A 123,155-nucleotide genomic window follows, 5' to 3' on the forward strand; every position below is an offset into this window, starting at 1 on the left:
TACTCCTTAGATCACAAGTACGCTCTTCCTCTTGCTATCACGTCGAGAGCGCGAGTTATCACCTTTAATTTATGCGTATCACAAGTAAGTCTCAAACATCTACTCAAAATCATGCATGTTCCCAACGTTTTCCATTTTTCCCATTGATTCGTTTTATATAATCATTCCAAAATCAAGGCATGATTATTTCACTTTCTATTCGCACTACAACTCCAGATCTATTATCGAAACATGTCACACATGAGTGTTTTACAACACACATCACACACGCACACACATCACACGCACACACACACGATCCACGTACACACACACATGCATCCCATTCATCAATTGGTTTCCCCTTTTCACTCGACCTAGATGCATGAGGGTTCAAGAATACCGACTAATCGGTTAGATGAGAAAAGATTGATAATAAAATACCTTTTCTTGCTAGAACGAACGGTTGAACAAAGAAATAGCCTTGATTCTTTAATAATTCTTGAGTTTCAACTTCAATTCTTTGTAAAGAATGAAGAGACCTTGAATAAAATAGGAAACAAGTTGAAGAAGAGTGGAGGAAGTGGGAGGCGTGAATTTGAGAGAGAGAGGGGGCGATTTTTTTGATTTAGGTTTAGGGTTTCACTCCTATTTATAGAGTGCAAGATATAATCTCATAATTAAATAAATAAAAAGATTTGAGGAGATATGGGAGGGAGAGTGGCGTTAATTTTGAGAGAAAATAGGGTAGGGTTCGAATTTTATGCTATTAATTAGCATATGATTTAATTTGAATATTTCACGGAGTAGAATAAAATATTACGGAGCAGAATAAAAATAATAACCTTCCCAAATAATTAGGAAAGTAGCGTTAATATTGATTCCTCCACACGGAATCAATTTCAAATATTAATTAAAATAAGATATGGCAAGATTTCCTTAGATATGGTAAGATATGCTAGAATATTTGAATTTATTCATGGAAGAGAATAAATAAGGGATCAAATAATTAATAAAATAATCCCTTCTCCCATAAATAGGAGATGGAATTGAAGTGAAAATACGGAGTAGATAACCGATGGTGGACTCCATACTTTCTCATCAGCGCTTCAATCGTCCTATTACAGAAGTGAGTCCCTTGGTCTGAGATGATCGCTCGGGGCACGCTATACCGGTTGAATATATTGGCCTTTAGGAATCTTGAGACTTCCTTCGCGTCGCTTGAACTTGTAGCTTTGGCCTCGATCCACTTGAACACATAATCTACAGCAACCAATATGTACGTATTTCCATACAAAGATGGGAATGGGCCCATGAAGTCCATGCCCCAAACATCAAAGATCTCGCAAACTATTATTGGAGTCTGTGGCATCTCATCTCTCATAGAAATCCCTCCGGTCAGTTGGCACCTACTGCAGTTCTGGCAGAACTCATAAGCATCTCTATTCAACGAAGGCCAGTAGAACCCGCTGTCCAGAACTTTTCTTGCCGTTTTTCTTGGGCCGAAATGTCCACCACACGCTAGTGCATGGCAATGGTTTAGCACGTCTCTTTGCTCCCACTCTGGAATACACCTTCTTATAACTTGGTCTGAACCCATCTTCCAGAGGTATGGGTCATCCCAAAAGTAGTACTTAGAGTCACTTTTAATTTTCATCCTCTGGGCCCTAGTGATTTCTTGTGCAGTAGGTAGTTCTCCAGTGACTAAATAATTTGCCAGGTCCGTGAACCAAGGCTCATCATTTGGTTTGCCTTTCCGTTTCTTTGACTCCTCGGGTCCAGTCAATGCTAGCACTGCTACCCATCTGATTGGTCTAGTGGACTCCCCTAAGTGATACAAATGCTCCTCTGGAAAAACATCGGATACGGTCCCCCTCTTATCTCTGACTTCCCAGTCGAACTCTTGCAATAGTAACACCCATCTGATTAGCCTTGGTTTGGATTCCTTCTTGGCTAGGAGATATTTAATGGCTGCATGGTCAGTGAAAACTATTGCTTTCGACCCCAGTAGATATGGCCGAAATTTTTCAAATGAGTACACCACAGCCAGCATCTCCTTCTCGGTGGTGTCATAGTTCTTCTGGGCCTGGTTGAGAGTCTTCGAGGCATAAAATATGACATAACTTTTTCCTTCGATTCTCTGGCCTAAAACTGCTCCTATGGCAAAATCACTCGCATCGCACATTACCTCAAAGGGGTAATCCCAGTTGGGCGAGCGGATTATCGGGGCTGTGACCAAACGATCCTTGAGTAGCTGGAAGGCTTCTTCACATTTATCATCAAATTTAAACTCCACATCATTCTGCAGAAGTCGTGTTAGGGGCTGGGCAATTTTTGCGAAGTCTTTTATGAACCTTCGGTAGAACCCTGCATGTCCCAAGAATCCACGAATTTCCTTCTGATTCGTTGGGTATGGAAGCTTAGAGATTACTTCCACCTTTGCTTGATCTACCTCGATGCCCCTCTCTGATACAACATGTCCCAGCACTATCCCCTCCTTGACCATGAAGTGGCACTTCTCGTAGTTTAGCACTAGGTTCTTCTTCCTGCATCTCTCCAAAACAACATCTAGGTGCCCCAGGCAAGCCTCGAAAGAATCTCCATAGACGGTGAAATCATCCATAAAAATTTCTATGCAACCTTCCAGCAAATCTGAGAAAATGCTCATCATGCATCTCTGAAATGTCCCAGGTGCGTTGCATAGACCAAAAGGCATTCTCCGGTAGGCATAAGTTCCAAAGGGGCAGGTAAATGTGGTCTTCTCCTGATCCTCTGGGTTGACATAGATTTGAAAATACACACTGTAACTATCTAGAAAGCAGAAGTATTGTTTTCCCGCCAACCTCTCCAGCATTTGGTCGATGAAGGGTAGTGGGAAATGATCCTTGCGTGTGGCTGCATTGAGTTTCCTGTAGTCTATGCACATTCTCCATCCCGTGACTAACCTTGTGGGCACAAGCTCGTTGCGGTCATTCTTGACCACTTGTATTCCTGATTTCTTAGGCACCATGTGGACAGGACTCACCCATTCACTATCGGGAATAGAGTAAATGATCCCCAGGGCTAGCAGCTTCAATACTTCCTTTAAGACTTCCTCTCTCATGTTGGGGTTGAGTTTTCTTTGTGGATCTCGGTATGCCTTGGCTCCTTCTTCCAAACGGATGTGATGCATACATAGGTCGGGGCTGATCCCCACTAGATCAGACAGAGTCCATCCTATTGCCTTCTGGTTCCTCCCCAGCACTTCTAATAGTTTAACTTTCTGCTCCTGGGTCAGAAGGCTGTTGATTATGACAGGCAGAGATTCGCCTTCTCCTAGGTAAGCATACTTCAGACCCAAAGGAAGATTCTTCAATTCTTTCTTTGGAGGGGGTACTTCAGGGGGTAATGGATTTTTCTCCATACCTTTCTTGACCAGCTCGTCCAACTCTGGCAACTTTTCCATACTGGCCAGTTGAACTGATTCCTTGGACCCAGGGGATCTTGCCTCACCACAGAAATCCATTATTGCCTTTGTGATTTCTCCGTCAGATAGCCCTTGTTCCATAACTGCTTCACACCATCCTGCAACTTCTTTCCTCATGGATTCAGTCATTTCCGAGGTGTCCACCCGTTCCTGTAATAGTTCGGTCTCAAGAAACTCCTGGACCAGGGGGTTAATGACATCAACAAAATGGAGGTTTTCCACGTCTAGTGGTTTCCTCATAACTTCATCAATGCTGAAAGTGAATTTCTCCCCATTGTAATCGAAACAGATGGTGCCATCAAAAACATCGATTATAGTCTTAGCGGTCCTCAAAAATGGTCTCCCTAAAAGAACGCCACTAGACTCAGCTGTTTCGTTGTCACTCATCTTTATCACATGAAAATCAGCAGGGTATAAAAAATTATGAACTTTTACTATCACATTTTCTAATACTCCTTCAGGGCTAATGCATGATCTATCAGCTAGCTGGATTACCACTTTCGTATCAGTCATTCTCGCTCCTACCAGTTTTTTTTATATGGAAAGCGGTAACACATTAATAGATGCACCTAAATCACACATAGCATGCTCTATTCTGACACCTCCTATAGTGATAGGTAAGGTAAACATACATGGGTCAGTTTGCTTTGAAGGCATTATCCTTTTCTGAATTATTGCAGATACATTCTCCCCGATCACGATCTTCCCGTCAGACTTTACCTTGCCTGCAATGAATTCCTTAATGAATTTGCTGAACGGGGGAAGCTTCAAAGCCTCCAGGAACGGGAGGTTGATCTCCAGCTTTCCAAAGATCTCCATGAAATCCACGGGGTTGTCCTTTTTCTTCTTGGCATCTCCTCGGTAGGGAAAAGGTTTCACCCTCTTTATCGTGTTGGTAGGATCTTCCTTAGAAGGTTCTTCCGCCTCTCCATCTTCTTTTTTTTCAATTTCTACCTCAGGCTCCTGGTCTAAGAAAAATGGGTTAGCCATCCGAGGTAACGATCCTCCCAAGTCACCGGCTTGAAGATCATCCTCTGCTCTAACTTCTTCTTTTTGCTGGACCGGGTGGATAACCTCTTCGCTCATCGGCATTGACGTTTCATCACTTACCTTAAGCTTAGGTCCTTCGTATGCTTTCCCAGATCTCAGGGTAACTTGGCTGATATTTGCCCTTTCTGGTGGCTTTACTGAGGCTGGAATCCTTCCCTCATTTCCTCGCATATCGCTCAGGGATGTTGCGATCTGAGATAGTTGCTTTGACATCAGATCCATCGCGGCTTTGTGTTCCTACTGAGCATCCTGGAGCTTGTGAACCACGTCATTGTTTGCCATCAAGTTGTTTTGCATGTGTTGTTGAGAATTCACTAGGTCATGGACCATATCATCCAGATTCCTCTGGGTCCGAGTGTTCTGTTGACTGCCACTTGGCCCTTGACCATGATTTGGTCCACCCCCTTGATGCGGGCGAAAGTTTCCTTGACCTCCTTGGTTATTGTTGTATTGCGTCCCTGGTCCCTGATAGTTGTTGTTCCTCTGGTGTGAGGGTACATATGAGCTTCCCTGGTTATTTTGATTCCTATTGTTCCAGCTGGGTTGATTTCCTTGGCCTCCTTGACTCCAGTTGCCCTGTCCCTCTTGATTCCTTCCGGACCAGTTGGGTTGGTTCCCTTGGTTTCCTTCTGAGTTAGTGATCTGGAGTTGAGGGTTTTGATTCCCCTCGGACCACCTGAAGCATGGATTGTCCCTCCATGGAGCGTCCTTAATTTTCCACTGGTTCCAGTTACTGTCCTGATTATTTTGGTTCCAATTTCCTACAGCATTTATATGGGCTGGACACTCCATCCCTCCTTGAGGTCCGCACCAATTGTATCCATCCTCTGGACCTAGTGCTTGTTTATCTTTTTCTGGTGAGTTGTTCTTTCCCAAGGCGGTTAGGATAGTCTTCTCCAGCTGTTCCATTCTAACATCCATCCTTGCATCCACTCGGGCATCTAATATTTCTTCATTTTGCACTGTTACTGCATCCGCACTTCCTCTCCGTAGAATGGTGCGAGGTGAATCGTATGCCTTTTTTGCATCAATTAATCGTCCCAGTATCTCCCGGGCCTCACTTACCTTCCTCTTGGTGAAATTCCCTCCACTAGCGGTATTCATTAAGTCTTTAGACTCCGGTCTCGCCCCTTCATAGAACAAATAGAAGGTTTCGGTCTCCATCATCCTGTGGTTCGGGCAAGCATCGAGCAGTCCCTTAAACCGAGACCAATATTGACTCAGCGATTCATCATACTCCTGCTTGCATTCCTGAATTTCCTTCTTCAGAGCGTTCGTTTTGTTAGATGGGAAAAAGTAATCCAAGAATTCCAACTTGAAGTCCTTCCACGTATGGATTGATTCTGGTGGCAACCTTAGCAACCAAGTGTTCGCCTCTCCCTTCAGCGCAAACGGAATCGCGCGTAGGCGGTAATCCTCCTCTGTTGTATCGTTGGGCCTCTTTTGAATACTGCACAACTTACTGAACTCGTTGAGGAATTCATAGGGACATTCATTCCTCCGGCCCGAGAAATTTGGCAGAATACCCAGCACATTAGTTTTGATGTCGATCGCCCTCTGGCGCTGGGTAGAAACGATAGCATGGGCTGGCTCGCCATCCAAATGGCCAGTGAGCCAGCCGATCTCCGGGTCGTCATCTGCGTTGGCCATATCTTCAACATTTTCCTCCTCTGTTTCTGAGGTTGACTTTGGTTCTCTTTTTGCTGACAAAGTTGACTCCTCGTCGCTCTCCGAACTCAGGTGAACTGGATCTCCTGTTGTAAGCCCCGATCTGGTGGTGACTGGGAATATAGTTTCCTTGACCCGCCAACTAGTCTGGGCGCTTCTCCAACCAGGTGAGTTGTTCCAGTGTCCGAACCGGTAGCTCCTGTCCATAAACTGGAAAAAGAAACAAAAGAAAACATGTTAAATAAATTATTTACACCAAAACATTCGCAAGCACACTAATAACACCATGCATCCCCGGCAACGGCGCCATTTGAGAGCACTAGAGCTTTAACGAGTGCAGTGCAGGTGCGGTATGATATCACGCGATCTAACAGGTCCAAAGGATTCAACTAGACTTCTAAGGCTAGACAACCGTGGAACTATCAGAAAGGGGTCGTTGGATGCACTCTATTCCCTCAAAACCTCAACCCACTATACTACAACTAGCACAGGGAAGTAAAGGATCGATCCCACGAGGATGAAGGTGCTACGAAACTGCATTTGAGGATGTTTTGGAAAAGAAAGGGGTTGGCTGCTGCCACGCAAATTATGGGTTGAGTACTAAAACTACTGGGTCTGAGAGACTTAAACTACTTTACTCTACATACTGGGTCTAAGAAACAAGAACGCACGAAACATGCATGACTTTAAGAAATGAAATATTTGAGAATTAAAGAAAACAACTGGAGTTAAGTAACTAGACAGACATTCCTAATTTAGACAAACAAAGGAGAAGCAAACAGTGGGGACCAATTTCCGTAAACGACCAGGGTCTGGAAAAGCAGCTGAAAAGCAGAAGTACATGCAGAAAAGTAAAAGGTCTTGCAGAAAGGTGCTAACATAAAGCAGATCTGATTCTAACTACCACCAAACATCATCTTCTTCAGGAATCAACTGAGAATAACAGAGAAAACAGAGCATTTAACATCATGAAAACAGAGTAAACTTCGGATCCAAACTAAAAACGAGAAATTAAAGTCGCAACTAACAAACCTACGCTACTGGACCTAAGAAATGGAGAAACAGAACGTAAATAGCCATGATCATGCAGAAACGTAAACAGAAACACCAGATCTACCGAACTCCAACTCAAATCCAACATAACTCAACAAATCCAAACAACTCCATACAAAAATCCACAGCCTCCAGCAACCAATAAACAAATCTCAGCTCCGAATATTCCAACAATAATTCAACAACGCAAAATAAAATCAACCGAACAAGCTCGACCGAACAAAATCCAACAAAAGCAAAGGTAAACTTCCATAAATGCAGAGATAGGTTCAAATCCAGTAGATCCAAGTCAACAACTAAGAGTTACGAAACTAAAACGAACGAGTACTTAGAACCGAAAACAAACTAAACAAAGCAAAATAAATATTGTTTCTTCGCCTTCACAAGGCGGTGTTACACAGCAGCAAAATAACGACGATGAACCACCACGGTAGCCGGAATCACCCCATCTCCAAGTGCGCAGCAAGTGAAATGAGAATTTTTGAAGTGTGGAACTAAGGAAATGGAACTAGAGCCTTCAAAAGTGAGCGAGGAGCCTCCTTGTTCTTCAAGGTTTAGCTCTTTATATAGGTGAGGCTCTGATCCCTAGGGCATCCCTCTGGTAATTTGACGCTTTTGCCCTTGAATAAGACTCTTAAAAAGGAATCTGCTCATGCTCTATTCTGTTCCTGCCGCCAGCTTCTAATTCTCCCAGGTTCGGGCGACGACTTCTGATTTTCACTTCAATTCCATCTCTTTTGCACTTGCCTGGTCAGGTAACAACAACTCCTGGGTCCGGCAGATTTACTACGCACCTGAACTTATATAACGCACATTAGCGCCCCAAATGCACAGATTTTTACCCTAAACCGATGCATGAAACGAGCCTTATCAACCTCCTCACATGATGTCGGGCCAGAGTGTGGGGGCTACTAAACGATAGAATCGTCTTTTTTTGCTACAATGAAATACTCCCTTTGTCCACGAATATGAGTCCCGTTTTTTTATTTTAATCTGTCCGTGAATAGGAGTCCCGGTTCACTTTTATCATAAATGGTAATATGGTCTCACATTCCACTAACTCATTCCACTTACATTTCATTTAAAACTAATACTATATACTACTCCCTCCGTCCCGCTTAAGATGACACGTTTTCCTTTTTAGTTTGTCCCAACTAAGATGGCACATTTCCTTTTTTGGTAACTTCCTCTCTCCAATTAATGCACTCAACCACTTTTTCTCACTCCTGTTAAAATATCCATCTATCTTCATCTCTCTACTTTAATACCTACACCCACCTTCTCTCTCCAATTAAATACTTTAACCAATAACTCCTAAAATCCCGTGCCGGCTAAGCAATGTGTCATCTTAGCCGGGACGGAGGGAGTACAAGTCAGGCACATATTTCACTAACTTTTTTCCATCTATTTTTTTTAACATTTCTTAAAGTCTGTGCCGCTCATAAATGAGACTCTCAATAGTGAACGGAGGGAGTATATGAATTTGATAATTTTTTCATTTTATGAATTTGATAATTTCTTTCATTTCTATAATTGGCATATGTTTATGTCAAGTTCTATCATCTTAAATAAAGACCCTATTCATAATAAGGTGAGAATAATAAATCAGTGAAGAACCTATAAATTCCATTCATTAAAAAATAACATGATCTATTTATGTATTTTAGTTTTAATCGTTTTAAATTGTTTGTGAAGATTCTTAATAGTAGTGGTATTAAAAAAGTGTAACCCAATGGGCCGTATTAGCCCATACCCAGTACAACATCTAGTGGCCCATATCTACTATACCAGTCCCCTTCTCCAAGCTAACCATATCAATACCCCTCTCGCTTCCGTTCACCTCTCCACTCTCTCTCTCTCAACAAATTTCACACACCCGATTACCGACCTTGAACCATAGTTGGATCAGTATGGCCACGCCGATGGTGGAGGACAATTTTGAGGACGACCAGCTCTCCTCCATGACTACCGAGGACATTACTCGCGCCTCTCGTCTTCTGGATAACGAAATCCGTATTCTCAAGGTCTCAATTCCGACTTTCAGTTGCCGTGTGTTTTGGATGAATTTCAATTTTGTTGTGATTTTAAGTTCTGTTGCGATCTGATCCGGGTTTTCGCTTTTGGCAGGAAGAGTTACAGAGGACCAATTTGGAGTTGGATTCATTCCGCGAGAAGATTAAAGAGAATCAGGAAAAAATTAAGCTGAATAAGCAGCTTCCTTACTTGGTCGGAAACATTGTGGAGGTATTAAATGTAGCCTTTTACCCTATCTAAATTGGATTGTTTGATTAGGCCTTTTATTCGTTGCTTAGGGTTTCAGATTACAGCTGGAGAAAATGTATCCTACTTATATCTTCTTCTTTTTTTTTTGCCTGGTTTCTGCACCATATTTTTCTGGGGGGTTTTCAAGATTTACCAGTGCTTGGTCTGTTAGGAATGGGGAGTCAGCGGGGTGTCTGTCTCATGTTTAGCCAACCTCACATTAGATGATGGACATTTAAACAATTTAAGGATGTTTTATAATTTTTCTACCCACATTATTCCTTGTTTGCTAAGTGAACACTATGCTTTAGTGGATAATCAAAGTTGTTGAGCACTTGAGCTATAGAACGATATTTGAAATGGAAACTAAGCGAACTATGAAATTTTGATTAACTGTATTGAAGCCAGGCCACCATATGATCCAAATCCATAGGACTGCCTTTACCTTTTGTATTGTTGTCCGTCATATTACATTCAGTTTTAAACTTTTAATATCTTATGCAGCTGCTATCATGTGTGTGTGTGTCAATTTATTAATGTTTTGGTGTCTATAGACTATAGAAAGCAAGAAGAGTATGTTAGTTATACTTTTGTTTTGTAGCCAAAGATGAGGTTGAGTTGTGGTATTATATCCACTTCTTACTTCCACTGTAACTGAACTGACACTCCCAGTCACTTATTTACTTTTGTGGATGCCCTGTTCTTTCAATATCTTGCAGTATTTTAGGATGTTTCCAGATGATATTATCTGGTGGTAGGTACACTGAAAAACAACTTGTAAGGGAAATACCTATAAGGATACATGTGATATTAGTCATTTTTAGGAACCAAATCCTGTGTGATCTACAGTGGTGGCATTCAAATACAAAATTACATGTTATGTTCTAGTGAATTTTAGTTTCTTTAGTTATGATTTGTGTACCACCAAGAGATCATCACCTTTTATCTGTTTTCTCAGATATTGGAAATGAACCCAGAGGAAGAAGCAGAAGAAGATGGTGCAAATATCGATCTCGACTCACAAAGGAAGGGAAAATGCGTTGTGTTAAAAACATCTACACGCCAGGTAAATAGCAGACTAGCATGTATTTCTCACTTTGCTCCATTGCATGATGCCCTCCGTCTCTTATGTTTTCATGTATGTGTGGTCTGATGTAGGTGTAGGGGAAATTGTGTGTATATTTTTGCCATTTCATAGGTCCAAGTCTAGTTCATGTTGGCTGAACAGAAAACGAGATGTGATATCTTAACAAATTTATATGCTCATCTAGTGGAATTGAATCCTCTATAGATTTGAATATACTTGGAACATTAAAGAACTCAAATTTGATAGTAATGATTCGAAGTTCCTTTCACTTGATAAATAATTCCTTCTTTTGACTTCAACTATATTAATGCCGAGCTGAACATATTGAAGGAACACTTATTTGTGAGATACCCAGAAAGGGCATCTGCACTGGATTTCTAATCCATGTAGAACATATGAATATTTCAAACCTTCTAACATATTAATCTTTCTTACAATCTGTCGATTGCAGACAATTTTCCTGCCTGTAGTTGGTTTGGTTGATCCTGATACGTTGAAGCCTGGGGATCTTGTTGGAGTAAACAAAGACAGTTATCTGATTTTGGATACTTTGCCGTCTGAGTATGACTCTCGTGTTAAGGCTATGGAGGTTGATGAGAAACCAACTGAGGACTATAATGATGTTGGTGGCTTGGAGAAACAGGCAATTCTCCCTTTGATCAACTCATAGGTCTTGTTCTTGTCACTTCTTACATTGTTGATGAGACAATCCTTGTTCACATTTCAGATTCAAGAGTTGGTTGAGGCAATTGTGTTGCCAATGACTCACAAAGAGAGATTTCAGAAATTAGGAGTTCGTCCACCGAAAGGAGTCCTTCTTTATGGTCCTCCTGGAACCGGGAAAACTCTAATGGCCCGCGCATGTGCTGCCCAAACAAATGCCACTTTTTTGAAGCTAGCGGGTCCCCAACTCGTTCAGGTATAGTATGCTCGAGATTATTTTTAATTGTACCTGATTTGTTGTGCATGTGTACCCCAAACAAATACCCTTGTAGTGCATGATTCAACTCGTCCAGAGTTATTTTTTATTTCAGTACAGTTGACCTGTATTTTACTTGATGCATTTTGGCTCTTTTTGGTAAGTTTGTTATTAACTGTGTGTACTCTAATAATGTTTTTATGTATTTTTAGATGTTCATAGGAGATGGAGCAAAGCTTGTTCGTGATGCTTTCCAACTCGCTAAAGAAAAATCTCCCTGCATCATTTTTATCGATGAGATAGATGCTATTGGTACAAAGCGTTTTGATAGGTAGGTTGTGTGCAGTTTGCATTGCTGTTTTGGGTGCCTCACAACTTCCTGGATCATGAATTTCTCCAATATACTGGAGGAGTATTGAGTCCTTGACTCCCTTTATATCGAGGGCTCTGGTGTTGCTTAGCGGATAACAGAGAATATTTTCTTATGCAGTGAAGTTAGTGGTGACAGAGAAGTTCAAAGAACTATGTTAGAATTGCTCAACCAACTTGATGGTTTTAGCAGCGATGATCGCATAAAGGTTCACTTCTGCTTCTTTTAATCCTTCTTTCAGTAATATCTTTTGCTTCCATTTCAGTAAGTGACTTCTTTGATAGTTGTTTGCTCAGCAGCATGACAGTGCTTTTGTTAATAGTATATATTATAATTATAATTTGAGATCACTTACTGTGATTCCAATATTGTGTTTGTGCTAGCACACTTGATATCATTGCTCTAATTTCTTTTATTAAATGTCATGGTCTCTTAATGCATTTACTATTTATTTGTGCATTCAGGTAATAGCAGCAACAAATCGAGCTGATATTTTGGACCCTGCCTTGATGCGGTCTGGTCGATTGGATCGTAAAATAGAATTCCCCCACCCTACTGAAGAAGCAAGGGCTCGCATTTTACAGGTATGTCTTCAAGCCGATATTGTATTACTTTTTCTTTAGTTGATTTTTTTTTGTGTGTGTGAAGTGCCTTCAGTCGGTTTTGTTTATATTTAATGTCCTACATAACAGTGCTAGAGTTGTTATGAGTGCATGCTACTGATAGTTTCTTTAACTGCAGATTCACTCCAGGAAGATGAATGTTCATCCTGATGTCAACTTTGAGGAGCTTGCTCGCTCAACAGATGATTTCAATGGGGCTCAACTTAAAGCGGTTTGTGTGGAAGCAGGCATGTTAGCTCTTCGCCGTGATGCCACCGAGGTTGGTGCTCATATCTGGATGATGATGATGTGTGTGTGTGTGCGCGCTTGTGTCAAAGTGTGCCAAATTGTCCTATTTATACGTCATTCTTTTGCTGCTTATGCAAGATTCTTTAATTGTTGCTGTTTGTCAGAGTGATGAATTAATATCAAATGCCATAACATAACATTATACTGATTGGTGAAACTCGCATCTGAAACTAATAAGATTGCCTTTAAAAGAGCTGTCTGAAACATGAGACCCAGCATCTCTTTGATTGTACTTATGTGCTAGTTCCTTCAAAATTTCTGCTCAGGTGAACCATGAAGATTTCAATGAAGGTATCATCCAAGTTCAAGCGAAGAAGAAAGCCAGCTTGAATTACTATGCTTAGACTACAGGTTCCTCGGTGCATGTTGTCCATATTGCTCAGCGCAGGAGAATGACTACGTTGCCGTTTGAAGCACACCTTCATTTATATTAGGCTCAAGTAGAAAGTTTAACCCTCACCCTAAACTGAGCTGTAAAATTTGAGGCAGTCCATGGCTCCAAGCAAATTACAGGTGGGTTAGAATGTGATGATACTTTCTTTGTGATTTTGTTTGTGTATTGAATTTATCATGCTGAGCAATGTAGTAGTCTCTTTATATGTACAATGAATCAGTTTTAAATGTTTGGATGATACACTGGTGTTCAATTTGGTAAATTTGTTGTCTCGGTATTGTTGTTGTCGAGTTACTTACCAATTATTACTGATTATACAACGAACATTAGTACTAATTAGATATTTGTTGGTTTGAGTGAAAAATATAAGACTCAACTTTTATTAATGTATGCATAGAGATGTGATAACTTTCTTAAATTGTTAACTCTGTTAATTTATTAATGTAGTGCCTGTTCGGTTTCCAAGATAACTTTTATCTTCTCCATTCACATTTTCCACCAAATTTTAGTTAACAATTGTAGATTTGGGCATGTTTCGGCCCATTTGAATGGACTCATTTTCACCTAATCTCATGACTAACCATCTCACCTCACTCCCTCCTACTAATTTGTCCATCTCCCTCTCCTCATTATTCTCCTCTCCACCCTACTCTACAACCATGCATAAGACTAATTTAATCAAGGTCTATTTTAGTATATCTTACACTGCATCTCAAGACAATTTTGTTTCATGAACCGAACAGCCACGCAATTCGTTATGTGTGGGTGATGAGATTCCATTGATGCAGAGCCAATTCCAATAGACTTATTGGAGGGTCCCATTGACGTGCATCCAGTAGGAATTGAACCTACGAATTTGTCAATTATGAGTTGGGCACTTTAACCATTCAGCCATGGATGCTTAGCGGGGATCCTCGTACATGGTGAATAACCAAATTCCAATTGAAATGAAATCTTTAGGATAAATCAATGCAATTTAGGAGGAATCAATGAAAGGACATCAATTCCAATCCTGGATTTTTGAATTGCGAGAGATATTGAGAGAGATCAAGAATTCTCACCATTTCTTAGATTCATGGATCCAATTCAATTTAGTGAGGTCTTTCATTCACATTTTTTTCCACCAAGAACGTTTTCTAAAACTCTTTGACCCCCGAATTTTGAGTATCCTACTTTCACGCAATTCACAGGGTTCAACAAGCAATCGATATTTCACGATCAAGGGTGTAATACTATTTGTAGTAGCGGTCCTTATATATCGTAGTAACAATCGAAATATGGTCGAAAGAAAAAATCTCTATTTGAGAGGGCTTCTTCCTATACCTATGAATTCCATTAGACCCAGAAATGATACCTTGGAAGAATCGGTTGGGTCTTCCAATATCAATAGGTTGCTTGTTTCGCTCCTGTATCTTCCAAAAGGAAAAAAGATCTCTGAGAGTTGTTTCCTGAATCCGAAAGAGAGTACTTGGGTTCTTCCAATAACTAAAAAGTGTAGCATGCCTGAATCTAACTGGGGTTCGCGGTGGTGGAGGAACTGGATCGGAAAAAAGAGGGATTCTAGTTGTAAGATATCTAATGAAACCGTCGCTGGAATTGAGATCTTATTCAAAGAGAAAGATATCAAATATTTGGAGTTTTTTTTGTATATTATATGGATGATCCGATCCGCAAGGACCGTGATTGGGAATTATTTGATCATCTTTCTCTGAGGAAGAGGCGAAATAGAATCAACTTAAATTCGGGGCCGCTATTCGAAATCTTAGTGAAACACTGGATTTCTTATCTCATGTATGCTTTTCGTGAAAAAATACTAATTGAAGTGGAGGGTTTCTTCAAACAACAAAGGGTTGGGTCAACTATTCAATCAAATGATATTGAGCGTGTTTCCCATCTCCTCTCGAGAAAGAAGTGGGCTATTTCTTTGCAAAATTGTGCTCAATTTCATATGTGGCAATTCGTCAAGATCTCTTCGTTAGTTGGGGGAAGAATCCGCACGAATCAGATTTTTTGAGGAACGTATCAAGAGAGAATTTGATTTGCTTAGACAGTGTGTGGTTGGTAAACAAGGATCGGTTTTTTAGAAAGGTACGGAATATATCGTCAAATATTCAATATGATTCCACAAGATCCAGTTTCGTTCAAGTAACAGATTCTAGCCAACTGAAAGGATCTTCTGATCAATCCAGAGATCATTTGGATTCCATTAGTAATGAGGATTCGAAATATCACACATTGATCAATCAAAGAGAGATTCAACCACTAAAAGAAAGTGTATTAAAAATGTCAACATGATGACATTGAAATATTAAAATAAAGTTGATATTTTAGTTCACTGAGATTAATATATAAAGTGTCAACACGGTGTATTAATGTCAACACAAATTTGTGTTGACATTTTAACGTTTGTGTTGACATTTTAACATGATCGTGTTGATATTTTTGTTACACTGCATTGATGAGTTATCAATTTAAGAAAAGTCAGCATTATAACATATCTGTATATGCATGTATAGGATAATTATAAAAAATAACTACATTTTATTTTAAAAGTTAAAATTAAGATCAGTGCCAAGGATCTCCTTCGGGTGATCCCCATGTTACTGTTGTGTGACACCAAGATTTACGTGGAAACCATCTTTATGAAGAGGTAAAATGAGATCCAACAGTAAACATATCCACCATCTTAATGAGTTTTCTACCTTCAGTTGAAATTTAAAAATGATCGGATAAACCAATCTGGAAGAAAACTGAGAAACCAAACATCTGTTTTTGTCTTCAAATGAAAATAAATTACAATAGAAGAACGTGAAAAAATAAAAGGGTTATTCTTGAGATAACACATGCCATATGTGTATGCTCGACCTCCATTCAAATTCAAGAGATTGTTGTATATGCATGAATCATGATAAAGTAATTTTATACTCTGCTTAACTATTTCCATTGCAAATTTCTCGGAATAGTTTATACATGATTTGCAGAAACTGCAGCATAACACAATGCTCTCAAACTCAATTTTAGAAAACATAACCCTCATTGGGGATTATTACAACTTCAAAGTTGGGACCTGTCAAGATCTGCATTTCTTTGATCTTATTAAGTGGAAGCCAAACCTGAACATGAAACGGAAGATCGTCGCCTTGCAAATCCATTTGTTCCTCTACAATCTCTTTTGCACATTTCAACACCGATTCGCCGCAATCAACCATCCATATTTTTTGAAGTGTTGGTATGTATCCAATTTCAAACGGAATATTCTCCAACCCATCTAAATTAACAATGCGGAGCTTCTCAAGACGTGGAAAGATGGAGCTTGCTTCTGCAGTCCAATGATTCAGGCTATGACATGAAAACAAGCCCATGTATTTGAGGCTAGGGAATTGGCCTTCGAAGTTTTCCCACTTGCCTGTTCCAAAGCATCCAGACCACAAATCGAACTTCTCAAGAAGGGGCAATGAACTTATCTTTCCCAACATCTTTTCCCATTCAAAGTCACCTTTCATCTCAAGAGTCAAACTTTTGAGGGTTTGTGGAAAGGTGAGCTCATATAAACAATCGTTCCCTCTAAAATCATACTCACATGAAATATCAAGGGATTCTAATTTACCCAGACATTTAATATTGCTCAGACTATAATAATCATCATGCCTCATTCCCTTGCTCCCTGAATATTGTATTCCCAATTTCTTGATATTGGGAATTCTCTTAACGATCTCTTCATCGCAATTGAAATTATGTACTCCCTTAAGTACCACTAGATTCTCCAAGATGACAGCATCACCCGGGGGATCTGGGAGAATCAATCTCCTCTCATCCATCTCAATATGCCTCAGGTGAGGCATTTTCCAAATCTTTGCAGGCGCAATGGACTTATGCGGACAAGAAACAATTAATGACTGCAAATTCCAAAGCTGAGTGAAAGAAGAAAAAACTAAGGACATGCTAGAAACTTCAATAGCAACGTGCCGCAAGTTAACGTACTGGAACAATAGTGAGTTCACATGGCTTAATTTGTATACATGTATTGTCCTCAACAATGCATGATTCCGGAACTGTGGAACTTTCCCATATTGGCAAATAATGGAACGAGCATGTGACATAGATTTCAAGTCATCAATGACTTTCTCCTTTGAAGTGTTTTTGTGTATAACAACACGACGTTGGCTATATATGCCTTGAGGACTAGATTCTCCTACCACATGATAAAACCCTTCTTTCTTAGCTTGGCTCACAGATAGGTCTCTTAGCAAATCATGAATTTTGACAACTTTTATATTTCCTGTGGACCCTAACTCATCAACTAGCACAAGATTTCTATTGACTAAGTCTTTTAAGTACTCTTTCCCAATTGTTTCCAATCTTTTTCCATCTGTTGGTTTAAGAAATCCATCATAAACCCATAGCTTGACGAGTGTTGAGATGCTAATAGCATCATCTTCCTCAAACACACCCATGCATAAGAAACAAGGCTTTAAGTAGAGTGGCAATTGATCGTAGCTCGTTTTTAACAATCTCAAGCAATACTTATCATTGTCCAAATTTACTATTGAAGTTAAGTTGTTTCTTATTGATTCCCAACATTCTTGTGTATATTCCATATTTTTCAAAATGCCTCCAACTACAACAACTGATAGAGGAAGTCCTCTACAATTGTAAGCAATTTCCTTACCAACTCTCTCCAAATCAAGAGGTACACGTTCCTCTCCAAACACAATTTTGGAGAGTAGGAACCAACTACTAGCCTCATCAAGAAATTCCATTTGATGGCTATAATGATTGTTTAGTTGGGAACTCAACTGTGATTGCCTAGTCGTGACCATTATCCGACTGCAGTTGTCGTTGTTAGGAAAAAAATGTTGTATTTCATTCCAAGACTCAATATACCACATATCATCCATTACAATTAGAAACCTTTTACCCCACAAATATTGGTAGAGCTCTAATCCAATTTCTTCTTCACTCCTTTCACTTAATTGTTTCTTGTTTTTCTTAGTGCTTGAGAAACAAGTTCACATAGAATCTCTCTTGTGTTGTGTTGTTCAGAAATAGTGGCCCAAGCACATATATCGAAATGCTCCTTTATAACTTGTTTGGAATAAAGAGTTTGAGCAAGAGCTGTCTTACCAATCCCGCCCATTCCAGTGATGGGGATGACTTGGCGCCTGGGTTCGTGTGCAACGAGCTTTTCCATGATCCCATGTAAGACATGATCGGAGAACACCATCATGACACTACTCTTCTTCCTGGTAGAAGAAGAGACAAATCTAAGCCGTTGATCACGGAGCACCACTGCCTTCTCAGCGTTGGTCTCGATCGCCACTTTCTCGATCCGATCCATTTCTTCTATCACATTTTGTACATCATGATACAACGTGGTTGGATCCTTTGGACCTCGAGAGCAACTGAAGAAGCTTCCGATTTTGGCTGTTTTGGATCTAGTGAGATGAATCTTGTCAACAATATGGGATTCGATAATATCTTCAGCCGCGTAAGCTGCATCTGCAATACGCATCTCCAATGGATCTGCTTCGTCGCTGTCAGAAACAGGGGACTTGTAAGTTTGGAGAAATTCTTGCAGAAAGTTAACAATTTCAGTGAGAGATTGAATTTGGTGTTTGTGGAGAGAGATGGGTGGGGAATGATGGTGCTCGATGTCATCTATAGTATTCATTAGAGAAACCAAGGCTGCATAGGCAGCCATGATCTTTATTTTCTGAGAATGTTGGATTGGAATGTGATAGAATTAGGAGAAACCAAAGTTGAAATGATGAACTATAACATAGCAGGTAATTAATGATGATTGAGCTGATTGGTATGGATCTTGGAAATTTCGGGATGAATAATACTCACATAGATGATAGGTGCTGATTTTTCTAGTGCCAATTCATACAGCAAAGAATAAAATATGACTAATGTAATAATAAAGTGCGTTGGCATGAGAGTAGATTTAATACAAGTGTTTCTTTTATACAATCAAGTCGCCAAGTGTGAATATAACGGGAATCTCATTATTGTAAGTTGGAAAGTAGTCACATTCATTTCTTTTATTTGAATCTTATTGATATTTTGAAATGCTTTTTTTAACCGTCCAAATATATGAAACCTTGGCATATTTATAGATTAAAATAAAAACCTTTTAAATGACGTTCTCCATATTAATGAGAATTTTAGTTATAGTCACTAATTATTGATTATTTTGTATTTTTTTTCCTTCTTCTTCAATTTAATTTAAGCTTTAACTCATACTAGTACTCATTGTTTTAACTATTCAATTATTAGTTTTTTAATTGACTAACTCATATTTTCCCTAAGGTTTCTATAATCTATACATATAAATTAATAATGTGTGAAGGAAATTCATAGATAATTAATATCTCTAAATTTGTGAGACATACTAAAAAAGAAAGAGTGCATATTCTTGTGCGACGAATAAAATATAGTATTCCCTTTGTTCCATAGTAGCAGAGTCATTTTGTCATTTTTGTACGTCTCATAGTAATGGAGTCATTTCATTTTTTTAGTAAAAATCAACACTTTTCTTCTCACATTCTTTTCCCGCTCCCTTTCATTATTTTATCTACTTCTTCCTCTCTTGAGTAATTGTAAATATAACTTAAATTTTGAAATTTGTAATAGGACTTGATTTTTTTTTAGTAAAGACCAAAACTGGCCATGAACATATGTTCATTTTACGATTTTGGTCATAAACATTATCTTTTGAATTTTTGAATCCCAAGCATTTCAACTCGGATCACAATCGGTTCAAAGTTAACTATTCCGTCAAATTTTAACGGTCAACATTTTTTATCCCGATTTTGACTAAATTAAGTTGTTACTAACACAACAAAATTTAGCGACGGAACAAATGCATCACTAATTGGGAGAAACTGAGCAGAATCGTGAACAGAGCAATCGTGAAGACGTGAACATATCCGACATCTGCTTCTCCTCCAATTTCGACACTAGGTACGCGCTGTCCCTGACGAACAAGGTGCGACTGTTGTGGTTGAGGGAATTCCACAGTAGGGTTTCGAGGCTGAGCCCAAAGACGAGGAGGTTGCAGGGGGCGGCGGAGCACGGCGGCGATGGTGGTGCAGCTCGTCGCCGGACATGCAGCCGGTGGAGGAGGCGTTGATGGAGGCGTAGTGGAGGAGCGCATCGAAGAAGGAGTTGGGGGGGCTGGATTTGGAATTCTCGGTTGTGGCGGAGGTCCTAGACGTGGCGTCCCTAGTGGTAAAGAGGGTGAAGACGAAGAGCCACGCGTGGTGGGAAGGCCCCGCCGGCGCTCCGTGGTGAAGAACGATGAACTTGGCGCCGGTCTTCATGTGGATGAAGGCAAGGTGTTTGATGAAATGCGCCGCAACCGGGAATCTCCCAATCTCCCAATTAGGGACGGATTTGTTCTGTCGCTAAATTTTTTTTGTGTTACTTAGTATCTCAATTTGGTCAAAATCGGGATTAAAAACGTTGACCGTTAAAATTTGACACAATAGTTAACTTTGGACCGATTGTGATCCGAGTTGAAATGTTTTGAATCTAAAAACTCAAAACATAATGTTTAGGACCAAAATCGTAAAATGAGCATATATTCAGGACTAGTTTTGGAATTCACTTTTTTTTTTTTTTTTTTTTTAAATTGAGAATTAATATTCAATAACTTTCTACTTTCAACAATTTTTAGTAAATAGTAACGATTTTACTATAAAAGTAATTAGATGTTGCTTTTATGTGTTCAAACTCCAAAATAAATCGCGCAGAAGGCAAAACTAAACCCCTAACCCCAACTGAGGCCGGGCGTCAGCGTCACCGCCACAAGTGTGGATTCTAGCTTGCCGCCGCCGTCGCTCTCTTTAGGTGTGTCTATTCATATCTACAGTTGCGTAATCTATCGCATATTCGCATTCCCCAAGTCCTGATATCTTAAATTGCGAGGAATAGTTTAGTTTGGCTGAGCTGAATTTCGAGAAAATTTTAAAAATTGAGACAATATGTGCTAGTTAGGGGTAATCCAAAGTTGCATAATCCATCGCATTCTCCAACTCTTGTTACCTATTTGGTTATTTGTCATTTTTTGCGATATTAATTTTTGTGAAATTATTCTCAGATATTCATATCCTAGACATTTTCAAAATAATGTAGTCCTTCCGTCCCATAAAAATATGTGCATTTGAAATGACACGAGAATTAATGCACAATTGGTAAAGCAACAAAGAGGAGGAAATGTCAGTTAAAGTAGTGTTAGGAGATAACGAGACCCATATTATTATTAGTGTTAAATGAGTTGTAATGGTGGGTAATAGTGGTATAAGTTGGAAATAAATTGATGTATATGTGGAATGATTTAGAGACAACTTCCCATATATGGAGATGCCCATATTTTTATGGGATGGACGGAAATGAAAAGTGCACATATTTTTATGTGACTGAGGGAGTACTGATTTGCTGATCATTTTTCTTTTTATAAAGTTCTGCAGAATGGAGGAATCCTCGGTGCTGAACAAGATGTTGCTTAATCTTCGCGCAACGTGCAAGTATGTTACAAGCACACTCATCTATGCATCTGTTTTTTCCATGTAAAATTGTTTCTATGCAGAACTCATGAACATAGTGTAAGGCAATGTAAATAGCTCTGATATTATAGTCTGTTTGATTTTTTATTTAATTGTAATTCGGCTATCAAATAGTCGATCATATTGCTTTTTTGGGGTGGTTCGCATTACCATGTTGCTCTTTATGCTTGGATGCACTTTATTGACCCGAGAGTTACATGCAGGGTTCTTGGAAATTTTCATAATTTTTCTTCTGAAATCACTCGTTACAAAAGTTAATAGCGTTAATACTACTTAATAGCGTCGTTTCTTTTTTTTGTTGGTACATCTCATCTTCCCTGTCATTATCAATGTGACATGTTACATAGAACTCTAGTTCTGTGTGCATGTATGAATATTTGTGATGTTTTCTTTTGGTTACTTTTGAAGTGTATGTGCAAGTTTTTGCATAGTACAGGAGATGTAACTGATGCATTAGATCCGTATTTTCTGCTTACTGCTTGGTTGGTCATCCAAGTTAATGTTTTTGTGCATTCTTGTATAACCTGAAAGGTACTATACTGGCTACCCAAGGGATCTAGGACCATCAAGAGTTGTTCATTTTACCTCGGAGCGTGAATTTGTACAGCTTCTTCACCAAGGTCACCCTGTGGTTGTTGCATTTACCATAAAGTAATTTGTAAACCTTCTTACTTTGTAGTATTGGTTTATGGAAGTGATGCACTAATTCATGATTAAAGTTTTTGACTGCTGCAGATGTAACCTCACCAAACGTCTAGATAGAGTACTGGAAGAAGCTGCAGCAGAGTTCCATCCTCATGTAAAATTTATGCGTGTAAGTAACCACCGGTCTTCATCATTTTAGAAGATAGTGGCCATTGTACACGGCTCAAGGTTGTATGTCAGTGAACTTCTGGTTATTCATGTAATATTCCATTACAAAATTAAGCTGATAGAGTATTTCTTTGATATTGATATAATGTATTAACTTAGTTACCTCTGCTTAGGTTGAGTGCCCAAAGTATCCTGGATTTTGCATAACACGCCAAAAGACAGAATATCCCTTCATAGAAATATTTCACAGTCCAGAACAGGTGGGTGCCGTTATTCATCTTTCATACTGTATTAATATGTGAATGCTCTTTAAGAGAACACCGTTGCTGAAGTTTTACTAGGAGTCTAGTGGAACCTTTTCTCATGTAATTTATGTATTGCTTAATGAGCAATTGGCTTATGTATTTGTCCATCCCTGCTTAGTATTAGCTTCTTTTCATGCTGATCTTATTTTTAGATAAGGAACTCCTGGACCATAATCAGTATCAAGTTTCCAAATTCCAATCTTGAAAGAACAATGCTCCGTTGGGTGGAACTTTAACTAGAAATCAGCTTAGAAATCTAGATATCTACAAGATTCAGTTTAAAATATTCTTTTGACTTGTATGTGAGCTGTTTTCCATCGCCTCATGGTATCTTCCCCACCATTGGAATGTCATCTCCCAATAAAGGAACTTTTTTCTCACTGACCTCCTGTAAAGCAATCTTGTTCTTACTTTGATGCATTTGTAAGTTCAGATATAGTAAGGTGAGATAAATAAAGAAAAAACCTATAGTTGGTCCTGTGATGAGATGCAATTGTTTGCTGCCAAGTCTGCCATAGAAAAGCGTGTTCGAATTAGGAATCAACACGTAATTACTTGAAACACATAGGTGTCACTTACGAACGGAAATTGTCATTTGTTATATGCTATAGGAACAAACATCCACAGTTCTTGTTTTCCGTATAAACTAGACAATTTTTATTTATTTATGTGCTGATCCACCCTTTTCCCTTTTAGTTGAATATTTTTGTCTACTCCTATATTAACTTAGTTTAAACAATGTTAGGTTTGGTTTTCTGGAAATTGGCAGAATTAGGTTCAACTTACTTTAGAAACAGTGTGCTTATCATTGTCTAACTAGGTTTCTTTGGTAAAATGTGTTCTTATTACATACTTAGTGCCACATAAGGAGATGGTTTTACTTTTCTTCTTATCTCTGTATTTTATGGCATCATATTGCTATCTTGTTCATTATGGGATTCATCAAATGCTGAAAGTTTTACCTAAAACCTCCATTTATATGCAACTTAAAATGCTTTGGCAAAGTTAAGAACAGGTTTCTCATCTGTAATGCTGTCATGAAGCTTCGGTTTTTGTCTTTGAATGTAATGAGCCACTGGTAATATCTTGCAGGCAGCTGATCAAGTGAAGGCTGTTGATCCAAATATCACAAAGTACGCTGTCAAAGTTTTACCCGTAAGTATTTCTAGTTGTTTTTGGTCATACCTAAGGTTTATGCTTGCCTCAATATGACAGTAATTGAATTTGTGATATTCTAACACTCTGAGTTTACATTGTCCCTGTAATCTGTATCCTTTTCTTTTCAGAATCTGTTAGAACAATGTTTGTTATCTTAGCATTAGTAGTGCATCCAAGTTATCGCTAGACAGGAAATGTTAATATCTGCTGAAATCCTAAACTATTAGCGTTTTCATGAAAACGTCCCAAACTATCAATAATTAATAGTAAAAGGATTAAAGTATTCGAAAAGCAACAAAAATGTCCTGCTGGTCAAGTCAGAGGTTAGCAATATTAATAGTCTATGACATTTTTTTATGAAAACCTAATAATTTAGGATTCAAATGCATACTTAACCCTGAAGAAAATGTGTTTAACGTTTCTGATAACCTTCTGAAGTCTTTACTGTGTTTTTATTTTGTTACAGTTCGACAATGATGTCAGTGCCTATGGATTCAGAGAGTATTTCAAGCGCAACGGGATAAAGTCTTCCGACTGAAGTTTGTGGATGTAGATTGTAGATCTCGATCTTTCTTGAGAATGCAGAATATATCTTGTTGGTTCAACTATCTGTCCAAAATAATACTCCTATTTCCATAGTTTCGTATATCTATTTGTTGATCTCTCTTGGCAATAAGTAGAGCATCTCGTGAAAAAATTATCCAACCATCATGAATATATGATGCCTATTTAAGATAGTATGTGATGAAATCGATCCAACATAAGACATCTTTTTCGGAGAACGAAGATATCATTATACAAAATCATTTATGCAAATTTACCGACCTAATTTTATGTCAAGTTACTAGTCTAATAAAACATATATGCAAGAAAAAATATAAATGCATAACATACTTAAAAGGGTTAATTGCCAAACTTAACACGATCTTTCGCTACAATTCACACGCCACATACACCCATGGTGACTCATACCCAAAATTTATTGATTGAAAGAAAATTGTCTAATCAATCATGCATTATTATAATTGATGAAGAGCAATCTCACCATACAAACTAGATTGAGCCAATTATAATAATATAGTATTAATTACATAGTGTATTACAAACAGATTATGATGCTAACGAGATTACGCCCAACTAAGGTAACTGACAAATCCACAAAACCAAATATACATATGGAGCACAGTACAAGTCATGTGATAAAGCAAAATATATTGGCAAACACAAAATCTGCACCTATATAATTAACCCAACCCAACCTCTCCCCCAGCTTCAGCATATCATAATAGGCTTCATGGCTCTAAACAAACGCCATTAGTTGTTTTTTTCAAGAATATTGCAGAAAACGGGATGCGTTTACATGGAACTAGTATCCCTGATTCAGCAACAGCACTACCTTGCTCATATCCCAAAGTTCCGACAACATTCAACCCGATTATAAGCAAGAAAGTGACTGGATCCCTTTGCATCCTTCTCTGAGCTTTTACAGTCTCTAAAGGTTCCACATGAAGCCTAACTTGACAGTTCACATAGCCGTGCTCTGCCAGGATTTAGTAGTGATTCAGACATGACCCAACCCTGAGAGAACAGGAAAATATCAGCAGCCATTTTGTAACAAGAGGGGTAATTAATGCTTTGAAATAAATTAAAACGCCTCCTAACAATCATCTCCAAGGATCTCAATATTCAATTCACAAGATTAAGGGACCACTTCTTATAGTTAATATGGCACATCTCTAAGCACGTTAAGGCAAGAGCGTAAAAAGGCCATCAAAACCGTGGAATTTCTGTACCCATTTAAATAAATTTCACAAGTAATCAAGAATTGATGAATATTTGCATTCAGCCGACACTTATCTATGTATTTATTCCGCCACCCTATAGGCCCTCTGACCCGAAATAATTGTCAGCATGCAATGGTCAATAATTGAAAAATTATTTGCAACCAGCTAACAATTTATTTATCAAGCATCAACTATTTGTTTAAGGACAGTAACTTCAACAACATCCACCACAAATCTCACCTGTTTTCTACATCCAACAATAACATGAATAATCATTATGCTAGCTGCAACATCAGCTTTCCAAATGGTAAGGATTATATTAAGTTCAATTTTCTTGATCTTTTGTATACATGTCGTAGATTAGAAACTTGAAATACCAGTACCAAATAGCTATAGAGCCGCTTACTTGAGATCCAACTTATAATCTCTAATCTGTTTACCCAAGTATATTTCATGGAATAATATCATCATGCATGAGTTTAGAAAGAAATACAGATTTACTAACTTCTTGAAGCATTTCAGTATATTCATTTTGGACCTGCTCTAGAATAGGTGGTGTGTTACCTGTTCTTTAACTTTTGTCTTAAAAGGCTCATATAGAGATGACACCAACTTGTATGATTCCGCAATCTGAGATTGTAGATCACCCAGTGAAAGATCATTGTCTTGTTTTTTCGAGGATTGCTGGCACTGATTGGATGATTGAACTATGTGAAGCAGCACATGAGCCTGTAGTAGAATGGGAATTTAGCCAAGAGTTCTAACATTTACTTTTATTACAAGATCAAGTGATCAACAGATCCAAAATCTTACATGAAAAGCCGCTTTCAGAATATCATCAGACTTTGCTTGATTCTTGAACAAGGCATAGATATTGCCCTTTGAAGGATTATAAGTCACTATGTATTGCTCTTTCTGTGATCCAAGTAAATTTGATTGGCAACTTGTAAGTATAAGTTATAAATTATAGCCAATCCAGATCATGAACACAAATCAGCAGGCACACAGATACAATCTGACTATAAAAAGGCATCCCCAACGAAATTGGAACTTGACATGTTAATCAATTTCACATGACATGCACTATACCTCAAAAATGGGCTCCAAAGCGATATATGAAATAGGGTCTTGGAATGCATCTTTGAACCTTGGTCCTGCAAATATAGAAGAATATGTTCTCCATCTAAATCTTTGGACCTAGGATGTGAATGCTTGGGGGATGCAAGAAGTGTACATGTGTTTGGATCTGTGTCTGTGAGTGGATTGTGAAAAGAGAAAGAGAGTGAGAGAAGCGCTACCAAGAACAATAGGTCTATGCTGTTTCCATGGGGGAATGAAAATATTCTCCATCAAATTTCCCTCTTGCAAACTTGGAACACACCCTGATATTAAAGCATAAAACAAATATGAAAAAGAATCACATGTTTTACCATATTCACAGATATCTTTGGTAATGTAGAAATCTAATTATCAAGCAAAATATATGAGATTGGGTCTGTCTGACTTAAACAATCTTGTTTTGTCTAACATGAAGCAATAAAAAGGCAATTGCAGGCATTGTGATTGCTGGAAATACCAGAGAATCGAAGGGCCAAATACCATTTTAAGCCAATTTTATTAACCCCATCTCTCCCAAATTCCAAAATTAGATCTTGTTGAATGAGAAAGTTGTGTAATGAGCAAAGAAGAATAGGAGAGACAAGGTAATCATCTTACCCATTTTTAGAAAGGATTCTGCTGCCACAGTGAATCGTGCACGATTTAGTGTATGCAAAACAACAGATTTCACCTGGAAAAATACAACAGCTTCTATCAATACTCCTTGATAGAGAACATAGAGTAATTAAGGAATGGAAGAGTATTTGACTAGAGAGGTAGATTGATATATTCACATCACAGAACCTCTTTATAAGAGCTAAGGATATATCCACATGAGAGCAGACCAAATGTGGTGAACAAGGATGGGTTTCTTTTAGTAATCATTATGCTGAGTCCAGTTCCAAGCTGCATAAAGAAAATACTCAAAATTAGTTAGAAGTACAAGTCGGAAAAGAACTGCTTAAGCAAGCATCATAAAGAAACAGAAAGAGTGATATTGCAAATTCTACACCCTACAAGCGTGATATGGACAATGCATTGAGACAGGATCACATTGCCTAGTTCCATATCAGGACAGAGCAAATAATAGCCCTTCATTCATTTCAATTGATATATCACTGAAACAGAACCAGATCTGAACAAATGTACTACTTAAATTACTACTACATCAGTTTTGAGCTGGCCTGGAATGATGCATAGATAGTCAGAATGGAATTCCCACAACCATAGAGTGCTATATTATGCAAAACACAAGACATCAGCATGACGTATTTTTCTGAAAATGCAGTTTACATATAATATGCTAACTTGTAACAAGATCATGCAAGAAATGCATCTTTCAGTAGGCTTGGTGATGCGAGATTAAGTTGCATAAGATAAAGATTTCACTCAATGTTAACATGAACAACAAGCATACCAGATCTGCTATATTTCCAACACATTCTCCCTTTGCAGTGACATCTCCTATATTTTCTCCTTTGGCAAAGGCTTTGTATATTGGTGTTCGAGTCGAAGTTGATGTCACCGCAGCAACATTCTATAAGAAAATAAGGAACATGTACGAAATTCATTTTTCCAATTGCTGCTATATATTAATGTATTAACTAGACAAACCTTAACAACATTGGCAGCACATGCTAATGGAAGAAATAGATGGGGAACAGCTGCAGTTGCCAACTCTACTCCAGCTCCCAACTCCATAAGGAGATCACCAGCAAACCTCAGCTGTATGAAGTTCAAGACAAGAGATAATGAAGAGTTAACTAGCAGAACTTTAACATCATATTCTACTCTTTCACCACCAATTTCTAACAATTGTTACCTGCTTTAAGTCATAATCAAACTTCTTCCCTTGTCGAGCAAAGAGCATCTTCCCGACCCGCCCAGCACCATCCTAGGTAAATCACAGTTTATGATGTTAGCTTCTAAAAGCTGGCATCACTATAAGAGAAATCTTGAAGGTTCAGACATTAGTAGGTACTGTCAATGCTGTTTAAGGGAAAAGCTTTTAAAAAGTAAAAAACTAAACATAAGTATGTTCTGGCAATGCCATAAGAGAAGAGCTTTTAACAATTCAACTAATAGCTTTGAGTTTTTGCATAATGTTAATGTTTTATGCAAGATAAATTGTTCTGACATATAAATAGCTCATCCGACTTAGCATGCGTACCTTGAGAATCCAATTGATAGCTACAGCACCTGGTGCTGATCTATTTCGGGAGACTCCAAGTGAACTTAGGAGGGTTTGTGTGGTGAATACACCCATGGCACCACCAAAGAAGTGCTACAACCAAAACAACATCACTATCACCATACTGGGGTGGCTGTATATGGTAAACAGTTCAATGATGAAGGAAACTGCAATGTTGCTACCAATTCCATTATCTATCAGATCAGTAAAAGTACCTTTAACGCTCTCCAAGTCATGTACGGCACATAGGAAGGTGTGACACTGTCTGGAAAACCTTCAGGAACAACGTAAGATCTTATGAATGTTATCAACTCCTGCAAGGCGAACAACACAACTTAAGTAAAGAGACAACTTAACTCGTGATCAAAGGTTTTACTTTGTCTTCTATGGTTTCACCGATGCAGTCTCGGTTCCCCACTATGTTTTCTTCTTAATTGCCACTTGACAAATATTTACAGATGACCTTCAACGTGTTCACACGCCTAATACTGCAGTTATATATACTCCCATGTTTGGTTTTTGCTATTCACAGTTAAGACTGAAGCCCGACCCTCTATTTTACATTACGACTGAAAAAAATAATTTACTGACAGCAACTACATAGCGATCCCCAAATTATTGGATTTAAATAGTTATATTTATATAGTAACTTACTCGCTCAGTCCCAAAATAATAGTCACATTTTGCCATTATAGACCATCCCACAAAATTAGTTCACTTTCTATTTATGGAAACCTTTTCACCACACATTATTACACTACTTTTAACCATTAATAAGGTTAGTCACTAGCTACTAACACTACTTCAATTACTTTTTCCTTTATCTCTCATTCTTTACCAATTTCACATTAAAACTCATGATATCCCCAAAGTCCCTATTTTTAGGAGACAGAGGGAGTATATCACACTGAATAAGCCATTAACCTGCGTCTTATTTACTACTGGAAAAATGTTTTTTTACACCAGCGTAAACAACAAATACATTCACTAATATCTCAATGCTAACTCCAGAAAAATAAACTTAAGTTACGATAAACTCATCAAATAAAGTGAAAGCGGGAATATGACTCTTTCTGATGCATTCTTTTTATCCAACAATGAAAACAATGCAGCCAATCCGGACTTCAAATAGATAGTACTTACATCGGCAGGTGACAACGGAGTCTGCAAGCAGACAGCGCGAATGGAATTGTTCTTCAGTGGTTTTAAAGCAACACTCCTTGCACCGACGTTGTCATCGGCGAAGTACTGCCATCGCCTGCCATCAATCTCCTCGCAGCAGATCAACCTGAAGCTCGAATTCAAAAACTGATCGTCGGCTAGCCCGCCGAAGCTGGAATCCTTGACCTGAGGCGCCGTAGCCACCGGTGAGGGAGACGGCGGAGTCGCCGAGGCAAGGTTGGCGCTGATGCGAAGCGTCTCGCGCACTAGGAGGCGCGTCTCGGAGGAGGTCAGGGTTTGCGAGGTGGAATTTGAGGGGTTCTTCAGCTTCATTGCGCCCAAACAAAGTAGAGCTTCGAGATCAAATTTTACAGAGCACAAGTGTATTGTAAAGAGAGAGAGGGAATGGGGCTAAATAGAGAAGTTCGGAAATTATGTTTAGGTGCGGAGAGTAAGAGAGATTTTCTTGTTGTGATTTTGTAGTTTATGCTCAGCTCTGCTCTATTCTTCTCTCTTGAGGAAGAGAGAGAGAGATATAGAGAGAGCCACAGCCCACAGCTAGTGTAGGGAAGGGCAACTTGCAATTTTGAGGGTGACGATGGAGGCACGGGAAAAAGGGTAAAACCAATACGTGGCATTCCAATCCGGTCCGGTCTGGTCCGACCCGGTCTACCGGCCGAGCGAATTGCGATCATTCACTCACTAACACTGAATTTAGTCTGTTTACGAAAATGAAAGCTGCAAAGTGACGGCGGCGGCGCCAATTATGTCAGCAATTTTCCGATGCTCTGCGTCCAAGCTCCGACGCCTAACCAGCACCGCAACAATCACCCTCTTTCACCATCGTTCCGCCGCCAAGCCACTCCTCCCCCGCTCCAACCAAACTCCACTCCTCAGGCTCGCCAAATTAGGGTTCCAGGAGCGCCAGAAATGGGACGGAAGCTCCGATAACTACGACCAAATCAAAGCGGAGGTCAATTGCCCTCGATGCTCCAAGCCAATGACTGTGCTCTTTTCCAACCGCCCGCTCTCCATCACCGCCGGCGAGAACGGCATTTACCAGGCTGTTAACATGTGCTGCCATTGTCGCACGGCCTACTATTTCCGGCCCTTCAAGCTGGAGCCGCTGCAGGGCAGTTTCATCGAGATTGGGAGGGTTAAGGATGGTAGAGAGAATAATCGGGATACGGTAGGGAAAAGCGGGAAGAACGGTGTGAAGATTTGGGAGAAGTTGAGGTCTTATAGCAGCATCGAGAACAATAATGACGCTGGAAGCTGTGGTGTTCATCAAGATGGTGATCGTGGCCGGGAGGAGGATTCTGCAGCGACTGCAGGTTTGGTGGAGGAGGTGACAGAAGTGGGGCAAGAAGTATTGCCAACGCCCAAGGAGATATGTAAGGTGCTCAATGAATTTGTTGTCGGGCAGGAGATGGCAAAAAAGGTCTGTTTATCCTGTGCGTTTTCATTAGAAATGTTGCGGTCACGGATTCATCCCTTGGCATCTAAGTAAATCTATCTTATATGACAGGTGCTTTCTGTTGCTGTTTATAATCACTACAAAAGAATAAACCATTCCTTGGTGAAGAAAGAGTGAGCAATATATCTCTGTTTAATCCACCTCTGTTATGTAATCTAAGAAAAGCGTAAAATGCTGGTAACTCAATGGATATGTACAATGTCTCATTTCATTTTGATGTTACATTGAGAAGAAGCTACAAGTATCATGTTAACAAACACCTATGTTAGTAGTTATTATGAGGTTGTATTCTGATGAGTGAAATCTTTATTTTGAAGCAACTTATGTTAATAACTAGGATGATTTGGCTTCCTATTACTTCGAAAATATTGATGCGCTAGTTACTGGTTAGCCGTGAACACTAATTTAAGATTTCTAGAGTAGGGTAGCATTTTATTTAAATCATTAACCTTGTTACAGTTGATGGTCTGTATCACATGTTAACCTTGCTTCCCTAATCTAATCACCAATTTTCTTAATTTATTTAATACTTTTGGATGTATTTCATATACTACTTCTTTGATAGATCACAATTCTTTCAGTTATAAGATTAAAAGAAATGCATAATATTTTGTGTTTCATTCAAATTCTATGCTCTGGTCTTTGGATTGCGACTAGCAAAATAATGATTTGCAGTCTAACATTGTTATCATATCAGTCTTCAGAACTGTTTACATAAGTCAATGCTTTCTAGAATATCTTGAGTAAAGTATATGCACTCATTTGATATTTGATCAGATACAGTCCAACTATTGCTTATTCTACAAATATGTAGGATGAATCTTTTGCATGTTGTTCACCATTTTGTTGTTTTATTATCAGGGCAGGCTCTGAATCATCTCCTACTAAGTCTGAACAAGATTGCTGCAATGATGATGCTGTTGAGCTGGAGAAGAGCAATGTCTTATTGATTGGCCCAACGGGCTCAGGCACGATATGTAGAGTTTTGATTTTATGAGCAAAAGTATTCAGTGGCTTTATTTATTTGTTTTTTGTTTAGCAGCAGAATTTTAGATCTTTCCATTGTGGTTGGTAGAGATATTTATTTATGCCTGATGGTGGTGCATCATTCTGATTTATCCTTCTTTCCCTGACTGAAGAACAGGAAAGACATTGCTTGCAAAAACACTTGCTCGGGTTGTGAAAGTACCTTTTGTCATAGCTGATGCAACTTCATTAACACAGGCAGGTTTGAAGTTTGGTACAGTGTCAATGCTTGATTCTTCTTGACTGCTTGCTAGTATGTATTTGGTACACTCCCTATTGGCAACTATGCCCATGAATAATTCATCCTCTCACTATGTGTTTGCATGCATTTCCAGGCTGGTTATGTTGGGGAAGATGTGGAATCCATGCTGTACAAACTACTCATGGTAATATATTTGATTCGTTATTAGAGATTATGCATCAAGATTTTCAAGTATCTTTTATTTGTTACTTTGTTTTTTCTGAATTGTTTTTACCCAAAAGTGAAAAAGAAAGGTTCCTATATAATAAAACATAATAATTGTGCTAATCTGAAATACTAAACTTTTGTTTTAAAAAGAGTATTGTGCTGTGTTTATTTGCACAAGTTCACATTTGACATTACGACTATTGTGTTATGGCATGTGTGCATCTTTGAGTATTGCTTTCGTTTCTTGTGACTATTTATGGAAGTTGTAACTTGTGTAAGTACCACTTGTCTGGCCTGATGGGTGGTGGTTTCACACAGCCCCTTCTCAAAGAAACCGTACGTGACACTCTTGAGTCATACAGCTCCGTCCTGGAATCAGGACGTTCCCTTTTCTTTAACCAACGGTCCCATTTCCGTACCAACCTATATAAGGGAGAAACGTTCTTCAAGATACATTCTTTTTCTAATCTCATAAGAGAAGAGAAATTCATAATCAATCAAACGTGAAAAGAATCAACAAGATGAAGAAATGTTAGTGGGGGCTAAGTTAATAGGTGCAGAAGCTGCAATTCGAGGCGTTAGAAATGCCATCTGTCCCAAAAACAAAAGACCTTAGCGCCCCGGGACGGGAGTGGAGGGTGGCCCAATGCGCAGTCAAAAACAGCACCGGCCTCAGGACTGCAAAGGGAGGGGAGGGGACTCGGTGAATATGAACAAAAAGGAGTAAAAAGAAAGGGATTAATGTCTGCTTTTGATTAATGTGATATTGTAGTCATTTGCTTTGGGAAGCTAAGAAAGCAAGGGAGCTAAGTTTCAGTAAGTTGATAAAGTTGTGTATATATAGTTTCCTGATTTCCTTTACTTCCCATATCTCTTCCTTTCCCTTAGCAAAATGCCCTCGCAGTTCTGGAAGAAAGTTTATACTCCCTCCGTCCAACAATAGGAGTCCCATTTCTTATCGGTGCGGGTTTTAAGAAATGTTAAGAAAAGTGAGTGGAAGAAAGTTAGTGGAATAGGGGTCCCACTTGTATATATTAGTTTTAAATGATATGTGAGTGGAATGTGTTGGTGGAATGTGGGGCCTCTTTACCATTTATGGTAATTATGAACCGGGACTCCTATTCGTGGACGGACCAAAATGGAAAAACGGGACTCCTATTCGCGGACGGAGGGAGTATCTTCTTATGAATTCCTTTTCTGTCTGTTAGCATCAACTGTGAGACAGTTTATTATACTTAAGAAAATAAGTAGATTATAGGCGAGCAAAAGTGAAAGAAGGCAAAACTACAATAGAGCATCTACTTATTCTTGTTGGCGTGTATAAAGACTAGTGTACGCTTCAGCATACATGAGTTAGCACTTGGTTGTAGAAGTTAAAAATAGCATAGGGATATTTGATAGCATCTATGCTTCCCTGCTTAAAGGTTCTGGTGAAACATTTTGTGTTCTTATTATTACCTTGCAGGCTGCTGACTTTGATATTGAAGCAGCTCAGAGAGGAATTGTATACATTGATGAAGTTGATAAAATAACAAAGAAGGTATGGGAAATCTCAACAATAATATTATCGGGGTAACTAATTTTCATTATTTATTGATGTACTTTTTCACTGGAAGTTTTGTGTAGGCAGAGAGCTTAAATACTGGTAGAGATGTATCTGGAGAGGGTGTTCAGCAAGCTCTACTAAAAATGCTTGAAGGAACTGTTAGTAACTCTTCTTTTGTGTGAATATAGTTGTTACATTTAATCCTTCGTTATGGAAATTTTTCTGTATCTGGATTAGGTTTGCACAACTTAAACTATTTCTAAACTTCTTTTTATTGTCTTTATAAATATTAAGTTCTGAGAGTAGAATGGCTACCTTTTTTTAAATGCTGAAAGTGACGATATCTTTTTTGTCTAGGTTGTCAGTGTTCCTGATAATAGATCCCCAAGGCATTCACACCGTGATAGCATTCAGGTATCCAGGAGCTGAGTTTGCCTCATTTGAAATATCTATGCCTTTTATATTTTACAAGCAGGTCGGGGCTGATATCACTTACTAATAATCACCCATTATTGATCATAATATTTAGTTAACTCTGTCCGGTACTATTAACTTGCCTTTACAAGTTTGTCATTACTTCTTAATTTTGAGGTCTCTTGGGCTCCAAATTTGGTATGATACATTTTGTTCTGTTATAACGTATAATAAAATGTAAAGTTTGATTGGAAACACAAACAAAGTTAATCTAATGTTATGGTTTCCTCATTAAGTGTTACATGAGTATAACTGATTATGAATAGTTTTACATGGTTTCTTGAATCTGGCAGATAGATACAAAAGATATCCTCTTTATATGTGGTGGGGCTTTTGTTGACCTGGAGAAGACCATTTCAGAGAGGTAATCTTATTGGTCAAAGCTTTTGATTGTTGATTTATTTCATATGCCAACTACATCAGCACTTGTTATTTCTCCCCAGACGACATGATTCCTCAATTGGTTTTGGAGCCCCCGTTCGTGCTAATATGAGGCTTGGTGGACTAAATATTACTGTAGCCTCATCGCTGTTGGAATATGTGAGAACTGATCCGGGTCTTGATGTCAACATTCTCTTTTCACTTTTTTTTCTTCCGAATATTCAGTTCTTGAATTGGAATACATTTTATTCATGCCAATAGTATCTGGACTATGGAGAGTTGTCTTACAATGCTTTTGGCATTGCAGGTAGAGAGTAGTGATCTTACTGCATATGGTCTTATACCTGAATTTGTTGGGCGATTTCCTGTTATAGTGAGTTTGTCAGCTCTCGATGAAGACCAACTTGTACAGGTTTGCTTATTCTGTTACCTTAAGTTGTAATCTGTTCTTATGCCTCTTTGTGTAGCCTGGCATCTGTATGCTCTCCAAGCTTTATGCAGTATTATCTTGAATGTATAAAGAGAGTAAATGTACTCTTTTGATACGAGTAGAGTTGGAAATAGTCAAAAAAAAAAAGGCAGGAGTCATACCTGCGATAGTCACTTTAAGGATTAAGAATACTATCAGAAACCAAATATTGTATAATTTTGAAACCTCAGAAAACAGCTAAGAGTTTTGGTATCATTCTGGAAACAGTAATCTATATATGCAGTACCACTACAGTTTAATGAAATCAGTAACTGGTACCTTTGAACCTGGATATTACTAACGAGAGAGAGGGCTAGAGAAAAAGAGTCAATTGGATACCTCTTGGACTCACCTCTTTGTGAACTGTGAAGGCTCATAATCACACTCCTCTGTTGTCTATCTGATTCTTTCACAAAAGTTCATATCATCAAAATATCTTATCTAGTTTGACAGTTTATTGTATCCTAATAGTGGAGTTGCTTATTTAGGTTCTTTCGGAGCCAAAAAATGCTCTGTGTAAACAGTACAAGAGGATGTTCAGCATGAATAATGTAAGTTACAGTCAACTATACATTCATGCCTGATAAAAATGGATCTCTAATTTTGACCAAGCACTTGAATCATAGGTCCAGTTGCAGTTCACAGACGATGCAATGAGATTAATTGCAAAGAAAGCAATAGCCCGGAATACTGGCGCACGTGGTTTGAGAGCCATACTAGAAAACATTCTGACTGAGGCAATGTTTCAGGTATGCAAAAGCCAATGGTGCTCATTTCTTCTATTTGCAATACTTACATGTAGCCGTGCAACCACGAACTGCAAGATGCTTGTTTTTGCTTAATATCTAAAGAGCACAAAGAGCAAGTTCTGAATGTAACATACTACCTAACTTGAAATATAATGTATTACAGGTCCCAGATGCCAAATCGGGAAAAGACAAGGTAGATACAGTTTTGGTTGATGAGGAAGCTGTGGGTGCACCACATGCACCTGGATGCGGAGCAAAATTGCTTTTTTCAAACCACGGGATGGAAGAAACCCCTGAGCACGCAGAATCAAGAGATACAAGTGTATGTTCTTTGATTTCTTTCATGTGCTATAGATTTGACTGTGGACTCAATTGGGATGGCATATGCATCCATCTTTAGTTCGTCTTTCTCCATCGGCTCATAAATATACTTCTTTGTCGCCTCGTTGGACTTCTGGAATCCCCAGAGTTAACATGCTTGGCTGTGAATAATTGACCCTGTGGTGTTTTTTGTCAGGACGATGGCACTGCTGAGAAGGGAAGCTTGCGTGAACATTTGGAGGATTCATTGCCTGCCATGAGTTTGTAATTTGACAGAATGAAAAGGCTCATCGATCTTGTATATATATGCACAAGTCCTGAATAATCAATAATTCTTGCCATTCTCTTGCCCAATTAGTACCATTCCAATATATTGTACGAATGAAAAATATCAATGCTCAAAAATCAAAATCACACCAAAAAATGCCTTCGCTTGAGAACAACAATTGAGATTCTTGAAAAAGGAAAGTTAATGTTAATCTCAGCAACGTAAACCGAATCAGAAATCGATAATGCATTTTAATAGCAATAGTTGTGGTATGAGAAAGTTTTCCTGGTCTAGATGAGTTGGTATGTACAAGTGAAATTCTAAAAAGGTCATATTTCGACTGAGGGCATGTTCGCCTTTTCATAAATGGCAAGAAATGACCCAAAATCTGGAAAAAACATAGTGCTTGCGGCTTGCCTTTTCGTTGTTCAATTATACATGGCCTGAGGAATGAGTGCAGGCATGCACTATTACTTGATATGAGTGTGATTCATTTCTTGCAAAAATCGTTGGTTTTTTCATTTCTTTATGGGGAATGGACCAAGAAATAAAAGCAAAATTTCTATTATACCCCTTATTTTTCAGAAATACTATCTCCGTCAATGAAATAATGTTCAAATTTACTTTTTTCATCTTTGGTAAATAGACATCACTAACTTATTACACTTACATTCTATTATAAAACTAATATACAAATTGAGATTCACATATCACTAACTTTTTCAACCAATTTTTTTCACATCTCTTAAAATCCGCACTGAATCAAAATGAGACTTTAAATCGTGGACGAATGGAGTAGTGTTAAAATTTGGGAAAAAAGTGTGTGGCATTTTTTACCATGTAAGATCAAATCATCACACGCGTGGGTACACAGTCCGATTTGCTGAGGTGGAAGAAAATCATTTCCGACATGCCTTATTTTTATTTTTTCATCTAACTTAAAATATTCTAATTATATTTTAGTAATACTTATTCAAAAAAAATTCATGACATTCACAAGATACTTACGGCCTTACGGGCAATCTTGAGTAGTACTCCCTCTGTTTCTTCATATTTGAGGCGAAACTTTTCGATACGGAGTTTTAGAAAGGAATGTTGGGTGTATTAAATAAATAGATAAAAAAGTAAGAGAGGAAAAAGGTAGAGAAAATAAAGTATAAAGTGAATACAGTAGAGATAATAAAGTAAGGGAGAAAAGTAAGAAAGAGAAAAAAATTACCATATATGGAAATGACTCAACTATGAAGAAACTTCCCGGAATGAAAAAATGACTCAACTATGAAGAAACGGATGGAGTAATACTTTTTCTTTTACAAGCCAACTTTTATATAGTAATTGTTGGAAATTAAAATGCGGAAAATAAAAGACTATTGCTGAAAGTAAAAGACGGGAGAACTTTAAAGACTACATTGTGATTGAGTTGAATTAATTCTCTCTATGGCTACACCATCTTTTATAGGCTCTAATTCTAGCTATACATGGAAAATATATTCTAATTATACTAATATCCTTTTTATTTGATTTTCCATAATCTTTATTTGATTTCCTTCTTTATTCTTGTCATAACTTCATCCCTTGCCTTCTTGTTCTCCAATTAATTGATTTCCTTATTCCAACACTCCCCCTCAAGTTGAGTATCGAGTTTTTTCGACATTTAACTTGAATGATCTCTAGTTTGATAAATAATTTATACTCGTATTTAAGAGTTCTTCAATTTCCATTGACAGTTTATGCTCGTATCATAGAGCTCCTTCAATTCATCATGGATAATTTATACTCGTATCAAGGTGTTATTTTTTCTTCATTGAAAGTTTAGGCTCTTATTAAGGAGCTCTTCATTCATCATTGAAAGTTTAGACTCATTTGAAGGAGTTCTTCAATTTTCTGTTGACGGTTTTAACTCGTGTCAAGGAGCCAGTCTAGACAGTTTTAACTCGTGTCCGGGAGCTTGTTTAAACAGTTTTTACTCATATTTAGGAGCTACTTAGATAGTTCAAGCTCGTATCTAGGAGCCATCTTAGATATTTTTAGCTCGTATTCAGGAGCCATCTTTGACAGTTTTAACTCATATCAAGGAGTCATCTCAGATAGTTTTAGCTCGTATCTAGGAGCCATCAGACCGTTTTGACTCATGTCGAGGAGCTAATTCAGACAGTTTTGGCTCTTGTCGAGGAGCTAATCTAGACAGTTTTTGCTCGTATCTAGGAGCCATCTTAGACAGTTTTTGCTCGTATCCAGGAGCCATCTTAAGACCATTCTCGGTCCATTCCAGCTCAAACTATGAAACCATCAGCCTCCCTTTTGTTTCTTCATGGGTCTTTTCTCGGTTAATGTTTCCATAGCTCCCCATGTGAGGGATTCCCGACACAAGCTGCCTCCGACAAGTTACTTACTGCGGCTCCTTTCTGCGACGATCAATTAGTTTACTTCATTCTATAACCATCTTCTCGGCATCCTTTAGTTGCCCATCTTCGGCCTCCATTATTTTGGGTCTTGGGGCTGCGATCTCATTCTTGGATGCGTCGTGTTGGCCTTCTCGTTGGCTTCCTCTCGACACTCCATCGGTGTGTGAGCTGCGCCTTTGTAGCTTTCTTGCCCTCTCATCGTCGGTCATCTTTGGCTTTCACGGCCACCATAGATTTGGAGAGTTTTTCGGTCGCATACTTCTCTCTCCCTCGTCCGAACAAAATGTGAACTCCTTCTCTGTATTCTTATCTTCGTCGAGGAGAGGTTTCGCGCATGCAACCACCTTTCTCCTTGGCCTTCTCCAATAGGGCTGATCTGGCCTCTTCAGTTTCACCTTCTTTCCAACTCCGGTTACCTGCCTCTTCATCGGCATTCTCTCTCCCTCACCACACAGACATTGGCTGCTTGGTGGTGGAATTCCTTGGCCATTCTAGGCAGATGGCATGCAACCTCTCTAGATTGACTCCTTTGTATGTTTTCTTCTTTCTTGGTAGAAATCATTCGGCTGTGGCAGTTCTCTCCCCCTCGGCTGGATGATTCCTCACTCTTTCTCGAGGATCAGCTTTGGATTTTCCCATGGTTGTTCCTCCAACATCATCACTTGGTGACGTTCTTCCCATCAGCTCTTCACAGCGGTTGTGGGCTCTCCCCCTCAGTTGCACATACTTTGGTTACTCCGCCTTCGTCCTCGGCAATTATCTCCTTGATTCGGAGATTGAATCGTTTGGCAATGGTTGATATCTCCCCTCAGCTAAACGCTTCATCCATTATAACGTGAGTTCATAGCCTCTCACGGCTACCACCTCTTCGGCTGTAGTTTCTCCTTTCTCGATTGCTTCTTCTTCTCCAGACCATTTCTGCCTGAAGCTATCTTCTTTGGCATAGACGCTGCAGGGAGGCAAGTTTCCCCGCATGGGTGGCAACACTTGCTAGACCGAAGCCATCACGTGTAGGGAAATACATCATATCATCTAAGCATGCTTTATGTGCTTCCACATAGCTTTCAAAAGATTCATTCTCATTGCACATAGCAACACGTAGATATTGGACCTCATCTTCTATTAGTTTATCTGGCTCTTTCAGCTCATCTTTTTCGAACTCATCAATTATTGGCACATCTACAATTTTCCCTTTTGCAACACGTTTTCCACCTTTCTTCTTCTCCTTGGTTGCTTTCTCTTCCAAGGGATATTTTATATTATCATGCTCCAAGAAAATAAACTTCTATAGCCGCTCGTCAAACTTAGTCACTTTCTCACTCTCGAAGCCCAGATTGTAGATTTCTTCGAGTTGACAGCTAAATCCTCTTTATCGTATCAACGAATCCTTGCTTTCTTTCTTTTTTTTTTTTTATATAGAGGCAGTGATCGATCCCTATGATCGAATCTGCTCTGATACCATGTTGGAAATTAAAATGCAAAAAATAAAATACTATTGCAGAAAGTAAACATTAAAGACTACATTGTGATTGAGTTGAATTAATTCTCTCCATGGATACATGGAAAATATATTCTAAGGGCCTGATTGGTTGCTCTTATTAAGGCATAAAAACCCCAAAACCCCCAAAATTGCATCTCTTTTACAAATGTATCTCCTGTTTGGTAGCTCTAGGAATTGTCGGCAAACCCGGAAGAAAAACTTCGGATCTTCCACAGATTCGTACTGATTTCGGCGATTTCGCCAATTCCTTTTTCTTCGAAAATCTGTGGTATTAATTTTTGCTGAATCTCCACAAAGTCAATTTTCTCTTCTTACTGATTTTGCCCTCCAACGACTCGGCGACGCAGACGTTGGTACCCAGAAAGAAGAAGCCAAGAAGGCCCAGATTCGTTGCTCTATAACCGCAAATTCCAGCCCCCGCAGGTATGTCAATGTTGATAGGTGTAATATGATATAGCCATTGTTGCCGGAGCTTGGGCTACGGACACTTTTTGTGTCACTATCACCAAGAAGGACATCCGTGGTGGCTTCACAGTTGAGGGCTTCTTCGATTTGATCTTCTGTGAAGAAATCTTCAACTGTGTACGCAGTCATATTTGGGTCTGACTCGTCGGCCACAGATGCAGCCTTATTATTCAGAATGTTATCTGCCTGAGGGCTTCTATAACCATTTCTTCTGTATGTCGAGGAAAAAGAAGGGTTGAAGGGGAAATGTCTAACACAAAGCAGGGGCCTTTAGTGATCACATGAATGTGTACTTTGCTTAGCTGGAACATGTGGGGGGTACCATCCCATAGTAATAATCAGTAAAAAAGAGTGAACCAAATTGCATACAAGCCAATAAATGTTTTATCAAATTTTGATAAAAACTTTATCTGTAATTTTAAGAAAATATTTTTCCAGCTACCAATCATGCCCTAATTATACTAATATCCTTTTTATTTAATTTTTCATAATCTTTAATTGATTTCCTTTTTTATTCTTGCCATAACTTCATCTCTTGCCTTTTTATTCCACAATTAATTAATTTCTCCATTCCAACAGTAATCTGCTACTCCTTAAATTTCAAAGAAATGAATTCTTAAACCATGATTTTGCCAAAATATTTATTCCCTCTTGTCCCATGTTACTTATATTTTTTTATTTCGATTTATCACAAACTACTCAGTACTTATACTATTTATATTATAATTAAAAATTAGAATATTTAATTAATATATTAGAATTTATTAAATATTCTATATTAAGTGATCTCAATAATATGGACCGAGAGAGTATTAGGCTAAAATTATAAAAATATTATTATTGTATGCACGGTAAAAAATTAAACAATTTCATAAAAAGATATACAGTGGATAACAATATGCTTTGTAATCAAAATTGATGAATATTTGTAAATAAAATACCTTTGCAATTTGGAAAAACCCAAAAATAAAATTACAGTCTCACTCACGGAAATTCTCTTTCACTCCTTCGAACTCCGAAGCCCTCGCCGCCCACTCGCCGGGGGATCCACTCAAATTTGAAGTGCGCCGCCGCTCCAAGAGAGATAAACTGGATTGATTCTAATCCTCTTGCAAACATGGCGAACTTAGCCCTTACTGGAATACTGGAAAAGGTAAACACCGCTCATTGCTGATTTTGTCCACTTTTCCCCTTCTACTATGTGCCATGGGTATTCTGAATGATTTTGGGGGGTGAAACGCAATGCAGATGACCGGGAAGGATAAGGATTACAGATATATGGCAACTTCTGATTTGCTTAACGAGTTAAACAAAGAAGGGTTTAAACTAGATGTTGATCTTGAACCGAAACTGTCTAGCATTGTCATCCAGCAGCTCGATGATGCAGCAGGCGATGTTTCTGGGTTAGCTGTCAAGTGGTATGCTCCTGCTTCTTGCTTAATTCATTCTGTTTTTATATTGCTTCTCAATTTTATTTTATGATTTTTATTTCTGCTAAAGTTATTGTGAAATGTCTTTCTATTTTGATTGCTGCTGCTTTGCTACCCAATTACTCTCCCCGTATACTCCTGCAGATGACAAAGTTTCTATTTATATAAAGCTTCACGTATAGTGTTTTTTCTGTTTTAGGCTTAGTTTTGTATTGCATGATATGAGTTGGTTTGGAAGATTGGTTTGTCCATGAATTAGAATGTAATTACCATTGAGCAATGCATAGTAAACTGTTTCTGTTTACTTGGCAACACAAGCGTGTCACTGATTGATCTGTTTTTATAATGCTTTAGATTTTCATGCGCAAAACAACCATTCATGATTACTTCTATGATACTCCATATGTTTAAGGGCTCTTTCAATAGGTTGCACAACTATTTTATGATCTGACTTGTCAGCATGGAAATGGAAAATTAGCTACTTTCTTGCTTTAGATTGGGTCCAGAAGTTTTATTAGTATATGGGTGAAAAAATAATATAATTCTATATTTTTATCTTTCTGTAAATCCTAGCCTTGCTCCCTTGGTGAAAAAAATCCGTGAGCAGCAAGTTCTTGAGATGACTAATAAGCTTTGTGATAAATTGCTCAATGGGAAAGAGCAAAATCGGGACATTGCTAGCATTGCTTTAAAGACAATTGTTGCTGAAGTTCCTAACGCAACAGTTGCACAATCTGTTCTTGTATCCATTTCTCCCAAGTTGATACGAGGAATAGTTACACAGGTCAGTCTGATATATTTATTCATTCAGTTTTTTATCCTACTTGACTAGCCAAGTACCTTCCTAAGTAAATTATGCTAAGATAGTCCTGTCATTTCAGTTATGCAAATTTGTAGAATATGTAGAAGCTGTTTAAGCCTGAATTACATGTCATCATTAGTCTTGAATGATATTACTATTTTGTATGGCGAAGCTCATTAAAGGAAAAAAGAGTTTGATATCTAAGTTTCTGCTCATGGCTCCTGAACTTTAGGATCTGTTTAAGACCGTACGTGTTAAAGGATTATCTTCACACGAGGGGGTAAATGCTGAAGATATCAAACATTTAATTGTACGCCTTTCAATTAGGTTAAGCCTATAGACGAGGTAGTTATTGGACAGGATTCCAAAAGAGCATCAATGGTTCAATTTGGGTCACGTTGGGTATAAGTTGCATGATTAGTGCGTAAGGACCTTATCCCTAAAAAACATTGTTTGTCTTGGTATGACACTATGAGCTTAAAAGTGAAAGAAAATAATCTAGACCATGAATGCTTTGTAGGGAAAACCTGCCCTGTCTGATCCATTAGACACTGGCAATTTCTTTTCTACTGATGAACCTGCATTTTGTACTTGGAACTCCTATAATATCCACTTCTTCAGTCAATTCTTTCATTGCTTTTTTATGATATGAAACCCAGTTCTTAAAACTGTCCCGGCTATAAATTCTGTAAGAATATTAGGGTTTCCATAAGGTTTTGCATTGCTTATAGATTTTTAAGGCGATATTCAAGTCTTTCTTATTTTTCTCTATAAACTGATTTTCTTAAAATGTCTGCATTCATCTGGAGGAATTATTAGTTTTACCATCCAACTATTGTAAAGCAGATTATCTACTCTCCTGTACAAAATGCACTAGAATGGTAAGAAAATAGAAATTGAATGACTTTCCCACATTTGGATAAAACAACTGATTCTAAAGCTTGGAACAGTCAAGGGTGTAATTGTGCTGGTTGTTAATGTCTTATTACAGCAACAGATACTTGCAGCAATACTTTTTTCTTTTCTCCTTTTAATTAAACATTATATTTCTTTCTCTAGGGGATGGGCACAGAAATCAAATGTGAATGCCTTGATATTTTGTGTGACGTTCTACATAAATATGGTAATTTAATGGCATCCGATCATGAGGTACTGTTGAGTGCACTTTTGCCCCAGTTGAACACCAATCAAGCCAGTGTGAGAAAAAAGGCTGTTTCATGTATTGGTAGGATAACTGATCCTAATGTACTCTAGAATAATGTACCCTTATGTTTTCCATTATCAAATGACCTCATAATTCCTTGACATGGTGTAAATTATAACTTCTGTTACAGCATCTCTGGCTTCAAGCTTGTCAGATGATTTGCTGGCAAAGGCTACAGTTGAAATTGTCCAGCTTTTGAAAAATCAGGCAACAAAATCTGAAATTACTCGTACAAATATTCAAATGATTGGGGCATTGAGGTAAATTGACGAGCTTTGTTCTCTTTCCTGATTGTTACATGCATCTATATAACTTTTCTGGTACAACATTTTTTTACTATTATACTATGTTCATCTTGTTCTGGTGGATGACATTATTGTTTCAAGCAAGAAGTTGCTGCTTTTCAGGACTAAAGTTCTATTAGGGTAATTAAATCTGGTCAATTATGAGTGGTTTATAATCTAGTTCCTCAAGGTTGTTCCTTTACTACATGTTACATTGTAGAAGTGAATGAATTAATTGACATTTTTATGCACTCATATACTGTTATTAATTTATTAGATATGTTGGAAATATGCTTCAGTTAACAGTTTACTGGATCATTGCTTTTAATTGGCAAACTTTTATAGTGCTTGTGGTTGAATCCTTAACCTGGACTATTTGGTTTGGGAACCAGCCTAGTTTGCTAATGAAGTTAAATTGAAAGACAGACTGGTTTAGAGGAAAAATTATGTTCTTAATTAGGAATACCGTAGATATTTCCTTAACTTTTCATTATTGTTTTAAATATATGACCTTTTTGAACATGCTACCGATCTATGAGGCGTCTCATAGTGAATTTTCCTTGGATTTTCTGGTTATGAAGCCGTGCTGTTGGCTATCGCTTTGGTCCACACCTTGGAGATGCAGTTCCAATTCTCATTAACTACTGTAACAATGCATCAGAGAATGATGAAGAACTTCGTGAGTATAGCTTGCAGGTACTTTGTTTATTTAAGTTTTATTATTATAACATTATTACTTTACTTCCCACTTCTTTGTTGTATTTTTCCTTGAAGGCATCGTATGTTTTCTGATGTAGGCACTAGAGAGTTTTCTACTTCGGTGTCCTAGGGATATCTCTTCCTACTGTGACCAAATCTTACATCTTACATTGGAATTTCTTAGTCATGATCCAAATTTTACTGATAACATGGAAGAGGACACAGATGACGAGAGTTACGCGGAGGAGGAAGATGAGTATGTACTATGTTTTAATATTTTATGGCTGTGTGTAATTATGCTTGATAGATATGTGCTCAGTGTTCATTTATGCTTGTAGTGAGAGTGCTAATGAGTACACAGATGATGAAGATGTGAGCTGGAAAGTGCGGAGAGCTGCTGCCAAATGCTTAGCTGCTTTAATTGTTTCTCGGCCTGAGATGCTTTCAAGACTATATGAAGAGGTATACAATTTATCTGTTTTTCTTCGCTGTCACTCAATGTTAACATGGAGAGTTTTATAGTTCATGGCTCACATTGAGAATCTCAGAACTGAGAGACATGTATGCTTTGCCTAGTGCCTACATAAACTGATTTTGAATTCATACCGATGACTGCATTTATATGCAAATTTTTATGCGTGACTATCAATACCAGTGGCTATACCTTTTTTTTTTGTCTCCACTAGAGCTGTAACATGTCACTAGAGGTTTATATAGTTTACATTTTCTATTGACTTTGGCTATTATAGATCATCATTCAAGAGAGACCATTTGATAGATCTTTGGGGAGCTTAGAACATTTCTCCAAATGAAATGGAACAAAAAGACATGATAGAAGTTTTGTGGTAGCTGACAAAATTTGAAAAACTAAAGAGAAGCATGTAAAATACAACTCTTTGGATTCTATTTTGAAAGACGAATGTCACGAGAGAAGGTTCATACTATGTGTGCCTGTACTACTTTCCGTTGGATGCATGCAAATAGAACGTCAACATAATAATTGTGCTGAATATATTCTACAATAATTTCTTTTGGCAAGGGCATAGGTTGAAGACCCTGTTGCTTGATCTTTAAGAAAGAGTTGAGCTTCTTATTGGTGTTTATCATATCACATAAATCTAATAGATCAAGATATAAACCAATTAACCAAGATGTTTGGGTCAAATTTGATAGTGCCTGTTAGCCTTTTTTTTTTTTTTAATCTAATAACTGATGAAAGCTTGTGGCACTACATCTACTGTAAAGGAATTCTCTTGTAAAATCAAGCATATGATAATGATATTACTACCTAAAGGCAAGACATCTATTTTCTCAGTATTCCATGATCATTTTCTGTTAATGTGGAATGTGAGATATGTAGACGTGGTGGTCAACCAGATGTTTTTTTCGAGTTTCGACATTCTGGAAAATTTCTTGCTCTTGTCTATGCATCTATTGTTTTTCTTTTGTGTTAAGCTTACAAAAAAGCTGTATGAATAATTGGGAATGTAATCCCACTTGTTTCAGGCATGTCCAAAGTTGATTGATAGGTTTAAAGAAAGGGAAGAGAACGTTAAGGTATTAATTATTTGTTGTATGGGTAAGACAATAAGATTACTTCTTCTTTTTGTTCTCTAATGGATTATGTTGCAGATGGATGTCTTCAATACGTTCACTGAATTACTTAGACAAACAGGAAATGTGACTAAAGGCCAGACAGATTTTGATGAATCAAGGCAAGTGTATTCTTATTCCTTGATTGTTTGGATTTTCTCCTACTGTGTATCGAGTTCCTTTATTAGCTTGATGCTAGTAGAGTGATGAGCTTCTGTTTGGACCTAAGGTGATCAAACAAATTATGTTTCATATTGCTTTTGTTTTCTACAACCTGACTTCAGATGGTTAAGAGTGTGTCGAATAATAAACTTCTATACCTCTTTTAGATGCAAATTATCTACCTGTCACAATTATTTACCTAAAATATTGATATTCGGAACGTGATTCTTCTTTTTCTGTTGAACTGTTATAATGATGCTCCATCCATGGAGAAAAAGGACAATTCTATTTCTGCATTTGCTAATTGGATTTTGCCCATTTGTTTCCTTTATTGCAACACTATGCAGTCCCAGATATTTATTGAAGCAAGAGGTGGCAAAGATTGTTCGATCTGTAAATAAACAGTTACGCGAGAAATCTATTAAGACAAAGGTGAAATTGATACAAATGCCGTGCTTTATGCTGAATTTTCGGCATTGTGAATTCACCGCTTTGGTTGTTCTGCAGGTTGGAGCTTTCTCCATTTTGAAAGAGCTGGTGATTGTTTTGCCTGATTGCCTTGCAGACCATATTGGATCTCTGACTCCTGGAATTGAGAAAGCACTTTGTGTAAGATATTCTCTGTTTTGCATTTTCATGTGTTCGAGTTTCAGTATTTCCATGTTTTCCTAGAAGATTGATATCTGTTTATGCACTTACCTCTATCCACAGGACAAATCTTCGACCTCAAACTTAAAGATTGAAGCTCTTGTTTTTACTAGATTAGTGTTGGCCTCACATGCTCCTCCTGTTTTTCATCCATACATCAAGGTAGTGTTAATCAAGTTTGTTACTGATTTATAGTTTCTCAACCATTTGAAACATGAATGTCGTGACACAGTTATTTTGTTTGTTCAATTCGTTTTCTTCGGATCAGTGTTTCTATATTTTACTATTTATAGTTTGGGGAATTTGCATCTTTCAATCTCTTAAGGGTAATGGATGCTATTACTTGTTAGTTGCTTTTGAAGTATAGATTTTTATGCAGACAAGACAAAGGATGTTGTAAATGGTTTTCGATATTGAATGCTCGTCATGGCATTTTTTAAATCATTTTATTTTTTCAGGAGGTCTGGTTTTCTGTGTTAATATCTTTGTTTCAGGGTATATACATGTTGCATTCCTTTGTTTTTATAAATGCTTGGTGAGGATTGTACTGGAGCTTTACTTGATTAGAGATTAGAGATATCTCATATAAAGGAAAACCACTCCTGTAGTACTTATTAAGTAGTTAATTTAAAGAGCACAGACCTCTATGTAGACTACATATATCAAAGTAAACGACTGTAACGCTGAAGATTTAATGATATATCAGGGTGACAGGACGTCTTTAGGTTTCCTGCGTAAATCTTGGGTCATGAGTCTTTAATTCTTTCAATTGGCTCTTTGCTGATACTCCCTCTGTCCCATTACATGTGACACATTTATTTTGGGCACATGTTTTTAGGTAGTGGTGTTTAGTGGTTAAATGAAGAGAGAATAAAGTGGGAGTGAGAAAAAAGTAGAGAGAAAAAGTAGGAGAGAAGATAGAGTAAGAAAGAGATAGAGTGTTATTTTTTAGCTATAAAAGGGAAGGTGTCACTTATAATGGGAAGGCCCAAAAAGGAATACGCCTCACTTATAGTGGGACGGAGGGAGTATATGGTTTGGTGAGCTTTAGTATCGGGCTGAAAAAAAGTTCTACTACATCTCTGGTTTTCTGTGCAATTAGATAAATACTTTGGTTTTACATAAAAAGGGCCACAAGTTGGCAATAGTTACAAACCATATCAACTTACACAAAATCTTCACCTAACGTTAACAGTCCATTTTTCCATTTTCTTTGGGAACCATCAGCCATTTACATACCAGAATCTGGTTCATTCCATAGAGCAGTATGTCTAATGTCCATGACCTTCCTTTTTTCATCCATGTTTCTGAAAAGCACTGAACAGAGGTGTGTTGTTTGTGCCCGTTTATTGTTTCTCTAGAAAGTGACTTGAGGAGCTATACCTGAACTCAAATCCCAGTTTAAGAAGATACAAAGCAAGATAAATTGTGTTCCAAATTTTTATGAACTTCAATGAATTCTTGGCTGTAATTGATTTTGTATTATTCACATAGCATTCCCCCTTTATAATTATTGTACAATTGATGTTTGTGAATTTGAAAATTTTCTAAATTAATGATGAAATTTTATCTATGCATCTCTTCTCAGGCACTATCTGCTCCAATTATATCTGCTGTCAGTGAACGGTATTATAAAGTTACAGCAGAGGCATTAAGAGTATGTGGGGAACTTGTTCGTGTTGTGCGGCCAGATATTGAGGTTTTCTTCTTATCTCTGAACTTATAGCTCCATTTTGGAGCATCAACTCTGAAACTGTAAATTTATCCTTTTGAACAGGTGTATGGTTTTGATTTTAAACCTTACGTCCATCCTATATATGCTGCTATCATGTCACGTTTGACCAATCAAGATCAAGATCAGGTTAGCGATAGTCTTGCAGCTATATCCTGTGTTCTCTCTACATCATGTCTTATTCCTCTTATTTGCAGGAAGTGAAAGAATGTGCAATTTCTTGCATGGGACTTGTGGTGTCTACATTTGGTGATCATCTCGGAGCAGAGCTACCCTCATGCCTCCCCGTGCTTGTTGATCGAATGGGAAATGAGATTACTCGTCTTACAGCTGTTAAGGTTTGTCAAAGTTCTTCTGTAGTCACTGGAGATCGAGATATGTCAAATTGTAAATGGCTTCAGTTACTCTGTCTCTTGGTCCAATGGGTGAATCCATAAACCACATGAAGATGTTTTTTTATATTGCTCTCACTTAGTTGTTAGGACTTCTTTTTATTCAATTTGTTTGAGCAATTATCAACAAAACATATATTAATCATTTTGAATGGCACTGATTTTCTTTACAGTTTCATTTACAAATTGCTATACCTTTATTTTATTTTATTTTTCCAGGCATTTGCTGTCATTGCAGCTTCTCCTCTGCACCTTGACTTATCCTGTGTTTTAGAGCATGTAATTGCAGAGCTGACTGCATTCCTAAGAAAGGTATAAACTATTTGCCCAATCATTAAATGATGGTTTCACTATGGTGTATACTGAGCTGTTTCCATGTTTCTACTTGAAAAGGCCAATCGAGCGCTAAGACAAGCTACTCTTGGAACACTGAACACACTTATTGTAGGATATGGTGATAAAATCGGCTCAGCTGCTTATGAAGTCATTGTTGTTGAACTTTCAACTCTGATCAGGTTTGGCAATATTTAATTTACTATATTGCTGACTTTATTGTTTTGCATGTTAACGAGTTCATATATGATAAGCTTTCATTTTTAAATCTTGATCCACCTTTTTCTTTACAGTGACTCAGACTTGCATATGGCTGCTCTAGCCTTGGAATTGTGTTGCACATTAATGGCTGACAAAAGATCTGGTCCAAATGTTGGTCTGACTGTCCGAAATAAAGTTCTGCCACAAGCGCTGACTTTAATTAGAAGCTCTCTGCTGCAGGGCCAGGCCCTTCTGGTACTAATTTTATGTTTCATTGATTAGGACATGTTATATAAAGTTTGCTTCTCTTTAACATGTCTTTTGGAAATCACAGGCACTACAGAATTTCTTCACTGCACTGATTTACTCGGCCAACACAAGCTTTGATGCACTGCTTGAGTCTCTTCTTTCTACTGCCAAACCATCTGCCCAGACTGGTGCTGTTGCTAAACAGGCTTTATTCTCAATCGCTCAATGTGTGGCAGTTCTCTGTCTTGCTGCAGGCGATAAAAAATGTTCCTCGACTGTAAACATGCTTACAGATATCTTGAAAGCAGATAGCAGTACCAACTCGGTATATATAAATCTGGTTTATCTACTCTTTAATTTACTCGGGAGGTCTATATATAAGTTACTACTAGTTATTAAGTTAGCATTATCTAGATAAATGTTATTGTGCTCAAGCTTATGTCTCTAAACTTATAAATCTATAACAAACCCTAATTTAAACAAACAGGTTCACCTTTGCTGTAAGTATTTGCTTGTTTTTGAACCTTTTTTAGATCTTTAATGGAAAGATAATCCTTTTGAACCATAACTGAGTCTGGTCCCGAGATATGTAGTTGCTAACTAGAATAATTAATAAGATATGTTCCAAGATATATAAATTAGGGTCTATGTAAATGGAACAATTGCATATTCTAAGAGAGACCGGATTGTTGGGTATAAATTGTAATACTTGCCATCTTGTGCCTGTTAATAATTCTACTTTTGCTTTTATGCCACTTGAAGTACTCAATCTTCCTTGTGAATTTAGCATTGCATTCTGTTTGAGAATTTCAGAAATTGTTTTTCCTTTTTTTAGTTTACATCTGTCCTATTATTTTTTCCTCCATATCTTGTGTGTTCTGTAAGCTCATGAAATTCTTTTATATACTCATGAAATTCATTTGTTTATTTGGCATTTCATTATTCACAATAAAATTTTGGTTATATCACATATATCTAGTGCTCTTATGGTTTTCACCATTCTACCTCATAGGCCAAGCAGCATCTCTCCTTGCTATGCTTGGGAGAGATAGGAAGGAGAAAAGATTTAAGCGCTCATGACCACATAGAGAACATTGTTATTGAGTCTTTTCAGTCGCCATTCGAAGAAATAAAGTCTGCTGCATCTTATGCTCTGGGAAACATCGCTGTTGGGAATCTTCCTAAATATTTGCCTTTCATCTTGGATAAAATTGATAATCAGCAAAAGAAGCAATATTTGTTGCTCCATTCTCTGAAGGAGGTCCGTTCCTTTTAGATCTATGCTGTTAAGAGATAAAGAGTTTCTTCTCATTACGTACTTGTAATTGATAAATACTCACCTGCTTACAGGTCATTGTGAGACAATCTGTAGATAAAGCCGAATTTGATTATTCCAGTGTTGACAAGATCACTAAATTGCTATTCAACCACTGTGAAAGTGACGAAGAGGGTGTTCGCAATGTGGTAGCTGAGTGCCTGGGAAAAATTGCTCTTATTGAGCCTGGGAAACTTGTTCCTGCCCTTAAGGTACCTTCTTAGAAGAAGTAATGTGTTTTTTAACTTTTGTATATACAAATAATACATGATTTTTCCTGCAAAGATTAATATACTTGAAATATTCTTGTAGGAGAGGACATCCAGTCCTGCTGCATTCACACGAGCAACTGTTGTTATAGCAGTGAAATATTCTATAGTTGAGCGGCAGGAGAAAATAGACGAGATTCTGTACCCCGAGATTTCTACTTTCCTGATGCTTATCAAGGATCAAGACCGGGTAATTGTCAGACACTTGCTTTGATTGTTCTCAAGACAGTTTTCCCAATGTTTTGTTTAGGAGAAACAGATTGCATTTTAAATGCCTCATTTGAAGATCCTTGACCATATATGCAATTTTTATGGTTTATTGGTCTATGTGCAGCATGTGAGGCGTGCAGCTGTTTTGGCCCTGAGTACTGCAGCTCATAATAAACCAAACCTGATAAAGTCCCTATTACCAGAGCTATTGCCACTCCTCTATGATCAAACAGTAATAAAGGTAAGTGCTTCAGTTCATATCATATACATATCACAGATAATATACCTTCCAAATGCTATCAGATGCATTCTGTTGATCATGAGTGTATTCATTTTCTAATTTTTCTTAACCCAATCTGCACTTTGTACTAAAGGTTCTATTTTGTATGGCTGTATATGTTACCTGTTATCTTTAGGTTTCATGTTGAGCATTGGAATGGAAAGTATTCTTCACAATTGATGCAGTTTGAAATGGCATCCTTTTACTTCTATAATACTATGAAGAAAGTTCTTTCAATTGTTCCAAGTAGACTCTTCCAGTTGAAGTATGCATTCATTGAATTGAGGGCAGAGAGTTACATTATGGCCTCATATTTGGGCGTAGTTGCAAAAATGGCATAACCTTTAAAAACTCAAAAACAAACCGTGTCTTTTTGAAAAAGTTGAAGATAAAGCCTGAATTTTTGGGCTTGAAGTTCATTGAATAGGTTGTGAGTTTATCATAGATTTTATTTTCTGACCAAGCATCAAAATGACTTTGGATTCAAGAAATTTACATCAGAATTTTGACCCCAGAAATGTAGGCCTGACTCTTGACTCCTGAGCCATATTTGCAACTTTTTCAGAAGGCTGGGTTTTTTCTATTGAGATTTTTTAGAATTGGGCCATTTTGGCTTGCAATTCTACCCAAAGGTTGGGCCATAAAGCATAATTAATGGCATTCAAGGCCCCTCCAAATAATTAGCTTCAGTATGCTTATGGATGTTGGATTAGTTCTGTTAGTCTGTTAGATTCTTGACTAAAGAAACATAAGAAATCTGGGATGGCCTTTAGGAGTTTCTCTTTATGTGATCTTTTACGTCATGTTTAAATATTCGGTTGTAAGCGTCTTATATAAAAGGATGATTTGAGAATTTTCTGTTAATGTGATCATTTTGCTTGAATTGCTTCACATTCAAACATTCCTATGCATCCTAAAATTCTGAATAGAATCATTGGATCTGGAATTGGAAGCAGTAATCAAATTCCTTCATGAATTGCAAGTTTTCTATGTAATTTGTCAAAGCATTTGGATTTCTATTCTACGATGCTGACTTTTTCTCCTGAATTCATGTATTATATGATTTCAGCTTCATAGCTATTCATGTGTCAATTGTTTCTTCTCAAGTATATCATTTTGTCTCTTTTATTGCCCTGCTTAAATGTAATGCTGCACATTATATTATCACTTTATTTACCTATAGTGGCAGCATATTATTTGAGAACAGGAACATTTTAATGTGTTATTCTGGCCAATTTTCTCATTGCAGAAAGAGTTGATCAGGACAGTCGATCTTGGCCCTTTCAAGCACACGGTGGATGATGGGCTTGAATTGAGGAAAGCTGCTTTTGAATGTGTGGACACTCTTTTAGACAGTTGCCTTGATCAAGTGAACCCATCTTCTTTTATAGTACCATACCTTTTATCTGGATTAGATGGTAAGCGAACATTTGTCGGACCGATCGTCTTTTCTTCTTTCAATATCTGTACTTCCATTTGTTGGTTATATGTGCTATAGAAGTTACAGTGGAGTTTTAAACCTCATACATTTTCATTATTTGCAGATCATTATGATGTTAAAATGCCTTGCCATCTTATCCTTTCAAAGTTGGCTGATAAGTGCCCGTCTGCTGTGTTGGCAGGTATATCTCAATTTCTTGTTATATATGAACATAAAATTCTGAGTATAATATTTACTTCCAATTATGTTCGGGTAATTTTAATTTAATTTACATGGACTTTCAGTATTGGATTCTTTGGTGAGTCCTCTCCACAAGACCATCAATTTTAGGCCCAAGCAAGATGCGGTCAAACAAGAAGTAGATCGTAATGAAGACATGATTCGGAGTGCCCTTCGAGCGATTGCATCTTTGAACCGAATAAGGTATATTTGTGCCTCCACTCTTCAGGAAATATCCTTTTTACGTTTCCCTGAACTCTAGTCATACTCATTGAACATGGTCAGAAATCCAGACATTTTATGAATTCTTTATATATCTGGATGAGGTGCTGGAGTGCTTTTGCTTTTTCTACAATCTCCCTAATATATATATTTGGCTCCTTTCCATCTCTGCAATTTTCGTGTTAGATATTTTCTAATGTCACATCTGCTCCAGGAGCCCCATGATTTGTAAATTTGAATCACTAATAGGTTGATTTGAGAGGTGGGATCCATATGCTTCTTGTTACAGATGTGAAGTTTTTATTAAGTTCAAAATATATAACGTTCAATCCACCAAGATACATCCACCATTTTACATACTATCCTAAACGTACTAGTTAGTCTTTGCTGATATTTGATCTTAATAAACATTTGAGGATTTATTTTGCTATGCCTGTAAATAATGGTTCAGATTCACTTTTTCCTTTGTTAGCTAAATATCTGGAAGAAAATTTTGTTGATATAAGTTTGGTTTTCATTTCTTTTATGCTTTGTTTTTTTATATTTGCAGCGGAGGAGATTGTAGTCACAGGTTTAAGAATCTCATGAATGAAATTGGCAAGTCTCAGACACTATCCGAGAAATACTCATCCATTCGGAATGAATGACATGGTTATATACCCGACAAGCCTTGCAGACAGGTTTCATTTTTACCATAATTAATAGACCTGTGATACCGTATGGGCGCATAGATGGGTTGTACTACGCACCAAACATGCAAATGCCAACGTGTGGGGCTACATTTTGTAAAGAAGTGATCCCATCGCGAGGTATGGGTTTTATCAACTATTAGGTTTGTTGTCCTAGAATTCGAGCTCCACTCCTCGATTTTTCACCGTGAGATTTTCTTTCTGTTGTGTTGTCTGGTGCTATGTAAATTGGAGATGAGTTTTAAAAATTGTACGCATAAGAAGAGGATATCGATAGACCATGAGCTTGTTATGTTTTCATTTTCTTGTCCATTAGTAAATGATATATTTGTTGATTACAAAACCAAGAATTTTGTCTGTGAAAAACATTCTATACCCTCCTTTATTTGCGTTCATTTATTGCTTTCCACAATATTTATTTACTGATGTTTAATTATACTCTGTTAAATTGGATTTGATGTAGCAAGTTCAAATTATAGAAGCGATCAGTTTAGGATATGAGTTAAAAATGCATCTTAGTATATATTTTGGGTAATGATGTTGATTGCATAAATTTGTGTTTGGGAGAGTTAAAGGTGATAATGTTCATTTGATCGTATTAAGTGGATTAATAGTTGATATCAAAATGATGTTCGAGTGGTACTACTCTTGGGAAAAAGTTAGTTAACTAATTATACTACTCTTGGGCAAAAGTTAACTAATTAAAGATGCTTAAATTAATCAATCAATTATATCAAACCCTATAGATGGATTAATTGGAACACTGCGATATGGAAATTTTGTTAAACATATCCACAAATGATGTATTTTTTCTGGGTTAATGATGGTAAATGTACACAATATACATATGTAAGCCAGTAACATGAACAGCCATTTTACCCTTATAGAGGCTTCCATTTATGGGTAGAGTAGGTAAGTTATCATCATAATCATATCCCAACAATGCAAGGATGAAAAGGAATCTAAAAGCAAGAAAAAAAGAGGTCATATTGGTTTTGCAATGGAGGGGCCATTAATGCTTATCTTTTAGGCAACACAGTAGCATCAAGGAATTGGTGGTTGGAGGATATACAAAGGAGGGGGCCTCACCTCCAACATGTTTCAGACATGTTTTTTATTTGTGAAAAAGGTGAATCATTCATAGTAAGAAAATGAGAGCTATGTGTCTCATCTTTCATTTTGTCTCATCATTATTCATGCATAATCTTATGGTTGCCTTCTTTATAAAACTCTTTCTTTTTCACACAGAGTAACCAACTTACCAATTACCATACTGAGAATTGGTTCTCCTGTTTCCTTTAATTTTTTCTATTGTGTAGCAGCACTATTGTCATAAAGTATGCATTAACAAAAAAAACAGTGGGTGCACTAAAGTGAGGACCCTACACATTCAAAACCAGTTTAGAAACACAAAATGAGATTGATTCTGCAACACTTGCCTACATCTCATATGTCTCATAGAGGTGTGATCCGTTACTAACTTTCTTAAGTTGCTAACTCATCAATGCAATATATTAAAAATATCAACATGATGCATAAACCTAATTGATTATTTTAATACTCCCTCCGTCCCGCTTTAGCAGTCCCATTGACTTTTCTGCCCTCTTTTTGTAAAAATGATAAAAAATAGTTAAAGTAGAGAAATGGTAAAGTAAGAGAGACAATAATATAGATAAGACTTTTCTCTATATTATTCTCTCTTTTAATTTACCGTTTCTCTTTAACTATTTTTTATTATTTTTACAAAAAGATGGCAGAAAAGTCAATAGGACTGCTAAAGTGGGACGGAGGGAGTACATCGTATTGATATTGATATTTAATACAATGTGTTGGCATTGATTATGTTGACATATTTAATACACTGCATTGATGAATTAGCAAGTTAAGAAAAGTTAGCATTATAATGCACCCTCGTGAGTACGTATGCATCTTATACACATACTACATATAAATACATTTATAAAACACATATAAGTAGAGTATTATTGATACACCACTAGTGGATAAGCAACACCATTTTTATAACCTTAATGATCAAATGACCTGATCTACAAATTATGACATACATATCCTGTACATTTCATATGCTAATTAAAGCATAGTATTAGTTACACCCCATTGCATCTCCAAACCAAATCACACAACACTATCACCATCACCATCACCACCAACCCTAACACCACTGGAATACCAATTAGCCCAAAACAGATAGTTAAGAAAATTAAGAAAGCTAAGCACCGCCAACAGCCAATAAAACAGATCCAACCGATCCTTATCAAGGTCATTATCCCTGAGCCACCCCGTCGCCCCGTCCACCAGCGACACCAGCACCGAGCTCAAAAAGAAGCCGAACGAGTACGAGCAGTAGGTCACGGCCGTGAGCGAGGCCCGCATCCCCTCCAGCGGCTGCTTGTAGAAGAACTCCACCAGCCCCACCGCCGTCAGCATCTCCGACACCCCAAATATCACAAACTGCGGCGCGATCCACCATATCGACAGCAAGCTGCCCCTTCTCCTGCGCTCGACGAGGGCGGCGGCGACCATGGAGAAGGTGGAGAGGAGGAGGCCGGCGCCGAGGCGGCGGAGGGGGGTGATGGAGCGGGGGGCGGCGGCGTCGTAGAGGGGGACGGCGAAGATGAGGATGAGGTAGGGGATGGCCTGGAGGGAGGCGGGGGGGATGTGGAAGGAGGAGGAGAGGCGGGTGTTCATGGCGGCGCCTTGCTGGACGGAGAAGGTCTGGAGCTGGGCGAGGATGGTGTTGAAGATGATTGTGCAGCATAGGATTGGAAGCACTGATATCAGAGTTTTCACTTGCTCCACTTGCTTCACACTGCATACTCTCCATTTACTACTCTCTCCTTCCTCTTTCTTCATGCATGCTTTGTTCAACAATCTGTGAATATTTTCAATTTTGTTTTAGGCTTTAGTTGCATGTGAATCACAATATTCGCCAAATTATTTAAAATATCATCAACTTTAATCACCAGCAAAAACTATAAAGTTTAGATCTATTCACAAGGTAAAAAGTTTTGATGAATTTTTATTTGATACTAATAGGAGTCACATTTTGGCGTGGCCACGAATTTTAAGAAATTAATGTCGAGTGAAAGATGGTTAAATAAATTAGTGGACTATAAGTCTCATTTACAGATATTAGTTTTATAATAAAATGTTAGTAGAATAAGTTAGTTGATTATTTATGGTAAAAGTGAAATGTGAATTTTATTGTGGGACAAATCAAAATAGCAAAATGTGACTTTTATCGTGGGACGGAAGTAGTACTGTATATTAACTGAGAAATCATACGTAAACATCGTACGTAGTCGAAATGATATTATCATATATATGAGTGACTAGTTTTTTTTTTCATTGCGATACACTAGTTTAATTTTTAGGGTGGATTTTGTCTAATTGAAGAAAAGAATTTATTATTATGAATCATGCCAACTTTGATTTTTTTTAAAAAAAAAGAATTATGCACGATGGAAAGTGGAAATAGTTAAAATTACCTGAATCTTAGGGTGGGTTGACTATTGGGAAAACTGTCGGATATGGTGTTGTCAGATGGGCACACATGCTTTCTATTTCGAGTTGCAGCCACAATCACCTAAAACAAAATACATAAGGAAAATTAGTAAGTAAAACATTAATCTAAACAAAATTTCGATGTGCAAATAATTTTCATAAAAATTGATCCGGTTAGATTCAACTTTAGAGGCATCATGTACCTACAATTTATATATGTTTATCTTTAATATTCAATAAAATAAAAATAAAAATAAAAATAATGCGTATGTGTGTACGTTGATGTATTATAATTAGGTGGAAGCTAGATGCCAAATGTTCCGACATAGCTGAATTAATGTAGTATTATAATTCGACACACATGAATGGCTAATCAGCACCTGCATCAAGTGGTTAACTCTTGCTATTCGATTATTATTTATTTAGTATTTTTCTGTTTCTATAACTGAGAGTTGGAGGATAATTTAATCTTGATCAGCTAAAGGAAACAAGAATACATTCATAATCAGCAGAGACAAACAGCTGCACTATCAAACAATATACATGCATGTTACAGAAAATTTGATGAATACAGTAACATATAATAATCCTAGAGGAGACAGCTAAAGAAGTTGACTAAGATTCAAAAGGTAACTAGTATGTTTTTTTATTTATTTATAATTGGCTCAAATAAAAAATAATTGAATAATTGGTGATATATATGGTTCATTTATTACTAAAGATTGTAATTAAAATTAGGATGGAATGGTAATTAATACTCCTACTATCAATAGTGTACATCTCAAAATGGGACATTATTAATAATGGACAAAAAAAGTGATTGAGAAAAAACTCTAACCTGTGCGATAGGTGTCAATACGCTTCCTCGGGGAGGCTTGTTCCGATAGAGAAGCGTGCCGGAAATGATGATAATGAGGCCCATAGCCATGGCGGCTGCCGAGACACCAAAGCCGATATCCATGCCCGAGTGTGTCTGGACGTAAACGAGAAGGGTCAAGGCAACAAGTTCGCCCAATGAGAAGGCAAAGTAGATAGCATTGAAGTAGGAGGAGAGTTTCTTGGATTGTTTTGGATCATCTTGGTTGAATTGGTCAGCCCCATGAGCTACCATGTTAGGCTTAACGCACCCACTCCCTAACGCCACCAAATAAAGAGCCACGAAAAATGTTAGGGCTTGCAACCCTTTGGCTTCCACACATTGCGCGCTATCCTTTACCATGTCACACGGTGGCGGCTTCAGCTCGGGCAAATGGGCTTGCACCGATAGCAGGATCAAACCCTGTCTCGCCCAAAATTATCATGTCATTTATTCTAATCAAATTAAATATATAAAATAAAATAAATACCGTTAAACAAGGACAAAATCAGAGTTATGGGCAAGAAAAAATAAATTTGTTTGTTTTACTTTTTTTAGTGTTAATAAATGTCAATACTAAATAATCATGTCAGAATAAGTATTTGAAAAAGATTTCAATTTCCAAAAGTCAAAGTGAGACCCTTGTATTTCACTACCACACTCTCATTAATACACAATCAAACAATATTTTAAAATATAAGCCAAGTCAACTTTAGTCACTCAATTGTAGAAGATGCAATATACTAGTATAAGATAAATATTTTCTATGAACTTTCCAATATGTTTGCCGTATAAATACAAAAAACTAAAATAGAACAAAATCAGGCCAAAACCTTACCTTTTCACTGTGTGTGTGTGTGAGAGAGAGAGAGAGAGGAACATACCGAGAGTTCAATGAAACCAAAGATGAGAGTGGTCCAGAAGCAACCGAGATAAGAATCAGAGAGGAATCCACCAAGGAGTGAGAGGATGAAGAGTGTTCCAATAAAATTTGTAACTATATTTGCAGCTTTTGAGAGGGAAAAGTGCATCTCATTTATAACATATGTTATCAGATTATTCCCAACTGCTGCTATTGCCATTATCTCAAATCCTTGAAGCCCTGCACATCATTATATCTATCATCATCATCTCTCACAATATTAAATATTAGTAATTGAGAGAAAGAAAAGGAACCTAGAAGAAAGGCAGCAGCTCTCATGCCCCCATGCTTTTGGGGGTTGGAAGGCTTTCCTCTCCAATCAAGAGTGCTCTCTTCAGAAACCTTAACTTCTGCCTTCAAATCCTGCTCCTTTCTTGAGGCCTCCATTTTCCTCTTTTTCTTTTTTCTTTTTCACACACTAATAGGTGTTTCTGTGTGTTTACACCAAATTAATATGTTCGAGAGAGAGAGAGAGAGAGAGAGAGAGATATATGTTAATTGCTTGGAATATTTTGTATGAATTCAAGGATGGTTGGGCTCCAATATATATACTCACCAGCATAGGTTCAAAAGTCAAAAGGCAGGCTTTGTAAAGTTTGTACACTGAGAGATATGAACAACAGCCAGCACCCACACTTTCTAATTAATACTCCAGTCTCCATTAATTGTCTTATTTTACAATTTTTGTTCGATAGTTATTAATTGTCTCATTCTACATTTGTTATAGTATTTGATGATTGAATTCATATTCCACCAACTCATTCAATTCACAATTATTTCTATCCACTTTCAAATGTTTCATTTTTCACCTATCAGCCAATAAATATCTCATTTTACTTATATTTTATTATACGTTATACTAAACCATTTCACTCATATTTTATTATAAAATCAATATATGAAAGTAAGATACATAGGCCACTTATTTTTCTATCCTTTTTTTTTGCAAAATTAAATAGGGAGTAATTTTTAAAACCCAAGGTGATAAAAAAAATGAGACATTTAATATCAAACAGAGGGAATATATAAAATAAACCCACATTCAACTAATTTGTTTTACTTTTCTTAACAAAATTAAAATATTTTTAAAATCCTGCGGCAGTATGAAATAGAACAATTAATAGGTATTAGAGAAAGCACTAATCACACACTTCCTTAGGTTATACTACATATTAATAAGGGGGGTTATGATTAATTGAGATTTTTTAGCTTAATTGAAAATTGAGATGTATTATCAACCATTCATTTTTATTAAATAAGTGGTCCAGGATTTGCCACATGGAATATTTTTAGATTAATTAATTATGAAAGGGTAGAATGGTAATTTCATGGTACATTTTATTCAATAAATATTTTTTTAAATTTTTTAAATTTTTTTAAAAAAAAATTAATTTTTAATTTTTTTTTGTCAACTATATATACGATCCTTGTCAACTACACATATAACTACATATACAATTAATGTCAACTACACACATATAATGTCAACTACATATACAATTCATGTCAACTACACATATAATGTCAACTATAAGTTGTTGACATTTGATGTGCAGGCTATTGACGATAATACCCCCGAGTTGACATAATCTACTTGCGATCGACATTTCGATGTTGTGGATGAGTGGATGAAAATGCATCTGAATTCTTAATTAAGCTAAAAAATCTCAACCTAATTCAACAATACTAATAAGTATAATAAAATATTTGAATACATAATGGAAGTCGAAATAAAGATTCCTACAAAATAATTGGTCATGTTGGTACACATTAATTGAATCTTTAACAAAAAAAGTTCTTAATTCTTAACAAAATTAAAATTAAAATATTTTTAAAAACCCTCATCAGTATAAAATAGAACAATTAATAGGTAGAGAAAGTACTAATCACACACTTGCTTAGGTTACACATACTAATAAGTATAAAATATTTGATTATATAATTGGAAGTCGAAAAAAAGTTTCCTACAAAATAATTGGTCATGTTGGTACACATTAAATAAATCTTTAACAAACAGTTCTTAAATATAAAAGAGATAGATATAGTCCCATTTCATTGGTTGAGAAAATAATGATTTATGAAGATTGCTTACCATTGATTTGAAAATACCAAAAAGTAGAATTCAAATTTTTTTCCCAGTAATTAAATTATTTAATCAATAGATATAATAATTATAACTAGCATGCAAAAAAAAAATTTCCCTTATGGATTTTCTAGTAACAACATTATTAAGGTGCATACTACATAAAAGTCTAAAATTAGATTAATGTATATCTTTGATTTTATTAATAATATTATAATAATAAACATACTCCTATAAGACAAGGCACAAACTTGACAAGACAATAAAATAATACTAATAAATATGTTAAATAGGCAAGTGGGTAAGAATCGATTAATGAGGGGGGGAATGTGGTTGATAAGAAAAGTTGGGCTATTAATAATTAAGAATTCCTAAACAATGCACTAATTTTGTTCGTCGCTTGCAATTTGCAAGTATGTACTAGTGTACGGAGGATACATCATTAATGACAAACTAAAACTTTTTAATCAAGTCTCAGCTATTCTACTAGTGATTATTAGCAGCAAATTAAATGTTCATGGAAGATTTCACTTATAAAGTAATGTGCAAACTTTTGAGTACGGTAGAAAAGAAATTGTAATATATGGGTGCCACGTGAGTGTTTGAGACCAAACTATAGACTTCAAGTGTTTCAACGAGGAAACACAAGAAGTGACTAAGAAAGGTATCCGCGTGAAGGTTGGAAACAGAGCCCAAAGCAAACACTCACAACAATAAAAGACACATGAAATGATGAAATAAACATGATCGATGCATGTTGTGCAAGGAAGATGTGAAAACTATCAAGCATTTCATTTTTCATTACATATCATATTTGGTATTATTGTTATCTTTTCCACCTCGAATGTTTCCATTTACCATGGTCAATTCTAGATATATGTGGTTTTATAAAATTTCAAGTTCAGTTTTAAGTTTGATAAGTGAATTTACGACGTCTTGATAATTTGGTCAAAGTTTAATACTGACCCAATTCTCCTGGACTTTTGATTGATACCTCACAAATTCGTTGCTTGTTAAACTGTCTCGTATTAAACCTTCATTTAACACTCCATCACAATTTTTCACTGAGAATGTATAAGTGCCAAAAAAAAATTAATATATCACAAATATATCTATGTTAGAACTTGAAAAAGTATATACACGAGTGTAGGACATTGACATGTACATGGATTATGGATATATGGATCATGCCGCCTCATTTGACCACTTTCTTTTTAAAGTAGTAGTAGTATGTTTTTTTAAATTGAAATGGACCAATTTCATCTTGCTTCATGATTTCAATTTATTGACAAATCTTAGAAGCATATTACATTTTATGACACTTCAAAGGTCAACCTCAATAAAAAAATAAATTAAAAAGGCAAAAGCAAATTGGTTTCATCGTCATAGGTGAGTGTGTTTCTTTGACATATACAATTAATCTTATACTTCCAAACAACACAACATGATTTCTCCTTATCCTTTTAATTCTTCCCCCCATGCTTTTGTTTCAACACCACCACCGCCAAAGCCCCACCTCATCCCCTCTCTCTTCTACTATATGTATATAATTACATTTATATAAAAGGTAGTTCCAATTTAAAAAAATCTATTTCTAGTAACTAAACCTTAATTAACATATTATAATACTAAGCATATACTTATTATCTTAAAATAAATATTATTATTATAATTCTACGTTGATAATTCATTGTTCTAAAGTGAAGTTCTAAATTGAGAAACCACCTATTTTATTTTCTCTCTAGATATATATGTCCTACTACTTGTTTTTCGTTGAATCCGTACCAAATCATTACTTTAAATCCGATCATTTGATATCTTTTCAAGTATTTGTCATTATAATAGTGAGATATTAAGATGCATGTACCCAAACTAATTCATGACATTTTATGGATCCTATGCAAAATAACAAATAAATGTTTGTTGCTTTTGTTGATAAAGACCAGTGATATTCAATATTCATTATAATGTGATATACTATCATTTCAATTCAAACAAAAAATGGTTTTTTTTTTATATTTTATTTAACCAAAGGTGTACCGAACCCGCCTTTTGGCGAAATCCGACTAATCTTACTCGACCGGGCTTGCGGATTAAGGCATTTAGTAATAGTTTAATCCAACGTTAGTTATAGTTAAATCAGCATTTCTCTAAAATAAATAATAATGTAAACAGAATTTGAATATTAAATAATTAGTAGTTTTTAAATATATTTTGTATTAGAATTCACAAATCACAATTGTGGTTACTTTAATCTTTGGCAAGGGACGTAGTGGGGAAAAAATTCATTTAATGTGTCACTCAACTTAATCAATGTATGGAGCTTTCATTGGCCAGCACTGTCGGTATGGTGAATATTATTGTTCTCCCATTTATTGGTGCAAACATTGTACAAAGGTCAACTGCATAACCGATCCCTATATTACTCTTTTCATGACTCACTTTATATTTCATAAAAAAGTACTTCTAATTATTTTTTTGTTAAATATTTATTTTATTATATAATAGTACTTGGATTTTTACGTTTGCCATGCATGAGTAACTTATAAAATAGTGAAATAATATAGTTTTAATTTATTTTGAAAAAATAGGATTTCTTTTATTATATTTCAATAAGAACATCATCCCCACCAACCACGCCTAGTGTAATCTTCCTCGAATAATGACATTCTCGTGTCGGAGTCAGTGGCGGATCCAAGATCCGGAAACGGAGGGGGCGGAATATATAGTATTAGCTTGATTTAGTACGGATATGGCTATTTTTTTCGTTATTTGGGGCGATGCCGGAGGCAAACAGAGGGGGCGGACATGGTAATTTTACGTCCCGATAAGTGGAAACTAGTCGCACGGAGGGGGCGACCGCCCTCTCCTGCCCCCCCTAGATCCGCCACTGGTCGGAGTGGAGAGTTGGATGTTCTACCCGTTGGACCCTACATGCTGGTTTAGTGCTATCGTCCATAGATCACGGTGTTGTAATTCTATCCCAATTTTTTGAAATTGAGGTTCACTTTTATTCTTTGTGTGTACTTATTATGTTGCAGTGACTATTGTCGCATCGTCTCTGTCTTCTCCATCGCCATTCGTTTTCCTGAATCCCTAGAAACTAATAGTGGTAACAGCAGCCGCCAGGAAAAAAAAATTATCTTGAAGGTGAAAAGGGGGGTTTGATTTCATTATGATATATCTAGTAATTTCCATCCAAAATGTAGGCTATAGATGTTGAGCTACGACGTGGCAGCAAAGTATTGAATGGTCGGCTCGATGAGAAGTAGAAAGCTCAAGTGCATCATAACCTAAAACACCTAAAATATTTATAATTAAGAGTGAGAAGTATTTAACCATTATAATCATATTTTATAAGAGTCGAAATGAGTCAAATTATGACAACCATGCATCTTAAATCGATCCAACATCTATGTTTATGCTTATCAGTTATGAACTCATAACTTTAATATTGGAAAACTTTTGTATACCATTTATAAGTTAATGGCAATTTCTGGAAAATTGGAAGTCAATTGGTTTAGAAATTGTGTTGCTTTAGATCCATTAAGATTTGAGAGGCAAATCTCTCAGCATTATGTATGTTTGTTATGTAAGTATTGTCAAAAAAGGAATAAGTTGGTAAGTAAGCACTAGAAAAGGTATTAGCCTTTTCCCTTTACTTTATTGGTTCCCTCCACCAAATTCTTAATTCGGTCCTCTCTATTTCTTTGTTCATGTGTGTTTAAATAAAGTGCACTAAGTAATAAATAAATAGAGATTTAATATTATTTGTTTTCTCCTGCAATCGGTACTTGATAGGAAGATCTGTTATTAAAGATTACTCCATATACTGTATTTATTACTACTAACTTTTATTTTTTTCTGTAAATTGAAAGTCTATGACAACATTTTCTTTTACATATTAATTAGTCGAGGTGAATAAAAATAAAATAGTATACTTTTTCATTGTTTATTTGGATGGATTAGAATTTTGGAGTGTCTAAAGGGACTTATAATTCTCATTATTTATAACTATTTGATGGTTTAATTAGGGTACACAAGCCATTTCTCCAAAGAGATGAAGAAGTACCTTGCTAGAAAAAAAAAACAAGGTAAATGAATCATCTAATATATTCTTATATCTCATAAAAAAAATAAATATTGTTGATTAGTCGCAGTATAAGAGAATTTGAAAAATAAAGGCTTAAAGCTAGAAATTCATGTGATATAGCATATTGTTTACTAAAAATATAAATGTACATAAATAAAAATGACGGCGAGAAGGCCATGCGTTGAATAAAGGAATATTAATATTTAATTAATTATGTGTGCACATTTTTCTTTGAGTTAGCACGTTCTAATTGCCTTTCGGTGGTCAACTAGGCTCTTATATAGCCATTCTTTTTCTAAATCAAATCTTATTTATTTATCCAATACTCCATAATTATATATAAACACACACACACGAATAAAAAGAAGAATGTGGGCAAGTCAAAAAATGAAGAAAAAATTGAAAAAAATGAAACCTTTTAGCTTCCAAATCCAATTTGATTTCTCGACAATTCCCACTAAGGGTCGCATTTTCTTTATATCCACGTTATTCCTTTGATCCTTTCATTTTTTATGTTATCTGTAAATATTATATTTCGACTATCATAATATTAGGGAAGATTGCTAATATTATCCAGTATTTTGGGCTAATATATCATGAGGTATAAATTAACCTACTTCACAGTCGAAACAATTTGAAGCCAATTATTAATATGCTTTGTTTCAATACATATCATAAATGAATATGATTCAGTATTCTATTTCTACTATATGATGTTGGTATGTAATGGACGTCGTTTTAACATTTAAGACTCCTGTAAAATTTATTTTGTTGAAATACAATATTACCCCTCATTAAGTCTCAAAAGGTTTATAAATGAAATGATGGTTCATATCTTACACACGAGACAAGAAAGAGGCAAAGTCAGAATTGAATTAACTCTAGTGGAATAAATTATTTCATAAACAAACTATCAAACTTATAGGAAGCCCAGCATTATTTCTTTTACTCAATCTCCAGATCTACTCAGAAGCCCAGTCCGAAATAGGCACCTCTATAGTAGTATAATTTACTCCCTCCGTTCGGCATTAGGAATCCCGATTAAGTTGGATGCGGATTTTAAGTGTGTAATATTTGGAGTATGTGATAATGGAATTTGTGACCCATTTGCTTTATTATTCGGATGTGTTTTTACTTATGCTTTTTAGTGTTTATACAGTAATATTTTTATTTCATTTTTTGTGGAAATGTCTAACCGGGACTCCTAATGCTGGACGGATGAAACTCATCCTTTTTAAATTTCAATTTTACTATTGTTTAAAGAAAAAATGTCCTCTTTCTTTTGTTCACTTCAATTTACAAATCATTTTCACCCAATAGATCCTCCAACTTATGTTCTAAATCTGCCATTGAAGATCCCAATTAATCATCTTTGTGCTCTTGCATCAAAACATAATTTTATTTTAAAAACTTAATATTAAAATTACTAAAAATGTAAAAATAGTCTAGTTATCTTTTATATAAAATAATAATAATAATTATTATTATAATGGTGATAATAAATGATTTAGAATGAACAATTTTTATAAGAAAAATTCAAAGAATGGGAAAAGAATGTGTTGAAATAAATGAGTGATAAAATAATACTCCATCCCTCCGTCCCACACTTTGTCGCATTTTACCATTTTTGTCCGTCTTACAAAGTTTGTCCCAATTGGAATCTTTCTAAAAATAGACATTAAATACACCTCTCAATATCCTCAATGTGAGACCCTTATTTCACTACATACCTCCATTTAATACAAAGTCAAACAATTTCTTAAAATTCGCGATGGATCAAATTAAGAAAAATTTTGTGTGACGGAGGAAGTAATTAATTAAGAAAGTTAATGTAATTTAAAAATTATGACTCATACTCAATAATAATAATACTAATAATAATAATAGTAGTAGTAATAAATAAATATAACTATAATTGTAATGTTAATATTATTTATTATTATTATTGTTATTATATTATATTATCATTAAATAACTTGGTAACTAAATCTTAATTCATTATATCATGAAAAATAGTAGTACTAATGTAGTAATTATTATTATGTTCTTGATTAATAATTTATTACGAAAATCTTAATATAATTTTATATTTATAGATTATATCATTATTTTATTAATTAACTATTTAGCTTTAATAATTACGTCAATTAGTTAATTCAGTCATTATGGTAATCAGTTAATTAATTAATATATATGTTCAATATCTTAATAATTTTTTCCTTGATATTTCCAAATAAATGACAAGTAATCTATCAAAAATATTCTCTAGAATAATATTTCGAATGAATAATCATAATCTTCAATAACATTATATTCATAATAGAGTCAAAATGCTATTTCACTAATAATTGATAAGTATATTACTCCTAGTTTTTATTATGTATATTTATATACTAGTATATGATAAATAAAAATCATGAGCCCCTTGTGGGGATTGACACATAACATGTGGTTCCCGCGGAAAAAGGAGGGCTCTCCAATTTGCTATAATGTTACTCTATCAAAACTAGCATACAATTATTTGTATACGTATGCATGTATCTTCTCTTCTGATTGTGTGTGTGTATGCAGTATGCATGTTTATGTTTATGTTTATGTTTATGTTTTTGTTTAATTGGTTCAATGGATGGAACATGATCACCCAACACACTAAGTACGAAATATGGCTATTGATGATCACATGTTGATATTTCACTAGTGGCTACCACGTGTTCTCTTAACCTCCTTTCGTTTAGAGGAGATTATAATAAAATTAATTTTTCTATATATATAAGGTTTATTTATAGGTTGGATGAAAAAGGCAAGAATGTACTACTGTTTTCCCCATTTCAAGAGTTTGCATTTATACCTGAATGATTATGAAAAGGAAATGCGATTGAGAATCTGTCATATCTTCAATGCTCACATATTTTCGAAAATTTTATGGAAGGACACTTATTACATACTCCACTCCATAATTTCAGTTTTCATTTTCTCACCCAAATAAGAAAAGTGGAGTTTCAAAATATTTATAACCAACTGTATATTAACATAGAGCGTGGTTTATATTTTATATGTTAGGCAAACAAAACAAAAACCTTGCTTAAGAGATAACTAAAATCAGTACTTAATTTTACTATAAATTACTCATTCTATTATTGATTGGTTTTAAAATGAAACTTCATGAGCTTCTATCGTGATATAATTGCAGATTATTGTGAGTTGAATCATTAATCGACTTGAAGGATGGTGTTAATTTCATCTTGAAGGTTTAGAAATAGAAGAGGGTTGGTAAATAAAACAAAAAAAAACAAAACAAATATCTCACTATATAAGTCTCATAGGCTACTACCATCACCAATTGATTAAAACGGAAAAAGAACAAACAAATATCTCACTATATAAGTCTTGTAAGACAATTCTATCACCAATTGATATTAAGATGGAATTCAATAGACTTTTATCAATTTAACGTGAGCTACTACTCCTCTTATGTATCGAACTTAATCCAAGTTGAATTGGACTACTTTAGATGGGGGACAATTTGACTCCTTTTTCTAGTGCACTAACACAGTGTTGTTTAGGCCATGCCACTACCGTCAAGGTTCAGCGTATGTGTATTCGAGATTTCACCAAATATCATCTCTCTCTCATCAAGATAAGATCCATTCCAAGATGTCAAACCGCACATGTACGATGTTTTTAATTCTAGTCACCTAAGTAAGATAAGCTGACGATTCCACAATTGTAAACCAAATAACAGCCTCAATTTCAAATTAATTCCATGGCCTATGACATTTTGCACTGTGGTGAAAGTGAAAGACATTACCCCCATAGTCACAGTGGAGGAGTTTTGAGGAATCCAATGCTATTCCAAAATGCAATAAGAGCAAACATAGGACCTTCTCTAATGGCTTTATGTTTCCACTGCCTCATGCTTTATTGAGTTTGACCTCAAACTCGACCAAAATTCATACCTCATTCCTCTACCAGAAGTTGTGGCTTGCATCCATGCCCGAAAGCTACGCCATTAGGTCGCTGAAAGCTACGCCATTAGATCTAAAAATTAGGCCACCGAAAGCTACACCATTAGTTACTCATCCAAACATGTCCGAACTCCATGACACGAGAATTATCTCAAGTTTTGAAACTTAAGCTGTAAATATAGAGATCCCACTTGATGCAAGGTTTAGGTTGGTGGAAGACCTCTGCTTTTTTCACCAATACCACCTTCAATCTACCCCTATCACAATTGCGTCACTAGAAAATTTGAATCAGCCTATTCATACCTAGTCTAACCTAATATGAAATAAAGGAGTTTATCTTACTTTTAAACATACAATGCGTTTTAAACTACAAGACATGATTGATTGGAATGAGAGGTTCAGTTTGAGTTCCTCCTTTCTAGTATAAGAATATTTGAAAAGAATCAGGAGATGATAAATGTCATAAGAAATGAAATTATCTGACAAATGACTCCCCATTCCGTAGAAGAGAGTGCAAGTTAAATCATCCCAACACAAACCAAAATCTTACATTAAAAGAGTAATCACAAACAAAGAGAAGTGAAAATCAATACTGCTGTGCTGCCACATTTCATGATAGAGTACGCTTATTGAAAGATTCCACGGTCAGATTAGCCGTGAAGGCAGGAATCGAATTCATCTTCCGGATAAATATATCAACCTACAAAACACATCATTTAAGAAAAAATGTTCACTAAAGACATAAACAAAATAAAAAATACTAGTACAGAAATAAAAATGAAATAAATAGATCCCTAAGCACTTAGTGATTTATTTATCTACTTTGCAGGTCATTTTAGGAGAATAAGGCCTTCAAAATGTTTGGTGCTTATCTACTTCAGTCCCAAGACTAGTGTTGTCACGAAATTATGAAAGATGAAAAAAAGCAGAAAATGTCAAATGTCTGGTGAATGAAATCCTATAACAATAGATGTAACAAAAAAAAATGGCCACACAACATTTGCTTAGAATAAGCATAAAATTTGCTAATTACTCAACCATGCTTCAGTTTGGAATGACTGAAAAATTATTTTGGATAGTTATCAATGTGGGTCGCAACTTCCACCAGGTTATTTATGAAATTATAAATTAAACTGACTAAAAAAAGTCAGCATGGATTGATGAATCAGAGACTATGTCTTTAGGATTTCGAAATACACAAAAAGGTCCAAAGGATATTCAGATCAAACCTGTCGAGATATCTCAGGTTGTGAAGTATACGCATTCACCTGAGATAAACAAATTACAAAAGAAGAAAATGATAAAAACACAATTTAATTAAAGTTGAATGGTATAGTAGTATGTAGTTACTTTAATCTTATCTATCCAGTTATTTGGACATAATAAGTGTTCTATATAAATCCAAATCAAAAGGTCAAATTATATCTTCTTCAGGAAAGTTGGCGCCAAAAAAGAACTCTTTGCAAGCATATTTTTGAAATTCTACTATACTTTCCCTGCTTTTTACCATGACATGATTGAAGGGGCTTTTGTTTATTATACTATTTGACACACCTTTACAAGAACAACTTATCAAATATAAGTAAATCCTTCCTAAAAGTGCTTAAAATAAATCCTCACATGCAAGCTATGATAACACTACCTTTTTTCTGAAATATATGACGATTTTTCTATTTGTTACTTCCCTCCAATATTCAACATGTATCACATTTACTATTCTATAGTCTAAAAAGTCTACCCGTACTGAGAATATATTTAAAACTTTCTAAGGTAGAATTGCTAGGCTCCAATATTCATTGACTTAAGAACCTACACTCTCTCCTGGTTCATTAACTTAAATTATGTATGCATTTTAATAAACAACCATGTGATTTCTTGAGAAGCATCCTTCTAAGAGAGGGTCGAGTGAATTCAGTAAAAATGCATAAATGTAAGTATAAGCAAACTACTACCACTTCACCTCAAGTCCTCAACCACACAAAAAGAAATAATAGTGCACAGCTTACCACAATATTTGTGTTCCCTGATTCATATTCGAATTGAAGCTTCTCATCATCACTCAGTGCATAGATCGAATGCAGAGTAAATCGTGTGACTGGAATTCCATCTGGCCGTTGGTGATCATCCATCACAATCTGAATCGCATTGAAAAGATAACAAGATATGGAATTTCAGAAAATTAATACTAGAAATGAACAAGTGCAAGAAATTAAAGCCATACAATGCCAGTTAGTCAATCCAAAATCTTTCCCATGAATAAAAAGTGATAGCAAGCTTAAAACCAGAGAATAACTTATGGCATCACTGGAATTTGTGAGTGGCATGAAACTCCGAGTCCAAGTCCAATTCCAAAGTCAAATAACATAATAACTTATGGCATCATTGTAACCTGCTACTATGTTTCAGTCTTCCTAGATGTTTTACCCATCTATATATGGATTTCCAAAATGATAATTCAAAAAAGCGAAAAGAATTTGAATATCAATTCAAATTATTCCATACATTTATTTAATATCTTAGTTAAATAGCCTATATTTTTTAACTAATGTTAGTATAATGGGCACAACACATAATGAAATAAGACTGCTAATAGTTTGCAAGACTTCACAAAAGAATATACACGTAAGAACGCTAAAACGAGAACATGCTCACGAAAGTTAAACGGAAGTATACAGAAATATTAGTCTTAACTGTTTGGCTATAATAAGAAAAATAATAACTGAATCAAACATCCAACTTTTCTAAAACTAAACCATGAATATTAACTAAGGTAGTCGAGGACAAAGCACTGCTCAATTGGTAAGATACTTCCCCTTCAACTATTGGGTAAGGGGTTCGAGTCACCGCAGAGGGGAAATGGAAAACCACGATTGATCCTCTAAAAAGTAAGAATAAGAAAACATTAAGGTACTCTTTTTGCTTGTGTTTTTCACAAATTTCACCTTCTAGCTAGTTCTTTAAATGGGCAGAAATATGTAAAACACTGATCAAAGTTATTATACAACTATATGCAACCAATATTGTTTTTTTAAAAATGCAGCATTTCAAAGACATTCTAACTATTAAAACACGGGCATACGGTACAAACATTATATTTATTACTCTCAGCTCATTCCTTTCTCCACGAGAGTAATTATTATCATTTGCTTTTATTTCCAATTTCCAGTTGTGGTTGGTTTGAACCTAGTATAATTTGTTATAACCTATAATTACATATGGAGTCATCTCTTAATAGAGAGGAGAGGGGAGATGAAAAGGCCAATCATAGAAATGTGTTCTTTGAAATGCTAAAATAAAGGTAATTAACACAATCGGTCAAATCTTGAAACAATTAAACACACTATTAGTTTATAACTATCATATTTAGTTTGTACTCCCTCCATCGCATTAGCTCCATCATAGTTAAGATGTGCAACCAAAATCTTTCAAGCATACTAGAAAACATTAAATGTAGTTGGAAATGTGAAATATTTGACCACTCTTCCTATTTTATCCTTCTTGTTTTAGTAAAATGCATGAAAATTGATTTGTGGAGTATATTCTAGTGAGGAATCTGGATAGTTGTTTGACAGAAAGTTTGTTCAATTCAAGCATAATAAACCATAACTTACAAAATAGATTTGGATTGGAATACCTTGTAACCAAAAAGTTCACAACATGCCCTTCTGAAAACAGAGATTCTTTCTGCAAAGACTGTCTTGTACCTGTTTATTCACCACCTACATTATTACAAGCTATAACAAGGCAAATAATATAAAAACCTAGTAATTGCTCACTCACCTCTCCTCGCGTTTTTCAAGTGTTGCAATCTGCTCTTTCAACTGCTTAATCTTCCCAGCAACGTACGAGTCAACATGTGTGCCAGCATCAGCTATTTACCATGAACAAATTAAAGTATCATAATAATAATAACTCAAGACACTCTTAAAGTAAAGTGATGAGGATTAATTTCCTCAAATCAATTTAAGAGTCAGCAAATATGTCTTACCATCAAATGCAACAAATACAATATAAGGGTGTGTAGTGTGTATGCGTGTCTCATTGTGTGGCGTGTGCATGTGTTGTGTGTAAAATGTGTGTGTTTTGCTTTCATTGTGTGCGCGTGTCTAACTGTCTATCATGTGTGTCTGCGGGTTTGTGGCCTTATGAGGTAATTGTTATCCAGGAAAGGAATAATATATCATATATTCATATTTAACTGGTGTCGTTGCTCACATGACTGATTTTTAAGCTCTTCTACAGCCAGTAACTTTTCTTTTGTCTTTTGCAGCTCATTTTGCAGAGCCTCTATTGTTAGTTTTGCCTCGTTCTCAACAGCCAGGGTGTTAACCATCCGGAGGACCTTTGTATTGGCAGAAGAAAAATCGCCATGTCCCAACTGCAAACAAAGTACAAGATGACACTCACTACAGGGGGAAATTGCACACTTTGCAAGCTGTCTGTATCTAAATAGATGGCATATTGCTTCTTAGCATCTACTCAGAAGAACAGATCATACTACTTGCGCACATTATGTATCTATTTTTAATGGAATAAGATCCTACAAAAGTGAGCAGAGGCTTTACCAGATATATCAGTATAAATATCAGCAAACCAGTGGGGCGAAAGCTATAACTTCAACACAGAATATATTTAGGGAACATACTTTCTATATTCATCAATTGTGTGACACTCGAATATCCACTAAGCATGATTAACTGGCAAAACATAGGAAATGTTATAGTTATGTAACTATTGAGTTAATATCAATGACAAGGAGATCTCTATAACTGATCAGTATAAAATGAACACGTAAAATTTCAGGTTAATTAGAGGGCTTCACCATGCCAACAAAATTCCTGAGCTTTCCAATTAGATTGTGTAGTAAGAGAACATTAGGTTAATATTTCACAATGTTAGTGTAATGATCTATGAATATCTAGGTTCAGCAGATGTGTTTTTGTGAGTATGTGGCCTAGCGGTACAATGGTTAATGTCTAAGGTACAAAGGTCTCAGGTTAGAGTCCAACAAGGCATCATCTTTAAATTTAATATTGCAATTACCCCAAAAAAGATCGATTTTTCACCTTGTAAATTATACCCTCGTGGCACATGTAAAAATCATTTGAAACTATTGTAATAATCATGAATTTTGTAAGCACAAAAAATTGCTAACAGCTCGCAAAGACAAACCAGAATATCACCCAGCACGCAAAGTACATTTGCCTTGAACACAAACCTTAGACTCCAATAAAGATATCTCTGAACGTAGGCGATCACCTTCACGCTCTAGCATCTTTACTCGTCTTCCTTCATTAGTTAACCTTTCATTGAGCAACATTATCTCATTATGCTGTCGACTATTACTCTCCTTTATTTCTGATAAGCTATTTTCTAGTTGCCTGACATAGTTTTCCTTCTTGACCAGAGATATTTCAAGCTCCTGTCCACATGAAAGTTGAATAAGAATGCAGAAAGGTCTTAAAAGAACTGCAAGCATATGAATCTCGGTATCTCTTACCTGGAATATAGTTCCACTGACCAATCCAGATCCACCTTCAAGATCCTTATGCTCTTTTAATTCCTTAATAACATCTTTCAAGCGGTCTCTTTCCTCTGTAATCAAACCTAGCTAAATAATAAAGTTAAAACATTAAAATGACTATGAGAGACAGAAGGAGCATTCAGAGCAAGGAAGATCAAACAAGCACCATCAAGCATATACAAATTAGTTCGCCTTGATAACATGTTACTTCTGATGACTGTCAATTTCAGTGATAGTTTGTCTAAACAAGTTCGCTTTTTAGTTATCGGATGGACTTGTAAGTTGATAAACTGACGACTTTTCATCGAGATTTCTTACAAATTTTTTCATCTACAAGTAATAAGTTTTCCAAGAGGAATTAAGTACACTGTGATTCGTATTACTTTTTGGATCGTCCCAACTAAAGTGATGCATTTCCTTTTTTTTTTGCAAAAATCCAACACTTTTTTTTATCTCTCTTACTTTATTTTCTCTCCTTTTTTTCTCTCTCATATTTTATTCTCTCTTTATTTAACCACTAAACAATAATTTCTAAAGTCCCATGCCCAAAAGGAGCGCCACACTTGAGGCAGGACAGAGGGAGTACTAAAAGAGTTGAAGATAATCACACCGCAATCATTTTCAACTTCTAAATCATTATAGTTATACTGGAGAAAAAGACATGGACTTTTATTTGTATACGATTAAAAGAACAAACCATCAGTTCCAGCCTTTTGATTTCTGCTTTACATGACTCTGCCTTCTCTTTCACCATGGCAGCCTCAGTTTCTGCATTTTGTTTGTCAAGAATAGCCTTATCAAGAGCCACCTGAAATTCTATGACTTTTTCCCGGGTCTCACTTTCATTCCTCATGCTATCGACCACCTTCCTATGTGAGATGAATAAAAGTGGTCAGAGATCTTCGTAAAGAGAGGAATAGAATCTGAAGCCTAAGTCTGACACAGTATTTGTGAGCTCGTAAACACCATAAGCAGGAAAAGTTATGTCACTCCCTGCAGAAAAGTGCAATATGAAGCAAATCCGGTTTTCCTCTGAAACAGTTTTATGCATGATTTCTATCTTAGCAATATGCAGCATTTCAAAAGTATAATAAGCATGAGTACCTCGCATGACAAGATCAATCGAGCAATTGTATAATACTGCAACTCTAGATAATAGATAGAGAAGCACAACATGACTAAGATACATACTTCTGTAAAGCTGCAAATTCAGAAGGTATATCATCTACAGATGACACACCAGGAAGTTCCTTAATCACTGATTTCCATGTGGACACCTCATCCTCCAGATTCTTCATGTTTGACTTGAGGTCGGATAACTTTAGTAGTTCCAACTCTGCCCTCTCCTTGCGGCTCTTTTCTTCATGCAACTTTTCTTTCAATAATTCTATGTCTTCCTGAGAAGCTTTTATCTTTCTAGCTTCACGAACTTCAGACTCCTATAGATATAATGAGATAGGTCCATTATGGACATAATATACTTCAAAAAGAAAGATTAAAATGGATATCTCAGTTCACTAAACATTGAATGCAGAAGAACAATCTTGTAGAATGCAGGGGAACAATCACTTGGGGTAAAGTTGTTCCTTATACCACACAAGTTTTATGCTAATTTTCTAATACTGAAAAATATTGACAGATGCTTAGAGAATAACCATGAGAGAATGAAAACAAGCCACCCAATGCTACCCACGATGTCATCAATATATTTTCCTAGTTTAAGACTACAGCACATGTAAGCCAAACATGTTAGTAGGAAGCAATCTAATAAACTATATCACTTCATCAATCTGGATTAGTGTCACAGGTTCATTATAAGTTAATGCTGCAGGTCTCTTAGGGCTGTAAAACAAACACCAATATTATAGTTTGCACACAAAAGGTTGTGTTTCTCGCCCTGATCAGATCTAATTTTCTTCTCTCGTATTTCAGTTCCTTAAACCAAATAGCATGGCGGTTTCTACATTTAGAATAGTTAAATGCACTAATACCTGATAGTGAGGAATAGAATACTTACATAGTTCCTCAGTTCTTCTTGCAAATGTTTCACCAACAAACTATTGTCTTTCGAAGGAGCTTCTAAAGATTCCGAGGACAATTTTTTCTGCAACTCAAATTTCTCCTGCATGGACTGGCAGTCATTCTAAAATTGTCAGATAATTACAACGGATATGAATTTATGAAGCGATGGAACTAAAAATAGGCTATATGATGATAAATATGGAGTACAATTCATTGAGAGGATATTTGCATTTTAGCATGAGGTATGACATCAGAGAAAGATGCTGCATGAACATCTATAGATCTAGTAAGCAAAGAAGTTATACTCCCTCCATCCGCGAATAGGAGTCCCGGTTCACTTTTTCCATATATGGTAATATGGTCCCACCTTCACCTAACTCATTCTACTCACATTTCATTTAAAACTAATATATATAAGTGGGACCTCTATTCCACTAACCTTTTTCCACCCACTTTTCTTAAACATTTCTTAAAACCCGTGCCGCCAAGGAATGAGACTCCTAATGGCGGACGGAGGGAGTATTAAATAGAAGCGAGAAATGCTTCAGTTTTACCTTAAGTTTGTACCAATCGGTCTGGTGCAATACTGAACTAAGAAATATCACTAATGTAGACAACTAGACCTTCATGCTATGTCTAATATGCAGTCTGCATTTTGACATGCTTTCAGAACATCAACATCCCAGAGAAAAAAATCAGAAACTTTGCTTAAATTTTAGCAATTTTACTAAATAAGGAAACACGGTGCTTTTAAACTTAGCCCTGTTCTCAAGAAATGCAGAAAAAACCCCACTTCCTCAAACTACAGGATGTAATCTTAAGTAAAGAAACTATAGATTATACAACCTCATGAAACTAAAATAATACTGAGAAGTGCATAAACTACATATAAGTGAAACAATAAAATAGTTACCTTATCTAGTTGCTCTTTCAGTCCTTCTAACTGTACTTTCAGTAATTCCGACTCTTTCTCTGCATTTTTGGCTCTGCATTCCATTCTTTCAAGCTGCACAAAAAGATGGTGAAGTATTAAATAATAAAATCACCATGAATCCATGATAACCTTTTAACAAATAACAAAACTAGATTACTGACATCAGCACTTATTCTAGAAACAGACAGCTTTGTGTCACTTCTCATTTGAGCAAGCTCATTTTGAAGACGGCCCTTTTCCCTATCTATGCTTTCTGATAGAGTATTTAGCTTCTCCTCTAATATTTGTGCTCTTTCTTCAGCTTTAGCAGCTGATGTCTCAGCATTTTTGCGCAGACGCGTCTCATTCTGAAACTTTATCTACAAAACCAAACATGAAATAATGATGAAAAAAACACGACCAGAGAAACAAAATGTCGGTTTTTAAAAGTGCTAAATGAATAGTAACAAAAATCAACCCTCTGTGGTCACCATGTGTCAACAGGCAGACATGTACAAAATTTGTTCTAAAGAGCAAAGGGAAAGTAACCTAATATGGAAAAATGAATGAGAATTCAGAACAGATCTTATACATATTAAAACTAGCCAGTGTACTATGTACTAACACAGTGTTCCTAAGAAATAAAATGGCAGTAATGGTGCATATTTAAATTCATCAAAATTGTCTGTAGAGTGTAGATTAGCAAGATGGGTTGAATGGAACTACCAACAACATTAAGTTCCTCAGGTTTCAGTTCTCGGCCTCTTAAACCAGGACTAAAGTTACCATAGGACAATCCCATTTTATTTGAGCAGTAAATCATAATGAAAATACATCTAAGCAAAACTACGATCTAGTAAAGCTAAAAACACCAAGACTTTGACAAAGAATTAACAAAAATTGCTGCTCCTTAAAAACTCGCATTAACAAAGATCATTCTTTCATCTTTTTGTTCTTTTTACCTTTTTCTTTGCTTTTCTTTTTAGTGATGGGGGGCGAGGGGTTGAAAAGAGAATGATATAAAATTACAATAAAGATAGCACTCATTATAGTCTTCAGCTTGACACAAATTAAAATCCCTGGGAACATCCACTGAGCAGTAGTTAGAGGAAATTGAGAGGCAAAAAGTTTACAAAACCGATAAAAGGAGTAGTAGATATTAGCACTCGCAAAGAGTTTCTGTAAAAAAAGATAAAGTTAGCAAAATGGGGTCATTTCAAAGTTGATAGTGGGAAAGAGAAGTTTCCCTGAAAAGGCACTTTAAAAAAATAAAGAAATGGTTTTTCAGTATCTAAGGTCTGGGAACTATGAAGTGGGAGACTCCACTTAAAAATAGATAATGGTCAATCTCTTAGACAACGTTAACTCAAATTCAGGTCTCAATGCACGAATAAGTAGACTGACTCCCTTCCCTGGAAAACATACAGTTTATATTTCAATGTGGTGGACTTAAAATTCATTTGCAAAACCAGTATGACAATACATCAATAAGAAACTGATTGTGTAGGATAAATATTCAGAACCTTAAATGGTTCATGCTCCACTACTTATATACCTCAAGCTCATTAAAGGCCTGTAGTTGCTTTTTGAGTTGTTCTTGAGAAAAATCGACCTCCTTCCTTAGTTGCTCCTGTAATATATGTTCACGTCCTCTAGTAGCAGCTAGTTCCTGCTCGGTGTTGAAAAATTTATCTCGTAATTTCTTTCTCTCTGATTCTGTAAGAAGCAAAGTTTTTTTTGGTGATACAATTCACATCATTATATGGTCTTCTAGACATTGTGCGAGAAAGTACAAAGAAAATGATACACATCTCAAGAGACATGCGAATAAGCCGATAATAGACAAATGTACGGAATATCAAATTAGTGATTAACAGTCACAATTTATCTACTTGAAAATGCATGTCAGCCATCAAAATCGAAGAATGCGAGATTGAAAGACAATATAAGGTAGTCATTCCAGAAATATTACTATAAATGCTGCATGTGAGGTTGTGAAGGAAAAAAATCTTGCAAGAAAGAGAGCAAAGTGAGGTGATACACAACTCCATCGTGGAATATTTAAGAAAGGTAAAGACTGGAGCTTCTCTAGGCTCACTGAGAGAAGAACAATTAAAAGTTCTTCAAGTAACAGTTGCTAATCCTAACAAGAATCTCAAGGACCACTATCTAGTGTGACATATCATTCAAGCTCTTAACCAAGAAAATAAAAATAAAAAACAACCAGCGCTTGTACAGATACAACATTAAGAGCATCCACTGTAGAATATCCTAAACCCCCTCCACTTGTGTGCCACATCTGCAACTAGCCCAATTTTCACTACCCTCAATTTTCCTCTACTATTAATACCCCAAAAACTCTATTGAACCCACTGGTCATAACTAAACTTTTTCAACATATATACTTATGATTTATTTATGTATATAAATAAATTGGGCTACCCATATAGGCAGATATACACCTCCGTTGTAATAAAACCCATCTTGCTATAAAACACAATTTGTTGGGATTTTTAGGATGAAAACCCCTTGGGAATGCTGAAGGCATTGTTAAAAGAGGAGTCTTATGGAAAGATTTATGGTAGACATTCTCAATAGTGTAGTTTTTATTTTGAAGTTGGGATCATGGCACGTAGATATCATACATAAACTATAGAGTTAGCAATGGAATCATCTGCAAGATAAGGATAAAATAAAATGAAAGGTATATTATTCCAATCCTTAAGCAATTCCTCAACAATAAAGAGGAAATTCTGCTTCCTCAGAAACAAAGAGCAGTGCGTCCCATTTTTAGAAGTAATACCAAAGTAAGGTACAAAATATATCGTGACTGAAGGTAACTGTCGGATGGTAGATGATTATACAGGCATTTTTTTAATTGGAATCATAGCTCATACCAAGAAGGGGAGCATGAAGAAACTGATCTAAAATCCAGGAAATCTTAGAAATGCTTTAAAGTCTACATTTCACCATAAGCACAAACTACAATCTTACCAGATTTTTCAAAACCCTCATTGAGTGCTTCAAATTTAGATTGATAATCATGTGCTTGTTTTTCTGCACTGCTTAGAGCATCGAAAAATTCTGATTTCACCTGCAAGACCAAGTTCAGTCAGCCAAATAATTGCTAACAAATTTTTAGAACAGATACTCAATCGAACAAATAAAGTGAATGAGAATGTGTAAATATATGATTGCTAAAGACATCAATCAGATCGGAACAAACAATGAGAACGGCACTCAAGTAATTTAGCCAACTTTAAACACTGTTATTCACGAGATTGAGAACGTTTAGAAACTGATAGCAAATTTCCAGATTACGAATACATTAATATTAGGATGAATTGATGGATTGTGCAACATAGGCCACTGTTATGCAGGAGAACACACTAAATGCGATCACGACACATGAATTATTCATTTCCAGAACCACAGCGAAACAAAAGCCTAATCGGAAGAAACCAATATGATCGAAATACTCGGAAAAGAAAAAAAGGAGGTGAGTTAAGGAAATGAAAGGGTCACAAATAGCATACCATCTGTCGGCATTGATAGGTGCAGAGCATCTGCTCGGAGCTTGTTGGAATGGAGTGGTCGTGCGAATATTCCGCCACCGGCAAGTCCTCGTAAACCAGCAGCTGCCGACTGGAACTGGGGCTCAGAGTCGTATTGTTATTGTTGTTATTGTCTTCCTGCAGCGGAGATTCTGCTCTCCTCTTCCTCGGCGGCGGTGTTCTGAGCATCATCTTCTTCAGTTGTCTTGCTCAATTTCTCAATTTTCCAAACATCTATCTGTATTTGATCTGATTGAAGGGAAACAAAAAATAGCAAATATTAGGGCTTCAATATTGAAAAAGGCAATAAACAGGTAACGTTTCAAAAGTGAAGGCGCCAATCTCCTCGGGAAAAATAAATTGCAAGAAATAGTTTTATGACATGGCATTTTAGGGCATCCGCATCACGCAGCGATGCTGTCTCGATCTCGTCTCGACGAGATGAGACGGCATTGAGACAGCGATGCGGGATCCGTCTCGTCCCGACGAGACGAGATGACGCGAGTGGGCGCCGGCCATCAACTTTATCGCTAACAATCGCCAGTATAAAATGGGTACTATCTTGCCGACGGCATCTATCCGAAATGGCCAACCTTCCTGAAGACGTTCAACAGGCCTGCGAACGAAAAACAGTCTCTTTTTGCGCAGAAGCAAGAGGCTGCTCGCAAGGATGAGGAGAGACCGTTCGGGGTTCTCCAAGCTCGATTGAACATTATCAAAGCCCCGACTCGACAGTGGTTTATGGAGAATATTGTCGACATCATGTATACGTGCATAATCTTGCACAACATGATTGTCGCCGACGAAGGACCTAAGGCGGGAAATTGGTTCGACCCTGAAACTCCGGGAAGCTCAACCGCAATTAGTCTGCCTCGAACGGGAGTACATCCGTCTTTGCAAGAGTGGTTGTCTATTCGGGTAAGGACACGTGATTCTACCGCTCACGCCCAACTCCAGGAGGATCTAATGGAGCACATTTGGGCAAAATTTGACAACCGTTACTAGAGAACTCCTTCTTATGCTTCTTTGCCTCCATTTTTTTTATTTGAGTTTAAGTGTGCAATTTATATTTTCTAGTTTTTTAAATTATGTCTTTTTTATTTTTTTAGGTATTTAAATTGTAATTTTATTTTATTTAATGAAGTGTGTTTTTATTATTGAATTTATTGGAATTAAAAATAAAAAATTAAATTGAATGAATAGTTAAGGGATGAGATGGTTAAGAGATGGAGGGATGCAGGTATTGTCTCTTAGTTAAGAGATGAGCTGAAAAATACAGTGGGGCCCATGAATAGTGAAAAGATGAGACGGTTAAGAGACGGATAAGAGACATGGATGCGGATGACCTTAAACTAGTACTAGTATTAATACCGGTGCTATGAATTTGTAAAGATCAGAGTAAAAATGAGATAATTGGAATAAATAATAAGCTCAACAAATGTGATCGACAAAACATAAATATTCATATATAGAAACCAAAAAATAAAATAAAATTAGTTAGTGCAAACACTACAAAATATGATTTAAAGATATAATTAAATATTTACTATACAATAATTTTTATTAAATGAACATAATAATTAAAAATTTAAAATATTTATTCCTCTTTTTTTTCTCTTATAAATAGATTAAATAAAAACAGGCCCAAAAAAAATCATGCACCCAAAAGATAGTAGACTGCAGACCAAAGATGAATTAAATTAAAATCTCAAATAAACAGTCTAAATGGATTAAAAGAATGGCCCAAGTGTAAATTAAATAAGAGCCCAAAAACAATAAAAGTGACCCAAACGTTTTAACTATAATTAATACCAAAACCCAATCTAACTAATTTATAAAATATTTTCTATAGAGTGGTAAATTTTTTCCTTTCTATTTTTCATTTTGTGAGTGATAAAAGTAACTATTTGATATAATTCTTGGAATGTTTTAATATAAAACTTTTTTATAAATATGAAACACTGGTGAAATTTTTTGTATGTATGATATAATTAAAAGAACGGTGTTAGTGGGAAATTGACGGAATGTATTAACTTCAAACACTTAGTAAACTTTTTGTATGTAATATGTAAACTTAATACTTTTGTAACTAAATTAAAACAAATGTAGAACATTTTATATGAAAGATGTAATTACCCCGCAGAAATTATGTAAATACAAAGGACCTTCAATACAGATACAAACCAGCAATTAGAAATCATATATTGTCAGACGATGTATGTTCATAATATTATTAGTTTCATCTAATCAAATGAATTGTAACTGTTAAGAAGTAATTAGGGTCGGTAAAGGGGAATTCTTATTCATTGATATATGACTTTGTACATTAGGCACTATTATATAGGCTTAGTAGAAAACTATACAAGGAAAACCTAATTACCATTAATTACATAATCAAATCTCCTATGATTGGTATAATATTATCTCGCGTATCTTCCTCTGGATATGGCGAGATATTTCGTGATCTTCTTCCAACACTCCCCCTCAAATTAAGTAACGGGGTTTCCGATACTCAACTTGCATAATACCTCTCGAAAGGATTTCGAGTTCACGGCCTTCGTCAGGATGTCTGCTAGCTGATCTTCGGACTTGACATACGGCATCTCAACAATCTTTGCTTCAATGTTATCCTTTATGAAGTGTCTATCCACTTCCATATGTTTGGTTCGATCATGTTGAACCGGATTCTCTGAAATACTGATAGCTGCCTTATTATCGCAATACAATCTGCACGCTTGGGATGAAAACAACTCCAACTCCTTCATAAGCTTTCACAACCATAGTAACTCGGTCAACCCACTTTTAATTCCACGGAACTCCGCCTCTGCACTAGATAGTGCCACTACTTTCTGTTTCTTACTCCTCCATGTTACTAGATTACCTCCTACAAAAGTGAAGTACCATGCGGTTGACTTTCTATCATTTGGGTTTCCAGCCCAATCGGCATCAATAAATCCATGTATCTGTAAGTGCCCATGTTTCTCAAACAGAAGCCCGTGTTCGGCGGTTCCCTTCAAATACATAACAATCCGCAAAACTGTCTCCCAGTGTTCTTCTTGGGGTGCATGCATGAACTGACTTACAACCCCCACAACATAGGCAATATCTGGCCTTGTATGTGATAGATAAATCAATTTCCCAACCAATCGTTGGTATTTTCCTCTGTCAGCCTGCTTCGCCTCTTTCCTCATCTGCAGTCCGTGGTTTTGAATCATTGGGGTATCTGCTGGTTTACAATCCACCATCCCAACTTCATCCAACAAATCAAGCACGTACTTCCTCTGATTTATGAAAATTCCCTTCTTCGATCTTAACACCTCTATTCCCAAAAAATACTTCAGCAGTCCTAAATCCTTCATCTCAAATTCACTAAACAAGTTTTTTCTTAGCTCGGCCATCTCTTCTTCATCATCCCCGGTAATAATCATGTCATCCACTTATATGATCAAACATGTGATTTTTCCTTCTCGTTACTTGATAAACAGCGTGTGGTCAGAATTGCTCTGCTTGTACCCATACTTTTTCATCACCTCTGTGAACCTCCCAAACCATGCTCTCGGAGACTGTTTCAGCCCGTATAAAGTCTTTTGCAACTTACATACTTCCCCTCTTTGAAACTCGTCCGTGAACCCAAGTGGGGGTTCCATAAACACTGGTTTTGGTAATTCTCCATGTAGAAAAGCATTAGTCACATCGAACTGATGAAGCGGCCAATCCTTGTTAGCAGCAATCGAGAATAGCACTCTCACGGTCTTAATCTTCGCCACGGGTGAGAAAGTCTCAGCGCAATCTACACCATAAGTTTGGGTGTATCCTTTTGCCACAAGCCTGGCTTTATATCTCTCTATCGTGCCGTCTGGCCTTCTTTTTATCGTGAACACCCATCTACATCCGACAGCCCTTACTCCTTCTGGCAACTTGCCTTTGACCCAAGTATCGTTCCTCATCAGTGCCTTCATCTCAGTGAACATTGCCTCCCTCCAGTGTTTATGTTTCATTGCTTCCTCTGCCGACTGTGGAATCTCTTCTTCTTCGTATAAGGCAGCTTCAAAGGCTTTTGCCATTTTTGTCAGATTTCCTTGCACAAAGTTCGCCACTCCGTATCGGCTCTTCTTCCCAATCTTTTCAGGAGAATATCTTTTTGGTGGGACCCCTCTTGTACTCCGATAAGGAAGAACATATCTCCCAGTATCACTGTCAATTGTGTTGTCTTCTTCTAGTGGTTCTGCACTTATCGGGTCAGTAGAAACTGTAACGGGACTCGGTTCAGTAATTACCTCGGATATCGTTGGAGAAGGATCGAGGGATCGCAGATGAGATGACTCTGTTGGCGAGACATGTTCGGCGGCAGTGACAACTGACCCTGTTAGATCCTTAATCGAAGAGTTTGGAAGTGGCACAACCCAACTAAGATAGTCCACGGAATTACCTGGATCACTCTCCCTCTGACTACGAAGGTGGGTGTGGTAAAAGAATTCGGTTTCTAGGAAATTACAGTTCATGGTGGTGGTAATTTTTCTGGTATTGGGATCAAAACATCGGTAGCCCTTATGGTTTACCCCGTACCCAACGAAGATACATTTGGTAGCACATGGGGACAATTTGGTTCTCTCGTGTTTCGGGACATGAACATAGACCGTGCAGCCAAAGACTTTGGGTTGAAGGTTCAGGTGTTGAGGGATTGTGGATAGTTTGGACAGGATATCAAGAGGGGTTTTTTTGTTAAGGATTTTTGTGGGTAGGCGATTCATGAGATAGACAGATGTGGCTATAGCTTCTGGCCAGAAATGTTTTGGGACTTTGGATTCAATCATTAGGGCCCGGGTTATTTCTAGGATTGTCCTATTCTTTCGTTCAGCTATCCCATTTTGTTCGGGTGTATAAGCACAAGAAGTCTGGTGAACCATTCCCTTTTCTTGAAAAAATTGTGCCATGGAGCTATTAACAAATTCCATCCCATTATCAGATTGAAGAGTTTTGATGGTGGTATGAAATTGGGTTCAAACCATTTTAAAAAACAAGACAAACTTATCCATATCCTTAGACTTATGTTTCATAAAATAAATCCAAGTCATCCTAGTGCAATCATCAACAAATATCACAAAGTATCGAAAGCCATTCCCCCCAACAATTGGTGCGGGACCCCACACATCAGCATGTACTAAAGAAAAAATTGATTGCATACGAGTGTTTGATAGTTTAAAGGATTGGTTGTGGCTCTTGGCCAAAACACAAGTCTCACATGAAAAATCAGTAGGAATGGAAAGATTCGGAAAAATAAGTTTAAAGTAACCAGGAGAAGGGTGTTCTAGTCTTAGGTGCCATAGCCAAATTTCTTGTTTTGTGGATCCGTGAGCCAGCATCGCACTGCCATGTTGAGCTATCTCGTCCACAAAGTAGAGTCAATTCTTCTCAGTGCCACGCTCAAGAATCCTCCTCGTCCGAATATCATGTGAAATGCAGAAATCAGGGTGCATTAGAAGAATACAATTCAACTCCTTCGTCACATGACTGATAGACATCAAACGTTGAGACATGGTCGGAACATATAAACAATTTTTGAGACGAAGTGTAGGAAAAATTTCAATAGTGCCAGATCCCTCGACAATAATTAATTCCCCACTCGCTGTTCTAATATATGTTTTAATGATTTCACTCATGCTACTAAAATCATTCCTCTCGGGGGTCATAGTATCAGTGGCCCCACAATAAAAAATCCAACCTTTCGTCGTATCAACCTGGTTATTCACAAGAAATGCAACGAAAATTTTTCCTAAAGGAGCAAAGGGGTTTTCAGAAACAAATTCACATATATCGGGGTCAATATCAGATTTCTCATCTTGTATGGGGTCAATTTGCAAATTTAGGTAGTCGGGGGGTTTAAACTTATAAAGATGGGGTCGTTTTTCTAATTTAACATAGTTTAGGGGAGGAGAGTATAATTTAAAGAAATTCTTAGGGTTTGGTTTAAAACCAAACCCGATACCTCTCGACCTCTCTCTCGGCGTAATTTCTGCTTCCCCAGATGTTGCCGCCACCGGTTGAAGCTTCCAAATTTACCGCCGGCCCATGGCCGGTCGTTCCCCCTTGATTCCCGTTCTGATTTCGCGACTGTCCCTCGTCGGTGACGCCGACCGCCATTTTTGCTTGAGGTTGGGTGGTTCTCGTCCTCTGCCTCTCCTCCGACCATTCTGGGTACCCCAATCGTTTAAAGCACGTCTCATACGTGTGCTTCGGCTTCTGGCAGTGGGTGCACCAAAGGCCTGACTTATCTGGCCGGTCGGCCGGTAGCGGTGGGGCGCGGCGGTCCACTCCGATTTGATAGGCGTTGACTCTGGGCAGCAAACCCGCTCCCAATTCCCCCAGATGATGTATCTCCGGTCGGCTTCGGTGGGAGGAGGCGACGCTGGTGGCATGATATTACGTCGAGCCGCCTCCGTCTTCACCCATCCGTAAGCCGATTCAACTGATGGGTAAGGGTCTTCTTTGAGGATCTCCCGTTTGATTGAGTCATACTCCCGATTCAGGCCGGTCAGAAACTTGATCAGCCTCTTCTCGTTGGAATGTGTTCTGTATTGGCTGACTCCCTTATCGCAGCAAGTAATAGGTTGTTTTTGACATCGATTGATGTTAATCCACAACCCATTGATTATTCGGTAATACGTCTCTAAGTCCATATCCCCTTGTCTGATGGTAATTGCTTTCTCTTCCAGGTCGTAGATGAGATACTTGTCCGCCTTGTTCTCGAATGTCACAACAAGGCTATCCCATAGTGCCTTCGATGTCAGATGGTGGGCGAAGTCGGCGATAATCTCATTCTCGATGTTATCGACGATCCACGAAAACACCACCAAATCTTCTTCTTCCCAATCGTCATAACCCCTGCTCCCGGGTTCTGGCGATTCGTTTTTGATATGTGAATAGGCACCCCGGCCTCCGATCTTGACTTTCATAAGTCTAAACCATAAAGGGTAGTTCTTCCCATTAAGCTTGAATGCCACAGTGACATTCGTTCTTCAGTTTCCCCGGTTGTTGTTCTGGATCGTTTTTGACATCTTCTGTGTCTGACATGTTTCTGTTGTTATAGGGTCGGATATTTCTGGTTTGATTTCAGGCTGGAAAGGTCGAGATTGATATGCTCCGGCTATGATGAAAATTTTCTGAGCCGAAAATCTTCCTGCTCTGACGCCATGTTAAGAAGTAATTACGGTCGGTAAAGTGGAATTCTTATTCATTGATATATGACTTTGTACGTTAGGCACTATTATATAGGCTTAGTAGAAAACTATACAAGGAAAACCTAATTACCATTAATTACATAATCAGATCTCCTATGATTGGTATAATATTATCTCGCGTATCTTCCTCCGGATATGGCGAGATATTTCGTGATCTTCTTCCAACAGTAACAGTAAATATAAAGTCCATTTTTGTGCAGGAATTATGCTACTGAGAGGGAGATAAAAATGATGAAAATGAAAGTCAAGATAATGTGGTAACAATAGGAAAACGACCAATAGTTCAAAAATGACAACATGGTACGAAAAACACATTATGTCATTTCATCCTAGCAGTATTCAACAATTTTAGATATCTATATATTTCTAAATAACAAAAAAAAATTTAAAACATTTTTGCAGGTGATGATGTACATGGATTGCAAAAGGAAATGGCAGAAAAGAACCAAGAATGCATATAAACTAATAAAATAAGGTAAATGACTATGGGTAGTGATAAAATACAAACTTATATATTGTACAAATTCAAAACTCCTCAACACAGTTTTAACATAGTTTCAATACAATATCAACACAGTGTAAAATTTTAAGATTTTAATGTCAACACAGTATCAATACAATATCAACAGAGCATCAATCATTGACTACTGTTGAAATTCTGTTGACATTTTCCTGTTGATGTTTTTTTGTGATCTGTTGACATTTTTCAATAGTTTATATTATAATTTTGAGTTTGTACAATATTTAGAGTTTTCATTTGATCACATTCCAAATGACTCTTAACAGGAGCTAACACTAGTAATTTGAAATCAATAGAAACAATAGTAAATTTAGCAACAGAAATAATACCACAAACTGATCGCAGGGACTCATCTAACAAAATATAAAACAAAGGAGGCATGGCTTGAAAAAAGATGACATAAAAATGGAGGCAGTGACAAATTCAAGGTAAGAAAACTACATTCATTGTAAAATGAGTTTTTACATATGCAAAACATTCAGCACTATTATTAACATTGAGAAATAATGATGACATAAACATGGACTCAATGACAAATTCAAGTTAGATAAATGCATCATCATGTAGCTGAGTATTTACGGAGCTCAATATCATAAATTAACTTCAGTGCATATAGTGCAATTATTCAGAACATGACGAAATATATAAAGAAGATTCAATAAAGGGGAATGCAGATAAGAATTTGAAAAGAAATTCTACCAAGTTTGTGCTGCTGATTCGTTTAACTGTTTTGTGCGAGGGGTGAGCGATTGTAGAAGTGTTAGGAAAGGGTATTTATGTTGGGTTTTCTTGTATTCATCTAATGAGCGCAGCGGAATTTGCATACAAGAATAACAGATCTAGATTCATAATCATATTGCAAGTTGAGCATGTAAAACACAACGGAACTAAATCTTACTTGTTGTGTTGTTTTCTTCTGCGATTGAATCCTGCAATTTGAATCCACTACTATCGAGGTCCACGTGCAATCCAATCTGATGCAGAAACTATCCCGGTACAATTGCTCCGTAGAAGAATGCTAGGAATTCTCTCTACAAAGCTTTACGTATTTTCTCTCTAATGTTACACTATTTCTAATCCCCACAATGGAGAATAAATAACCATTATATAGATGAAGAGTCACTAGGGTTCCATGATTGTTGGGCTTATGGACTAATATAATTGTAGCCCAACTATAATTAATTAATCCATATTAATCTAATTCTAGCCCATTTCCTTTCAATCTCCCACTTGGACTAGCATTAGATATAATACGCAGTTCCAACTTTGTACCCTTGAGCGGATCAAAATACACATATAGTGTGACCCTTTAGGCCCTCATTATCGACGACGATCTAATCGAAGTCTGCACAAAACTCCTAGACTGTGTTGGCAGCGTAGCTCGATATATGAAGGACGTTTACGTGAATTCGGTAAACAAGCCTTTACATAAAGTTTATAGTAATATCCTTTCATTTACGAACCACCCGATTGAGCTTAAGATTTGCTATGTGTCATCCAAATAGCTCAATCACTTTATCTCATCTTTATTAAATGACCCATTCGATCATATTCAATTACTTTAATCGAATATATCTTTGCATTTGCCAATGACTTAATGGTCAAGTAATATAGAGAATTTGAGTGTTCTCTCGAAATTCTAATCGAGGAATGAATCTCATTCTTGGCTCAACTACCATTTTCATTTATCTTATGATATACCCAACACATGTCCGTGTCTTAATCCTCCTTTGGGAGGCAAAGCGTTGGACAAGATCAAAGCACACCACTCAACAAACAAAATATGTAACGACCTCAGATCCAAGGACTAATACATATTTCATGCACCAATAAACTGTAGACACTTACAAAATAGTTTATTAGTAGGGTATACCAATACTCTCCAAAGTATACCATGTGTCCATCACGAGTATCAAATATCTCATAGCTGTGAGAACAACTACATTCTCGAAGAATGTGATGCAAACCCCATGCTAACCTATAACATATCATCAATATCTCATTCTTGATGATCATTGGTTAGGGCTATTTTAGAATTATACTATATCATTAATGTCTCACCTCATTAACGACAGTCACAATTCAAGGGAACAAATATTTAGAATAAAGACAAATATTTAAACAATTATTCCAATAAGTGCACAAAACCCATAGAAAATAAAATTTTCATAGAATGTGATCAAGTAATAATGTCTCAATACAAAATGTTTCTAAGACATATAAAACTTTGACTCCCATTGATTCAAAGCCATCTACCAACATGCTTGACACCTAAGCTCTCGAAGTGCTTGTTGTGTTTTGCTATACATAATGGTTTGGTGAAAGGATCAGCCAAATTATCATCAGTGGGTATTCTTTCTAATTTTATGTCGCCTCTTTCAATTATTTCTCTGATCAGATGATATCTTCTAGGAACATGCTTGTTTCTGTTCGTAGCTCTAGGTTCTTTTGCTTGCGCAACAGCACCAGTGTTGTCACAATACAAAGGTATTGCACAGTTAGCACTCGGAATGACACCCAGTTCTTTAACGAACTCTAACAAAGCAACGGCTTCTTTGGCAGCTTCAGATGCAGCAATATACTCGGCTTCGGTGGTGGAATCGGCAGTTGTACCTTGTTTGGAACTATTCCAACTCACTGCTCCACCATTGAGGATAAAAACATATCCAGACTGAGACTTATAGTCGTCATGGTCTGTTTGGAAACTAGCATCAGTATACCCAGTAACTGATAACTCTGGTTGTCCACCATAGACTAAGAAATATTCTTTAGTCCTTCTAAGGTACTTAAGAATAGTCTTAACAGTTTTCCAATGTTCCTCGCCGGGATTTTGCTGAAATCTATCTGTCATGCTAAGCGCATAGGCCACATCGGGCCTAGTAGAGATCATGGCATACATAATAGATCCTATAGCCGAAGCATATGGGATCCTTTTCATGTTGTCTCTTTCTTTGTCATTAGAAGAACAATCCTTCTTTGACAATACAATGCCATGTCCCATAGGAAGAAAACCTTTCTTAGAATTCTCCATTGAGAAGCGCCTTAGCAACTTGTCTATGTAAGTGGATTGTGATAATCATAACATCCTATTTGGTCTATCTCGATAGATCTTAATTCCAAGGATATAGGAAGCATCACCCAGATCCTTCATCATAAAGGATCTAGACAACCACTCTTTCACGGATTGCATCATGGAACGATCGCCTCCCATAATCAAGATGTCATCAACATATATGATAAGGTATATGACGTTTCCATTTTCGCGTTTACTATAAACACATGGATCCTCTTTGCTTCTGACAAAACCAAACGATTTGATTGTTCTGTCAAAACAAATATTCCAACTCCTAGAAGCTTGCTTAAGTCCATAAATGGACTTCTTAAGCTTGCATACTGCATTCGGCCTTTCTTTCGATACAAAACCTTCAGGTTGTGTCATATAGACATCGCCTTCTAATTCTCCATTGAGAAATGCGGTTTTTGACATCCATTTGCCAAATATCAAAGTTGTAGTATGCAGCTATTGCAAGTAATATCCTAATGGACTTGATCTTAGCAACTGGCGAAAAGGTTTCATCATAGTCAATACCTTCGCGTTGACTATAACCCTTTGCCACTAACCTAGCCTTGTAGGTTTGTACTTTGCCATCTGCATCTATCTTATCTTTGAAGATCCATTTGCAGCCTATAGGGTAAACCCCATCTGGCAAGTCAACTAGTTCCCAGACTAAGTTGAAGTACATCGAGTCCATTTCAGATATCAAGGCTTCAAGCCACTTCTCTCGATCGGTGTCTGACACCGCCTCGGTATAGGTCTTAGGCTCATCGTCATCTAAATCAACTTCATCATCTTGGTTCTCAACCATTAGATTTAGTCTCTCAGGTGGACGACGAGTCCTTCTAGGCCTATTGAGTTGGTTTTGCTCTGGTTCAAGCTGTTCATTCTGTATGTGAGAAGGTTCAGGAATATCCCCCATGATCTTCTTGAGGTGGAGGTAATGCAACTATTGCATCATCTTGTCTTTGATGCATCTCATTGTCTTGAGGTGATCCTTCGAGAGTCTCTCTAAGGTTCTCTCTAAGAGTAATTTCCCCTCCCAATAGATCATAAAAAACTCCCACTGAGTTATTGTTCAAACCATTTGAAAATACCTCATCCTCAGTGTTATCTTGTGGTTCTTGAATTTCTTCAAGATCTACAATGTTGTGACCTTGTTCCTTTAAGACATAATTGTCTTCAAGAAACGTCACATTCCTAGATATTATCACCTTGTGATCTCTAGGGCAGTAGAATTCACATCCTTTAGTTTCTTTAGGATATCCCACAAAATAACATTTCTCACTTTTAGTTTCCAATTTATCAGTCATCATTTTCTTAACAAAAGCTGGACAACCCCAGGTCCGGATATGGTTAAGACTTGCTTTCTTGCCACACCATAACTCATATGGTGTTTTCTCGACTGATTTAGAGGGAACCCTATTTAGAATGTAAATAGCCGTTAGTAAGACATGACCCCATAGGAATAGAGGGAGACTGGCGAAGCTCATCATGGATCGAACCATATCTAATAATGTTCGATTTCTCCTTTCAGATACTCCATTCATTTGAGGTGTACCAGGAGGTGTCTAGTCTGACTGGATTCCATGTGACTTCAAGTAATCAAGAAACTCTCGGCTCAAGTATTCCCCTCCTCGATCTGATCAAAGAGTCTTGATACATTTCCCAAGTTGTTTCTCAACTTCACACTTAAACTCTTTAAATTTCTCGAAGGCCTCGGATTTATGTTTCATAAGATACACATATCCATACCTTGATAAATCATCAGTAAAAGTTATGAAGTACGAATAACCGCCTCTTGCTTGAGTTGGAAACGGTCCACACACATCTGTGTGAATTAACTCTAGCAAATCCTTAGCACGCACCCCTTTCCCAGAAAATGGTTTAGTTGTCATTTTTCCTTTGAGACAGAATTCACAAGCTCCGAATGATTCTAAATCAAATGAAGTGAGATAGTCTAATTTTCTCAATCTTGCTATTCCTTTCTCATTAATATGACCAAGTCTGCAATGTCATAGATAAGTTGCATTTATTCGTATTACATAGCTTAGGTCTTCTGTTTTGCACATTGAGAATATTTCGTTTGTATTCAAGCATATATAATCCATTTTCAAGAGTGGCATTTCCATAAAACAATCCATTAAAAGAAAACGAGCATCTGCTGTTTGCAAAATGGAAGGAAAAACCTTCAATGTCTAACATCGGAATGGAAATAATATTCTTAGAAATAACTGGAACGAAATAACAATTGAACAATTCTAGTCTATGTCCTGAGGGAAGATCCAATCTGTAAGTCCCCACGCATTCGGCAACAACTTTTGCTCCATTCCCAACACGCAAATCAACTTCCCCAGGCCTCACTTTCCTGCAGTCACTTAGACCCTGCACATTATTACAAATGTGTGAGCCACAAGCTGTATCTAATACCCAAGATTGTGAATTATTCATGGACATATTTATCTCAATGACAAACATACCTGAGCTCCCACTTTCTGCACCTAGTGCCTTGAATTTTGGGCAGTCTCTCTTCCAATGTCCCTTCTCATGACAGAAAAGACATTCATCCTTTGATGATTTCGACTTCTTCTTAGCCCCTCCACTCTTAGGCTTTAGAACAACATCCTTAGATGTTTTCTTCTTCTGTTGCTGCTTATTCTTCCCTTTGGAAGACTTCGCAGAAGAGCTCACCATGAGCACAGATTTGACCTTAGCAGTGGAAGACTCATAAGTCTTAAGCATGTTGTGCAACTCTGGCAGCCAACCTTCGTGTTGTTCATGTTGAAATTCACAATGAAATTCTCAAAACTATTAGGAAGAGACTGCAGAATTAGGTTTGTTGAGACATTTGCGGGGAGCACCGTTCCAATCGATGCTAACCTCTCAATCAAACCAATCATTTTCAGCACATGCTTAGAAACCTTGCCTCCATCATGAAGCTTGCACTTGAAGAGATCGCGAAGTATCTCATACTCCATAGTTTGAGCTTGTGAAGCATACAAACTCTCCAAGTGTTTAAGCATCTCATATGGAAGCATGTGCTCATGTTGTCTTTGAAGTTCCAAACTCATGGATGACAGCATGATGCACTGAGCATCATTTGCATTTTCAACATGTTTCTCATGAGCAGCAGCGTCAAACGTAGCAAACTCAGTGGATTCCTTACTGGGAACGACACCAATTGGTTTGTCCAAGACATAATCAATTTTGTCATGCCTTAGCACCAAGCGCAAACAACGAAGCCAATCCGTGAAATTTGACCCAGTCAACTTGTGTGTTTCCATCAAACACTTGTAAGTCAAGTTTGACATTTTATCTGAACAGAAAAATTCAATGAAAAGTAAATTAGAAAAGCATACAAAGATCACATTCGTATCACTAACCAAACAAGGGTTTATTGTATTGATTAGCTCCCACTAATTTTAACATATATTATGTCCCCCGAACATAAAATACGAATTTATATCAAATATAAATTTTAGTGGTTCAAGATCCAAGTCCATATTATCGCATCCCCTGCTTTGGCTGATCACTACAATAATATTACAAGGTAGGCCTCCAAGCCAATTGCAACAACTATTTTGCAATTCTTGGTTTATTAATCCAATTAATATGCATCCATAAACTATTTAGGTCGCTTTGGCTTTACTAAACAATTTAAGCAAGTCAACCCCATCACACGATGCCAACCATGCATCTATGAATGAGCCTAGGCCTTGTGGATTTAGAGTAAACACTTTGGCGTAAAACTCGTGGTCGAAAAGGCTAGGAAAATCAAACAATTATGATGGACGATGCGTTTGTTTCAAAAAACAAGACTTATATTTTATGGGGAAAAAGTGTGATACTAGTTATGTGAATATAATATCCAATATTAAATTTCAAACAATTACTGGGCGCCGCCTACCCAGACATAGTATAACACGGACTACAAATACTGGGCGCCGCCTACCCAGACATAGTATAACACGGACTACACATACTGGGCGCCGCCTACCCAGACAATAAAACGGTCTCTAACTACTATAGTTAAAATAAATAAGCATAAATCAAATAGCATGCTTATCACATAGGATATCAAATAATGCTCAATAAATAAAATCAAATTTTATTCTCTAATTATATGTGGATTCAATAATTTGTTTTAATTCTAAATTAATATAAAATTATAATTTATTAAACTATTTAATAAATTAATCTATATCATTGAAATTTATATAACCAATTCAAAATTAGTTATATAAGTGTACTGGCCACCGTGAGCATAGTCAACCAATTAATATATTAATGCATGGTATATTGCTCACGTGAGCATAGTTCATAAGCCTATTAATCCAATTAATAATTACTTATTGGGATACGCATTATTAATTCTAAATTAATTAAAGTAACAGCCGAAAGGCTATTAAATGAAAATTAATCCCAAATTATAACTCTCGTGAGGAAAGAAATTGGACAGGCGGCAGACACTAAGTTTTCTGCAGGTTCATCACAAATGTGAACCGACCCGAGTCCATGACGCGATAGGGTTTCTGCGAAAAATACTCTGCCGCCCCCATGACGTGTTATACCACACCTCTGACCACCGAGATTGTATCATGTTCAGCCTTCGACACTACTGCCACGTCGTTGTCTCCAAGACGTCGGACTTTGAACAATAGCAGTTCGCGAGAGGAAACGACCGGACGTCGAACAGCAGTAATAGAACTCGCGCTGTGCTGAGGGAGGCCGACCGTTTCGCCCATAGTCATCTCGTTGCAGCCACCATGACCAACAGTGGTGTTAACGACGAGAAGAGGTACCCCAAGTTGTTTATATCAATTGAAATCAAATTTTCAATTGTCAACTTGCAATTATCGATTATATGTATAAGTGTTGAAATCCAATTTCAATCTTCTAAAGCCTTTGAAATTCAGTTCCAACGTACAATTACCATTCGATAATTATTGGATTCCAAATTCAAGTTCTAATGTCTTGCCAATGGTCAGTGTTGGTTTCAAAAACCATTCTTCCTACAATTATTTTATTGGAATCCAAGTTCCAATTTTCAACTAATTTTCGAAAGTATCTTGAAATCCAATTTCATAATTTTGATTTCCAAAATTTATCCACAAATTAATTATAACACAAAATTCAATTATGAATCTAGCCCCAAGCTCTGATACCTCTGTTGGGTTTTCTTGTATTCATCTAATGAGCGCAGCGAAATTTGCATACAAGAATAACAGATCTAGATTCATAATCATATTGCAAGTTGAGCATGTAAAACACAACGGAACTAAATCTTACTTGTTGTGTTGTTTTCTTCTGCGATTGAATCCTGCAAGTTGAATCCACTACTATCGAGGTCCACGTGCAATCCAATCCGATGCAGGAACTATCCTGGTACAATTGCTCCGTAAAAGAATGCTAGGAATTCTCTCTACAAAGTTTTACGTATTTTCTCTCTAATGTTACGCTATTTCTCATCCCCACAATGGAGAATAAATAACCATTACATAGATGAAGAGTCACTAGGGTTCCATGATTGTTGAACTTATGAACTAATATAATTGTAGCCCAACTATAATTAATTAATCCATATTAATCTAATTTTAGCTTATTCCCTTTCAATTTATAGTAATTTAGGTTCCCAAAGAAACATAATAATGAGAAAGACCTTCCAAATAACAACAGTAATGGAGTATATAGTTAACAATATTTTGACAGAAGATTATTTAATAGGAAAAATTATAAACTAATATGAATATAGAATAAAAATTACATATTGATATTGGTAAAATTAGGCCCAGTTTATTTCATAAGGTTATATTCATCTAACTTTATTTGAGGCCAATTTCACTTATTCTATTATTAACTTATTATTGTACTACTATATATATAAGGTTGCTTGAGGTTAAAAAAACAATTCAAACCCTAAAGAAATATTAGCCGCCTTTCAGTTGAAGGAAAAAGGAAAAGCACACATAACATGTCAGACTTGGGGGGCTCAAAGTTTTAACACTATAATTTTCGAAAAATTCAATTAATCAAATACATAATCAGAGCCTAAAAATTGGCTCTGATACCAGTTGTTGGGACTACCGCAGCGGAAGACACGGAAACCAAACAGGTCCTAGAACGGATCTATTTAGTTGATTATGCATTCGACTCCAATTTCATGCAATAAACATAGATCTATAGATATAACATCAAATAATCACATAATCATGCATATTCGATGTAGATTCGATTGTTACCTCATAATCCATCATTGGATTGACGTTGCTAGCTGCACCACCCGGAGATCCTTGGTTTATCGACTACGAATCTTCCGTACTATTCCCTCGTCCTTGATTCTCCATCCGTGTGGGCGGATCTTAGAAAACCAATTAAATAACTTTGAATGGATCTAGGGAAACCCAATACAAACACCAAATTGTCTAGATCTAATCCTGTGAATTAGGATAGATCAAGAACAATAATCAAAACCCTAATTCTCCCACAACTATGGCTCGAAAATCGAGACCAAGTGAGAGAGAGAGGAGGCGCCGATTTCTAGGCACTAGGGTTAGGGTTTTGTGTTGTCTTGGATTGTGTGCTAGGGTTTCCCTTTCATTCATTATTTATAGTGGACCTTATTGGGCTAGTAAGGGGATCCATGGAATGACTTAAGTGTTGGGCTCACCCATTAGATAAATTGCTAATTAAATCAAATGACCCATGATTTAATATATTATCAATGGAATATTATTTTATTCCACTAAAGAATAATATTGCACTCCCACTTAAATCACCAAATTACAAATAACTTGGGTCCATTTTATTTTATAATATTTCCCGCGTTTAAGATTATCTTGATCCATCAATTTAATTCTTTTGTCTGCTATGTGACTAGAATTAAATTAATTCTCCAAAGAGTTTTTTCTAGTTTGAAACTTTATTTATTATTCGTGGAATAAATTCCAACTGCGCAGTTTTCTGAATAATAAATTCCTTTTTCAAACACCTCTTGGGGATCACCCTTTAGGGATTTAATCATACCACACTGGGCACGCGAATTCTATGAAATAATATTCCAATACCTTCATGTTATTCAATTACTACCACCCAAGATATCATGAACTTGAGTTACGTACAAACTCTCACATATTGATAAGTCAAAGTGACGTTTGATTGAATAAACAATATTGATATTAATATCATAGACTAGAAAATACTAAACTTTCTGAAATATATTCTTTCAGTAGATAGCAATAAAGAATACATTTCGGATTAGATCCTTTCAGTGCTTTAACACACCGGTGTTACTAATCTCATCTTAGGTAAGAGAGAATTATCACAAACACCGCAACCGTACCAATAGGTAGCCAAAGCCTATCTAGGTTGTGAATACGTTTTTCTTCTTACTAGATCTGGCCAAGTCCCCTACTGGAAAACTCATGAGGAGATTCATCGAATTTCCCTACTTGACCTTCTTAGTAAAAAGCCTTAGACTTGTTTATCATATTTCAATAATAAACCATTATATTATATTATTTATTCTCATAATTAGGTAAACAAGTGGACGTGGCGTTTCTCGTATACATGCACAAGCTGACTGTACAAAGGTATGTACGCTCGAAGCATCTTTTAGTATACAAACCCCAACAATCTCCCACTTATACTCAAAGAATGCTTTCGAGTATACCAACCGCTTTATTGGCCTTGTGCTACACATTCACACACATTTTCTCCCACTTATACTCAAAGCAGGCTTTGGCCACTATGTACTCAAAACTATAATTCTTTAAAAGGAATCTACCAACATAGTTTGCTAGAGTACATAAAACGAAAATATACTTGTAATTTATAACCTTAATTCTTGCTAAGGAGCACGATTATTTGATCAAAATATTTCTAGGCCCTTTGATCCAGTGGAATAATTTTATGTGCCTTTCTCAAGTGCACTTATACATATTCCTCTATCAAAATCCACTATTTTGATCCTTCTGAATTTCTACTAATTAAAGTAGAATACTTATAGCAAATATAAAGTTTTAATCATGTCGAATATGATTCCCAAAACTTTAATTATATAATACCAACCTAATTTGGTATTATCCTTGCCATATAACTTGTGATGTAAATTTATGCATGAACATAATTACCTCATCACAATGACTAATTGGAAATTAGTCCTTATGACAAAATAAAACCGAATGATTGCATTCTTTGTTTTATAGTCATAAATTCCAAGAGTTCATTTATTTAACCATTTGTTGTGATCTTTAGAAATACTTTCTTTGGAAATCCAAAAGTAACTCTAATTTTAATAGCTAACTTGGAAATATCTTTTAATGTTATTAGAGTCTTAGAAAGTGTGCAATTCATCACTTCTTTCATTCTAGGGTGTGAACCCTTTCAACTCCATCAAACATTACCTTAATTCCACTTATGAATATTCTATGAGACAAAATTTAGCTCCCACTTTTAAAAGTAGAAAAAATACTAGTCTCAATATTCTTTAAGGCTATTAAAACAATTTAAATAGTGCTTGGAGTTAAATTCATCCTAGTTTAATAAAACGAGCTATGAAGCTCTTATTAAACACTTAGAATTTAATCATTCATTAAGAAAAGCTCCCACTATTTTAATTGTCACTTTCATAACAAAATAAATAAAACAATAACTAATCAAATAGTCAACTCTTGGCTTGGAACATTAAAAACAAATTTAATGTGCACACTATATTTACTATACAAGAATTTCTAGTATTTATAACAAATACTTATCTTGTTTCTAGTTGAATTTAATTTACTTGTCTTGTAATCAATTATTGTGATTATTTTTCTTACACCTTTATTTGAACAAACGCGATCATTAGATCATTTTATTTTGTATTGAGTCCATGTCGAACATTAATGTTCTATTGACTCTTCAACAAAATAATGGTTCAAAAGACTTAAGGATTAAAGAAACTTAATAATCAATGTTTCTAGAAGAAAACTTCATAATAATTGAATCAACAAATATAATCACAAGTAAACAATTTTGATATGAACCATGTTACATTTGATGTCATAAATAATTGGATAATCAAAACTTCATTTATCTAATAATGCAAGCATTATAAAATGACATCGATAATCCAAAAACACAATTGATAAACTAGGAATAAAATTCCATATCAATAATCCATATGATATCAAAACCAAACAATATCAAAAATTCTTAAAATTCAACAATGTAAACATAAAAGCAAAAATAAACTCTTCTGACTTGAACATGATCATCTCAAAAGTCCACCCTTTCTGTTCATCTTAGTTTGAGCAGCCACAAGCTTGTTATAAAGCTCCAAAAATGAAAACCTTTTGTCGCTAAACAAAATTTCATCTCTGACTTCATTAAAGCTATCTGGAAGCCCATCAAGGATCATTATCTGTTGGGTTTCTGGGTCAATTTTCCCCCCCGACAAGTGAAGTTTATTGAAGTAGCCAAGCATGACTGGGCGCATACCCCCACTTCTTGGTTCTCTTCAAACACATCATTCCTTAAATGCTTCACGGCAATACCAGCTCGTATCTTAGAGGACTTTTCTTCAAACCACGTGGGCTTGTTGACCAACGGCCTTTTGGGATCGTCAAACCTCTCAAGGGCATTGCCAACACTGGCTAAAACGAAGCCCTTGAGATGACATTCCGCGGTATGCCACTGATCACAAAACTCCTTGTCCTCTCCTTGTAGATGGTATGTGGGCGGACGATTCTTGCTGAGAATCAACCTCAAGTCATTGATCAAACGATCAACATCAAGCTTACTTTTCCATTCCTTAAACAATTCAGAGTCACACTTCCTCGAACTAAGTATGGCATAATAAATATCCCAAGTGTCAATCATCTTTCGTTCAAGCTGAGAACAAAAACCAATAATATAAACATGTAAAATTTCAAAGAATTGCAAATAACCACAAAACAATTCATCAATTTTACATCCACAAAAATCAAGCACAAACGTTCTTCTACGAGGAAGCCGAGTCTTATTCATGCAAGAAATTCATTATTTTTACTGGCCACAATGTCGACAGATAGTCCAGAGACCATAAGAATGGCATGGCTGACTAACACTGCTAAAGCGTATAACCATAAAATTAAGCACTAAGGATTCTTTACTTGTGCGTGAACTCCTCTAAAGAAAGGTCGAACCGGACAAGCACCTCCTCCTATAGCTCCCTCTAAGCATTATTAAAATACAATCCTTATAATTTCGCAGCAATATTGCTCCGGTAAAGACCAGTCGCGATATTACTGAAAAACTAATTTTACGATTTTAATAACCTTTATCTAGAGAAGTCAAAACTTACGAACTGGTAATGTTCCTCCCGTAAAGACAGGCCGGTCACTACTTCGCACTAAGACCAATTTTATGGAGGCCATATACAAACGTGTTGTAATTATCGCTTCATATTTTCTTGTTGGTGGTTTTAATAGTTTAATTATCACTTAAGCAGATAAGGCAGGTATCCACACTCAAAGAATAATTAAACATGTACTAGCTATGCATGCAAGGCAATAAGTACATGGGCGATGCACGAGTTAAACTAGATTTTAACAAATAAAATCAGAACTCAAATTAAATATCCATCATTCATCAATAAAACATGTAAACACATTTACATAAGATTCACATAAACATAATGACGAAACTTGATCATTTAATTAAGCATCTAAAATAAATAGATAGAATTAAAATTCTATCTCCATATAAACAAGATTACCTAGACATTAAGTCCAATCTTAAACAATCATACATTATTAGTTAAAATAACGTATCTTGATTATTAGAATTACCTTTTAATATTATTAGGATTTACTTAGATAGAATTAATCCATCCTTATCCTAAAATTAATGTCTAGGTGTATATCATAAAAGATTAGCTAAGTCTTAATTTAAAATGCCCACTTGGATATATAAATCCGCATTTATCCAATTAAGACTAAATCCATTTAAAACACACCAATTAAATTTGAGAACTAAATTTCTCTTAGCTTTCATAAAATCGCATGACAAGAAGAATCTTATTACATCTTTAATTCAAAATGATGTTTTCTAGATGAAATAAAAATTCACCTTCATCAAAATTAAAGACAAAATTCAAGTTAATAAATAATTAAGGATTTTAATAGCAAAATTAATGCTCTATGAATTTTCATACCTTTAAATCACATTTGATGTTATCTAGATGAAACAAATTCACCTTCATCAAAATTAAAGATAAAATTCAAATTAAACTAGGAATTGAATTCCAATTAAAATCCAATTAATCATTTAACACTTTAATAATTTAGGATTTAAGTAGCATGTTAATGCCAAATGAATTTTTCACTTCTTTAATTAATCCGATGTTATCTAGATGAAATAAAATTCACCTACATCATATTAAAGAAAAAATTCAAACTAGGAATAGGATTCCAATTAAAATCCATCCAATTATTATATATATGTAATTTTCGAAAATTTTAAGGCTTTAAACAATTGAAAAACTTATGTCTTTTACTTAGGTATATTTCTAGGAAATATTTCCATAACACACCATTAGACAATTTTCAATTAAACCTTAAATTAAAACATGAAAGCATATTAGGAGAATATTCTTTAAAATTCCATCCAATTAAGGAAAAGCCAAAAATTAGATCAAATAAATATTGAATTTCCTTATGTTAATTATCATGATATTATCTAGATGGAAATAATACACCAAAATCAACTAATTAACAAATTTAATCAATTTATTTGACCTAATTAATCAATTGGCAATATTTTAAAGAAGGCAATTATTCTCTTTAAATTAGAATCTTGACTTAGTTGCAAAATCATTCTAATTACCACAGGATATTTTAATTATTCTAGGTTTAGGATTTTAAACCACAATTATAAATAGCTTGCGTGTTAAGAAACGAAATGTAAACACGAAAAACAGAACGAGACGACGTGACGGCGCAATCCAAACCCTAATTAGGGTTTGGGCCGCCACTGCCTCGCAGCAGCCGCCGCTGCCGCGTCTAGCCACCGCCGCCGCCTCTGGCCCGTCGGGAACTGCTCCGGCGTCGACCGCCAACTGGAACCACCGCACGCCACCGCCGCCGTCGCTTGGAAACGCCGGGTTTGGCCACCGCAAGCATCGATTAGCCTCTGCAGCGACGAAGGAGGCCCACGTCGCCGGATCTTGGCAGACCCAACGCGCCTCCAGCGCCGCCGCCTCGCCGATTCCTCGCCTCCAGCGCCGTCGTCGTCAGACAGCCGCTGCAGCAGCCGCCGGAGGCCCACGCCGTCGGATCGAGATCGATCCGACGCGCCTCTGACAGCTCCGCCGCCTGCTCGCCGTCTGCCGCCTCTCCCACTGGACTGGAGCTCCCTCTGGTCGACGACCATCGCCGGCCGCCGCCCCGAGCTCCGCCTCCGACGCGATCCCCGGTCGGCGTGAAGCTAGGGTTTTCGAAACCCTAGTTCAAAAATTTTTTTTTTTTTGTTTTTCGATTTTTAATTAACTCGATTCATCGCGGTCGCTACGCTTGGCCGCGATATTAAATCTTAATTAATCGTTTCTTAATTTGTAACAATCTTTTATGTTCATATCAAATATGCATATTTAAACATCTAGCATTTAGCAATTTAAATAGATCTAGCATATTAAGAACATAAAACTATAGATCTAATGAATAGTTGTTTAGATCTAGAATATTCTTGTGAAAAACTCAAATAAAATTCGAGATTCATAATATTCTTTCATCGATCCAAGTATTCAATCATGGACCACTTTATTTCTTGATTCAAAAACATATATTCACTTAAACACATACATATATGTAATCATCAAACATATAATCTAGTACATATTACTTAGAATATATAGATCTAATGATGTTCATCATAGATCTAGAATATTTTTGTGAAAAACTTGAATAAAATTCAAGATTCATAATATTCTTTCATCGATCTAGAACATCATATCATAGATCCAAAAATAAAATCAAGAAAAACATAGATCCAACACATATTGCATTATTTTCGAAAATCCCAAGTTTTAACCCTATAATTTTCGAAAAATTCAATTAATCAAATACATAATCAGAGCCTAAAAATTGGCTCTGATACCAGTTGTTGGGACTACCGCAGCGGAAGACACGGAAACCAAACAGGTCCTAGAACGGATCTATTTAGTTGATTATGCATTCGACTCCAATTTCATGCAATAAACATAGATCTATAGATATAACATCAAATAATCACATAATCATGCATATTCGATGTAGATTCGATTGTTACCTCATAATCCATCATTGGATTGACGTTGCTAGCTGCACCACCCGGAGATCCTTGGTTTATCGACCACGAATCTTCCGTACTATTCCCTCGTCCTTGATTCTCCATCCGTGTGGGCGGATCTTAGAAAACCAATTAAATAACTTTGAATGGATCTAGGGAAACCCAATACAAACACCAAATTGTCTAGATCTAATCCTGTGAATTAGGATAGATCAAGAACAATAATCAAAACCCTAATTCTCCCACAACTATGGCTCGAAAATCGAGACCAAGTGAGAGAGAGAGGAGGCGCCGATTTCTAGGCACTAGGGTTAGGGTTTTGTGTTGTCTTGGATTGTGTGCTAGGGTTTCCCTTTCATTCATTATTTATAGTGGACCTTATTGGGCTAGTAAGGGGATCCATGGAATGACTTAAGTGTTGGGCTCACCCATTAGATAAATTGCTAATTAAATCAAATGACCCATGATTTAATATATTATCAATGGAATATTATTTTATTCCACTAAAGAATAATATTGCACTCCCACTTAAATCACCAAATTACAAATAACTTGGGTCCATTTTATTTTATAATATTTCCCGCGTTTAAGATTATCTTGATCCATCAATTTAATTCTTTTGTCTGCTATGTGACTAGAATTAAATTAATTCTCCAAAGAGTTTTTTCTAGTTTGAAACTTTATTTATTATTCGTGGAATAAATTCCAACTGCGCAGTTTTCTGAATAATAAATTCCTTTTTCAAACACCTCTTGGGGATCACCCTTTAGGGATTTAATCATACCACACTGGGCACGCGAATTCTATGAAATAATATTCCAATACATTCATGTTATTCAATTACTACCACCCAAGATATCATGAACTTGAGTTACGTACAAACTCTCACATATTGATAAGTCAAAGTGGCGTTTGATTGAATAAACAATATTGATATTAATATCATAGACTAGAAAATACTAAACTTTCTGAAATATATTCTTTCAGTAGATAGCAATAAAGAATACATTTCGGATTAGATCCTTTCAGTGCTTTAACACACCGGTGTTACTAATCTCATCTTAGGTAAGAGAGAATTATCACAAACACCGCAACCGTACCAATAGGTAGCCAAAGCCTATCTAGGTTGTGAATACGTTTTTCTTCTTACTAGATCTGGCCAAGTCCCCTACTGGAAAACTCATGAGGAAATTCATCGAATTTCCCTACTTGACCTTCTTAGTAAAAAGCCTTAGACTTGTTTATCATATTTCAATAATAAACCATTATATTATATTATTTATTCTCATAATTAGGTAAACAAGTGGACGTGACGTTTCTCGTATACATGCACAAGCTGACTGTACAAAGGTATGTACGCTCGAAGCATCTTTTAGTATACAAACCCCAACAATATATACTTAAATATTAAACACTTAATACTACATCTTGCAATTAGCACAATACAACTAAGATTACATTTATTAATCTGCCATTCAGATAGAATCAGTAGCAAGTTACTAATTCAATCACTTTCCTGATCATAAAGTAGATTAGGTATTCAATCCAATTAGGAAATCTGATTTTATTTCAATAATCTTAGATTTGATTGTGAAGCAAAAAACCTTCAGAAAATAACATTAAGACTTAGAAAACATTGAGGGTGTATATTTTTTTTTAAACTGCCAGAAATTTTACAATAGTTCGAAATAAATTTCATGTATAGTGACATTATAATCTTTCATATACTAATTGCATAATGCTTTGCAGGTAATATTACTGAATTTAATGGGGTTTCTACATTTTTTCCATTTTATTTAAAGAAATGACTTACATGGATTGCTAATATATGTTGCATTGATTATCAGGGACAAATGGATCAATATGAGCTTTGGAAATCTGGAAAATATATATTGGTAATAGAATAGTATTAAATGACTACAGCCTATGTCGATCCTACAAATACGGCTGCAATCTCTCCCTCTCTCAATAAATATCGGCCTCTCTCTCTCTATTTATCTATCTTGTTCATTTTCCATGTTCTATAATTCTAATTTTATTATCTAAGCTTCTGATTTTTAATCGCCATAAAACTTGTAAAAATTTTAAGATAAATGAACTAAAAAATGTAGATGATAAATGTTGTATAATTATGCTTGCAGGCAGAGAATAAATGTCTAATTAAAAAGCACATTGTAAATATCAAGACAAATTTTACTATTATCTATTTCCAATGAACAAATAATTTTTTTGAATTTTAAATTCAAATATGAGTGGAATAAATAAAATATATTACAGAACAAAGATGAGATAATGATGCTTATATACCAATGTTTTAAAAATCGAATAGGCTGGCGAATCGGCGAAGCTACTGGTTCATGGTTCAACCGGTCTAACCGGTTCAATCACTGGTCGAACCGTTTTACTGTTGCAAATATATATAATTAAAGTATACAATATATAAAATATATTAAATTTACATATAATCAATAATATATCAAAAATATTAACCTATATTTTAGTTGTAATATAAATATTAAAAATTAGTAGTAAATGACTAAGTTTCATAAATATTTTTGTTGGTAAATAAAATTAAATATATGATAATTACTTATTGTAGATAAAATTTTTTAATATTTTATATATAAATAGATAAATTTCATTGTAACTAAAAAGTGTATTGAACGAAATAATATTATATTAAGTAATAATTAAACATGAATAATTAGTTATTTTATGTAAAAATATTAATATCAATGATTAGTGTATATAAATTTAATATATAGTACAAGATAAATATTAATATTAAGTAATACTAATAAATTATATTTATATATAAAACATAAAATTTATGTGCAATTATAAACTCATAAGTATATTGTAAAAATCTAGTGATTATTAAAGCATAAGTAAAATATATATTATAATTAACAATTTCTTAAAAGAATATAAAATTAAAATGAATTACTCCATTATTTTATGTGGATAAAAATATCATTTTTAGTGTATAAGAATGTTCATATTATTTCAAAATGGTCATGTGGTGGACCGGTAAAAGTGTTGGTATATAGAGAAGAGGTCATGGTTTCAAGTCTTGCCAAGAACAAATTTTTAAAAATTATTTTGTAAAGTAAAAAACCAGTTTCCAGTTCACGGTTGAACCGGTTTGACTGGCCGGTTTCTCCGGTCAGCAACGGTTTAACATGCTGACGGTTTCTAGGGGTAAACCGGACCGGATTGTCTACCGGTTCACGGTTGAACCGGTCGAACCGGCCGGTCCGGTCCGGTTTTAAAACATTGTTTCATACATACATTTTTTTTATGAATAGTAAAATAAGTTCATTAAAAAAACACAAATATTCATAAATAGGAATTTACACAAATATCAACAATTCAATAGTTCATAAGTTTTGAAAAACTTCTTTATAAACAATGTTAACAGTAGAATCACCATTGCTTTCATCTTCCTCATCTTTACACACCAAAATCTTCAAACTCTCACAACTTGTGACTCTTGATATAGCAACATACAGTTGTCCATCAAGAACATCATCACTTATAACAATAGGACTTTCAAAGGATCCGCACACATCAGCTACAAAATATAGAGCAAAATTAGTAGAAAATAGTACACAATGTATAATTAGAGTACTATTTTATTCTATGATGCTTATTTATCGCAGGTTCTAAATCCTGGTATTTTTAAAGTGCAGGTATATATTGAATTGAAAACAAATTTAAAATTTTAAAAATGAATCTGTTATTTTGAATAGATTTATGTATTGTAATATAATACTCTCTCCGTCACCCATTAGGAGTAGCACTTTGACCGGGCACGAGTTTTAAGAAATGTAAAGAAAAGTTGATTGAAAAAGTTAGTGGAATGTGAGACCCACTTTTTTATATTGATTTTATAATAAAATGTGAGTGAAATGAGTTAGTGGAATGTGAGACCTACTTACCATTTATGGTAAAAATGAAATACTACTTTTAATTGGGGACGTACCAAAATAGAAATTAGTAACTTTTATTCGGGGACAGAAGGAGTAGTAGTAGTAGTATTTTTTTACCAAATATATGCAAACCTAAGACAAATAGGCTGCAGCCTACAACTCATTCACAACATCTAAACAATAAAATATAAATTAGATGAATATTTACAACATTTGCAAAAGAAAATAAGAATAAATACAGTTAGATCACAATTTTTCTGCTAAAAAGGGCAAAATAGTCTTTTTTTTTTTAAACTGACACTTTAGATTATGATATAGATGATAGATGATAGTTGATAGATTTTATTTTTATCTGTTTTTATATTTTTTATAATTTTTTTCTTTTAATTATTGCTTCACTAAATAAACAATCAGGAGATTCAATCACTTAACCAATGTTTAAACAACTGGTATCAGTATCACCATCAGTGCTGCACACGAGGCAAATGACTTTCAATTCATTAAATATAAATTAAAAAGGAAAGAAAATAAATGTTTATTAGTATATTTTTTTAAACAGTAAATGCCTCATCTCTATCTATATCTATATCTATATCTATATCTATATCTATATCTATACTAATATAAAAGACGAGTTTTGACGCGCTTTTGAATTTTCATAAGTTTCGGGTATGCATTTAGATAGCTATAAGTATTGTGCAAGAATGTAATAAATCTTCCATAAATAATTATATATATTAACTACCAACAAACCTCTACACATTCTCATGGCACGTAACATATAAGTTTACGTGAATATTTTGAAAGATTATATGGCCAATCAACATTTTTCAACAGTTATACATTAATTAAAATTATTTAATTCAGGCAGCCATTAAAATGTAACGGCTATACAATAATTAAAATTGTTTACTTTAGGTCATCATTAAAAAAAATATGACTGCCACAAAATAAAAATTGTGGAAACTGACTAATTACACTAAATAATATGGCAATTACTACTGATACAAATCGAACGCCAAAAGCAGGCATTTAGCATTTAAACTAGCATTTAAACGAATTCTTTCTATTGTTGCAAAATTTATTTTTGACTTTATTATAACATAATGACAAAAATAGTGGCAGCTGCCGTTATAAATCCATAATGACGGATGGTTACTACATGAACTAACCTCTATAAATATAAGCTCAAAAACTTACTCAACAAATCATTAGAGGTGTACAGAGTAGCAAAACCGCATGAGGCTCAACTCCGTCACTACCATCCACTCCATAATGTGCAGAAACGAGGAAGATTCTCAAATATGTAGAAACAAGGAATTGATAAAAAAATAAATAAAAATGAGGCAACTACGCATAGCTCCCTATGGGAAGACTTGTCTAAAGAACGTAATGTCGGTAGTGGTGGTACAACTACAAACATAGAAGCCGTGCGGAGAAGTAGCCCAGAAGTCATGCGGAGGGAGTTGCCCAGAAGCGGGGAAAGAGAAAGAGAGAGGGCGGCAGGTTGGATTAGCGGTGGAGAGAGGGCTTTGAGGCAAATAAGAGATTCCAAGAATGAGGATGTTCTATTTAGTTTTGAAATTTGAGATTTCATTTTTTTTAAATAAGACTAATTAAATGGGTGAAATATTGATTGATTGACAATTAAGGGATGCATATTCATTCTTAATTTATGGATTTGATGAGATTATGAGCAATTTAAGTACTATGTCCCATGCATAAATATATTTTGAATTTTTATCATTCCAAAAAATAATTAATAAGATATTGTAATAGAAATCTTATTAATTGCTTAATAAGATTAATTATGTTGCAAGGATTCCGAGAATGAGGAGGTTCTATTTAGTTTTGAAATTTGAGATTTCATTATTTGAATAAGACTAATTAAATGGGTGAAATATTGATTGATTGACAATTAAGGAATGCAGATTCATTCTTATTTTATGGAATTGATGAGATTACGAGCAATTTAAGTACTATGTCCCATGCATAAATATATTTTGAATTTTTAACATTTCAAATAATAATTAATAAGATATTGTAACATAAATCTTATTAATTGCTTAATAAGATTAATTATGTTGCAAGTCAAATAGCCAAACGGAGAATTTAAATGGGAAAATAATGATACGCCCTAAAATAGGGTGGCGGTTGAAATTATGAGAGCAACAATAAAGAATTCAAAATTAGTTAAGCGGAAATTACCTCAAAATGCTAAAGTGGCAATAAGATCCAGATTAATTGACGAAGTATTAAAGTAATTGCGATTAAAATCTAAATAAATGTGTGACAATTGTGATAACGCTATCGTGCAAATAAAAATTATTAATATAATTGAAAAGATTGATTACTTTTTTTTCATTTCTTTTTCTTCTGAGATACACATTGACACCTCTAAATAATGTGTGACAAATGATTACTATGAAATGACAAAGTAAGTGATAATGAAATGAAAATGGAATTACGATTTTCATGTTGATTCCAATTCTATACATGAATAAAATGTAAACTAATTTATTTTAATTTACAAAAATTGTGTAATTTTATTGAATGGTGAATAATAAATTATATGTTTAATATATATTAATAAGCAAATTTTATTATATTTAATGACCTTAAATTTTAATTTTTAAAATAAATATAAATATAAATACTTTGTTTTAATTTATCAAGATATTAAAAAAAATATGCACGTTTTCTTTTTTGCTAAATTATCTGATCAATATTAGTCTATTTATAATTTCGAAAGTTGTTTCATTTATATTTTTATAATAATACGTTTATTTTAAACATTATGATTTTAGGTTTCATATGATATTGTTTTCTATTTCATAAAATTATTTTACATAATGAAATAAGTAAGTATGAAGAAAAATGGATCGTGCATCGCACGGGTGTGATACTAGTTATATATAAAAGCGGAATACCAACCAATCCATTTTTCCGCCCACTTTCATGAAATGTTGATAAGCATATTATAAAATTGTATTAGCATATAATATACAATATTAATATATGATTGATTTGATATAGATAATAAATGAATGTCAATTAGTCAAATCGTGTTCTTTTGACCATTGGGTAAAAATGAGATCAAGTGGTCTCTCTCTCAATTTATTTTATTAAACAATGAGATTATGTCATTTGTAACAATCTCATAGGTCAATAAATATTTTATTTATTATTCAAATATCTTTTATATATTAAATGAAATATATAAAAAAATTATACCAAAATTCGTATTTTTTCATCCTCTACAAATTGAGATCACATTTGCTATGGTTCTATTAAAAAAATCTCTATTTCTCTATACATGTAATCTTTCTTCAATTTTATTATTTCATTAGCATATAATATACTACTACCTCCGTCCCTGAAAATTTGATACAGTTTACTATTTTGGTCCGTCCCTGAAAATTTGATACACTTCACTTTTACCATTTTTGGTAGTGGACCTCATATTCCACTAACTCATTCCTACTCACATTTTATTATAAAACTAATACTTTAAAAGTAGGACCTACATCCCACCAACTTTTTCAACTCACTTTCCATTACATTTCTTAAAACCCGTGTTGGGTCAAAATGTAGCAAATTTTGGGGGACGGAGGTAGTACTATATTAACGTATGATGGATATGAATATATATGAGATAAATAGTTGTCAAATCAGTCAAATCACACTTATATATATATATATATATATAATTATAACAATAAAAACTAAAAACTCTTTTCACCGATGTATAAAATAAGACCAAGTGGTTGAGGAATATATGTGATTATGCCATTTGTTACAATCTCATAGGTCAATAAATATTTTATTTATTATTCAAATATCTTTTATATATTAAATGAAATATATAAAAAAAATTATACCAAAATTCATATTTTTTCATCCTCTACAAATTGAGATCACATTTGCTATAATTCTATTCACAAAAAAATCTCTATTTCTCTATACATGTAATCTTTCTTCAATTTTATTATTTCATTAACATATAATATACTATATTAACATATGATGGATATGAATATATATGACATAAAGAGTTGTCAAATCAGTCAAATCACACTTATATATATTCAATTAAAACACAACACATTATTTTTTAAATGAGAGATTTCGGAAAAAGGACTCAATTCGCAGGCCTTTCGAAATTTAGGATTAAATTAGTTGACCTTTCGGAATATGGGATCGTGGCATGCGAATATTTCGGAATAAGGGATTTTCGATTTTTTATGTGTTTTGTTTTCTTTTTTTCTTATTATTGCTCTCACAATATTCACAATATATGGAGATTTTCTAGTTCTCTTGCAAGGCAATTGTTAGCACTATTAATACCTGCAAGTATACAGAGTAGCAACAATATAGCTAAAGGTTAGTAACGGATATCTAACACGGGGAATACAAACACGAACTGTCTATCTTTTACTAAAACTCATTTATTATTTGAAAAACCGAAGGATTTTGGAAAATTTGAAAACTGAAAGCATTTGAAAGCAATAAACAACTGATTCAGATAAAACACAGAGATAAAAATATAGAGATAAAGGAATTCCGGGGATGTGCATTCACAGTTATGGTTATACAAATTCCAAACTACAATACCCTAGCACATTTATTACTTTGATAGGAAGACTCACCTAGCTTATTCTCATGCAATGCAAACATTGATTACTAACATTAGGGTTGTCAATCCTAACACGTAACTCTGAAAAGCTCCTAAGACCCTTGAAAATTCCTCACTCTCAATTAACAGTGCCGTTTTAAAGGAAGCTAATTGTAGTGTCTACTAAGTGGACCTAACTCGCTAGAACTCTTTCACGGTTATGAAGCAAGTTATATTGGATCAACACAGAATGTGTCACTTAAACGTGAAGCGTCAAGAATAACTTAGGGAAAAAACAAAGTAAAAACAAAACGGATATTAAATAGAAAATATGAATTGTATAACCAAAGTCATTACTAACACATCCCTAGAATCCTATGAATTTAGTTACACATAATGTAATAATCTAAACACATAGATTGGAGGGAAAACAATTGAAACATAAAACCAAAGCAAATAAAACTCGTAGGTTGAATCCTTATCGTTCTTGATGCTCTTGAATCCTTTTTCAACTCCTTGCACAATGAAGTACTCTAGCTTTTATCTCTGGGAATTATGATGCAAAAAGAGGCTCTGATTTGATGAAGATTGAGGTCTTATTTATAGGGGAAAGTCACTCCTCATCATAGAAGGAAAAGATCTGCAAAATATGGTAAATCTTGGGACCAAATCTAGGTCAAATCGGATTCGCCGCTTTTCACGGCGGGCCGCCGCATGTTCTCATGCGAGCCGCCGCGCGGTAGTCCAGAGTCTCTGCCTCATAGGTAGCGGGCCGCCATGCATCTTCCGGCGGTCGCCGGACGAGACTCTTTTTCTAGCAAAAATTTCTGAGGCGGGCTGCTACAAGCTACTGGGCGCCGGCGGTCGCCGGTCGCCGTCTGCACTCCAGATTTTCAGACTTTGCGTTTTGACTCCCTTTTTCGGCTCAAATATGCACATTTCTCACAAAACACGTCAAAATACCAAAATGTATAAAATATGCAAATAATAGACATGTAACGTGGTTTTGACATTTCTGCACTCCAGATTTTCAGACTTTGCGTTTTGACTACCTTTTTCGGCTCAAATATGCACATTTATCACAAAACACGTCAAAATACCAAAATGTACAAAATATGCAAAAAATAGACATGTAACATGGTTTTGACATTAAAAACGGACCAAATAATGGTTTTAAAACAGTGCAAAATCCGAGCGTATCAACTCTCCCAAACTTATATTTTTGTTTGTCCTCGAACAAAACAATAAAGACACAAAATATAGAGCTCACAGAATGCACAAGGACTAGACGTCGTAATTTCCTCAAAAGATGGAAGAATATATTAAGCATGTATTAACACAATCAAATCAAGCAAGGTTTATTAGTGCACTTTCATTACTAACTCGTGGAACACCTTGAATTCAAGCACTCATATGTGGCAAACTTTCAAAGATGGGAAGTGTTTTTTCTCTCACTCTCAAAGTGTATAAGGCAAAATGTATAGCACTCAAATCATGCATCATGCAAAGTTTACCATAGGCTTGCTCAAAGTCTAATCCCTCCTCTACTCGATGTGACTAAGCATCAAAAGTCCGAAAGGTCTTTATTTTTTGTTGTAATGTAGGCTCTTTGATAGGTGAGAAATATTTGGCTAAAAAGTGACTTAAACATAAAAATATCCCAAATAGAGTTAAATTGACTCCACCTTTCTAATAACCCAAGACACTTTCAACATTTATTTTTCTCCTTCAACTCACTTTCCAATCCTTTAATTTTCTTTTTCTTTTCTTTTTCACAACCTTTCACATTTTTTCTTTTTCTTTTCTTTCTTTTCTTTTTCATAAGCATCCTTTCTAAGATCAAGCACATACTTTGAATTTTTCACTATTTCACAACTTGTACTTTTCTTTAAATTAAGCACACCACTTTTTATACTTCCCTCCTTATCTCTCCAATTCCTTTACAAAAGATAACAAAAACTATACTAACCCAAGGAATTGTCCCCATTTATTTTGGCTTCCAAAGAATAGGCTTAAAGGCTCAAAATTGGCTCCAAAGGGAAAAATTTTGAAACTTTGAGGGTCGAAAATTTTGGGTATAAAAGTATCTATGAAAAGATAGCCTAACATCTTCCCGTATCAACTTAAACACTATATAATCTTAGGCAGACTATGAGCAAGTTCTAGAAACATATACATTAATACAGATAAATCACACAAGAAAGAAATTATGGCTCAAATCTCACAAGGTAAAAGCATGATTCAAGGCGAACAAGGAATTGTACTAATTATGCACTTTTTCACCAAACTATCAAATCAAAACGTCAAGCCATACTTAAATATAGATGGAACGTAATATCATCGGCAACTCTGTCTAATGTGTGTCCCTAAGCATGCGTGTTTCTAAGTTCTTCATGTTAAGTTCATGACATGGATTCAAGAAAATTCACCTACGGGATTTTTGAAAACAAAAAATGAAACTAAAAACACCAAAACAAAAACCTAAACTCACGGTCCAACACTTCATCCCCCCAAACTTATTTACAACAAAGTGTAAAATAAGTTTGTAAAGTCGGTAGGGACGTGAGGAAATTACCAAAAAGAAAACATACCTTGAAAAATTTCGCGTAGAGGTTGGACGGGGCAAAAATTCAAAAATTCAAAAATTTTGAAAATTCGCGCTGGAAACTGCATTCAGGTGGCGGTCGCCGCACAACGTCAGATTGTTCCAGCGAGCAGGTGGCGGCCCGCCGCAGCACATGCGGCGGACGCCACAGATGGGTCAGAACCTGCGAAAATTTTCAAAGCATAAAAATTAAACCAAAACCAAAAAGTACTTAAAACTCAAATAAAAATTGTCAAAATAGAAAAATAAATTGTCTCAAAAACAAGCAAAAATATGATACAAGTTCTCATTTAAAATCATTGAGCTTACTTCTTCAATCTTGATGAGGAGGAGGGAAACGGACGTTGAGGTCGTCGAACGCATCAATAAGATAAGCGATGTCGCCACTCATGGTTTGGCGCTCTTGTCGAGCCTCGGCGGCCATCCTTTGGAGCTCTTCAATTTGTTGACGTTGATGAGCGTCTTCCAGCCTTTGTTGCTCCCAAAAGTGTTGCTTCACCGTATGTCAATCGCCTTGCGTTGTCCACCCTTTATGGTTGTAGGCATTCTCCCTTTGTTGCTCCGCCCAACGGTTGTCCCAAGTGTTGGACATGTTTTGCATGTAGGAGAACATATCTCCTAGTTGGGCGGAGGTGTTGGCTTGGAACTCCTCATTGGGATTAGGCCTCCCACGGCGGCAGTTTGCTATAGTCCGGCGGTGATGATCCTCCACTTCCTATTCTTCTTCTTATTGTTGGTGTAACACCTCAACCCCTCTGACGTACACATTTATATTTTATGAATATTCTCTTTGTCTCATTTTTTTAAAGAAAAATGTTTCCCAAAATAGAAGCAACATCGTCTCTACTTTTATCCTCTCTCTTACTTTACTCTTTCTTAATTTTCTTACAAAACAACAAATATAATCATACACAATATACAACAAATATCATAAATAATTTCACATCTCAATGCATATGCCTCTCTATTGAATCTATTATTTTGTGACAAATCAAGCCTGATATCTGCCCGGGATTCCTCTATGACCCGAAGGTCCCTCTGTATTTGACCCGAAGGTCCCTCTGTAATTGGACTCATAGGTCCCTCTATGACCCGAAGGTCCCTCTATGACCCGAAGGTCCCTCTATATTTGACCTGAAGGTCCCTCTGTAATTGGACTCATAGGTCCCTCTATATTTGACCCGAAGGTCCCTCTATATTTTTTTTTTCAGATCCAGGGGAGAATTGAAGGAAGAATTCTCAATTAATACCTGCAAGTATACAGAGTAGCAACGGTATAGCTAAAGGTCAGTACCGGATATCAAACACGGGGAAAACAAACACGGACTGTCTATCTTTTACTAAAAATCAATTACTATTTGGAAAACCGAAGGATTTTGGAAATTTTGAAAACTGAAAGCATTTGAAAGAAGTAAACAACTTTTTACAGAAAAAACACAAAGATAAAAGTATAGAGATAAGAGAATTCCAGGGATGTGCGTTCGCACTTATGGTTATACAAATTCCATACGACAATACCCTAGCACAGTTATTACTTTGATAGGACGAGTCATCTAACTTATGCTCATGCGATGCAAACGTTGATTACTAACACGTAACTCCGAAAAGCTACTAAGACCCATGAAAAGTCCTCACTCTCAATTAACAGTGTCGTTTTAAAGGAAGCTAATTGTAGTGTCTACTAAGTGGACCTAACTCGCTAGAACTCTCTCACAGTTATGAAGCAAGTTATATTGGATCTACACAGAATGTGTCACTCAAACGTAAAGCGTCAAGAATAACTTAGGGAAAAAACAAAGTAAAAGCAAAACGGATATTAAATAGAAACTATGAATTGTATAACCAAAGTCGTTACTAACACATCCCTAGAATCCTATGAATTTAGTTACACATAATGTAATAATCTAAACACATAGATTGAAGGGAAAACAATTGAAACATAAAACTAAAGCAAATAAAACCCGTAAGTTGAATCCTTGTCGTTCTTGATACTCTTGAATCCTTCTTCAACTCCTTGCACAATGAAGTACTCTAGCTTTTAATCTATGGGAATTATGATGCAAAAAGAGGCTCTGATTTGATGAAGCTTGAGGTCTTATTTATAGGGGAAAGTCACTCCTCATCATAGAAGGAAAAGATCTGCAAAATATGGTAAATCTTGGGGCCAAATCTATGTCAAATCGGATTCGCCGCTTTTCACAGCGGGCCGCATGTTCTCCGGCGGGCCGCCACGCGTCCTCCGGCGGTCGTCGGATGAGACTCTTTTTCTAGCACAAATTTCCGAGGCCGGCCGCTACAAGCTACTGGCCGCCGGCGTCGGCAGTCGCCGTCTGAACTCCAGATTTCCAAACTTTGCGTTTTGACTCCCTTTTTCGGCTCAAATATGCACATTTCTCACAAAACACGTCAAAATACAAAATGTATAAAATATGCAAATAATAGATATGTAACGTGGTTTTGACATTAAAAACAGACCAAATAATGGTTTTAAACAATGCAAAATCCGAACGTATCATTACGCGTGAGCCACAATAGTTGTGAATTCAACAAGCAGGTCACAAGAATCGAATATCACAACAAGTAAGATTTATATTCAATGTGTTTCATACGCGTTTCTCTCATTAAATGAATACATTAATTCTTAACAAATCTAGAGTCATATAATCTTAAAGACCTAATAAATTGTTCCACTTCAGCTGAAGTTGTACCATGTCATCATTTTACTTTTTTGTTATTTTGTTGTTTAGTGTATATTTGATTTAGAGGGGAACTTTTTGTACGGTATGCGATCTTTGATAAGGTATCAATTTTGGTCATTAACATTTGAAAATATTTTTTTGAGGTCAATTAACTTCGATGTAATATGTTTGAGTTATTTTTTCACTGTTTCAAACTTTTATTGAACGAAAATATTCCCAAGCCAATGAAGGGCATTTCAGGCATCTTAGAAGAACGTTTTAAACTAATTATACATTCATTCATTTCTATTTATATTTACTCTAGATGAATAGAGAATGGATAAAATGGAGAAGACGAGATAATGAACAAATGGAAAGAATAGAGAAAAAAAGAAGGAATTAAGGGGAAAGAAGAATCAGAGATTAAATCAAATATTTTAAGGAATAAGAGAGGGTAGGTATATTGAAATGAGATTGATGGTATTTTCGTTCAAATTTTTTTTTAAAAGTAAAAAAAAATTAGCTCAAACGATATTATGTCGAAATTAATGAATCTCAAAAGATTTTCAAATACTATTACATAACAACAAAATTGATAGACTAACAAAGTTCATAGACCAAAAAAATTGTTTCCTCTTTGATTTATTAGCATATGATGGTGCATTGTAGTAATCCATTGAACTAATACACAATTGGGGTGTTCGATTTCATGGATAAAATAGCATCAAAGATATAATCTAGATTGAGTTGTGGAATTATTTTAGTTGTAGGGGTTAACTAATGACTAATTATCTCATGATTATCCATCTATGATTGAGTTGTGAAATTTAAATCTCATGAACCAGACACTCTACTTATTTAATTTTGAGATACAATCTTGCAAATCGAACATCCGCAGTATAGAAAGCAACGTGTTTCCTCTCATTAATACGTAAATAGTATAGGGTCCCGGTAAATTAGATGAATGGGCCGGTTGTGGGAGTGCAAAGTAGCACGTGAAATGAGAGGGTCTTCTAATATGGTCCCGGTGAATTAGGTGACTGGCCCAGTTGTGGGAGTGCAAAGTAGCACGTGAAATTAGAGGGTCTTCAAAATTTATTAGACCATTGAAAATTCCAATATTCATACCTACCGTTGAAATGTAAAACACGCGTATACAATGGGAAACCTTGTACTGCACCCATTTCAGGGTCTTACTTTTTTCATTTATTTATTTCACATACTTATAAAGAATTTAATCTATACATCAAGTTAATAGGCCATATATATCTAATATTATTTTAATATTACAACTCCGTTGCTGCTTATTCCGTATAATTTAATGGAATATTAAAACATGTCACATGATTCATATATGTGGTTCGAAATGATTTGCAAATTATCGAATAAGATCAACTTTATTAAATGCACGTTGAAAATGGAGCAGTATTTATGGGCTCCTATAGTCGAAACATTAGATTATATTTTGTATGGATATTGGAGTATCTTTACTTAGATTAAGAAATTCAAAATGTATGAAATTTTTATTTTTATTTTTATTTTTATTTTTATGTTTATTTTTATTTTTATTTGCATAAGTTAATCAAAACGTTACCTTCTTTATTTATTACTCCATAGTCGATCAAAAAATGTAATTCAATTATTATTGATTGAAAACAAATAAAGTT

At 35.8% G+C, this 123,155-nt stretch overlaps 8 protein-coding genes and 3 pseudogenes across 12 annotated transcripts; 4 read left to right on the plus strand and 7 right to left on the minus strand.

Moving 5' to 3' along the window:
- Nucleotides 1-9,029: 9,029 nt before the first annotated feature.
- Nucleotides 9,030-13,432, plus strand: LOC125196059 (26S proteasome regulatory subunit 6A homolog). The gene is made up of 10 exons (XM_048094420.2): nt 9,030-9,240; nt 9,344-9,460; nt 10,437-10,544; nt 11,017-11,208; nt 11,293-11,484; nt 11,697-11,815; nt 11,975-12,062; nt 12,319-12,438; nt 12,596-12,736; nt 13,032-13,432. Exons 1-10 carry the CDS (start codon nt 9,127-9,129, stop codon nt 13,107-13,109), a joined length of 1,269 nt encoding a protein of 422 aa, XP_047950377.1. The 5' UTR covers nt 9,030-9,126; the 3' UTR covers nt 13,110-13,432.
- A 2,644-nt stretch (nt 13,433-16,076) lies between these two features.
- Nucleotides 16,077-19,025, minus strand: LOC125193406 (putative late blight resistance protein homolog R1B-16; annotated as a pseudogene).
- Nucleotides 19,026-20,883: 1,858 nt separating this feature from the next.
- LOC125192857 (Thioredoxin superfamily protein) lies at nt 20,884-24,665 on the plus strand. Of its 2 annotated transcripts, none has more exons than XM_048090523.2 (7): nt 20,884-21,013; nt 21,626-21,690; nt 22,261-22,380; nt 22,465-22,543; nt 22,716-22,802; nt 23,940-24,002; nt 24,472-24,665. In XM_048090523.2, the coding sequence occupies exons 2-7, from the start codon at nt 21,635-21,637 to the stop codon at nt 24,541-24,543; spliced, it is 477 nt and encodes a 158-aa protein (XP_047946480.1). In that variant the 5' UTR covers nt 20,884-21,013; nt 21,626-21,634; the 3' UTR covers nt 24,544-24,665. The 2 variants fall into 2 exon arrangements, with proteins under 2 accessions (XP_047946480.1, XP_047946481.1); XM_048090524.2 differs by having other exon boundaries at nt 20,893-21,013; nt 21,634-21,690.
- A 381-nt stretch (nt 24,666-25,046) lies between these two features.
- On the minus strand, nt 25,047-30,776 carry LOC125193024 (protein root UVB sensitive 6-like). The gene is made up of 13 exons (XM_048090725.2): nt 30,222-30,776; nt 29,294-29,392; nt 29,058-29,171; nt 28,710-28,781; nt 28,502-28,612; nt 28,305-28,424; nt 27,692-27,793; nt 27,506-27,578; nt 27,088-27,171; nt 26,879-26,943; nt 26,603-26,704; nt 26,354-26,518; nt 25,047-25,583 (listed from the first exon to the last, which is right to left on the minus strand). Exons 1-13 carry the CDS (start codon nt 30,570-30,572, stop codon nt 25,518-25,520), a joined length of 1,524 nt encoding a protein of 507 aa, XP_047946682.1. The 5' UTR covers nt 30,573-30,776; the 3' UTR covers nt 25,047-25,517.
- An 81-nt stretch (nt 30,777-30,857) lies between these two features.
- Nucleotides 30,858-37,445, plus strand: LOC125193025 (ATP-dependent Clp protease). The gene is made up of 15 exons (XM_089070001.1): nt 30,858-31,680; nt 31,768-31,829; nt 32,578-32,684; nt 32,861-32,940; nt 33,078-33,128; nt 34,617-34,691; nt 34,778-34,855; nt 35,055-35,111; nt 35,465-35,535; nt 35,615-35,711; nt 35,860-35,964; nt 36,510-36,572; nt 36,648-36,770; nt 36,934-37,092; nt 37,288-37,445. Exons 1-15 carry the CDS (start codon nt 31,006-31,008, stop codon nt 37,357-37,359), a joined length of 1,875 nt encoding a protein of 624 aa, XP_088926127.1. The 5' UTR covers nt 30,858-31,005; the 3' UTR covers nt 37,360-37,445.
- A 5,278-nt stretch (nt 37,446-42,723) lies between these two features.
- LOC125194480 (cullin-associated NEDD8-dissociated protein 1) lies at nt 42,724-56,499 on the plus strand. The gene is made up of 28 exons (XM_048092718.2): nt 42,724-42,883; nt 42,979-43,148; nt 43,734-43,944; nt 45,022-45,187; nt 45,297-45,426; nt 46,032-46,146; nt 46,248-46,405; nt 46,488-46,611; nt 47,656-47,706; nt 47,782-47,864; nt 48,252-48,336; nt 48,412-48,513; nt 48,616-48,714; nt 50,141-50,251; nt 50,330-50,413; nt 50,482-50,622; nt 50,896-50,988; nt 51,070-51,191; nt 51,303-51,465; nt 51,545-51,784; nt 52,472-52,720; nt 52,810-52,986; nt 53,087-53,233; nt 53,378-53,494; nt 54,783-54,951; nt 55,078-55,155; nt 55,259-55,397; nt 55,966-56,499. The coding sequence occupies exons 1-28, from the start codon at nt 42,848-42,850 to the stop codon at nt 56,060-56,062; spliced, it is 3,657 nt and encodes a 1,218-aa protein (XP_047948675.2). The 5' UTR covers nt 42,724-42,847; the 3' UTR covers nt 56,063-56,499.
- Nucleotides 56,500-58,104: 1,605 nt separating this feature from the next.
- On the minus strand, nt 58,105-62,080 carry LOC125192227 (protein NRT1/ PTR FAMILY 4.3-like). 2 transcript variants are annotated; one of them, XM_089057805.1, is made up of 6 exons: nt 61,964-62,080; nt 61,662-61,838; nt 61,370-61,587; nt 60,468-60,908; nt 59,614-59,711; nt 58,105-58,997 (listed from the first exon to the last, which is right to left on the minus strand). In XM_089057805.1, the coding sequence occupies exons 2-6, from the start codon at nt 61,792-61,794 to the stop codon at nt 58,241-58,243; spliced, it is 1,647 nt and encodes a 548-aa protein (XP_088913931.1). In that variant the 5' UTR covers nt 61,795-61,838; nt 61,964-62,080; the 3' UTR covers nt 58,105-58,240. The 2 variants fall into 2 exon arrangements, with proteins under 2 accessions (XP_088913931.1, XP_047945698.1); XM_048089741.2 differs by lacking the exon at nt 61,964-62,080 and having other exon boundaries at nt 61,662-61,904.
- Nucleotides 62,081-71,210: 9,130 nt separating this feature from the next.
- Nucleotides 71,211-83,893, minus strand: MAD1 (mitotic checkpoint family protein). Of its 3 annotated transcripts, XR_016128984.1 has the most exons (19): nt 83,544-83,893; nt 83,002-83,101; nt 81,563-81,723; nt 80,190-80,387; nt 80,008-80,100; nt 79,090-79,203; nt 78,264-78,511; nt 77,770-77,941; nt 77,049-77,159; nt 76,767-76,970; nt 75,764-75,926; nt 75,329-75,419; nt 75,183-75,252; nt 73,555-73,683; nt 72,778-72,816; nt 72,099-72,248; nt 71,891-71,966; nt 71,720-71,805; nt 71,211-71,621 (listed from the first exon to the last, which is right to left on the minus strand). XR_016128984.1 is itself a non-coding variant. In XM_048094696.2 (16 exons), the coding sequence occupies exons 1-16, from the start codon at nt 83,751-83,753 to the stop codon at nt 72,159-72,161; spliced, it is 2,193 nt and encodes a 730-aa protein (XP_047950653.2). In that variant the 5' UTR covers nt 83,754-83,893; the 3' UTR covers nt 72,000-72,158. The 3 variants fall into 3 exon arrangements, 1 of the variants encoding a protein (XP_047950653.2); XR_007171841.2 differs by having other exon boundaries at nt 71,211-71,805; XM_048094696.2 differs by lacking the exons at nt 71,211-71,621; nt 71,720-71,805; nt 71,891-71,966 and having other exon boundaries at nt 72,000-72,248.
- Nucleotides 83,894-89,528: 5,635 nt separating this feature from the next.
- On the minus strand, nt 89,529-90,632 carry LOC148927348 (uncharacterized; annotated as a pseudogene).
- A 2,929-nt stretch (nt 90,633-93,561) lies between these two features.
- On the minus strand, nt 93,562-94,257 carry LOC148927349 (secreted RxLR effector protein 161 pseudogene; annotated as a pseudogene).
- Nucleotides 94,258-94,744: 487 nt separating this feature from the next.
- Nucleotides 94,745-106,764, minus strand: LOC148927350 (uncharacterized). The gene is made up of 7 exons (XM_089056563.1): nt 106,452-106,764; nt 97,140-97,690; nt 96,855-97,083; nt 96,564-96,797; nt 96,130-96,277; nt 95,472-95,598; nt 94,745-95,323 (listed from the first exon to the last, which is right to left on the minus strand). Exons 1-7 carry the CDS (start codon nt 106,762-106,764, stop codon nt 94,745-94,747), a joined length of 2,181 nt encoding a protein of 726 aa, XP_088912689.1.
- Nucleotides 106,765-123,155: the final 16,391 nt, after the last annotated feature.

The sequence above is a fragment of the Salvia hispanica genome, chromosome 4 (genome assembly GCF_029641045.1).
Source record: "Salvia hispanica isolate PSC_SH4W2 chromosome 4, Shi_PSC_v1, whole genome shotgun sequence".
NCBI lineage: Eukaryota > Viridiplantae > Streptophyta > Magnoliopsida > Lamiales > Lamiaceae > Salvia > Salvia hispanica.

Bases quoted from the DNA above. Each gene is read 5' to 3' on its own strand.
- LOC125196059 (XM_048094420.2), top strand. From the start codon at position 9,127: ATGGCCACGCCGATGGTGGAGGACAATTTTGAGGACGACCAGCTCTCC. The intron at 9,241-9,343 runs GTCTCAATTCCG...CGCTTTTGGCAG, and splicing joins ACGAAATCCGTATTCTCAAG to GAAGAGTTACAGAGGACCAA. The intron at 12,439-12,595 runs GTATGTCTTCAA...CTTTAACTGCAG, and splicing joins CAAGGGCTCGCATTTTACAG to ATTCACTCCAGGAAGATGAA.
- LOC125192857 (XM_048090523.2), top strand. From the start codon at position 21,635: ATGGAGGAATCCTCGGTGCTGAACAAGATGTTGCTTAATCTTCGCGCA. The intron at 21,691-22,260 runs GTATGTTACAAG...ATAACCTGAAAG, and splicing joins AATCTTCGCGCAACGTGCAA to GTACTATACTGGCTACCCAA. The intron at 22,381-22,464 runs GTAATTTGTAAA...TGACTGCTGCAG, and splicing joins GTTGTTGCATTTACCATAAA to ATGTAACCTCACCAAACGTC.
- LOC125193024 (XM_048090725.2), bottom strand. From the start codon at position 30,572: ATGAAGCTGAAGAACCCCTCAAATTCCACCTCGCAAACCCTGACCTCC. The intron at 28,425-28,501 runs GTTTGTCTAGTT...ATTTTCTTATAG, and splicing joins GTGCTGCCAATGTTGTTAAG to AATGTTGCTGCGGTGACATC. The intron at 26,705-26,878 runs GTATAGTGCATG...CTTGGATCACAG, and splicing joins CTTTGGAGCCCATTTTTGAG to AAAGAGCAATACATAGTGAC.
- LOC125193025 (XM_089070001.1), top strand. From the start codon at position 31,006: ATGTCAGCAATTTTCCGATGCTCTGCGTCCAAGCTCCGACGCCTAACC. The intron at 35,712-35,859 runs GTGAGAACTGAT...TTGGCATTGCAG, and splicing joins CCTCATCGCTGTTGGAATAT to GTAGAGAGTAGTGATCTTAC. The intron at 35,965-36,509 runs GTTTGCTTATTC...TTGCTTATTTAG, and splicing joins ATGAAGACCAACTTGTACAG to GTTCTTTCGGAGCCAAAAAA.
- LOC125194480 (XM_048092718.2), top strand. From the start codon at position 42,848: ATGGCGAACTTAGCCCTTACTGGAATACTGGAAAAG. The intron at 43,149-43,733 runs GTATGCTCCTGC...TGTAAATCCTAG, and splicing joins TCTGGGTTAGCTGTCAAGTG to CCTTGCTCCCTTGGTGAAAA. The intron at 51,466-51,544 runs GTACTAATTTTA...TGGAAATCACAG, and splicing joins TGCAGGGCCAGGCCCTTCTG to GCACTACAGAATTTCTTCAC.
- LOC125192227 (XM_089057805.1), bottom strand. From the start codon at position 61,794: ATGGAGGCCTCAAGAAAGGAGCAGGATTTGAAGGCAGAAGTTAAGGTT. The intron at 59,712-60,467 runs GTTAGAGTTTTT...ATTTTGTTTTAG, and splicing joins TATTGACACCTATCGCACAG to GTGATTGTGGCTGCAACTCG. The intron at 58,998-59,613 runs GTAATTTTAACT...AAATATTCACAG, and splicing joins CAACCCACCCTAAGATTCAG to ATTGTTGAACAAAGCATGCA.
- MAD1 (XM_048094696.2), bottom strand. From the start codon at position 83,753: ATGATGCTCAGAACACCGCCGCCGAGGAAGAGGAGAGCAGAATCTCCG. The intron at 81,724-83,001 runs GTAAGATTGTAG...TGCTTCTTACAG, and splicing joins TGAGGGTTTTGAAAAATCTG to AATCAGAGAGAAAGAAATTA. The intron at 75,420-75,763 runs GTGAGCAACGAC...CATGGTAAATAG, and splicing joins AGAGCTTAAAAATCAGTCAT to CTGATGCTGGCACACATGTT.
- LOC148927350 (XM_089056563.1), bottom strand. From the start codon at position 106,764: ATGGTCGTCGACCAGAGGGAGCTCCAGTCCAGTGGGAGAGGCGGCAGA. The intron at 97,691-106,451 runs GTTGGCGGTCGA...TTTTCTGTTCAG, and splicing joins GGTGGCGTGCGGTGGTTCCA to ATAAAATGTCAAACTTGACT. The intron at 97,084-97,139 runs GTTGGCTGCCAG...TCCACTGCTAAG, and splicing joins TCAACATGAACAACACGAAG to GTCAAATCTGTGCTCATGGT.